Raw genomic sequence first — 142,705 nt, 5'->3', positions numbered from 1 at the left:
TGTGTGTGTGTGTGTGTGTGTGTGTGTGTGTGTGTGTGTGTGTGTGTTTAGGATATGAAAGTGAAGAAAGGAAATGATGTAGTTATATTTTAATTTTAAAAAGAAAATATGTTTAAAAAATAACCAAAGCAGGAAAGATACAGGAAGTGACTAATCCAGATGAAAAGTCGTGATGTTAATTAGATAAAGTTGATAAATATATTATCCAACCAAATACCACAAACTATCGTATCAGATGAGTAAAATGTTGAAGGAATAGTACATAAGGTTAGGAACACATGATAGCCTGTAACTGTATGCTATTAATCCTAGGTTTGCGAATTAATCCTAGAAACAGATTTCTCCAGATCTGGGTTGGCTCTTAAGACTTGTTTAACAGGCTGAGGCTCAGGATAATCTTTTAAGTTCTTTCTTCCTGAAACAAGAAGCTTTAATTGTTTTCTCTGATTCTTGATAAATGTCCTGATCAAAGTCATCATCTAGCTCACCATCTTATTCTGAAAAAAAGAAAAATGCCACAGTCCTTAAACAGCCCACTCTCAGTTCTAAATATTCTCTGTTCCACAGCCCCAAATCTCCTTCAAACAGCCTCCCCATCACCTTGGTTCACAGTCTGTCCCTAAAACACAATAAGCTTGCCGCTGTCTCAGACTCTCTGCAGTTATGAGCTCCTCTGCTTAGAATGCTCCTCTCCAGAATTCTGTGTGTTCACTCTCTTTTTCTTATGACTACATTTAAATATCCTAAAAAGCAGCTGACAAAGTTACAGTCTATGAGCAAATCTGGGTCCATTGCCTGGTTCTGCATAGCTCCCATGTAAAAGTCATGCTTATGATTTTAATTGAAAAAAAAGAAGAATTCAAGGGAGAATGCCATTCTGGGAAACATAAAACTCAAACTTCAGTATTTATAAATACAACTTTATTGGAACACAGCTGTATTTATTTGACTAAATTTTCTTAGCATAAAGATATACCTTAGATTGGATAATTTATAAGCAACAAAGGTTTATTTCTTATAGTTCTGGAGGCTGGGCAGATTCCATGCTTGAATATTTGTCACTCACAGATAGGGCCCTGTTACTGTAACCAAACCTGGGAGAAAAGGTGGATGGTTCAGGAGAGTTCTCTGATAAAGGCAAAGACATCAGTCATGAGGATGGAACCATTATGATCTGACCACTGCGTCAATGGCTCTACCTCTTAGTGCTATATCACTTTGATGTTTTCGGTAAACATCTGACTTTTGGCAAGGAGGATGCTTACGTCCCAACCATATCACCATCTATTAGAAGAAGAGAATCCTGGGGAAAAGCTAATATAAATAAACTCAGGAAGGATCAGACATGGCCATTTCGAGCAGCAGCAGCACAGTTACAATTAGAGAACTGGGAGAAAGAGGAGAAAGCTATGACATCATAGAACCATTCTAAAGTATGGGTTCAATTCTGTAGCTCCTTAGTGAAATAAAGTTCCAAATATTCCCATTTCAAATGTTAAAATTTTAACTAATGTTCACCAACATTTGCAGCCATTCAGTCTTTCTAATTATATAACTCATTCATTTATCCACTCAACAGATATTTATGATCAACTAAAAGAGTGAAACCCTCAAAAAATCTAGCCCTTGTAAACATGTGCTTTGTGGGGTCTAATGAAAGCAGGGAAAGATCATGTCTGTCTGAGAAAACACAAGGACATTCTGGGCCAAGGAGCTGAACTATACTACATGTGCATAAGATTTAAATACATACAGTGAAATGATATTGAGGGGGCTCAATAGACACTCCAAGCACCAGCATGAGTAAAGGATGGGGAGAAATCCTTCAGACTACAGTCTGCTAATTGGAATTCTCACCATTAAATTTAAGAGATCACCACCAAAGCTAAATTCCACTTTTTCATCATGTTTCTCATTCCCTTGCAAGAAATTATATTATAATCATACAAGATACATCATTGGCTTTGCACATGCACTGAGGGGAGGAGATGGTTTCTGTGAGCTTTTCCATGTACCTGTGAGTCTTCTGCAAGAGGTGTAGAACACAGTAGGGAAGAAATAACAGTCCTAAGATGGGAATTATCTCCAGAACTCCAAGGTTTCTAAGAGATGCCAGAGATACAAGCCATTCAGTGTCCTGGTATCTGAATAGACTTAGTAAAACAAGAAGTAATGCAAGAGAAATGGAAACAGGATGGTTTGTATTCCTTTGTTTAAACTGCTGTCAATGGGTAACATCATTGGCATATGATGGTCTACTTGTGACACACCGGGAATCAAAAATGAAGTCACTGAGTTATGAACTTCATATGTTTCCCTTTACATAATTGACTTTATTTACTGAATTTTATTAAAAATGATTGATACATATTTCTTTAATATTTTTTTGAGACAGTATCACTACATAGACCTAGCTTGCCTGAAGCTCACTATATAAGAGCTGCTTGTCTTTGCCTCAGGAGTGCTGGGATTAAAGGCCTAAATCACCACTTTTGGAGTGATCCATAACTCTTATCACTAGTCTCCATAAAGCCTTTTATGCAGAAGTACTTTCCAAAGTTAGATATGTACTTCTTCCGTAATATGACAGGTTTGTTTTAGAGTAATTGTACTATCTCAGGTCCTTCGTGTGTGCATGAAGCTGAGAAGTCTACCACTGAGTGCAAATACCAGCTGCATAAGGTCTCCTACTATCAATCGCCTTTCGAATCTGACTCAGTAGAAGAGATGCATGGGCTTACTGGCTTGTCGTAATTAACCAAACGATTAACATATACAGATTGAAATATGAATGCTTTTGGACAAGAAAGAGATTTCAAGGTTCTGGATCTATCTGTGGCAGCAGCATTCTTTTCTTTATTGGTCAGGGACTGTTTACGGAAGATCTGCTCTCTTCCATCAGCTGTGCTGGAAGTCAGGGAGCAAACTGAACAAAAGCAAAGTCCTTGCATCTCTGAGTTATAGCAAAGTAACTAAGAACTACAATGATAAGGAAATTACATGGAATTGAGAAATACCAACACCAGACTTTGGGTGTCAAACATTGCTTCCTAGAAGAAACTCTGCATACCCTGAGCTACAAATGTGGTAGTAGGGAGCTGATAGACAAAGATGAGATGTGTGGGCATAAAAACAGATCTTTTTAGGAAAGCCATACTCCAATAATAAGAGTAGAGTTCCTGACAATCATTCCAAATTATGTTCTTCTCTAATAATCTTTCAAAATGTCATCTTCCCTTCCTACATAACAGTTAAGATAACATGTGACTATGTATATGATTTTGTATGTGTTTTTTTTTTTAAGTGTTCCACCTTCCCAACTTCCTACTTTGTTCATATCCTTTGATACAAGGTAGGCATTCAATGTTTTTAGTAATAGCAGTAGAAATAGTAGTAAGGGAACAATGAATGGCCGGAAGGAGAGTAAGAAAGTATCAAACGGGATGGACATTGGAAGAAGGACAAAACAGGAAACAGGACAGGAGTCTACCACAGAGGGCCACTGAAAGACTCTACGCAGCAGTGTATCAGAGCAGATGCTGAAACTCATAACCAAACTTTAAGCAGAGTGCAGGGAATCATATGAAAGAAAGGGGAAATAGTAAGAACTGGAGGGAACAGGAGCTCCACAAGGAGAGCAACAGAACCAAAATATCTGGGCACAGGGGTCTTTTCTGAGACTGATACTCCAATGAAGGACCATTCATGGATGTAATCTAGAACCCCTGCTCAGATGTAGCCCATGGAAGCTCAGTGTCCAACTGGGTTCCCTAGTAAGGGGAACAGGGACTATGTCTGACATGAAATCAGTGGCTGGCTCTTTTAACACCTTCCCCTGAAGGGGGAGAAGCCCCAGGCCACAGAGGAAGACAATTCAGCCAGTCCTGATGAGATCTGATAGGCTAGGGTCAGATGGAAGTGAGGAGGACTTCCCCTATCAGTGGATTTGGAGAGGGGAATGGGAGGAGATGAGAGAGGAGCCTACAGCTAGGATAGAAAGTGAGTAACCTGTAATTAATATAAAAAATAAAACTTAAAAAAGAAAGTAGCAAACAAACAAAGAAAAGCAAACACAAACAAACAAAAACATTAGCCAGGAGACAACTTTGTTAAGTGTTCCTGGACATAAGAGGAGGTTCTAACTTCATCAGAAAAGCTTCAGGAGGCAGAACTCTTACAGTTTGCATGTATCTTGAAAAGAATATACAAGCCATATTGTGAAGAACAGGTTGGAAAAACCTGGAATCAAGCTCTAAGCTAAAGCAAAGGTGTAGAATGATACCACCAGGTGCATATTTGAGGGAGTTAGAAAAAGGAGATGGGTAAGAGCTAGCAATCAGTGCCATAGGGAGTCAGAGAAGTTGAAGCCCTGTAGGATGATCAGTAGGTCTATGCCCTTGGCAGCTAGATGAATCAGACAGAAAACTAAAGTCTTCTTAATGTTTTTGGCAAGAAAGGGCAAAATGACAGTTTTGATTTTGAGAATATTAAGTTTATAATGCCTACAGGCCAGGACTTGGATACATCTATGAGAAATTTCTCATTTGTTGATAGATTTCTGATCTATCAGAAGATACCTGCTGAAAGAACACTTAACAAAACTAGCTTACACTGAGTCTCAAAGGTCTTTCTTGTAAGCTGGTTCTAATCAATTCCTACACTCAGAAGTAAAGCACTAAAAGAATAATATATAGCCCTGAAAAACTACATTTTCCCCCCTTAGACATTGTGAAAGACAAAATGATGAGGAAAGTGCTTAAATGAAAAGAGAGTGCTATAGGTCTCTACATCTTGAGTTCATTTTCAGCTCATTGCTAGGAAAGACTTGTGATGTCTTTTAGAATAAGAGCCACATCTAGAAGACAATGTGACCTAAAAAGACTGAGCACATCATGCCATGTAGTTTTACATGGAGAATGCCCTTTGCTTCCAATTTAATTTGGTTTACTCTGGTGGACAAAGCTTAATAACTGACCTTTATTTCCTAGCAACTAATGTTTCAGAATAATCATCCTGTGATCTATAGAGAGAGCACCACATGTTCCCTGGATGTGTTTTGTTCTGCTGCTTTAATACTCCAACAGTGTTTAAAAAGAAGTTTCATTAACAGGGGTTTTCTTTTGGTTACAATGTAACCCTTGGCATGAATTGTCTTTTATTCTACCTATTTCTGGCATTTATGTTAAGGTACAGACCCTTTCTGCAAGTGTTTGGTAACTTGCTTTTACTCTCTAGTGCTAAGATTAACACCACTAGTTAGAGAAGTTGAAAAGTGGATTTTTAAACATTTTAAACATTAGAAAGCTGATATATTTTATCAATCTTTTGAAAAAGGAATTAGTAATATAAAATAATTTCCCTATTTTTCCAGGTGGCAGAGGAAACTACACAATCAAAGGGAAAAGATGAACAAATAAAACATTTTTAGGAATGTAAGGTACTATTGTAGTAACATGGTTTTCCAATAAGAGTGGAAATGCTCCACACGCTATGGCAAGAATGTTGACCTAACAGAGACAGGAGGGGCTCGAGGAAGTGATGCTGCAGAAAAAAATCTCAACGTTTGGGAAGAGTGTCTTGGTCGCAGTAACATCATACAGTTGAAGCGAGTTAGGTCAAAATCAAAAATTATGTAGTTTTGATGACATTAATATTTTGTCCCAATTCAGAACCTGCAATGCTCATGAAATCTCTATGCAATGCAGTTTTGAACAATGCTCTCTGGATTTTGTGAATCTCCTAGGAAGTACATCCTTCACTCTTTGTAGCAGCTCTCTCCCTCAGTCTTTCTTTGTCTAAAGTTATTCTTTCTCCTTAGATCCAAACAAGCAAAATAGTCAATGTAGATAAAAATACAGCCCATAATCTGATTGGCCTGCTCGTTGATCACCTCCCCCTGAGGGGAGAGCAGCCTTATCAGGCCACAGAAGAGGACAATGCAGTCACTTTTGATGAGAACTGATAGACTAAGATCAGAAAGGAGAGGAGAACCTCTCCTATCAGTGGACTTGGGGAGTGGCATGCATACAGAAAGGGGAGGGAGGGTGGGATCAGGAGGGAAGGAAGGAGGGGCTTATGGGGGGATACAAAATGAATAAAGTGTAATTAATAATAAAATAAAAAATACAGCCCAGTAAATGATATATTACCTGGTGTTTTTGACTTAGCTATCTTCCCTTTGTTCCTTACTGTATCTGCTACAAATCCTTCATTTCTCCTGAAGTGATGGGTACTGGCTCAGGACCCACAGGACCAAGTTTTTAGCACAAAAGCGATTTATAGGCCCCAGAAGGTCAGAGGGCAGAGAATAAGGGAAAAAGACAGGAGATAGGTGGTGAAGGAGAAGGGAAAGAGAGCAAGGGAGAGGGGGAAGGGGTATTTGTCCCAGGGGACTGCCTCTGGATAGAGAAGGGACAGACATAGTGGTTTATAAAGGTACAGGGGGAACCCCTGTGTTAGGATGAGGTTTAATTTTAATTGAGCATGTTAATTAGGTGAGCCAAAGGGGGCTTTTCATTGCTAGAATTTAATACTTTGATAGCTGGACCTTGGTAGTGAGCTTCAGTAGGAGGTAGTAGCCAAATAAGGGAGTAGACCTTGGGGGCTTGCTTTAGGAGTGCAATCTAATGGTTTGTAGAAAGGTGTGGGGAATGGGAAAATAGGGCATGGCCTGTCAGAGCCCTGTTTGCTATGTTCACGATGCTAGGGTCTCCTCAGCTCCAACATATTGCCTTATGTAACCTTTAATGGATGAAACACACCTGTGAACAAATGAGCACTGAAAGTGGGCAGCAGGATGGGGTAAAAGGTTGCCATTTAAATAATGCAGAACGGATAAAAATTAACTTTAACTCTTCACTATTTACTTTGGATAACAAAGGATACATATCATTTGGAAATTGGGTGGCTTGAATGGAAACACCCTCAGTATCATATACCATGTTTATGAGGTTTAAACATCACTAGGGCAAGACATTGAGTCAAATGAAAGGAAAATTTCTTTACAATTAGAATATAGCTCAAATATGAGCTCAAAAATAGCTCATATTTGAAAATGCATGTTGACTTTGTACTGGCTAGTTTTATGTCAATGTGACACAAACTAGAGTCATCAGAGAGGAGGGAGACTCAGTTGAGAAAATGCCTTATGGAGGCTTTTTTTTTTTTTTTTAATTAGTGATCACTGTGGGAAGGCTGGCCCATTTTGGATGGTACTATCTCTGGACTGGTGGTCCTGGGCTCTTTAAAGAAACAAGCTGAACAAGCCATGTGGAGCAAGCCAGTGAACAGAACCTCATCCATAGCTTCTTCATTACCTCCTGCCTACAGGTTCTTGCCCTGTTTGAGTTCCTACACTCACTGCTTTTGAGAATTAACTGATATATGGAACTGTGAGTGAAATAAATCCTTCTTCCCCAAGCTGTTTTGGTCATGGTGTTTCATCACAACAATAATAACCTCTAACACAGGTTTCAGTCTTACTCTCAGAGTCTGGACTGGTACATTTACCCTTTGTACAAACAACAAAAGGACATTCTCTAGATAGTATTTTATGTTGCTTTATACCCATCTCAGGACTCCTTTCCCCAAAGTCAATGAGGAAAGGAGTTCATTCCCTTCACACTAGTGAGTTCCCAGTTGTTTTTTCCTTCTTCATTGATTTATTTATTCAACCACTTTACAGCCTGATTGAAGACCCCTTACTTTTTTCCTCCCAGTTTCACTCACTTCTCCCTCCCTGCTTCCCCCTTCTCCTCAAAGAAGAGAGAGAACTAAGTGCTAGTTTTTTGTACAAACTGTAAAATTTCTAGCAAAAAAAAACTATCCTGAACTTTAATGACTTCTTTTTTTTTTCCTTAAGGAAACTATTTTTTTCATTTTTATTTTTTATTTTCATTAACTACAGTTTATTCACTTTGTATCCCACCTGTAGCTCCCTCCCTCCTCCTCTCCCAATCCCATCCTCCCTCCCTTATCTCCACCTATGCCCCACCCCCAGTCCACTAATAGGGGAGGTTTTCCTCCCCTTCCTTCTGATCCTAGTCTATCAGGTCTCCACAGGAGTGGTTGCATTGTCTTCCTCTGTGGCCTGGTAAAGCTGCACCCCACTGAGGGGGAGGTGATCAAAGAACAGGACAATCAGTTTCATGTCAGGGACTCTTAAGGATATCTATATACATACATCTCTCTCTTTTTAATTTTTTTATTTTTTAAAATATTAGTTACACTTTATTAACTTTGTACCACAGCTGTATCCCACTCCCTCATTCCCTTCCAACCCCACCCTCCCTCCCTCATCTCCTCCCTGCCCCTTTCCAAGTCCACTGATAGAGGAGTACCTCCTCCCCTTTCATCTGACCCTGGTTTATCAGGTATCTTCAAGACTGGCTGCAATGTCCTCCAACAAGAGGGTTGTCTTGCCCTGAGATAGCCAGGGGGAAATTTACCCTATCTTCAAGTTCCTGTAAGGGTGTCATTTGCTGGGGTCCAGTCCAGGTAAGGGAAGGGCTTGAAGGAGAGCAGATGCAAAAGCTAAGAGGGACAAGGGATGAAAGGATCAGACTCGGGACACCATTCAGTTTCATTTCATGAGAGACTGGACAGAGAGGAAGCACATGTCAGTATGACTTGACAGCTCTGACAGCTTGTGTCTCTGGCCTAGCAGGGCTGCTCCTCCCTCAGAGGGTGGGGCAAAGAGCCAGCTATTGAGTTCATGACAGAAATAGTCTCTGTTCCCCTTACTAGGTACCCACTTGAATACTGAGCTACCATGGGCTACATCTGAGCAGAGGTTCTAGGTAATATCCATACATGGTCCTTGGTTGAAGAAACAGTCTCATAAAAGATCCCTGTGCCCTAATAATTGGAGATCTGTCATCTCCAGGTCATATTAACTCCCCCTTCTTTCATATGATTCCCTGCACTCTGCCGAAGGTTTGGTTATGAGTCTCAGTACCTGCTTTGGTACACTGCTAGGTAGAGTCTTTCAGAGGCCCTCTGTGGTAGGCGCCTGTCCTGTTACTTGTTTTCTCCTATATCCAATGCACATACAATTTGTCTTTCTAAGTGAGGATTGATCATCTTACCCCTGGTCCTTTTTCTTGTTTATTTTCTGTAGGTGTATAGATTTCAGTATGTTTATCATATCTAATAGGTCTATATAAATGAGTATATACCATGTGTGTCTTTCTGCTTGTGGGATACCTCACTCAGAATGATCTTTTCTAGATCCCATCATTTGCCTGCAAATGTCATGATTTCCTTGTTTTTAATTGCTGAATAGTATTCCATTGTGTAAAATACCACAATTTCTGTATCCATTCGTCAACTGAGAGACATCTGGGTTGTTCCATGTTCTTTATTACAAATAAAGCTGCTACAAACAAGGTTGAGCAAATGTCCTTGTGTACTTGAGCATCTTTTGGATATATGCCTAGGAGTGGTATAGCTGGATCTTGAGGAAGTGCTATTCCTAATTGTTTGAGAAAGCACCAGATTGATTTCCAAAGTGGTTGTACAAGTTTACATTCCCACCAGCCATGGAGGAGGGTTTCCCTTTCTCCACATCCTCTCCAGCATGTGCTGTCACTTGAGTTTTTGATCTTAGCCATTCTGATGGGTGTAAGGTGAAATATCAGGATCATTTTGATTTGCATCTCTCTGATGGCTAAGGATGTTGAACATCTCTTTAAGTGTTTCTCTGCCATTCTATATTCCTCTACAGAGAATTCTCTGTTTAGCTCCGTACCCCAATTTTAATTGGATTGCTTGATTTATTGCTTTTTAATTTCTTAAGTTCTTTATATATTCTGGATATCAGCCCTCTGTCAGATATAGGGTTGGTAAAGATACTTTTCCAGTCTGTAGGCTGTCATTTTGTTATGATGACAGTGTCTTTTGCTTTACAGAGGCTTTTCAGTTTCATGAGGTCCCATTTATTGATTGTTGCTCTTAGAGCCTGTGCTGTTGGTGTTCTGTTCAGGAAGTTGTCTCCTGTGCCAACGAGTTCTAGGCTCTTCCCCACTTTTTCTTCTAACCGATTTAGAGTATCTGGCTTTATGTTGAGGTCATTGATCCACTTGGACTTTAGTTTTATGCAGAGTGATAAATATGGGTCTATTTTCATTTTTCTGCATGTAAACATCCAGTTGGACCAGCACAATTTGTTGAAGATGCTTCTTTTTGAATGGTTTTGGCTTCTTTGTCAACGAACACCATCAAGTATTCATAGGTGTGTCAGTTTATTTCTGGTTCTTCTATTTGGTTCCATTGATCCTCCTTTCTGTTTCTATGCCAATACCATGTGGTTTTTATTACTATTGCTCTGTAGTACAGCTTGAGGTCAGGGATAGAGATACCTCCAGATGATCTATTGTTGTACAGGATCATTTTGGAAATTCTGAGTTTCTTGTTTCTCCATATGAAGCTGAGATTTTTTCTTTCAATTTCTGTAAATAATTGTGTTGGTAGTTTGATGGGAACTGCATTGAATCTGTAGATTGCTTTTGGTAAGATGGCCATTTTTACTGTTAATCCTGCCAAGCCATGAGCACAAGAGATCTTTCCATCTTCTGATATCTTCTTCCATTTCTTTCTTCAGAGACTTGAAGTTTTTTTTCAAACAGGTCTTTTACTTCCTTGGTTATAGTCACAACAAGGTACCTTATGTTATTAGTGGCTATTGTGAAGGGTGTTGCTTCCCTGATTTCTTTCTCGGCCCTTTTGTCTTTGGTATACAGGAAAGCCTCTAATTTTTTTGAGTTGATTTTGTATCCAGCCACTTTGCTGAAGGTGTTTATCAGCTGGAGGAGTTCTCGGGTTGAATTTTGGGGTAGCTCATGTACATACATCTCTCAAAGGAATTATTCTGTCCCATTTTTTGCAGTTCTTTTCATTCTTACCTAGCCTCTTCTTATACCCGAGGGCCTACAGCACCCTAGAGAGGGTTGTTTTGCCCTGAGACAGCCATGGAGAAATTTACCCCATTTTCAAGTCCCTGTAAGGGTGCCATTTGCTGGGGTCCACCCCAGGGAAGGGAAGGGCTTGAAGAAGAGAAGATGCAAAAGCTAAGAGGGACAAGGGATGAAAGGATCAGACTTGGGACACCATTCAGTTTCATTTCATGAGAGACTGGACAGAGAGGAAGCACATCTCAGTATGGCTTGACCTGCTCTGACAACTTGTGTCCCCTTGCAAGCTTTATTTATACACAAAATCATTTCTTCAGAAACTGTAGTTATTGATTACATAGCTTTAAGTCTTCCTTGGTTACATAAGTATATAGGAACAAAAGAAATAAAGCGAGCAAACAGCAAATTTCATAAGAACTAAAAATTAACATTGTGATAAAATCAGTTTTCTTTTAACTCAAAGTTTCCTTTTTTATGATTAGTGTCATAAAGCCCTGCAGTTACAAAAATGCTAGACAAGTTGACTCTAGTTGAATTTAGTTCTGTTTTAAGTTGCCATAGAATTAATAGATTAAAATTATTTCCTTTCACCTGTTACATCAAGCCTATCTTCCTTCAAAAGTTCAATCTTACTGACATAAGTTGATCCTTCTTTCCCTTCCTGTATATTTCTTTTATATTTAAAATAAAACTATCATCCTTTTCTTGGATTTTTAAAAATATTGTGCAGCTTTTCTACTTAAAGGCAGTATGTCCTTTTGTTTTTCTGTAATATCAAAAAAGTCCTTCTCTGACAAGTTTGTTCAAAAGGCGGGCAGTTCACTGAGACAAAATGCTTGTCTCTGTGACTTTGTCATTAACCCTTGTTTCAATACAATTTCTATCTATTACAATCCTGTAAAGAATAGCATACGTGGGTTTCTAAACTTGCTTACTTTGTCTTCAGGAAGGTATCAAGGTCTGTCAAATCTCTTCTTGTCCATACTAGTTCCTTGTTTCTGAAGCTGAACACAAAAGCCTAGTGATTTAGTTACAGCTTCCAAAGTTTTTTCTTTTTTAACATTTTTTCTTAAATTCTATACATTATGCTTATTAATATTACTTATTAATAATCTGACACCAAATCTAAATAGATTCAATGGAAGACTCAATTTTCTGCATAGCTGTTTTCCCAGGCAACAGCCATTAGTGTTATTATTTTTATTAACAGCAGCTTTTGTTACATTATTCCAAATCTAGCTTTTGGAGAGAAGCCTTTAACAGTTGCAAATATCCACCAAGGGCAGTGATGGGTCAATCCAAGATGTACAGGCACTGGAACTTTGTCAAGTAAGTGTTGCCCCTAGGAAGTATGGCAAAGATGCTCGGCTCATCTGGGTACTAGAACTTTGTCAAGCAGTGCCCCCAGAATGCTTGGCCTCACCACTTATACTTAATTCCAAAATATCAGATTCTCTTTAACTATTTTATATTCACCTTTTAAATCATATGTTTAGTTAAGGACAAGAATAGCTTCACATCTAGGAGGCACAGTCTTAGATAGTATCATCCCTTTCTTTGTGAATGAATATCCTTTCTAACAAGTGTTACTACAATTTAACTGGAAAATATTCTTAGGTACAGTATATGTACTGTTCTCTGGTAAGTAAACATATTTGGTAAGACTTGCAAGTGGACACTTAAACTTTTAAGCAGCCCTGGCCTTCTAATCACTTACTTCATTAATTACAACATTCATAGTGCAGGGCAGTGAATGCACTTAAATCATTAGGGCTCTGTTGAGCAAGGCTGTGATTAAGTATTCTATGATCTCTTGTTTGTTACATTTTCTTGCATGCCAACTCCATTAACATAAATGTAATTCTGGATATCTGTGATCTACATTGCTTATAAAAATTAGTGAAGCTTCCCACAGAGAAGTGCATCTTTGAACATTACAGTAGCAGGCAGGATGAAACGCAGGTTTATTGTAAATAGGTAATATCTTCTTGGCTCAGCTTGCAAATAGTCTTGTGTTCTATTGCTTATTTGAGATCAATCACATTATGCAATTACCCAGCAGCATTAATCAACCACATTTTATGTCTCAAATATTTATAATAGGTGTATTTAATAATTGGATATCTTGCTTCAAGTCTATGTCTAAAAATACAAGTTTCCTATTTTGTAAAAAGCTTATATTCACAAAACTTAATCATGTATTTCATTCACATATTTTGCTTGTATACTGCCCGGAGGAAGCACAGATGGGTGAAACGTTAAAAAAAAAAAAAAAAAAGCTTATATTCAACAGTAAAAATGGGTTCAGTTTGAATATATATAATTATATATATATAATATTATATATATATAATTTGATAAATTTAAAGATTGACTTATTATTTTTACTTTTGTGTTTCTCTGTGTAATGTATGCTACATGTATAGGGGAGCCTATGGAAGAGAGGAGCAGGTGCTAGATCCCTCCCAACCCCAGGAGTTAAGGTTCCAGGTATTTGTGAGGCACCTGACAAGGCTTCTGGGAACAGAACTTGAGTCCTCTGAAGGAGGACAAAGTACTCTGAACTTCTGAACCAGCTCTGTTGCCCCAGTTTCATAAATACTTTCAAATGTAATTACCTAAAATAATGTTGCTATTCTACTAGTTTTAAAGGATATCAACTGTTTGATTGAAGCTTTAATCCATTTCTCAAAGAAAGCTTAAAAATTCCCATTTAGGACAACAAACTCATTGGGAGTCGGTCTAGTGCTATGTATTCTAATGCTAATTACTGGTTACTAAGATCTGGTTGCTACCTAGAGGAGTGCATTCTCACTCTTTGTTGTGTAAACCTTGCTCTACATAATTTAAAATTCATTGGTTAATAATGTTTCTAAAGCCTGTAACTTGGCAGAAGTAGGCAGAGCTTAGGTTCACAGTCCTGGGGTCTCAGAGGGACCACAAGGCTAGGAGGGGAGGAGAAAGAGAAGCAGAAGAAGAAGCAGGAGGATAGGAAGCCTGGAAATAAATCACTATGAAACAGTATGGACCATGAGCACGTGACGATGAGGGCTGTCCTGATAAAAGAGAAACATCCCAAGAACAATTTAGGCAAGTAAGATGGAGTGTGTAGCTGGGAAATAGCAAATAGCTTAGAGGGTTGATACCAGCCCAGTTTCTGTGCTTTAAAGGTGTTTTTTGTTTGTTTGTTTTCCCCAAGAGATCTCTGTATTGAGTATATGGGAACTAGCCCAGATGACAAAGACACACACAAGTCTAATATCTTCTCAACAACACATACTAGTGAACAAGACGTGCTAGATATATAAAATGTTTCTAGTAGTCATTATTCTTTGACCAAAATACAGCTTTATTCAACAACCCATTTTTTCAGTTGTTTTTTGTTTGTTCATTGAGTTATCTCAGAATGATATCAATTGCTGCAACCAAATTCATAGAGATAAAACAGACTTGTTAGAACAGAAAATTCTTCTAAGGATCATATCACAGGCTCTGTGATGGCCAAACTTCTACAAGATTAGATTTGGCTATTATTTAATATGAAATATTAAAGTAATTAAGCATTTTTGGGTACTTTTACCAATTAGTGAAATAAAATTCAACAAATATCTACTGTCTTTATTACAATTATTATAGACACCCTCTTTGTATTTTTTTACTGACTCCTTTGCAAGTTACTTATTTTCCAACATCGACAACAGAATTTTGGTTCTGTTTTCTGTGATATAGCAACTGTAGAGATGGATTTCAAGTGGTAAAAGCACACAATGACAATATTTTTCCTCTACTTCACTAACTGAGCTCATAACCTCATTTGGTCACTGAGAAATGAGAAGAAATCTATTGAGAAGCTTCTAATACAGGTCTTCTTTATACAACAAAATAGGTACCAAAGCATAAAGTATCCGTTTACATAGGCTTGTATTCTTGCTTATTACCATGTATACATCTAAGGAGCCATGGAAGCTGAAGATAGAAAAGGCATAAATCCAAATAGTTTCTGTGTGTCCCTGTAGAAGGCTACAAACCTCCAGCCTACTTCTTTCTTCTTCTTCTCCTTTCTTCTTCTTCTTCCTTTTCTTCCTCTTTTTCCTCCTCTCTTCTTCCTCCTCTTCTTCCTTGTCTTCCTATTCCTTCTCCTCCCCTTCCTCTTCCTCCTCCTTTTCTTCTATTTAAAGGAAGGTAGGGTTTTTTTTTTTGAAGATTTATTGATTATTTATACAGTATTCTGCTTGCACATGTACTTACATGCCAAAGAGGGCACTAGATCTCATCGTATATGGTTGTGAGCCACCATGTGGTTGCTGGGAATTGAATTCAGGACCTTTGGAAGAACAGTGTTCTTAACCTCTGACCTATCTCTCCAGCCCCCAGGCTTCTTCTTATATGAGATAAATATCCTACTGTTTATGTTATTATTTAATGGTAATACAATATCCATAGATAAAAGCATCCTTACTCTTATAAGAGACAGGTAGCATGCTGCATCTCTTAGGAGAGCATAAAAACATATTTTGATAATCTATTAAGACTCTGACTTCACAGCTGGCAAAAGCAGTAGCATAGTCTCTGCTAGAAACAGATCTTACATAGATTTACTACCTTTGACTAAAGACACATCTCCTGGCATGAGTGATATATTATGAGTTATAATATTTCATTATAAATGATCTAACACAATTTTAGTATTTTTGCATATTTTCTCTAGTTTGCTTTAAACATTTTAGATTGCTATAATAAGTCACATATTCATAATATTCTATGGATTCTTCACTATTTTGGAAAAATTAAAATCTGTTTTCTTCCAAGAGATTATACTTTTAATTCCATATCTCTTTATTAGATTCTTATGTCCATCTGTTTATGCGTAAAAGGAGCAGAGATGTTATTATTGGTGTCCACAAGGAATTCATGTTCAAATTACAGACTATTAAATTAGGAGAAATATCTTGCCAAAGAGTTATAAATACATGAAAGAGGGAAGGTGCTATGGGAAAACTATCAATATGTCAGATATTTCAAGGACAGCTAGGATGTTTTTAAAAAAATGGAAACAAAAGTACGTTTTACAGCTCTATTTTATTTCTATCACAGCATATGGCTATATCTTAGAAACTTGCTGGAGAGAACACTGAATAGTGGGTCCTAGTCAATTTAGGCCATATCTTGTGGAATATTAACCAAATGCTAATGTGCTTCTATTCGGCTCACTCTGTTTAACTGATGGAAATAATGATATTGTATGAATTTTATCCACACTGCAAGGCATGTGGAAATATATGTTTGGGGAGGGGTGCTTAGTGGACGAACTGGATCTACTTGCCTTTTTCTCAGTTCTTTTTATTGTTTTGTTTTTCCATTTATTCATTTTATCAATCTCTTTACAGCCTGATCTCAGTCCCCAATATCCTTTCCTCCCAGTCCCACCCTCATGCCCCTCTCCCTACTCCCATCTCTCCTTCTCAGAGAAGGGGAGCCTCCCCTATGGTTACCAACCCACCTTGGTACCTCAAGTCCAGCAGGACTAAATGCATCCTCTCCCACTGAAGCAAGACAAGAGGGTTAGAGTCCCTGACCATCATGGCTGGGAGCATGGCAGCAGATAGGCTGGCTTGGTCCTGGAGCAGCAGCTGAGAGCTTGCATCTGCTCCACAAGCACAAGACAGTGAGAAAGTGGTAGCTCAGAATGGCATGGGCTTTTGAAATTTCAGAGCCCACCCCCAGTGTCACCCCTCCCCTCTAAAGACCACACATCCCTAATATTTCCCAAACAGTTTCAGCAATTGGAGACCAAGCATTCAAATTTATGAGCCTGTGGGTGGAATTTTCATTCAAACTACAAAGCCCTTTAAGCTATTAGATTCTGTCTTCCCTTAAATTCCTGCCTTCCATGCATGCTTAATAAGTTTCTGAGCTCTGTGATCAGTCCAAGTGGACAACCATATCTAAAAAGTCAAAGCTTCATTCTATAAATAAGACATACATAATTTGTCTTTCTAAATCTGGATTACCTCACTAAGAATTACTTTTTACAGCTACTGCCATTTACACATGATTTTTCTAATTTCATTTTGTAATAGCTGAATAATTTTCCATTGTATAAATATATCATACCATATTTTCATTATCTCATCATCAGTTGATGAACATCTTAGGCTGTTCATATTTTCTAGGTCTTGTGAATAGAGCAATATAAACATAGATGATCAGGTATCTCTGGCAAGATAAGGAGTCCTTTGGGTATATACTCAAAAGTGATATAAGTTTATCCTGTGGTAGTTCTGTTTCAGGCTCAATGAGGAAGTTCCACACTGGTTTTCAGTGGCAATGTCAATTCACAATCTCACCAGCAGCGAATATGTGTTCCCTTTTCCCCACATTCATGCTAGCATTTGTCATCATTTGCATTTTTTTATTATACTTTGCTTTTTATCATAGCTGTTCTTGCTATATTTGAGTCATATGACATAAAGAAGTCACACTTGTACTCAGCTGGAACCCTCATCCCATCTGGCTAGATTTCATAGTACTTTAACTCTGGCAAAGAAAAGTAATCATCATTCTTATCCAGTTGTGAACCTTAAAAGCTACAATAACAACCATCCTAGCAAGACCTGTCACTGCTGCAATAGTGGGGAAAAAAATGCCATGGGAGTAACTTGCTACTTTCGTCTACAAAAGTTGAAACCCGTTCCTGGGACCATTATTGAGGCCAACAACATATATCTAGATAGGTCATAGACACAACAGAAGAACCTACTATTACTTAGCTAAATGAGTATAGTATTAAACCTGCTCTTGATGACTTATTATAATAATAGGTAATAGAAGATAGACCCAAGGTCATACCTTCATACCTTTAATACAGAGGAAGAGAAAAGTGTGTAATTCAACATGCAGGATGAATTAGCCAAAGCACAGGGGCCAGTGAGCCTGGAGTATACAGAATAGTAACAGAAGCAAGAGAGACCTACTTCAGCAAGGTAAAGGAAAGAACCAACTTCCAAAGATATTATCTGATCTCTCCTCTCTCTCTCTTTCTCCCTCTGTCTCTCTCTTCCTCTCTGTCTGTCTCTCTCACACACATGTACACACAAGAGCATTCCACAATTTCTCAGTATGTTTACCTTGACCAGTCATGGAACTCTGCGTTCATTGCCATCTGTTGCAAAAAGAAGCTTCTCTGATGATATCTGAAAGATGCACTGGTCTATAGGTATAATAATAAGTCAGTAAGAGTTGGTTTAATACTACAATCATTTAGGAATATATTCTCTAGTGTGCTGGCTATTTAAGAGATTTACCTATACTTGCATAACACACCATATTCATCAAGGAGGCCTGCAAACTCACATGATGTAGAAGAAAATGTCCACTCTTGGTTCCCAAGAACACTACATTATTTGATTGGTCTTGGTTGCATGCCATATTACCCCATCATAGGGAGCATGCACTCAATAAAGCACACCGTCCCATACCATATGAGAAAAGTAGCCTTATTAGGATTTGCCTCTGGGATGCTCCCCTTTCACACAGATCAGCTAAGTTGCATGTCTTATCACTTATCGCAGGGGGCATTCAAACCACACTTCAGTTCATCTTTGATTCTGTTGGTTCCTATTTGCATGCCAATTGTATTATGTTACCTTTTCTAGGGAGGAATGACTAAATATCTATTCACCCTAGATATGACATCAATGATAACCCGAAGAAACTATTTCACCAAAGTCAGTATAGATAACCAACAAACTTATCAGAGTTATTTATAGGAGCATTGGAAGCTAAAATATTCACACCTCCAAAACGTCCAACACAGAATGTATGACAACTCACAACATCTGCATCACTGGAGCTATTTGCTCTGTGTGTAGGCGGCCAGCCTCCAGCCTCTGTGGAAGCATTTTTTCTCCAACAATTGTCTGTGCTCTTATTAGCTGTGGGGAGGGACCATTAGGATACCTTATGTTTCAGAAAAACCCTGAATTTTTAAGTTTCATTTTCTTTTTTAGCATAACAGCCTTCCTCCTCTCTCCAGGAATTACATAACCATCTGGAAAACTCCTTTACATTTTCCCCCTGTGTGCAGTGATTAGAAAGTTGATCACAATTCTACCCTCATACAAAGAAGGATAATTGGAGTAAACAGGAATTCCAATGTTTGGGAATCATCATTAGACCCAAGACACATCTGCACCCAGTTCCAGATACTATAACCTTTCGTCTCATCTTTGTATCTTTCTACCAATTCTAGCTCATAAAAATGATTATCGGGCTTTAAATTGTTCATTGTATTATATCTCTTTTTATAGTTTACCCATTAATTTGGGTTCAGAACTATTTAACTTGACAGGGGGTAGGCACAAATTATGAATGCTTATGTATATTTCATGTTAGAAAAAAATTTTAACTAAATTGTAAAGGAAACGTGATCTGGTAGAGAGTATTATTTTGGTGTGTTAGAATAAGGAATTTGTAAACACAAGCAAGGAGCTCTTTCACTTACCATTGAGTTTCATTTTTTTTTTAAAGCAAACTGTATCTGGTTTATGTAAGAGCCTAGATGAATACTACTCAGCAATTAAAAACAAGGAAATCATGAAATTTGCAGGCAAATGGTGGAAGCTAGAAAAAGATCATCCTGATTGAGGTATCTCAGAAGCAGAAAGACACACATGGTATATAGTCACTTATAAGTGGATATTATACATATAATATAGGATAAACATACTAAAATCTGTATATCTAAAGAAGCTAAGCAAGAAAGAGGACCCTGGGTAAGATGATCAATCCTCACTCAAAAAGGCACACAGGACAAACATAGGAAGAGGGAGAGAACAGGGAACAGGACAGGAGCGTACCATAGAGGACCTTTGAAAGAATAGCCAACAAGGTATCAAAGCAGATATGGAAACACATAGCCAAACTTTGGACAGAGTGCAGGGAATCTTATGAAATAAGTGGGAGATAGAAAGACATGGCGGGAACAAGAACTACACAAGGAGAGCAACAGAACCAAGGAATCTGGGCCCAGGGGTCTTTTCTGAGATTTATACTCCAACCAAGGACCATTCATGGAGATAATCTAGAACCCCTGCACATACGTAGTCCATGGCAGCTCAGTGTCCAAGTGGGTTCCCTAGTAAGGGCAACTGGGACTGTCTCTGACATAAACTCAGTGGCTGGCTCTTTGATCAACTCCCCCTGAGTGGGGAGCAGCCTTATTAGGCCACAAAGGATGACAATACAACCAGTCCTGAGGAGACATGATAGGCTAGAGTCAGAGGGAAGGGGAGGAGGGCCTCCCCTATCAGTGGACTTAGAGAGGGGCATGGGAGGAAATGAGGGAGGAAGGGTGGGGTTGGGAGGGAATGAAGGCGGGGGGCTACAGCTGGGATACAAAGTGAATAAATTGCAATTAGCATAAAAATAAAAAATAAATAAAATAAAAAAGAGAAAATGCCCACATATTACTGGTGTCCTTATATTACAGAGATTACTGAGAGATTTGTTCTCTTGCCTGACATACCTTCCATTTTACACTGACTGTAGACAGTTTATTTGCTATGCTGTAGTTCTTTATGATACAAAATAAGGAAGGCAGTAGAGGAAGACAAGGCAACAGTGTTATTTATTACAAGGTTCCAATGATAGAGTAAAACTTGTTCTGGTAAAACAGTGATATTTGAGTATTAGGAAAAAGTCCTCAATTTTTATTGTTTTTTATATATATAGCAGTCTATTTTATTTCATTTTATATTTGTAGGCTTTGAAAGAGTCAAGACTGGAACTATTAAATAGCAATTCCAAGATTTACTTGGGAGAAAATGTCTAACCAGAGAAAGGGATAGCTAAGTAACAGGATTTTTAAAAAAGTAAGTAAAAGGGCGACAAATTATTGCTTATACCAATCTTCTAGAAAAATTCCTTACTAATTTTCTTTTACTTTTTTTGTTGGTTTGTTTGTTGAAGTATGGTCTCTCTACGTTGTTTTGGCTATTCTGGAAGTTGTTAAGTAGACCAGGCTAGTCTTCAACTCACAGAGATCCTCCTTCCTCTGCCTCCTGAGGGCTGGGATTAAGGACATGTGCCCCTATGCCCAGCTTCTTTATTATCTTCTTAAACGCAATAAAATGTTTTGATGTAAAAAAAAAAAAGTGAGATAAATATCTTGAAAAGAATCATGGATTCCGAAAGCTTCCTTAACTGTCTCAACATGAGTAAGTACATTAGCAAATAAAGTATTATTTAAGAAACAAGTTATTTACTAACACTTATCATTACAGGACAGCATGAAGAAAAGATCCGAAAGCTTTGACATTTTAGTATTAATTATACTTAGTGAATTTAAAAGCTGTTTTGGATGGATTTTGTAAGCATTCTCTAACGCAACTAATGGTATGATAATCATAAATTCTGCTTGTGATAATCTTGTCCAACATAAAGTAGAGAGGTTGAAGGATAAGACTTAACCAAGGTCATTAACAAAGTAGCAAAATGGCGAATTCAATTGAGATATGTTTGAGTCAATAACTATGCTCAGAACTATATTTATTATTAGGGAATATCATTAATAAAACTATGATTCTTAATCTAGTGCCCAGTTAGTTTAATCCTCTAAAAACCATTTCTACTTTTAGGAGTCATTTATATGGTAAACATGATGTGCCTGCTGATTGGATTTTGGAACTAGTTGATATTGCCTTGGGCTTACAATAAATTCAAGTTATTGTAATAAGCACTATTAAAATAATGTAATATATTATAAAACTCTTTATTGCCAGAATCCATCAAAGCTTAAGTATAACAAGTTGTGTAATAATAAGTAGCATCTAGAAAGCACGTAGGAATGGAGCCCAGGGAATTTGCTGAACTGAGACTTAGCTTTGATATCATGTGGCATGGCTCTACTCTCCTGTAAAATTGTGGAAATAACCACAGTCAGAGAGTTGATATAGGATAAACAGTAATCCAGTAGAGAGGACTCTCTAGGCCTTAAGTTCATTAATAATTATGGAAGTTGATGTTACCATGTATTTTCCATAACTGACTAAACCTGGTTCATCACAAACATTTAGAAGTCATTTTAAAGCATCCAACTAACTGGGCACGAGATTAAGAATCAGAGTTTTATTAATGATACTTCCCAATAATAAAAATAATTACAAGCATGGTTAGTGACTCAAACATCTCAATGGAATTCTCCATTTTGCTACTTTGTTAGTGACCTCTGTTAAGTCTTATCCCTTAGCCTTTCTACTTTATAGTGGACAGGGTTAATAATGGAATATTTATCCAGAATTTTCATGAGAAGTGAGTGAGGCATTTTTCCTGAAACACACTTGACCTAATTTAAAGTAGAAGCCACAATTTTAATAATATTACTAGAATTAAAAATTATTATTATTACAGTCAAATTAGACTTAATGAGTCTCTGTAAATATCCAGGCACTGCTACCCAACTCTTCAGACAAACACATCTGAAGGAATGAAGATCAGAGGTACTTTATAAAGTTAAGAAGGTATGTGAAGCTGTAGATGTCCTCATAAACAATAGGTTCAAATGTTTGAGATTATTAATACAGGGGTGTTGGAATGCACAGCCACCCATACTTCTTCCCACAACTGAACTTAAATGCAATGTGTATGCATTGCATAGTCAACATTTCAAGGTTGAACACAATAAAGATGTGCCATTTCATCTGCCTGTTTGTCTGTCTATCTGTCTATCTATCTATCATCTATCTATGTATCTATCTTCTATCTATGTATCTATGTATCTATGTATCTATGTATCTATCTATCTATCTATCTATCTATCTATCTATCTATCTATCTATCTACAATCTATATACCTATTATCTATTTACCTGGTTAATTTGGGCTTTTTAAAGAGTTTCTAATGTAGCCCAGACTTGTCTCAAAGTTACTACATAGACTATGATGGTCTTTTACTTCAGAATCTCCTGCCTCTACTTTCCAGTGCTATGATTACAAATGTACATCATTGTATGTGTCTGTTCTATGCCATTTTATACTTGGCTGTGGAAAAAACCATTTTAAAGACTTTAAGGATATATTTATAGAACATACTGGTTTTAAGGGATTATTAATGCACTTATGAACGCACACCCCTGCTAGTGTTTCAATGCCTCAATAAAACTTATTAGGTCACATGGCATTTGTTATGAAGTGCCTAAAATCCACATAGATTTTTGAGTGTAAGATTTTTTCTTTTCTACTAATTGTTTTCAAGAGAATTTAATATAAATTCTATTATACCTTCTTAAAATATTATCATATATGGCTATAGGCATCACCCTACCTACTTTTTCTTTCATGTATCTTGTAAGTGGGTTTGTCTGTGTTGTTTCTACTTGAAAAAAGAAAAAAAATAGTGATTTTTATCAGGGAACATAACTGAATCAATGGCAGAGTATGGGTAATAATGGCTGAGCTTAAAAAATGAGAAAAACAGGAACTCGATCATTCCTTTTATTCAAAAGTATCTTCTATTGTTGACCTAAATGTCTCAGCAGTTTAAGGATACTTGACTGATTTTCTAGCAAATCTAGTTTCAATTCCCTTTGCCCACATGGCAGCTCATAACTCCCTATAGTTTCAATTTCAGGGGTCTGGCAGTTTTACAGACATGCATGCAAACAAATCACAAATGCACATTATAAAAATAAATATATCTTTAAAAAAAGAAGAGTGAGTTTTGAGGACAGCCAGGAGCTACACAAAGAAACCCGGTCTTAAAGCCTCCTCCAAACATTTGTTTTTGGGGAAAAAAAAAGCTGAAGAGTTGGCTCATCAATTAGGAGCCTTTATTCATCATTCACAACATTTTCACTGTTAGATGTCTGTGAAGCCTTCCTGGATATTCTCACTGGGTTCTAGCCTGTACCACGTCCAGCTTTTGTCACACTTACAGGATGAATCTGTGATTTGATCTTTCAGTCCTGAGTTCCTCTTGGGCAGAGAATTGGGCTTCGTTCATATTTGAAACAGGACTGTAGGTTCTGCATCTATGGACAGTCAGTTGTTCATTAGGAGCAAAACGGTGAAAAGTACAATAGAAACAAATGCAATAGGTTTCAATTTTGAGATATAAAAGTTAACTTTTTTATTTTTTAGTACTAAGTAATTTAAGGTAGTAGGCTAGCATGTTTGTCAAAGAAAAATTAATAATAAGCTATTTATCCTTATACAAAGTTCTTCAGTTCTTGACAAGCTTTCTCTGTTTTTCTTGTCTTGAAACAAATAGAATCTATTCTAAGATCCCCTATAACAAGCCTATATCAGGTTAATCTGTTTCCTCTTCCTTTCTCCTTATGAAGTACCTCATATTTAATGACACATAAACTATATATACATTGTCATGTATTTTCTTAAATGTTTGCAAGATACTTCTCTCTCCAAGTAAGAGAGAAAGTAAAATACTGTGACAAATTTTAAGGAGACAAATTGTGTGTAGTTCTTACCAAACTTTTTATAAATTGGTCTATTTCTAAATACTAGATGAATAAAACAAATCTAAAGATTGGCTTTAAGAAGTACATGGATATAGGATATAGGAAAAGACAACACAAGAAGAGCTCAGAGTTATTAAAAAAGCTAAAAGAATATGTTCTGCTCTCGCATGCTGCCTCCAATAATCAAAAAAAAAAAATCATCGTTAAATTTGATATACAGGCTGGGGTTGTAGTTCAATGGTAGACCACTTACTCAGCATGTACAATTCAATCCCCCATACTACTGAGATTAAAAAAAAAGTCCTATAAAGCTGATTAATGTTCCCACCGTTGGAATTAGAAAGAGATTGCACCAAGTTAATGTTTATTAAATGCCAAGGGCTAGGAGCTCTGTCCTCTCTCATCCATGTTTTATATTTGGCAAATTTCACTATAACTTTATGAAATAGATATTGTTACATTCATTTTTTAAGATTTACTTTTACTATTTTAATTATGTTTATTTTTCAGGGGTGGGGCACGTTCACAGGGCGCTCAGAGACGTCAGATCTCCCCCTCGAGCTGGACTTGCAGATGGTCATGAGCCAACCAATACAGTTGCTAGGAATCAAACTTAGATCCTCTTCAAGAGCAGGACACATTCTTAACCTCTGAGCCCTCTCCCCAACCCCACATCATATCCATTTTATGGGTAAAGAGATCAAGGCATACAGAAGTTGGCAACACAGCTAACAAATAGTGAAACTCAATTCAGTTCAGCTAAGTTATTATTTCTCACAAGCATTGATATTTTCCACTGAATTCACTTGTGTCCCAGAGTTTCTAGACACCTTGGGCAAAGGTGCTTCTTGCCCTGGACGCCAGCCTGGCAGATGTCGCTGCCAGCACGCACTTTCCGTGGGCATTTGAAATTAACAGTGAATGAGCTGTAGAATGAATGTAGTAGGCAGCAACAACAAGGCTATTTTGTTCTACCTTGGCTGAAACTTCCTTCACAGATATGTTATCCAATGGAACAATTCTGTAACCTGACCTGTATGAACACTTCCTGTTAATTTGAATGGGAACTTGAAGGATGGATTAAATATGAAAACTATGCTCTCTTCTTTGAAAAGCAGTAGCAAATGTTGTTCATTTTATTTAACCATCCTGTCAATAATACTAAGTGCCAGTTGATTTGCCAGTTGATTTAAAACAAAGAGAGTGAGTTTTTTATAAAAGAGCTAACCTTTATAGTTTCTTTTGTTGTTTCAAAGTCCAAAACCTAATTCAATTCTAATTTATGCAAGGGCATAGTACGCTTACATTGTGACTTGCCCTTTCAGTGTTTGGCTGTGATAAATACAAAAATCATGGCCATAGCTACACATAATAACCTGGAATGCATTTTTCACTATCTGTAAGTTTGACAAAAATTTACAGTATGATCAGTTAATATGATTTTATTAAGCACACGGATGTGACACAAACTATAGAAAAAAATCCAAATTATTTATTAAATTTCTCATCTCAATTTTTGTCAAGAATACATGTGCACTTTATTAGGATAATTACAACCAACCTACATGATTTTTGAGAAAATAAAGTTTTAAAAAATATTTACATTCTCTATTGTCATGTTTGATACGTTTCCAATTTTTTTCTAGCGCAATTTAAACAAATAAATACATGTAAGCCCCATTAATCTCCTTAGATCAAGTACAATGATTGCTAACTTACAAAGAAGAAAAATGTGTCATCTCCTTTTTAAATAGGTATGATCTTTGGGCACTACAGTTGCTAAATAGACTTATTAAGAACGATACTGAATAGACTTTTTAAAGCACCATTATACAAATTTCCTTTTTTTTTTTTGAGCACGAAGTCCCAAACCTGAATCTCCATTTGGAGCAAACAAAACAAAACAACAAAAACCCGAAAAACAAAACACGAATGACATTCTGAACACTGAAACATAAAATTTGCACGACAGCACTTGAGGTTCTGACCTGGTTTGTGCTTATTCAGAAAGTTGGATCGTATTCAGCTGAGTTCACATACGTCTATGTGTACCTGTCCATGCGTGTACGGCGTGCGTGTGTGTTGAAAAGACTGTCTAGCAGGCTCCACGTGAAAACAGACGACCCTCTCCTAGATTTCCTGACACTTAAAGGGCTTGGCCTGTGGGGTCTGGGACACCTCGGGCAAAGGTGGCAAAGGTGCTTCCTGCCCTGGACGCCAGCCTGGTAGATGTCGCTGCCAGCACGCACTTTCCGTCGGACCCGGGGAGCCTGACCCAACTAGACCAAACTTCCCGCAGAAGCTGCAGTCGGCTCTTTCCGGGCGCCGCGGCCCGCGTCCGCAGCGCTCTCCACGTGTGCGCAGGCGTGCGCGGGGGTCCCGCCACTCTCCTCACGGAGCGACTCCGCGTCTCTCAGGCCGGCGGACAGGAAGTGCAGGGGGCTGGAGCCGGCGGCGCCCCGCGGGCAGCTGAGGGCGGGAAGGAAAAAACCCAAAACGCGAGGAACCGGGGCGGCAGGTGCAGCGGCGGCGGCGAGGCCTCCCCGGGCCGCCCGTCGAGGCGCGTGCGCGCCGCGGCGTCCCGGCCGAGGAGGCGAGGAGGTCGGAGCGGCGGCCCGGGGACGCGCGCGGGGGAGGGGGTGCTGGGCGCGCTCCCGAGCGCCGGGGGCGGGGGCGGCGGGGAGCGAGGGGGGCGGGGCGCGCGGGGCTCGGCGGAGGAGCAGGCGCGCTGCGGCCCCGAGGGAGGGCACCGGGGAGCATCGCCGGCCCTAGAGGGAGAGAGGGAGAGAGAGAGAGGAGACAGAGGAGACAGAGAGCCCGTCTCGAGCCCGCGGGCGCGCTGCAGCCTCCCGAAGGCGACGACCGCGCGCCCCACGGACCCCGTCCCGCGCCTGAGGCGCTCTCCGACTCCCGCGCAGAGGCAGCGGCGGCGGCGGCGGCGGCGGCGGCGGCGGCGGCAGCCGGAGGACGCGGTAAGCGGCGGGCACCCTCAGGGCGCGGGGCACGGAGGGCTCGGGGACGCGGGGTCGGGTCGCCGCCCGAGGTGAGCGGGCGCCCGCGCAAGCTGAGCTGGCCGACCCCGGCGGGGGGGGTGCGTGCGTATGGAGAGTTCAGTCTTGTCACCCTGCGGGGGTCCCCGGCGGCGGGAGCGGGTGCCTGCAGACGCTCCTGCTCGCTCGGTTGGGGCTGGAGGTGTTTGAGGGGTGCACCGGGGAAGGAGCGGCCCCCGGCTGCGCGCGCACGCGGGACCTTTCGGGGACCGCAGTGGGAGACAGGGGCAGCGGGGTGGCGCGGACGGCGGTGCGGGGACGGGTCGGAAGGTGAGAGCTCTGCGGGCGGGCTGAGGAGCGCTGAGGCCCCCGGGATCGGTGCTGCGGGCTTGCGGGAGGGGAGCGCATCTCTGGGCGCTCGAGGATGCAGTGCGTCCGGGCAAAAGGACGCTCAGAGGTGTCTCCCCTCTGCACCTGATCTGTGCGCTCCAGGGCACCGGGTTGTGAGGGCTTATAAAGTTGGGTGCTAGTCGCTCTGCGGCACCCAGGGACCGGGTCGCTGCTGTATCTGTGTGGATACCAAGGTGCTCAGCACCTTTTAAGATTCTGAAGGGCATGGAGTCTCAGAAACTTAAAAGGTGGAACTCTTCTTTGGAGGAAGTCTTATCACAAGGAAGGAAAAGAGTGACATTCTCAATCCTGGCCTTATCTGGAAAGGCACAACTGTTGTGACAGTGTCAGGAGTGTCACAGGCTTCTGTTTCACCTAGATGCCCTCTGAAAAGATTCAAAGAAAAGCACTAAGTTTTTGTTGATTTGGGGGCTGGCAAGTTGTACAACTTTCTCTCTCTCTCTCTCTCTTTCTCTCTCTCTCTCTCTTTCTCTTTCTTTCAAATCAATGACAGAAATATGTGGCAGTTTGGCTACATGCCAAAATGCCATTGTTTCTATCTATAACTCCACATTTCCCCGAACAAACAAATAATACCCTCTTGAATATAGCTTTCCTTAACCCATGTGCCCAGACAAAAAGGACAGCTGTTAGCAAAAGGCTAGAGAAAGTCTTCATTAATCAGCATTCTAATAGCATTAACAGTCACAGACTGTCCCTAGGCCTTTTTTTTTTTAATTATTTGAAAAAAAAATCTCACATTTAAGTATGTGGTAAGGAAGAACAGAACTTGTGTTAATCGAATTAACTGTGAGTTTGCAGTTTAACTTCTCTTGAAGAAACAATTTCTTGTCAGCTTGAGGCCTTGCTCTGACCCGTCTGCTCAGTAACTCTTACCTGTTCTAGATGGAATTAGAAAGAGGCAGCATTTTTTTATTCACCTGCCACCAGCCAGCCCGGTTAAGTGCACATCTAGTTTTGTCTGATATAGTACAAGAGGAAGATTTTTAAACTATGGGGAGGTAGTGTCTTTGACATTTAGAACAACAGCTCAGCTTTGTTTGGCACATTTGAACAACAGCACATAGCATTAGTCTTTTTCTTTTGTGGAGATTTGAACTCTTTGAGTCTAAACTTTACATTTTTGTTTATACTGGTACTTAGAACACTTGTTATCATAAATTCAGTAAATAGATTTTATGTCCAGATTTTGTGAGATTATTTTTGATAAGAGTTGTTGATAGTTAATATTTCTAGTTATTTAAATTGGGGCATTTCAAGGTATCCACTAGCAGTCCTGAGTTTAGTTATCATTTAAATATTGTTATAAAACATATCATCCATCCTCAGACTTCTTTTCAAAGTAATCTATGTATCTGAATATCAAACAGTACAAATTTATTGATTAATTAATTCTCAATTTCCAGAGTACATCTGGAAATTTTCCAAGGCACATAAGCAGTGGGTATGTTTGTCTGCTTATGCAATATATATTATAATGAAAATATTTGAGTTGGTGCTTATTTTCATACAGATATTTTTCGGGGCAGGTCACACCACAGTATTAATAACCAGAACTTCAAAAAAGCTAGCCATTAAAATTAGCAGTTCCTAAAGCTTAGTCTGCCTTCAGAAGTGATTGGATATGCTATTTCTCTTGTAAGTGGCTGGCTATCTTTATTAGTATGAATGTGTACAGGAGCTGACAGTGCCATTTGTTGGGGTATACAGCACTATTTTTGCTTACAGTTCCTGCTCTGCCTGCTGGGTTGAAGTACTAGAATGGAGACAGAGGTACCATTCTTCTTTGTGTGTTTTGTCTGGGTCCCCTTTCTGTTATCAGCTATCACTTTCTGCTGCTTCAGGCTGGGAGAGGGTCCTAATGCTAGATTTTTTTTTCTTTTTTTGTCCTTGTGAAAAGGTGTTTCCATTGCCAAGTAAAAAGCCTGCAGATTCTGTGATAGATAATTTTTGTTCATGTGCTCTTTGCTGTACTATGTTCTGAATGATTGATATTCTCAGAAGAGTGACGTGTACATGCAAGGCTTTATTGTGTTTATATACAGAAAATTTTGTAGAAAGATCTTTCAAAGAGTATCTTCACTTTAGACAATTTGGCCTTTCAAAGAGTATCTTCACTTTAGACAATTTGGCCTTTTTAAAACATTGAATCAGCACTTTTAAAAATTATACTTTTCTTAGGTAAGCTTGGGTTATTTTTTCTAGGACTATGTTCTATGTCCTGTCCTTCTTTCTGGCATTGAAACTCATTAACCTGGTGTAGTGTTAAAAGTCCCCTATCCTGGATGCTAAGTAAAAGTGTAATTTGATAATGCTGCTAACCATACTGAGTGCTTGTTAAATTATTTAAATCTTACTTTGCATACCTGCCTAAGGAGGAGCTACATAATCAAATCAATTTGAAAACAGTCGATTAGTCTTGAAAACAATGCTAGTCATATGTTCTTAATCTGAAGTATTTTGTGAATATATATTCCCCTATTAAGTATTAATTAACAGCATAACAATTACCAGTCTCTACACTGAGTTTATGCAGACAAATCAAACTGAGATGGTTTCTGGGTCTAACAGGGAAATCTAGTGTTATGTGATAAAGGGCTACAGGAACATTTTTGTTGTTGTTGTTGTTATTCAGAAGTACAGTGTCTTGACGTTTGAACAACAGCTTAGTACACTATATCATGTTTTGCGCATCGGAGACAAAGTAGTAAACTAATTAGTAGTAAACTAATACTAATAAATGGAAGAGCACTGTCATTTAAGTTCTGTGGTGGGAGTGTGATCAGAGTGCCTGAGGAATGGCTTAGGAATAGCTAGTTATCAAGTCAAGAAGACTTGAAACGATTTATGGAAGGTGACATAAAACAAGGTTAGCAGAAATAAGATCCTGGATGTTTGTTTGCCACCCTGAGGATTATGGGACTCTCTCTCTATGCAGAGTTGCTTTTAAAAGAGGTGTGATGTAGTAGGAGGTCGGCTTTCACAGCAGTCTACAATGATGGATCTCAGACATCTGAGACAGGAAACAGCTTTTACGTATTGGGATGACCTTCATAAGAGGACCTAGTATGTAAGTGTTACTTGAGTGAAGAAGAGAGAGTACCAAGGTATTTACTTGGTAGAGTCGAGAAGAGCAGGTGATGGATGTGATGGCAGAATACTGAACTTTGGGATAAGAAATTGAGATTTGAGAAGTAAAGGTGTCAGGTTCAGCTTAGGGCATAGATAATCTGAAGTGATATAGAAAGTTTACTAGAGATGTGCCGTCAGTGAATCACTTAACGAAGTTTTGAGGAGAGAGGTCCTAGGTTAGATAGTAAGTAGGTAGATTAATGCATGGATACATGGATGACAGATGTAGCATGTGGCTTAACCCTGAACATTGAAAGTTGATGGGCTTACCAGGAAAGATGGAGGAAAATAGACAGCTAGGGAGAGCCTAAACTTTGACAGCTAGTTTGCAAAACAGAGAGCAACAAAACTGAGAAAGTGGAAAGCAAGAGGGTAGGCAGAATGAGAGCACAGGAGATAGCTCCAAGAAGTGATCCTTCAGAAGATAAAAGGAATATTAGACAATCCTGCTCTGCCTTCAGTCTGGTATTTCCGTGTTCTGGGGCTTGCAGTTTAGTTCCTATTCTTATCCTGCAAAATGGGGATCAAAGCACTTGCTTTATAAGGCTTATGTGAGGATCAAAGATCATCTGCCTACACACAATGCCTAGAAGGTCCCCAATTTGTTGCCAACAAGTAGGAGCTGTTTTAGTGAAAATGAACCTTGGATTTTTTTTTTTTTTTTTTTTTTTTTTTAGGAAACTCATAGTGGCAGGGGTTATTTCGAAAACATTTATAAAGTGATCCATTTTGTAGCCTTTTGCTTGAGAAGCCAATGGCTTAGCAGACATTGTAAAATGAGTAGCCAGCTAATTCATGTCCTAGAAGAGGGAGTAGGAGTTGCTTTTAGAGTTAAGAGGGGGGATGCTGAGTTTCCAGAACAGCCTCTGTTCCAGCTGAACTGTGTTTAAATACCAACTGTTCCTCAAACGGAGGTCCTCAGCATTCTGAGTATGTCTTGGATTATCTCACAAGGTATTGATTATTCATTTTAATAGAACCAGGAAACAAAAACAAAACTGAAGATAGATATCAAAACTTAACGTATCAAATTATGTAAAAGACATTTTATAGTTATCAAAGGCTTTAAACTCAACATTGTGAGCAAGTAATAATTAACCTGTAAGGCAATGGTAGGATGATCATGTAGTTTCTTTCCCTCCTCCCTGCAAGTTTATTATACTAATGTATAAATATCCTTGCTTTCTATCTTAGTCTTTTTCTCTATTTGAATGAAGTAATGATGTTTTATATCCACGATAAACACTTGAAATTAAATTTTCATTAATTTAATTATTAAATATCTTGCTTTGTAACTAGTGAATATTTTCAGAGTAAAATGTTTACATATATGTATTGGTTTGGCAACCAGCCAATAACTAAACACAGTACACAGGTTGTTACATATTAATTGGAGGACATAATAGTGATTACTTTGTTATATGTAATTACACTTAGCTCAAATTAGTAAATCTATTAGTCAATTCTATCTATGGTTGTTTCACGCTTTTTTTTAAATAGCACTCTTAGTGCATAGTTTCAGGACACAGGAATTTATTGAAAAAATGAAACTTAATGTTTAACATTGTAAAGGTGAAATGCAATTTGTTCTGTTAATGGGTCAGCTGTTTCTCTTTGAGAGTCTCTAGCCACACTTTCTGCTATCAGTATTTCTCTTTGGCAGAGTTGACTTCTCAGGATATTTTTTCCCCACTCTGTTTACTGAATAGTACATGGTCCTTTTACTTGAAAATCATAGAGAACAGTGGGATTTCAGTTTAAGATTTTTTTTCTATGTCCTATTTGTATACAAACCCAATTTTTCTCACTGGATATTTACTGTCTTTCTCAGTGCTCTATTAGAGAGACAGCAAAGACAAGTTGAAATTTGATTAGAGGAGAGTGTTACGTGTAGATAAGCATTAAGCATTGTATAGTAGCCAGAACAAAAATGCTTCTTTTGAATTGATGAGCTGTATGGTAGCTCTGCTAGCTGAGGTAGGTCAGTCGCTGGGAAGTAGTGCACAGCCCCAGGATGTATAAGAATTTACTGAAAAAAATTCAGTAAATCTCAGGTTGGGTAGTTGCCTAAGTTTTAAAATATTTTAGTGGATGGGAAGACTGCATAGTAGGGACATTTTTGGAGATCTTCATTATGGCCTTAAAATATTTATGTGAATTTTTAATGCTTAACATCTTTTCAAGATTCTAAATCATGTGTTAATTATTACATTAAGTATACTGTTTTAATTAGAGTCAACTATGGGACAGATATTTCTCCAAGTGAGAAGAATTCAAGTGTATGCCCAAGTATTGAAATTGAAAAAGTAAAATTATGTGTACAAATTTGCTATATTATCTGTAAGATTCTCTTTGTGTTGCATAAACTGAATTATATGGATTTTAAAACTTCAAAGGACCAGAAAGAAATAGGACAGACATTTGACATTTGTAAAAATACGTCTGATGGCTAGGATGGTAGTTCAGTAGGGTAACCATTTCTTCCACAAGCCTCAGCATGTGAGTTTGGGTCTTTAAAACATACCAATAGCCAGACATGGGAGTGTATCTGCCATCCCAGTATTCCTATGGTGAGATGGGAAGTAGAGACAAGAAAATTCCAGGACACTCACAGGCTATCAACCCAGCTGTACACAGTTACAAGCAAAACAAAACAAAATAGACAAACAAACAAAAGAACAAGCAACCTTGTCTCAAACAAGGTGAAAAGTGAGCATTGAAATCCAAGGTGTTCTCTGACTTCCACACGTGTGCCTCAACTATCAGGAATACAGGTACACATTCACTACACTACATATATGCATAACACAGATTTAAAAAATAGTATAGTTGGTATTTTGCTATACTAATTACACAACTGTTGTATCACATAAATACTTTTTGCAGGAAAAGAAAAATGTAGCCAATGGTTTAAAACAACTCATATTTTAAATAATTTAAAGTAAAAGACTTTGCTATTCAAAGCAACATCAAAGAGCATCCATGGGAAGAATCTTCTTTTGAGTAACCTATTCTGCAAATTCAAAGCTTTTTATTTTGCTTAAGTACACACACACAACAACAAAAATGCTTGGACACATCTCTAAAATTGAATGAAATTCAACCATCTGATTTACTTTTTTAGTCTTTTTGGTAGCACAACTAACTGTTCTCAGATTTGTAGTCCTCTAGCCTCAGCTTCCAGAATACTGTGTCCCCACACATAGCTCTATTATAAATTTTAAACACCATTTCAAACAGTCTTACTATTATTCTACACCATTGCCATTGCAGTGTTGATAATGTAGAAGAATAGCAAGAGGAATTTATTTTTAATTTCTGGCAATAACATAAGTGAGTATTGCTGAGGTCTCAGTATTCTGAAAGATCTGCTCTATACTGCAAGTACTGTGCAACCTTCGCTAAGAAAAATGGCCTGTGTGTTTTCCATAGATTTATCCATTGTCAGGTTGGTCTTTCTTCAGAGTTGGGCAAACTAGTCAAACAGGTTTGCCTGTTTATTTGACAAGGCTGGGGGAAGCAGGGAAAGGGTACATTTTTATGGATAAAGGCAAGAAAGCTGTTTTAAGGAAATTAATGCTAATCACTAAGTCTTTTTTCTCCTGACTTTGAAAATTTGTTGCAGATATAAGAACATGTTTTAATAAAGATATGATTGGGGTAAGGAAATCTAGAAGGGAAAATAAGAAGTGAATGAATAAGAATGAAGTGAGGATGACAGAGAATGAGAAACCTTATTGGAACAAGAAAACACTCAAAGCAAAGCAGATGTGCTTCAGTGTTAGAATCTGTGTTATGTTTTCCGTGAGCTGGCTGTGTGACACTAGGAAACCAGAATATTGATCTGGGGATAAATGTGATTAAAGCAAAGGCTTGCCTGTGGTATTGGCATTGTATGTGGAACCTCTCATCCCAGGTCTGAGGTACACTATGGGTAGGATGGAGTTACTTTCCGAGTCTTATGTTAGAAATGGTAATTATCTTCTAGAAAATAGGAAAATAGATCCACCCAGACTTAGACTTTGCTTTTGAAACAAGGTTTCCTGTAGCTGAGGCTGGCTGAAAGTCACTGTGTAGTAGACAATGACCTTAAACTGGTCATGGTCCTCCAGTCTCCACTTCTCAGAGAGCTAGGATTAAAAAAATGTGTATAACCATGCCAAACTAGCTTTTTGTGTTGTTGTTGTTGTATATTCTAACATTGTATTCTTGACTTGCATCAGGCACCTGGCTAAGAGGGAGTAGAATTTTGCTACAGGAATGATGTGAGGGCTCAGAGTTTTTAAATTGCATCTTGAGGTGACCAGTACAATAAATGGGATTTCAAGGTTAGGACCTCAGTTCCTTGCTGAGAGCTATGTGCTGGAACTATAACAAACACCTCATTTTCTGAAATCCTTTCATAGTCCTGTGGAAATTACATGACAAAGTTTATTTTAGGCCCTACCATAGTGCCCATTCCTTTCTCTCTTGCTGAAGACTCCCATCCCTACTCTGTAACAGTGTTCTTCATCTACTTTTCTGGTTCTTCCTCTTTGTATTTTCTGAGCATTTTTCACTGTGGATAAATAGTTCTTACCAAAGATACAGTATTCAAACATCATGGAATGTTATTTTTTGCTACTTACTAGTGAAGGTAGAGAATTTTTCTAGTTTTTCTGTACATGTGTTGATACTTTTGCTGTTTTCTCCCAAACTAGATCATTCAGATTTGAAATGCTTCTTTTTTTGTGGGGGAGGGGTATTCTGTGTCGAAATTGTAAGTATTTCAAAGACCCCTGTTCCATGTAGTCAGTCACAGTGGAAAGGTCTGATCCATAGAAAAGTCATGTCATAGAAGTCTTTATAAAGATCATATTCATATAGCAAAATTTTCTTTTGAATTTACATGGTGCTTCTAGTAGATAAAAATGCATTTTCAAGTAATTCTAAGTGAAGGTAATAATAAGCAATAACCATAACAGTAATTAAATATACTTAGCTTTCGTTTATGTCTGAGTGTCATGAAATAGTAGTTGGGGTGGGCTACATATACCAGAAAGAAGACTTGGAAGCCTTCTAATTTCCTCACCTTGATTTTTAGAATAGCTGCAGATAATGAAAATGCTACCCAAGTTGTTTTGTTTTGTTTGTTTGTTTGTTTGTTTTTGTTTTAATTCTCTTTCTTTGTTCTATGTTTCTCCCTTGGTAATTACCAAAATTCTTGTTCAAAATGGCTCCCCTTCCATTCCTTTCTGGGCAGAGCAGTAGGAGAAGGGATGGGATTAAGGATATATTTTAAAATTAAGACAAACTTTTAATATATTTAAGCCCAGGATAAAAATGAATAAAAGGAGAGAAAGAAAAACAGGAACTATAAAGACTCTTAAAGCCTGTACACAACTTATCTGACTATGACTCAGGCAACTACCATAAGAACTCAAACAATCTAGGTTATTGCCATTGTTCTTAGTTGCCTGCTATAGATAAATGTCAGGACAATGTTGCTAAAGACACCACATAGTTTGATTATAAGACAGAGAATCCAAGCTCGAAATAAGTAGGAAACACTCTCCCTCCAGACTAGCCTCCATAGTTCTACAAGATGCCATATAGGCTATTAGAAGAAAAGATATCAGTGGTCCATACTGGACCCTGCAGCAACATGAATACAGTAGTGAGAAGATATAATTGGGTTAACCAAGAGCTCTCTTGATTGAGTTTTAGGTTTATTCCACAGCAAGGAATTCATGCTTGCTAGTGTAAACATACTCATGGCCTATGGTTAGGGAGGTTATAGCCTCCAGCAGGAACCTACTATTATTGTTTGGATAAATGGACATTTTTTCATACTGCTTTCTAAATACTTTATGTCCATAATTTTGTGCTATAAATTTGTGCTATTCTCAACCTTGGTTATAGAAGCTTTTTATTGCAATGGGTAGTGGTTAATGCAGAGATTGATAGCTGCTCAAAGTGCTGAGAATAATAACTGCAAGTCTTATTCTCAGTTGACGCATCTATATCAACTTCTTACCTATAGGGCTCATAAAATGGGGTGAAAAAAAGTAAGCAGAGGTAGAGAATTGGAAAGAATGCTGTGAAATGTCCTTTGATCATGATATGGCTGTAAATACATAATGAACCTAGAGCAGCTGTCTTTACCTGTATGAGACCTGCTCAAGATAAATCCAGAAAAAATTCTAGAATGTATGGTGGAGGGGCAACCAAGCCCCCAACTGCAGCTGAGGAGCTCTTGGAAGTCTGATGGCTCTTGGGTGAAGAATACTTTTTCTTTGGGGAAAGGGAGTGAACACTGGTAGGTTGCTCCTGCTCACAAGAAGAGCCACACACCTGAGCACATATAGGCAATACTAATTGGACAACAACATAAAGTGTTATGTGCCAGTTTGATCATTCTTAAAGACCTTGAGGGATATGTATTATTTAGAATGGTTATCCTTTAAATAAGTCCATTTTGCAATGTCGTGCCAATAATGTAAACTGTGCAAAGTACATAGACATATCTCTTCTGGACATCTTTGCTTTGTTCCTTTTTCCTTACTCTTCATTATCATTTTGGAGATAAAGTTCTTCTCTTTCTTAGAGAATCCTTCTGCCGGATCCTACTGATGAGCTTACAACCTGAAACTTAGCTGGGCCTGGATGCCCATGACTTTAATCCCAGCACTTGGGAGGTAGAGGCAGGCAGATCTCTGTGAGTTCAAAGCTAGGCTGGTTTACAAAGCAAGTTCCAGGACAGCCATGTATCCCTGTCTCAGAAAATCAAAACCAAACACAACAACAACAAAAACATGGATCTGGTCTCCAGAAATTGTGTGAACTTGATTGTGGCAACAACCAACAATTTAGGCATTGTTAGCTTTTAAAGGCAGCTCAGTATCCAGCTAGAGTTGAACTGTAGCCATGTGCTTAAAAAATGTCCATTTATCAAGCCAATTAAAACGTTACATATAAAGTTAGTTAGGTACTTATATTATTTTAAGCATATTGTCCTTTGTGCATTCATGATTTAAAAATAATCTGCTTCCTTGTAGGTTTGCATTTTTGACTGCTTAATGATGAGCTTGTCTTGACTACTTTAGGACTGTTATAGTGTTGGCTAGATTCTGGCCTATAATGAGAGTGTATTTACTTTATCTGAGTATCAGCAGCCTGATGTTCCTAAGGAGCTTGTTTCAGAAATACATAAATTGGGCCTCCCACTCCTGATCTGTCAAAGTGTAATTTGTATTTTAACACATCTTATGAAGTGTGTGTGTTGAAGAGTCTCTGCAACCTAAATTTGGAAATCAACTTGAATTCTTTCCTCATCTGTAAATTTAGTATTCCATTGATTTGATCTTAACTGTTTTATGAACCAGACAAACCACATCAGTCTCATTAAACCTATTTTTTCCTCCCATTCCTTCTTTTTTCCCCATCCCCACATATAAGTTGTTTTCTTAGCTTTTTCTAAGTTTGTTCATAAATCCAGATTTGAGGAAGTTTTATAATAATAAAGCATGTTCAAGACCTTCCAATTTGATAGTCTCACTGTTAGGTTGGATAATTGGGTTCAAAGAAATACAATAGTTGGCTAAATTCACAAAAATTACTAGTGACAGAATTTATGGATGCATGCTATTTTATTTTTTCTTTCATAATAAGTCATTTAATACCCTGCTGGATAGATATTATTATCAAAGCAGATGCTGAGACTCATAGCCAAACCTTGGGCAGAGTGCAGGGAATCTTATGAAAGAAGGGGGAGATAGAAAGACCTGGAGGAGACAGGAGCTCCACAAAGAGAGCAACAAAACCAAGAAATCTGAGCCCAGTGGTCTTTTCTGGGACTGATATTCCAACCAAGGACCATGCATGGAGGTAACCTGGAACCCCTGAACAGATACAGCCCATGGCAGCTCAGTGTCCAAGAGGGTTCCCTAGTAATGGGAACAGGGACTGTCTCTGACATAAGCTCAGAGGGTGGCTCTTTGATCACCTCCCCCTTCAGGCCACAGAAGAAGACAGTGCAGCCAATCCTGATGAGACCTGATAGTCTAGGGTCAGATAGAAGAGGAGGAGGACCTCCCCTATCATTGGACTCGGGGAGGGGCATAGGAGAAGAAGAGAAAGGGAGAGTGGGATTGGGAGGGGAAAAGGGAGAGGGCTACAACTAGAATACAAAGTGAATAAACTTTAATAAATAAATTAATTAATTAAAAATAAGTCATTTAAATACTATTTCCATATTTCAGATATGAGCTAAGCAATCATAGGTTCTCAAATATACTTCCAAGTCAAAATCTTAAAAACTCATTTACAACTATTTTAATTTTATTCCTAAATGAATCTTGATGTATTTTACTAAGAAATTTCATTTTAGTAATGCACTAACAACGTAAATTAATGTAGAGTTTCTGAAATGAATTAGATGAGCGAAGGAAAGCCCATTCCTAAAAGGAATGACCATGAACGAGATGGCTGAGTTTTCACTGCTGGAGTACTACTAAGAGCCTTATTCATGTGCTCTTTGAGTCTGTAGGTCATCTTAGCAGGGAGAAGCTTATAAAGATTTTGAGGTTGTTCAGCTGTTTATTCTGTGTTCCGTAGGATCCAGGCTATTACTATTACTCACCATCATTATTATTTTTAGGCAGGGTCTAATTCTGTACCTAGGCTAGGTTGGAACTCATGGCGAGCCTCCTATCTGAGCCTCCTGAATGCTAGGGCTACAAAGTATCAAATGCAACTTTGATGTTTTAGATAGCTAAATGGATCGTGATCAGGCTTAAGTGGATATGAGGTTTCAAGCGCAGTGTTTGTTGATATTCCTATCTCTCTGTCCTCTCCATAGCCTTTGCTTTTAGTTTTCTTTCCACTTGACGGTTGAGGAGAAACTCTCCATATGGACAGGAGCCAGCTATTACTGATAAAGGAAAAGGGTTGAGTTTCTCATTACAGCTTTGCCACCTGTACTGTAGATGTTAGGAAAGAGATAAGTGTGGGTAGTTATAGTAAGGAGTGCTGAGTGTGCCTAGCTTTGGTTGTTACAAAAGCAACAGTAATACTGCATTTCTTACCACCTTTTTAGAAGGTATTGCTGATGATTGTTTTGTTTTGTTCTTTGTATTTCATTTATATAAATCAAGATATGCCTGTTTGTACTACTCCCAAACACTGTATCAGTCTGACTTTCTATAATGGAATATGTTAGTATACGGTACAATACAATATGAATATAATATTTTCATCATGATCTTCCAAATTTTTATTAGTCATGGGTAATTTATTTTTCTTTTAAAAGGGATTGTGTTAGAAATTTTGACCGAAAACTTATGACAGGGAGACTCAAATTAATTTATTTTTTAAATCTGTGAAATAGACCTCATTTTATTCAGAATTTTTTTCTTATGTATATATAGGTAAACTGTGCATACCTGCTGATTACACTCAAACAAGCATAGTAATGCTTTTTGTTGTTGTTTTGTTTTCTGAGTAAATTAAAACCAAAAACTTAGAAAAGTTGTACATTTTGAAAATCTAGTTATCTATTCATTAACTGCTGACATTCATTCTGAGTTTTGTCAGCCTATGACTTTCACTTTCATCCAGATTTCAGTTCAGTGAGCTCAGAGTATCAAGCATCTATCTTTCTTTCTTTCTTTCTTTCTTTCTTTCTTTCTTTCTTTCTTTCTTTCTTTCTTTCTTCTTTTTTTTGTTGTGTCTGTGTATTTTATTTTTTATGTCCGCGGGTGTTTGGCCTCCATGTTTGTCTATATACCACATACATGCACGATGCCCTAGAAAGGTAGAAGGTGGCAGATCCTCTGGAACTGGAGTTACAGATGGTTGTGAGCTGCCATGTGGGAGGTAGGAATCAAACCTGGGTCTTTTGGAAGTTCAGGCATTGCTGTTAACCACAGAGCTATCTTTCCAGACCTCCCTCCCCCATTGCCATCTCCTTTTCTTTAAGGTGCTAGCTAACTGATAGCAGAGGGTGGAGGGATGGGGGTGGAGGGATGGGGTGGAGGGGTGGGGACATACTTTTCTAAATGGTGTGTTCTTTTTCCACCCCAAGCTGAGAAGCTCCTATTTTATGAAAGGGATTTTACTTTCTGTGGCTCATTTGCAAACAGCTAGTCATAATTTACTCTAGAACACCAGATATTCCTTTCATGTGAAAGTAGTAACCATAGAAGTACAGCTGGGTTTTACCCAGTGTGTGTATGAATTGGAGACATAAGTGCATATGTGTGAGCTTTTTTCCTCTAGTGGGGTAAAGTGGATTAATTTACTAGGTATTAGCTTTTGTCAAGTTCTTACCATTTTAGGCTCATTTCATAAAATGAGGGCACCTGTCTTACTGTAAGTGAAGTAATACTTTCAAGTCTCAAGAACAACAACAACAAAATACTACAAGGCCAGAGCTATGAGGTGAGCCCTTTGCTTTAGTTGCTCAGGGATTACTTAGTTTTAGTACTGAAATGTCCATCCCTTTGGAACTCTCTTAGTTCTGAGAAGACTATGATGATTTATCGCCCTGGTGTTATTGACAGAGATAGTGCAGTGGCTGAGCAGGCAGGTTAGCTCCTCATAAACACTAATCTGGCATAAGCAGGGAGGAATAGCATTTCTGGCTCCAAGCATCTTTGTGGTTACACCTTTCTGGGTTTACTCTTTGGAGTACATGGTCTATATTGTTAATAATTACCACAGTCTCATTCCACCTAGAAGGCATGCAAGACTGCAAGACCAATAACTATTATGGCAAAAATTAGAAAATGCACACAACATTTCTCCTCCTGTAAGAGTTTTTAGGACATAAGTCTGGCACTGAAAGCCCCAGCATTCTGGGTTTGGCCACCAGCCCCCATACACTGTTTATAGAGAGAAATTAAAAGCAGACATATGTTCATTGTGGACATGCTGTGAAGAGAAACTAGAAAAGGGGTACAGTGACCCTAAGTCCTTCTTGAGGAAACTCACAGGAGCTTTAGATTTAGAAGACATCGTTTCTACCTGACATTGTTTTTATCAGGTCCTGGAAGGTGATCTCAGAAAGAAGTCCTTATTGCCAGAGGGGCTGAGGTCATTCAGGTAATGGTTACTTCCATTCCAGAGCTGAGGTTGTCAATGCTAGACCCTCACTTTATTTGGGAAGGATCCATATAAATGTGTAGGATCATATATATAAAGTGACCCAAGGATAGCACTTTAAGCCAAAATAAAGGAGACATCAATGGCAAGAATATTAGCTTTTCATCATGTTTCAGCACCCGTGGGCCCCAGTGAGGAGTCATTGCTTTTGGGCAAACGAGGTTTCTAGGCCCCTGCTTTACTCCATCTCCTGTAGGAAAACTTAGTTATATGACTGAAACCACATGCTGAAAAATGCTGTCTTTTATAATTTTGGCCATGAACCAAGTTGAAGTAGAGGACGCTATTCCTTGAAAAGAGAACAGAAACCACAGTCATCGTCTTTTGCCTCAGTATGCCAGCTAGCATGTTCCAGAATCCTGTTAGTGTATTTACTACAGTTTTGGTTGAGTATAATGGTGATTCTCTTAGCTGTTTGTAGCAGTGCTATGATTATTGGGGTTATCCAAGGAAGAAAAATAGAACCTCCAAAATCAAAGAAAAGCTCTCAATTGTCAACAGCAGTGTGGCTATTGGCTGAAGACTCAGCTCTACACTGCGTCACTGGAGCAGCCTTCGGGCTTCTCTTCAGAAATATTTAGTCGGGTGAAGCTGGGGTTTTTGACTGTGCCTCAGAAAATAATTTAGGACAAGTCAGAATGAAACAGTTGGAATTTATTATAAAGAGATTTTAACATGACTTAAGCACAAGGTTTAATAGAATGAGATAAACCCAGGTGTGGGTGGCTTCTGGAGAAGTGCCTTTATGTTTAAGTATTCTCAGGTTTAAGTGCCTTTGCCTTTACAGTAACCATATATATGATTTGAGTGGCTTCTGAAGTTACTGATACTTCTTTATAGCCCCATTCAAACCTGCTTTGGTATAATTGCTTATTGTTTTACCTAACGTAAAACAAATAAATATTCTTTGAAATATACAATGCCAAGTGTTGTCTTGTGTCACAGATTGGAATTGGTGGGTCATAGTTAATCTATGTTTAATGTAAAATCCTCACACAGTGGTATAGAAACATCAATTCTAATTTATAAATCAACCAATACTTAGTCAAAGTGTTTTGATGAATAGGAAATTTGTAAATGCTTATAGATAAGGGATTTAGTGCCACATCATGTTTTGTAAATTAAACTTTTACCTATAAAGGTTTTTAAATTAATCTTAAATTATTATTTCTTCCTGTCTTACACCTGAGGTGAGGGAGGGTAGATGAAGGGAATAGGAAAATGGAAAAGCTTTCCCCCATGAAAGCACTGAGTGGGAAAGCCATAAGTAGAGAGACCGGTGGCCACATTGTCCCCATTCTCCTAAATTAGGCCTCAGGTCTCTCCAGCCCTGAGTACCACCGCTATCACCTGAAATCTTAAGATGAGGCCCAGGTCACCTGACCTTCCTCTTAATATATTACATCATCACTTTTAAAATAGATACAGGGTCAGGTCTGTCACCCCTCCCTGAGTGACCCCTCCCCACTGTTGGGGGACCTGAGCAGCTATGCAAATGGACATAGAGGTACCTAGTACAAGAAGACCACTGGGCCCCTGAACCTGCTCCTTTTAAGGACCTACCCAGGCAAAGAGGGTAAATAGTGCAAAGCAGATCCCAGGCTTCAATAGGAGTCCAGGACCTAGCGAGGAAAGGGTAGGGGTAAAGATACTTCCCACCCCACGAGAATTGGCAGTTAAAAATACGAAATTCGATTTCAACAAGACCATCAGAAGAGGCTATATATAGAATGGGGGTGGACTCAGTCTTAAGAGTGACAGGCAAGGTCCAAGGAAAGTATCCCTGTCCCCTAGGTCTGCTTAGCATCTCACTTTTCAGAGGGGTTGCCTAGCCACTTAACAAGAGGGCACCTGCTCACAGGCCAGGATGGTAGGATCTGAGTCTAGGTCACAAAAGTGGTCACTGGGGGCGCTCGCCCATACAAGGCATGGCCACCAGAGGGCGTTGCCTCACTGAGCCCACCCTATTCCTATCTCCATCCCACCCCCCAAAAAGGGCTAACTTAACCTCTCACCCCTCCTTCACCCTGCACCCTCCAGCCAGGGAAGGCTTGAGTCAGGGGCAGCAAGCAGCAGAGATGGCTCCTGCTTTTAGCTGGACAGGGAGTTAGGGAGAAGAGGGTAAGAAGCCCAGCCCTCTGGGACCAGGGAGGGAGCATCAAGAACAAACATTCTCTGCCCTGAGAAGAGATGGATCTCTTCTGCTACCTCCAGGGTCAGGGAAAACAATTAGGCAACCCTGCCTCTTTCTTATCCAAGTCCCCGTGATTCAGTGTTGGTACTGGGTAGATAGGGACAGGGATGGCTCCATCCTTACAGGCCCAGTCCTGCCACCCCAGGCTTTCAACCTTCACCCTGTTTCTCCTATCTACCCATCCTTTGCCACCCCTCTCTGAAGAATTTAATACCAGGAAAAAGAGAACAGGAATCAGAAAGGAATCTCTAAAGGGAGGGGCAGTCCACTCCCTCTCACACAGCCAAAACTCAGGAGGCAAGGGAGTAGGGCAAGGTTTTCCTCTTGAGCCCTATCCTGTTACAAACTCACATAGTGAAAGTGGGACCCCACAAATCAGAGATACATATGGCTTCAATTCCCCAGTAGCTGCTGGAGATAGGGACTTCTCCCTCTCCGTGTGTGTGTGTGTGTGTGTTTGTGTATTTGTGTGTATGCACTGTGTTTCATGTAATACTCCTTGGGTGATCACTCCAATTTAGAGAGTTTGTGCCCGGAAACCTCAGCTTGGAATTAGAATGAAGGCTCCTGGGAAAGGGGTTTATTCTGACGCCAACAAGGCTCAGTATCCCTGACCCAAACTCCACTTGTCTTATTGTGCTCCCTGTTGATGGCATGGCGTCCCAGGGCTTGTGCTGTTCCAGCCTGGCCATTCACCCCTCTTTTAAGAGAATTCCATGGCAGCTTCAGCCTATGGTGTGGTAGATGTTCCCTCTTCCTCCTTAGAGGGTCCTTGTGTAGTGACTAGGGGTCCTGTACGGGCCGATTACTCCAAGAATCGAACCAGAGAGAGGCAGAAAGTGTCCAGCTGGCCATTGGAGAGGTCAAGGTAAGGGATGGTAGGTGAGGGTGGTGGGTTGTGCTGCTGTGTAGCATTCTTGCAGAGCCTTAGGGTGTGCACCTCCAGGCGGTTCTGGCCCTTAAAATGGCGCTGCAGGTGTTCCTTGTTGCTACAGGTGTTCCTTCCTTAGTGGAAAGCCTTGTGACACAGGTGGCACTCATGGGCCTACCCATGGATTATCTTGTAATAGACTGGGCACTCAGGGCATCTGTGAATGGCATTTACTTGCCAGCTTTTCTTGGCCATCCAGGCCTGGTGCTAGGGCATCCTGGTGCAGGGAACTTAGGTAGTTTATCAGATCAATGGTATCTTCATCTGAGCCCAGCTCCTCTGGTGATAGTGGGGCTCATTGCTCTGTGCTCCAGCTCATCCTCTTCTTCCTAACCCTCAAAGCTTTCATAGGGCAGGGCCCCTCAGGAGGTAAGGCAGCACTTGAGGGAGTACTGTAGCTGTCCCCAAGCCCACTGCCCCCAATGTTGCCTACTCTACCAGCCACCTCTTCTTCGAAGGTCAAGGGATTGGTGAGTACTGTGGGTGCCTCAGGGACCCCTTGGTTTGAAAAAAGCTTTTTGGGGCTTGTGGCTATGGCAACAGTAAGTCAAGGCAGTGGTGGTGGTAGTGGTAGGAGAGGGACCTGTGGAGAGCTGTCTTCACCATTGGGGGTTCCTGAGGTTGCAGCTCTGCTGGTGGCAGTGGTAGAAGCCTCCAGGTACTTCATACTTGTTCAGTCATCTTCATCTGTTCTGGGGGCTTTTAGCCTGTTGTCTTGTAGAATATTCGTGTAGGCAGCAGTGGGGCCACAGAAAGCCACTGGCTCACTCTTCAGGACCCTGTCCTGCTGTGTCACCTGACCTCTTGTTTTCCTTCCATCCCTTCCCTCCTTCTCCCCACCCCTGTGATTCCCAAACTACTCCCAACCCTTGTCACTTCCTGGTTTTTCATTGCACCCCCTCCCCTGCACCTCCTACTTCCACCCAATAAGGACATAAACTTCAGTCTCTTCCAAAAGCTAGTTTACAGCAGGGAGCTTCTGGGTTCCTCCCTCCTGTTTGTCCCTCCATCTGAGCTACAAGGCTTTCTGAACTTCTCCTGCACTTTTCCTTAGCCTTTCTATCTCCCTTCACCTGCCCTGATCTCTCTCCCTCTCTGCTTTCTATCACTACATCCCCCACTCCACCTTCACCTATAGAGTTTTTAATAAACAGTCTTCCTAAAACACAAAGGAGTATAAGGATAAGATATTGTCTAAAACACCAGAAGATCATTGTCCAGTGGATGAGCTCAGATGATTCTGGACTAGGAGAACTTCAGCATTTGTTTCTAGCTGTGCTCCATCGTTTCTTATTCACACAGTGATACTTACCGCGCTGGTTTCTGTGCTTTGGTACTGCCGTAATCTTTCATAATTGATCTTGTGTTTAAGAAGTAGAACACAGTGACCTAATTGATGTTGCTTTCTTATAGTCACTGGTTTGTAATGAAGGCATGGTAGACATTACTTTAGGAGGTATTTTACCTCGAGAATGTTGATATTTAGAATCAGTGTATGGAATTGTAGTTTTAAAATCTTATTTTCAAGGACACTACTCATTAGGTACATGTAGCTGAACTATTAATGCAATTTAGATCTCAGCTCTCACTCTTACAAGCCTCAGAAAACTGCTCATTAGTTACTGATGAATACAAGATGGCCAATAGAAAAAAATGGGATCCACATTTTTCATCTCACAGAATATTCTCCTGCACAGAGCTATTCTAGAACATAAGTTCATTAAAGCAAAACATCTTATGTTAATTCTTATTAATTTTTAATAAAGACTGAAATAAAATACTAAGATAAGGAAGAGTAAGAAATACAGAGGAAAGGTTTGTTTCTATGATGGTAGTGTTAATGTTATTATTTATTCAGTTATTTATGATCAGTTCATGGCTTTGAGGGTGACTGAAGTACATGCTAATCGTCAGAGCAGCAGAATAGAAGAGTAGCTGTCTGTCACGGATCCATCCTTAAGTAGATACTGGGTATGCATATGGTGACAGTAGACAACTGTATTTATGGCTTACCTGCTTTTCCATAAGTTTCATCCATAGAATTTATAGTATGTGTATGTAAAATGTCTTTTTTTTTCTTTAAAATTTGAAGAAAATCACATCAAAGAGACACATCAATATGAGGCAAAATCGTAGTACATTAAAAACCCAGGAAGCTTTTTTAAAATTTATTAATTACAATTTATTCACTTTGTATCCCCCCTGTAGCTCCCTCCCTCCTCCCCTCCCATTCCTACCCTCCTTCCCCCTTCTCCACACATGCCCCTCCCCCAGTCCACTGATAGCAGAGGTTCTCCTCCCCTTCCTTCTGATACTAGTTTATCAGGTCTCATCAGGAGTGGCTGCATTGTCTTCCTCTGTGACCTGGCAAGGCTGCTCCCCCATGAGAGGGAGGTGATCAAAGAGCTGGTCAATCAGTTCATGTCAGAGACAGTCTCTGTTCCCATTACTATGGAATCCACTTGGACACTGAACTGTCATGGGCTACATCTGTGCACGGGTTCTAGGTTATCTCCATGAATGGTCCTTGGTTAGTGTATCAGTCTCAGAAAAAACTCCTGTGCCCAGATTTTTTTTTTTTTTTTTTTTTTTTTGGTTTTGTTGTTCTCCTTGTGGAGCTCCTGTCCTCTCCAGGTCTTACTATTTCGCACTTCTTTCATAAGATTCCCTGCACTCTGCCCAAAGCTTTTTTCCCCTCCAAATTTGACTACTTATTTCATCCTACATAGACATTGTAATTAGAAAAAGCATTTGCTATGGAAACAATTCACTGTTTTTTATAGATTTGTTTACAAATCTAAGAGGTAATTCAAGCAAGATTTAATATTTATAATATTTATAGAATGCATTGCTTTTATTTCACCTGGACATGAGAAGGTAGAAAACAGCTGAAAATAGAGTGTATTTATTATTGGAAGAACACAGCTTATTTTGTGTGTCATTATTTTAGATTGCTTGCAGAGTTTAAGTATTGAGAAAGCGTATTTGTTTCAATTGTGTTTAGATGGTGGGGATTTGCCTGAAGAGTATGGGTAACATACAATCATGAGCAAAGTTACACAAATGAACCATCATTTGTTATATATGTCTAAACATATTTGTTGATCCTTGAGATCAAAGTGTCCAGTTTCCTGTGTAACTCTTGAGACTGGCTCTCTGTTTGGGAGTCTAACCTAGATCCTATGTTGATTATATTGAGTAGGTTTTATTTACAGTTATTAGCTCTCCTGCATATAATGTGTTTCTTTCTTACAAATATCAGAGTAAGACTTTGTACATAAGCCATTAACCTGAAAGGCTAGGAGAAATATCTGACTTGAGGAGTACATCCATCTGATTTGAGGTTGGCACTCTAGGTGAAGGTGGAACATAGACAGTATGGTCTGGGACATATTCATTCATCAAATACTTCAGTACTTGGTTAGTTACTCTTTGGAATTTTCTTTTGAAAGTCAATCATTTGCCCCTGAATTAATACATATAATGTTACATAAATACACTGTCAGAATATTTAGTGTACTTAATGATTAAGAAAAACACACTAAAGGTCATTTTATCTGTGAGAGGGAATGCATTTTCTACAGAATTATTGAACTACTACTTAATTGTTAACCTTTTTTTTTTTTTAGTATGACTTCTCTTGGCAACCTTTAGTCACAATTGAAAATGTTATCACTAAATTAGAATGATTTAAGTGATGATTATATACTGATACATCTGAAAATTAAAAATTGCCACTCTTCTTGGAATTAACATTGACATTTTTTAAGAATAAGAATTTCTTAATAAGGTTTCATAGATAATGTTCAAAGAAATGCTGTCACTTGGTTCTAGACCTTTCTGAAGATTTTATCTAGGTTAAAATGTTCCCTTTACTGAGGAAATAACATTTCAGATTAGTCTTAATATATATTGTATGCTAATTTTTCTCATTCTGTACTTAAAGAATATTGCTGTTTTTGTTTCTTTTTTTTCCTTTGGAACATATATTAGGCTTATTTTTTTAAAAATAATTAAGTCATTATATATTTTGGAAAATAAAAATCTTTGTGATTGTGTTGAATGGCCAGACTCTATATAACTTTTTTAAGTCATTTTCTGGTTGTCTTTGCAGCTATGAAGTCTTACACTCCATATTTCATGCTCCTATGGAGTGCTGTTGGAATAGCAAGGGCTGCCAAAATCATCATCGTGCCGCCAATTATGTTTGAAAGCCATTTGTACATTTTCAAGACACTAGCATCAGCCTTGCACGAGAGAGGCCACCACACTGTGTTCCTCCTCTCAGAAGGCAGAGACATTGCCCCATCTAATCATTACAGCCTCCAGCGATACCCAGGGATCTTCAACAGTACCACCTCAGATGCTTTCCTGCAGTCTAAAATGCGGAATATTTTCTCCGGGAGATTGACAGCAGTTGAACTGGTTGACATACTGGATCACTATACAAAGAATTGTGATATGATGGTTGGCAACCAAGCCCTAATCCGGGGTTTGAAAAAGGAAAAATTTGACCTGCTCCTTGTGGACCCCAATGATATGTGTGGATTTGTGATTGCTCATCTTTTAGGAGTTAAATATGCTGTGTTTTCTACTGGCCTTTGGTATCCTGCTGAAGTAGGAGCACCTGCTCCTTTAGCTTATGTCCCAGAGTTTAACTCACTCCTCACAGACCGCATGAACTTCCTGGAAAGAATGAAAAATACTGGCGTTTACCTCATATCCAGAATAGGGGTTAGCTTTCTGGTTCTTCCCAAATATGAAAGGATAATGCAGAAGTACAACCTGATGCCCGCGAAGTCCATGTATGATCTGGTTCATGGGTCCAGCCTATGGATGTTGTGTACTGACGTAGCACTGGAGTTTCCAAGACCCACCCTGCCTAATGTTGTGTACGTTGGAGGAATCCTAACAAAGCCGGCCAGCCCACTGCCAGAAGTAAGGTTTGCTGAACTCCTTGGTAATTTTTCCTAATTATAAGGGTCAATTTTTATTCTGCAAGAAAAAGTATTGGTTAAACAATTATTAGTATTGGTTAAAAATGTATTAGTATCACATTACGATCCCATAGCTGATCAGCCCTCTTTGTGGATCTTTCACGTCTCTGAAATTCATCAGCTTTGGGTGAGTGTACCTGAAGTATCAAGAAACTCTCTGTTCTGTGTAGTGAACACATCAAATGGGAACTAGATTTTTAAGTGATAAGTATAGTCTGTTTGTTGAGAATACTTAGCTGTTTAGTTTTACCAAACATAACTTATTTTGCTTTTAGTTAAACATCCTGTTTTCGACAATAGTATGCAGAACTCGCTGTTTATTAAACTCAGTAAAGACTGAAAACATAAAGGTACTTCTTTGGAAATTTACAATGACTAGAACATTTCCTTTCTATAAAGTAGGAAAACAACTAATTTAAATCAATAAAAAATGTAACATTTTAAGAAAAGGATGCCCTATTGCAGGTAAATTTCAAAGACAGAATCAATGGTACTTTAGAAACATCTGTCTGCTCAAGCCTGCATACATTTTGCTAGTTGAACCATCAGCAAATCCGTTGTTCTTCAGAAATTGTTTTTCCATCCTATTTTGTTTTAATTAGCTATCTAAACTAGCATGAGTCAATTATATGTGTATTACAAAAGCTTTTCTAACTTCAGGATGGCTCAGTACTTGATACCACTTACAACAGCATTAGTGCTTATATAACTTTACCTGCTCTTATGTCTGAAAATAGACACCTCCACAAATGGTTCATTTCCACTGTGGACACTAAATACAAAAGTCTGTAGGCCCCCAATGAAGAGAAAACCCAGATTATCTCCTGTAGGAATTACATAAAAAAGATCACTGGATAGTACTTTCTTACAGTGTAATCAGGCGGCTGCAATGCAGATGTGAGGCTTTTCTGGTAGAACCATTTGCGTGGTACTTAAGAAATACCTTGATATAGTCTGTGTGACATGGAAGCACAGAAATAGCTGGCTTCATGTCCAGGGCGGTGTCAGCAGCTTGAACTGATGAAGCCGCTGGAGTGTCAAGGGCACTGCTGCACTCTCAAGTGTAGAGGATGACAATTAGCCTTAGCTTATCTCAGCCTTTCATGACTTTGTCTCCGATTTCAGTCCTTAAATGTTCCCCACGCAAGCCACCTTGTAATATATCACGCTCCTACCTAAAGATAGGTAAAGTCGGATTGTAAAGGCAGATTCTCAAGGATTTAGTAAGCAGATCTGTCTTTACTCTAAGGGGGTCATTTATAAGGTCACAGACATAGCTTTGTTCTTTCCACAGCTTCATCATTTCCCACTGAGAACAGTGCTCTCTGCCAGCTTCATCAGTTTTAGCCTGAGTACATTCTCTCTGTCTCTCCACTCTCTTGATTAGAGAAAGATCTTCTGATTGTTTTTTACTCTTTCAGTTTCTATGTGTATTTCTTGAGTTGCATCAACTTTAACAACCAACTATAGGTATACAAGACTATTTTATGCTGGCTTTTTTATGTGCTTTCTGTCTTAAATATGATACTACATGCACATTTTTTTTCCTATAGTTTGAGCTTATGGATACTGCCTTTGTTCCCTCTGTTCATCCATATCTTAACTAGCTCAATTATTGTGTTTCTTTTTTTTTTTTTTGCATGTGTTTTTCTTTTTTTTTTAACTTTTATTAGTTACACTTTATTCACGTTGTATCCCCCCATAAACCCCACTTTCCTCCCTTCCTAATCCCTTCTTCACACATGCCCCTCCCCAAGTCCACTGATAGGGAAGGCCCCCCCTCCTTCCTTCTGATCTTAGTCTATCAGATCTCATCAGGAGTGGCTGCATTGTCATCTTCTGTGGCCTGGTAAGGCTGCTCCCCCCTCAGGGGGAGGTTATCAAAGAGCAGGCCAATCAGTTCATGTCAGAGGCAGTCCCTCTTCCCATTACTATGGAACCCACTTGGATACTGAGCTGCCATGGGCTACATGTGTGCAAGGCTTCTAGGTTATCTCCATGCATGGTACTTGGTTGGAGTATGAGTCTCTGGAAAGACCCTTGTGTTCATATTTTCTGGTTCTGTTGCTCTTCTTGTGGAGTTACTGTCCTCTCCAGATCTTTCTCGCTTCTTTCATAAGATTCCATGCACTCTGCCCAACAGTTGGCCATTAAGTTTCAGCATCTGCTTTGATAGTCTGCAGGGCAGAGCCTTTCAGAGGCCCTCTGTGGCAGGTTCCTAACTTGTTTCCTGTTTTCTTCTTCTGATGTCCATCCTCTTTGCCCTTCGGGATGGGAATTGTGTTTCTTTTTAAATTTAAAATAAAATTATTTATTTTATGTGTCTGGGTGTTTTGACTGTGCACCACATGCAGTAATTAGAGATGATTGTGGTGCTGGCAATCAAACTTGGATCCTCTGGAAGAGTAGTCATTGCTCTTAACCAGTAGGCTGTCTTATTGTTTGTTTTGTTTGTTTGAAAACAATTTTAGTGGATATGTTTTCACATCACTTAATGTACTAATCAAAATGTTTTAGACTCACCTTAACTTGGTTAACACTGGCTTGACCTACTTTTTGAGCTCTCACTTCCCTTTCCCTAATTGGGTTCTCTGTAATGATTCCTAATGAATGTGTGCTTCTGATTAGCAGCAGTTGCTGTATGTCTATTGTATGTAGCCCTTTCCCTCAACCCCTCCCAGTCTCACTTTTCTTCCCTTTTTCTCCTACTTCCTCCATCCCCTTCTTATAGTCAATTGAAAGGGGGAGTTCTCCTCCCTTGCCATCTACCCCTAGCTTATCAAGTCTCATCAGGATTGCCTAGATCCTCTTTTTCTGTGGCCTTCAGACACCAGAAGCGGTGGAAGTGGAAGAGAGGGAACTGGAAGGTTTGGATTCTAAATACTGAATTAGTCTTTGAGTGTACAATCTATAGTATGGATGTTTTGACAAATATTTATCTTACTCTTTTTTGTTTTCCTTACTGTGTTGAAATTGTACATGCTCAGAGAATGTCTTCCTACTGAGGTTTTTCTGTTATCTGAGATAAACTGTACAATAGTAGTATAAAAGTTAATGACTTTCTCAAGTGTTCACGTAGTTACAGGGCATGTGTATGACACTAAAATAGGAGGATCCAGCAAGCAGCTGGTGAGAAATGTCATTTAATAACAACTATCCAACAGTTAATTGCCTTGGCATTTCATACTGGGAACATAGTTCTTTTTCTAGATGTCTGGAAATGACTTTACAGTGGATTTGCATTGTACAGCATGGGATGAAGAGATAGAAAAAAATTCTCAAAGATGTTTTTAGAAGATTTTATGATGTTTGAGTATGCAGAAATTATTGTATCTATACCAGATCCATGCAGTAAATTTTTCTGCCTTCAAAATATAGAGAATAGACAGTGTAGCCTATTTACTTGTCAAATAGACTTAAAGAGTATGAATGGCTTATCCAAGGCCAGAGTCTGGGAAGCCACTTGTAGCATGGTTTGCTCTGCTATTGATTAGTTTTTCAAAATGAGTATTCCCTTTGTAACTCATGCTATTTATTTGCACATGTAATTGTGTACATGACTATACAGAGATAGCTGTTTCTTCAGTCTTATTTGATAACAGTCGTTGTGAGTGCTTAGTATGAGAATCAGTTGAAACTCTTTGGACTCTTATGTTTTAAATATTCTATGTTGATCATAGGTATAAATATAAACATGATTTTATTAATAAAGTGCTGTATTGATATAGTATGAAGCAATTGTTTAACCTGGATAATTAAAGAAGTAAGTTAGAAATGTGGCCAGAGAAACCACTCCTGTCATGCCATGAATGCCTGACTGTCCAGAGTAGGGTCCTAAAAACTTCTACAGGGAAGACATCTGTGTTAGGCCACATTCTCTCCCAGGGTTACCTACTATTATTACAAGTCAGTAGAAAATGCCAATTTTCTAAAAGATAGTTTGCCTTAGCCTAGAAAGAGGTCTTTTAATTAAACTGTGTTTAAATGGGCCCTTTAATGTTAAATATAAATGAAATAATGACATATGGAGTGAGTACAGCTTGAAGTAGTTTTATTGGACACTATATACATATTATTTAGTGAGTCTATCCATTATTAAATTGAAATGTTTCCTATGACAACTTTTGATATTTCCATAGTGGCTGTAGTTCTCTAGCTCTGACGGGCTGCTAGTGTCTGTCAGTTTTCAGCTTCTACAATATTGAACTCTAATAGCACCTAACTACTGGACCTTCACTGTTAGTTTGACAGATTTTGTTTCCTTAACATGAGTGTGGATACCTCAAAGGGTGTCATAATTTTTGTACCCTGAGTGTCTGATCAATTTCAGGCACGCAGTAGATGTTTTGTATTGAGTGAAACCAGTATAAGTAGCTGCCAAAAGATAAGATAATTCAGCTGGTAGCACATTGTTGTTAAAGATTAAAACCACGATCTCTTCCAAATTTATGTCTACCTGTTATTCTCCAAAGCAACTAAGACTTCCAGACCAATTATTTTAGTGAACAAAAATAGGTATACTAATGGTTTTGGTTGATAAAACCTAACTGGTGAACTAAAATGTCACTTTGATTTTTCTGAATATGCACATAAGGAGTGTTGGTAGTGAAAGAGAACATTTGTTGCTATCTAGAAAGATAGCTTTAGCTGGTATGCTTCTCCAGGTGAAGAATACTACTGCCATCTGCATTTTACCAGATCTGTAGGTTTTTCTTTCTTTTTTTTAAGTTACAGAAATAAAGTCATGGAGAGCGCTACAGGAACTAGATAAGAAAAAGATGAAAAGAAACAGGATCAAGGACAGGGTTATGACACACTCCTCATTTTTTGTCATTTGGTCATTTCCCAGAACTGCCTCATAGAGAGAAAGAGACTTGCGTAACAGATTTAATAGATTAACCTCCCAAATGGTTTGAAAGGCTAAAGTTATAAGCACAATGAAAGAAAGCAGTGGCTTTCCATATGCAGTATTCAGTTTCCTTTGACTCACTTGATAAGTGATGGACCTATGCTATGATATGCTACCAGTGTCCTTGAGACTAAAAGGCTTAGTCAAGCTGCAGCAGGTAGCTGCTAAAACTGAGGCTATTTTTTTTATAAATCTTTTATTTTTTTTTATTAATTACACTTTATTCATTTTGTATCCCCCCATGAGCCCCTCTCTCCTCCCCTGCCGATCCCACCCTCCCTCCCCTTTCTGCATGCATGCCACTCCCCAAGTCCACTGATAGGGGAGGTCCTCCTCTCCTTCTTTCTGATCTTAGTCTATCAGTTCTCATCAAAAGTGGCTGCATTGTCCTCTACTGTGGCCTGGTAAGGCTGCTCCCCCCTCAGGGGGAAGTGATCAACGAGCAGGCCAATCAGATTATGTCAGAGGCAGTCCCTCTTCCCATTACTATGGAACCCACTTGGACACTGAACTGCCATGGGCTACACCTGTGCAGGGGTTCCAGGTCATCTCCACAAATAGTCCTTGGTTGGAGTATGAGTCTCTGGGAAGTTCCCTGTGTTCAAATTATCTTGTTCTGTTGCTCTGCTTGTGGAGTTCCCGTTCCCTCCAGCTCATACTATTTCCCACTTCTTACATAAAATTCCATTCACTCTGCCCATCAGTTGGCCATCAGGCTCAGCATCTGCTTTGACAGTCTATACTGCAGAAGCTTTCAGAGGCCCTCTGTGGCAGGTTTCAAGGTTGTTTCCTGTTTTCTTCTGGCTTTCAGAGGCCCTCTGTAGCGGGTTCCGAGGTTGTTTCCTATTTTCGTTTTCTTCTGATGTACATCCTCTTTGCCTTTCAGGATGGGGATTGAACATTTTAGTTAGGGTCCTCTCCTTTGCTTAGTTTGTTTAGATGTACAGCTTTTAGTGGGTTTATTCTATATTGTATGTTTATATGAGTGAGTATATACCGTGAGTGTCTTTTTGCTTCTGGGTCAACTCACTCAGGATGATCCTTTCCAGGTCCCACCATTTACCTGCAAATTTCATGATTTCCTTATTTTTCATTGCTGAGTAATACTCCATTGTATAGATGTACCACAGTTACTGCATCCATTCTTCAGTTGAGGGGCATCTGGGTTGTTTCCAGCTTCTGGCTATTACAAATAAAGCTGCTACAAACATGGTTGAACAAATGTCCTTGTTGTGTACTTGCGCCTCTTTTGGGTATATGCCTAGGAGTGGTATGGCTGGATCTTGAGGAAGCGCTATTCCTAGTTGTCTGAGAAAGCGCCAGATTGATTTCCAGAGTGGTTGTACCAGTTTACATTCCCACCAGCAGTGGAGAAGGGTTCCCCTTTCTCCACAACCTCTCCAGCATGTGTTGTCCCTTGAGATTTTCATCTTGGCCATTCTGATGGGTGTAAGGTGAAATCTCAGGGTTGTTTTGATTTGCATTTCCCTAATGGCTAATGAGGTTGAGCATTTCTTTAAGTGCTTCTCTGCCATTCGATATTCCTCTGCAGAGAATTCTCTCTTTAGCTCTGTTCCCCATTTTTTAAGTGGATTACTTGGTTTGTTGCTTTTCAGCTTGTTTAGTTCTTTATATATATTGGATATGAGTCCTCTGTCAGATAGAGGGTTGGTGATGATTCTTTCCCAATCTGTAGGCAGTCGCTTTGTTTTGATGACGGTGTCCTTTGCTTTACAGAAGCTTTTCAATTTCATGAGGTCCCATTTATTGATTGTTGCTCTTAGAGCCTGTGCTGTTGGTGTTCTGTTCAGGAAGTTTTCTCCTGTACCAATGAGTTCTAGGGTATTCCCCACTTTTTTTTCTAGCCGATTTAATGTGTCTGGTTTTATGTTGAGGTCTTTGATCCACTTGGACTTCAGTTTTGTGCAGGGTGATAAGTATGGATCTATTTGCATTTTTCTACATGTAGACATCCAGTTGGACCAGCACCATTTGTTAAAGATGCTATCTTTTTTCCATTGTATGGTTTTGGCATCTTTGTCAAAAATCAGGTGTCTGTAAGTGTGTGGGTTTATTTCTGGGTCTTCTGTTCGATTCCATTGATCCACCATTCTGTTTCTATGCCAGTACCATGCAGTTTTTATAACTGTTGCTCTATAGTACAGCTTGAGATCAGGGATGGAGATACCTCCAGAAGATCTTTTATTGTAGAGGATTGTTTTAGCAATTCTTGGTTTCTTGTTATTCCATACGAAGTTGAGAATTTTTCTTTCCAGGTCTGTAAAGAATTGTGTTGGCAATTTGATGGGAATTGCATTAAATCTGTAGATTGCTTTTGGTAAGATGGCCATTTTTACTATGTTAATCCTGCCAAGCCATGAGCATGGGAGATCTTTCCATCTTCTCATATCTTCCTCTAATTCTTTCTTCAGAGACTTGAAATTTTTTTCATACAAGTCTTTGACTTGCTTGGTTAGGGTTACGCCAAGGTACTTTATGTCATTTGTGGCTATTGTGAATGGTGTTGTTTCTCTAATTTCTTTCTCAGCCCTTTTGTCTTTTGTATACAGGAGTGCTACTGATTTTTTTGAGTTAATTTTATATCCGGCCACTTTGCTGAAGGTGTTTATCAGCTGTAGGAGTTCCCTGGTAGAGTTTTTGGGGTCACTCATATATACTATCATATCATCTGCAAATAGTGATAATTTGACTTCTTCTTTTCCCATCTGTATCCCCTTGATCTCCTTCGACTGTCTTATTGCTCTAGCAAGGACTTCCAGCACTATGTTGAAGAGATATGGAGACAGTGGGCAGCCTTGTCTTGTCCCTGATTTCAGAGCGATTGCTTTAAGTTTCTCTCCGTTCAGTTTGATGTTGGCTATAGGCTTGCTGTATATCGCCTTTACTATGTTTAGATATGTGCCTGGTATCCCTGATCTCTCCAGTACTTTAAACATGAATGGATGTTGGATTTTGTCAAATGCTTTTTCAGCATCTAGGGAGATTATCATGTGGTTTTTTTCTTTCAGTTTGTTAATATGGTGGATCACATTGATGGATTTCCGTATATTGAACCACCCCTGCATACTTGGGATGAAGCCTACTTGGTCATAGTGGATAATATCTTTGATGTGTTCTTGGATCCGGTTTGCAAGTATTTTGTTAAGTATTTTTGCATCAATGTTCATAAGGGAGATTGGCCTGAAATTCTCTTTCTTTGTTGAGTCTTTGTGAGGTTTAGGTACCAAGGTGATTGTGGCTTCATAGAATGAATTTGGTAATGTTCCTTCTGTTTCTATTTTGTGGAATAGTTTGAAGAGAATTGGAGTTAGCTCTTCTTTGAAGGTCTGGTAGAATTCTGCGCTGAAGCCATCTGGTCCTGGGCTTTTTTTGGATGGGAGACTTTTGATGACTGCTTCTATTTCTTTGGGGGATATAGGACTATTTAGTTGATTTACCTGGTCCTGATTCAGCTTTGGTGAGTCAAATCGATCAAGAAAATTGTCCATTTCATTTAGATTTTCAAATTTTGTGGCATATAGACTTTTGAAGTAAGTCCTAATGATTTTTTGGATTTCCTCAGTGTCTGTAGTTATGTCCCCCCTTTCATTTCTGATTTTGTTGATTTGGGTGGTGTCTCTCTGCCTTTTAGTTAGCTTGGCTAAGGGTTTGTCTATCTTGTTGATTTTCTCAAAGAACCAGCTCTTGGTTTCATTGATTCTTTGAATTGTTTTATTTGTTTCTAATTGATTGATTTCAGCCCTGAGTTTGATTATTTCCAGCCGTCTACTCCTTTTTGGTGTGTCTGCTTCTTCTTTTTCTAGGGTTTTTAAGTGGGCCATTAAGTTGCTTGAATGAGCTGTCTCGAATTTCTTCTTGAAGGCACTTAGTGCTATGAACTTTCCTCTTAGCACTGCTTTCATTGTGTCCCACAAGTTAGGGTATGTTGTGTCTTCATTTTCATTGAGTTCTAAAAAGGCTTTAATTTCTTTCTTTATTTCTTCCCTGACCCAGCTGTCATTTAGTAACAAGTTGTTCAGTTTCCATGAGTGTGTAGGCTTTTTGCTATTTCTGTTGTTGTTGAAGTCCAGCTTTATTCCATGGTGATCAGACAGGATACAAGGGATTATTTCAGTCTTCTTGTATCTGTTGAGGCTTGCTTTGTGACCAACTATATGGTCTATTTTGGAGAAGGTTCCATGAGGTGCTGAGAAGAAGGTAAATTCTTTTGTGTTTGGGTGTAAAGTTCTGTAGATGTCTGTGAGGTCCATTTGATTCATGACCTCTGTCAGAGATATTGTTTCTTTGTTTAATTTCTGTTTTGTTGACCTGTCCTTTGTTGAGAGTGGGGTGTTGAAGTCTCCCACTATTAATGTGTGGGGATCTATATGTGGTTTAAATTTTATCAATGTTTCTTTTACAAATGTGGGTGCTCTTGTATTTGGGGCATAGATGTTCAGGATTGTGATGTCTTCCTGGTGGAATTTTCCCTTGATGAGTATGAAGTGTCCTTCCTCATCTATTTTTATTAATTTTGGTTGAAAGTCTATTTTATCAGATATTAGAATGGCTACTCCTGCTTGTTTCTTGGGTCCATTTGCTTGGAAAGTCATCTTCCAACCTTTTACCCTCAGGTAATGTCTATCTTTGTGTCTTAGGTGTGTTTCTTGTATGCAACAGATTGCTGGGTTTTGTTTACATATCCATTCTGTTAATCTGTGTCTTTTTACTGGAGAGTTGAGTCCATTGATGTTGAGAGAGATTAATGACCAGTGGCTGTTAGATCCTTTGATTTTGATGTTGGCTGTGTTCATAAGTTTGTGTGCTTGGTTGCTTTTTGTTTTGCTGTAGTAAGGTTAATTATTTCCTGTGTTTTCTTGACAGAAGCTAATTTTCTTGGGTTGTATTTTCCCTTCCAGTGTCTTCTGTAATGCTGGATTTGTGTGTAGGTATTGTTGAAATTTGTTTTTGTCATTGAATATCTTGTTTTCTCCGTCTATGAGGACTGAGAGTTTTGCAGGGTATAGTAGCCTGGGTTGACATCTGTGTTCTCTTAGGGTCTGCATGATATCTGTCCAGGCCCTTCTGGCTTTCATAGTTTCTGTTGAAAAGTCAGGTGTGATTCTAATGGGTTTGCCATTATATGTTACTTGGCCTTTTTCCCTTGCAGCTTTTAGTATTTTTTCTTTGTTCTGTATACTTACTGTTTTGATTATTTTGTTGTGGGAGGATTTTCTTTTCTGGTCAAATTTGTTGGGTGTTCTGTAGGCCTCATGTATCCTTATTGGCTTCTCCTTTAACTTGGGGAAATTTTCTTCAATGATTTTGTTGAAAATATTTTCTGGGCCTTGGAGAAGGGAGTCTTCTTTTTCCTCTATTCCTATTATTCTTAGGTTTTGTCTTTTCATATTGTCTTGGATTTCTTGGATGGTCTGAGTCAGGAATTGTTTGGATTTAACATTTTCTTTGACAGATACATCGATTTCTTCCATTGTATCTTCTACACCTGAGATTCTTTCTTCCATTTCTTGTATTCTGTTGGTTATGCTTACCTCTGTAGTTCCTGTTTTCTTCCCTAAATTCTTCCTCTCCAATATTTCCTCCATTTGTGTTTTCTTTAATTTTTCTAGTTCTATCTTCAGGTCTTGAGTTGTTTTGTTTACTTCCTTCACTTGTCTGCTTGTATTTTCCTCTTTTTCTTTTAGTTCCTTCAACTCTGTCTCTTTGATTTCTTTCAGTGATTTAATTATTTCTTCTCTGAAGGCCACAAGCTGTTTGGCTGCATCTTCCCGTATTTCTTCACGGATGGCCCTAATTTGCTTGTCTTTATCTTCCTCCATTTCTTTACGGATAGCCATGATCTGTTTGGTTTTATCTTCCTCTAATTCTTTACGTATTTTATCTGTTTCCTCTATTATTCTCTTCATCAACATAGATGTAAGGTCATCTTCTTGGTTTTCTATTATGCTGCATTGTTCAGGGCTGTTCGCCCCTGGATGGCTGGGTTCTGGAGATGCCATATTGCTCTGTCTTTTGTTGGTTGAGCCTTTACGCTGACCTCTACCCATTGGGCTGATTTAGGTTTTGGCTGTTTGTTTCTGTGCTTCCTGGAGTCCTGAGGTAGGGAGTATCCCCTTGGCCGGAAGATGATTTTTCCTGAAGGAGTCCTTCTCTGCTTTTTGGTTATGGTCACTGTATGGCCAGTGTTTCTCCGGAGATGCCACTGCTCACCTCAGGTTTATAGCCCTGAGTAGTAGCTGTGGTCTATGTTAGGCAGGGGGGGATCTCCTCTTACCCATAAAATTTCTCAAGACAGCTGCCCCACTGCTGGGTTTCTTGTTATAAATTTAGTGTGCTGCTGCTCACTAAATTTCCATGTACAGTCCTCTTGAAGAAACTGCTGATTCCCTAGCTATGGGGTTTTCTCCCAACAGGGAAACTCAGTCTGTTCTCCTGGGGCGCACAGTTCTGTCTGAGAAAGTGGGAGGTGCACTCAGCAAGTCTCTGGGCCAAAGGCTGATTGCTCTGCTCTGGACCTGGAGAATGTGCACCTAGGTTGAGTTGGCGCCTGGGGGCACTGTTCTGGTCTGGAGGCTGGGTGCCTCACTCTGGACCAGAAGCTGTGTGTCTCTGTCTGGGATGGCGGCTGTAGGGACCACTCTGGTCCAGACGCTGTGGGTGCAGCCCCCCTGAAGGATCAGGGATTCCTACAGTTTTGGCAGTCCAGCCAGGGACAACTGGCCGATCCCTGGCACAGTATCTGAGGGCTGCTGTAATGGCTCTTCGGCTCCTGCAGGTCCGAGGATGTAGCTGTGTGTCCCAGTGCCTCAGGGGAACGCAACAATGGCGGCAGAGCACAGCGCTTCTGCCTGCACTAGAGTCTGCGTGAGTCCAGGAAGTGTTTTGGTGCTGGGTGTCCTAAGTGTTAGAGCTGCTGACCCCCTCCGCTGGGGGTTTCCTCCTGCCAGAGACACGCAGTCTGGTGCCGTTGCCCTGGTGCCCACAGTTCTATCTGAGGCGGCGAATCACGCGCGCAGGCAGGGCTCTGTGCAGGCAGGCGCCTTTGTCCCTCCCGGCTCTGGGTCTGGGCTGGCTCCTGAGGCACCCGCGGAACCCGAGTCTTTTCCTTGGGATGTCTGGGTAACCTGGGGTCGGTCCCAATTGTTTCCTGCTCCGTGGGGTTATCTCTCGACTGGGAAATCCAGTCTATGGTGTTGTGGGCCCACAGTTCAGTCTGGGACCGTGACCAGATCGCGCTGGCGGGTAGCTCTGGGCTGGCGACCAAGCGCCTGGCGGAACGGGGATCTCTTCTGCGGTTTTGCAGGGTGAGTTAAAGCTGATTGAATCCCCCACCGTGGGGTATCCTCTCACCTGAGAAACACAACCACTTGTGTTTTATGGCCGTGAGTTCTGATTGCTGGTCACTGTGCCAATCCTGCTGTGCTGCTCCTCAGAATGAGAGTCCTCCCGGCGCTGCCATCTTGCCCTGCCCCCTAGGCTATTTTAATAATATGTTTTATCAATATCTGATGTTAAGTTAATTGGTTTAAGGATGGAGATTAGATTATAGCCATTATATACCATATTGATTGATATGCTAAGTTTTAAAAGTGTCACTTATAAGGATGTATAATCCCTATCACTAGGTTCCTAGTATGGATTCCATCGGTTTTATAAGATGTCTTCATACTGTTATGTTGGTATTTAGAAAACAGAAAGTTGAGGACCATAATGTTTGAAGAGTCTGCAACTTAATTCCATTTGTGCTCAGATGTTCACCACAAAATGGGAGTTGGGGAGGAAATGGCAGATTCAAGTTTTTACAGTTTTGTGAATTTATCATAACATTTTGACATTTATTTTGCAGTAAAAAGCCAGAAGTTTTTATAATGCAAAGTTATTGAGAAAGTAGTTTAGAAGCTGTGGGAGCCATCAGTAACTTACTATTCAGTTCACTGATACAGACATTTTCTAAGAAACATTGTAACAACAAATAACCTATCTGCTGCTCCTGTAAGCATTATGAACTAAAGGGATTTATTGACATAATGTGAGATTCAATTACATGACCAGATTCTGTTGTCTGCAGTTGATATCAAAGGGTTTAGCATAATTTTAAGTTCTCTGCCTCAGTGTCAATCCTTAAACTGTTATTATACACTTGTTAATTTATCAATTTGATATTGATCAAAAATTGGCAATGTTAAAAGAAAATATTTTAATTGAGATTTCTACCAGTGAAAGTTATAATAATAATGATGTTGGCACCATATACTTGCTCTATTTCCCATATATTTTTATTCCAAGACAAATATTTTTAGTTAATTAAACTTGCTACTGTCAAAGAGTTTGGCACATTTATTTCTTAGTGTATATTTTTAAATAAAATATTTTCACTTTACATATTAACAATAGAATATTGTAATACAGTTTGAAACAGAAGAAAAAAAATTCAGGTAACAAAACCACAAAACAAAATTTCCTGAATTACATTTCCTAAATGGGTCAGTGTGACAAATGTATTCAGTTACCAGTCATGTCTAATTTCTGCTGCACTAAAGTCAGTGCAATTTAAAGAAAGCCCAAATTTACCATCACTCCCTCAAAATTAATACATATTTGGTTCTTTTGGTATGCAAAATGTTTCTTGCTACTTCAATACCCAGAAAGTTGAATTCACATATCCATCAAAGGAATGAAGGAAGAGGTAAAGGAAGGAAGGAAGGAGGGAGGGAGGGAGAAGGGAGGGAGAAAGGGAGGGAAAGAAAGTGGTATGTGTGAATCTTGTGGTTGATTGATTTTCAGCTTTTTGAAGACTCTCCACATTAATTTCCAAGGTAGCTGTACCAGTTTTAGCCCCATAAGCATTGATTAGGTTCAGCATATGTTATAAATTTGTTTTATTGCCCTTGACCACAGGTTAGTTTTTATTTTATTTCCTTGGTGACTAAGGATGTTAAACAGTTTTTTAAGTGCTTCTCAGCCATTTGCATTTCATCTTTTGAGAGGTCTCTCTCAGTTTAGTTCAGTGTACCATTTTTAAATTGGATTGTTTTTGCTTGGAGTTCAGGGTTTTTTAGTTCTTTGTTTATTTTATATACTAACCCTCTGTCCGATGTAAATTATAAAGATCCCTCATTCTCCAGGCTGCTTTTCTGTGGTGCTAACTTTTTGCTGTGCGAAAGCTTTTGAGCTTATTGGGATCCAGTTTATTAATTGTTGATCTTAATGCCTGTACTACTGGGGTCCTGTTCAGAAAGTCCTTTTCTGTGCCGATGAAATTTTCTTCTGTCAAATTCAAGGTGAACTCACGTGGCGACACAAGATCTGCACAGGTTCAAGCCAGACAAAGTCCAAGCACTGAGAAGGAGTGAACACCAACTCCCACTCATAACCAAGAACTTGACATTGACACCTGCTTGGAAAGGGAAAATCAGTTTTCTCCAATGGGCATAACTAAATCACATTCCAGGGCAGGCCCCATTCCCAGGAATAGTTAACTAGTTTAAAACAGTCTCCGTGGTTTTTATATGTTTTTGGTTTGTTTTGGTATTTTTTGTCTTTTTGTTTGTTTTAGTTTGTGTTTTTATATTTTTTTTTTTGAGAAAAAAGAATATAAACTTGGGTGGATAGGGAGGTTGGAGATGTTGGAGGGGAAAATATAAATTGTATACAATTATATTCAAAATAAATTGTATTAAATTCAAAATAAATTGTATACAATTTTTTAATTAAAAAAAAGCAATTTTAAACTGTCCAATTATAAAGCCACGAAGGTAACCAAGAAAAAATTACATTTAGGAAAGCATATGTGCACCAAACTCTAATACAACCAATTTCATAAAAAATATCTTACTAGACCTCAAGACAAAGGTTAATTCCAAATCAGCAGGTGATTTCAATACCCTGCTTTCTCCGATAAACAAATGGTATGAACAGAAATAAGCAGAGAAACAGAATTAAAGGGCACAATACATTAGATGGACCTAACAGATACCTACTGAATATTAAACCTCTAGCTAAAGAATATGCATTCTACTAGCAGCCCGAGAAGTTCATGTAAAACAGACCCTATATTATAACATAGAAAAGCTCAACAAATATAGAGAAATTGAAATAACTCAGTGTATATTCTCTGACCACAATGCAATAAAAACCAAAACCAACAGCAAAGGAATCTCTAGTACAATGGTTCTTAACCTGAGGTTTTTGACTCCTTTGGGTTTGCATATCAGATATCAGATTAGGATGCCTAGAGGTGGCAAAGTTATAAAGTAGCAACAAAATAAGTTGATGGTTGGGGGTCATCACAATAAGAGGAATTGTATTAAAGCACCACAGAACTAGGAGGTTGAGAACCACTGCCCCAGTAATTGCACAAACTCATAGATAAAAAAAAAAAAAGCACAGTACAGAATGATGGATGGACAAATATATAATCAAGAAAGAAAGAACTTTATTTTTCACAACACAAAATAATGTTTACAAATTTTTCTAAAAATGTAATTGTATTAGAGGATCTGGAGCTATAGCTTAGTGGTTGAGAGAGTGCCACTCTCAGAGAAAACCCAAATGATTCTCAGCACCCAAGTAGTAAAACAGCCTGTAGCTTCAGCTTCAGTGGGTCCAGTGTCCTTTTTTGGCTTCAAAGGTACCTGTATACACACTCTGTATTTTCATGCAGACTCATGGATTTACAAAATAAATAAAATAAAAATAAAGATCAATCTTCTAAAAAGAGAATTCTATTTTTTAATTTGATTTTATTTATGTATTTATTTATCACAATTTATTCACTTTGTATCCCCACTGCAGACCCCTCCATTGTCTCCTCACAGTTCCACCCACCCTCATTCTTCTCCCTCTATGCCCTTTCCCTAGTCCTTTCCATATATGCAATTTAGTTTCTCCTCTTAAGAAATTGTATGTCCCATCTTTGTATAATGGAGGCTTTTAGGAATAAAATTTTGTAAAATATTCACATTTTTACTTTTTTAAGCAAAATTTCAGAATATAGAGAAATACTTCAAGCTTTTAAAAACTTAATTTTATTTTGGTAAATTTCAGATGCATACGTTATTTTTCTTACAGTTATTTAAGCTAAGTTTTAAGTAGAGAAGGTTTGTCTATCATATTTCTTTGTACTTTTAAAAATAGTAATTGATGTAATATAAAACTTGGATCGAGTTTCTGTTATAAAGATGCTATTTTTAATAGATTAGGTGTGAAAGTCGTTACAAAGAAGAAAGGTAAAGGTAAAAGAATTTACTTCTCTACTAAAGTGTGTGTGTGTGTGTTTGTGTGTGTGTGTTTGTGTGTGTGTGTATGTCTTTTTTTCTCTTGTGGTTAAATGCCCCAAACCCCTATTTTTATTTTTCAAAGTAATAATAATGTTTTAATATAAATGGTATAGTTCATCACAGTAGATTTGCTTAGTAATAAAATTAAACACTTTTCAAATTATCATCTAATAGAAGTCATATTTAGCCTAATGTGATATTAACACAATAAGTTCTTTAACCGGAGTTATATTCTATTTATCCCATGTAAGTTTTCAACAGAGCTGAAAAGTACATTAGCTGTATTCACATATTGTATACATAATCTGTACTTACATTGATAACCCCACTTCTTTCAACTGAATGGAGCCTCAAAGTTTGTACATCCAGGATTTGAGTAATGTGTTATTCCTTTAAGAAGGCAGTATTAGGCACTACTGGTTACTACCAGTTGAGGCTTTACACAGCTGTGTACTTAGCATTTAATCATGCAAAGAATTGCTAATGAGAAGATCACGCTGGACAAAGCACACCCAGTGAATCTGATACAATACCATTTTTGTTTGAGAAACATAAATAAATAATCTTCACACATTAGTAGTTTCATTAATAAGTATTTGTGCCGGTATGTAGAGCAGTCAGGCATTAAGAAACTATCTTAAGCTGCTACTAATAATTTATTCCTCTCATAAAAATTCATATTCTCTTTAAAATAAAACTCTTAGTCGTATTTCTGTCTGTATTTGACTTTTACCTTCAGTATTTTAATTTTCCTTTCAACAGTTTCTTCCTTACATGCTTATAAAGTGTCTACTGATCTCCTCTCCCACTTCTGTCACTCATAGAGAGAGCCACGTAGCCAATAATCCCAAGTAGAAAAGTCACTCCAGTAACTTTACAGTGTCTCAGGCTGCCAACTGTCCCTGTTCTTTCATCAAAAGCACCATATCTCTACCACTTGAATGCAGTAAGTTGTAGCAAAAGGAATGGCAACTAAATTCATTTGTTGCAATATGTTAAGTGCTGAGAACAACCTGATGTATTACCTTTCTAGAAGTAGTAAATATTTTATGCTGAAATTTGAGTTAGAATGACAGTGAGGTGTTGAGTCAGAATAATCAATACCAGCCATGTAATTAGGCTGGAAGGCAAATGGTAGATGATGTTATTTCAGGACAATTGTATGGAGTACTCAAGGTGTCCCCAATGCCAGTATTTCTAGCTGATTACAGGTGGGATTATCCCTGAAATAATTGGTATTTCCTGGAGGGAGTAAATTCTGAGCTTATGCAGTTCATATTTGAGTCACAAATGTTTTTTATACAGCACATTTGACCAATTGATCTGACTTTCACTTTAAGGCTTCGGAAGAAAATAGACCAAACACATGCTGTATTGAGAAGCTAATGTGTGCAGCAAAAAGCTGTTGTTAGCCCTGCCCTCAACACACACACCTGGAACTTGGCCTTTGTAGAATAGCAGTGCTTCATTAATTGATACCCCTTGACTTGGGTTCTATAAACAACCATGGGTGCCTGAGTTCAGGATCCAGGAGTTTGAGCTGCAGGCCTGCTCCCAAGAACTACTTTCATTTTCATGAGGCTAAAACATTCAAAGAAAAACAATGATTTAGTCAATATTAAAACCATTAGTTGTAGATCTTTTGAAATATTTGTACTTACAAATTTTGGAACGTTATAAGAATGAAAGATTTCCATAGGATTCAATGGCAATTAACTTTATTTAAATAAATATATATTATATCCTCATATCCTCAATGTCTTATTTGTATTGCTCCTAAAAACTAGAAAGTAAGTCTGTACAATATTTGAAAGGCTGGAATAAATGTTATAGTATCCAGGTCAATACCCTGCTGGGTAGAGTCTTTCAGAGGCCCTCTGTGGTAGGCTGCTGTTTTATTCCCTGTCTTCTCCTGCTTCTGATGACTATCCTGAATGAGGATTGAGCATCTTCCCTATGGTCCTGTTTGTTGATTTGCTTTGATGCAGATGCTGATATTTATATCACCAAACTTTGGACAGAGTGCAGGGAATCTTGTGGAAGAAGGGGGAGATAGAAAGACCAGGAGGGATAGGAGCTCCACAAGTTGATTAACAGAGCCAAAAAAATCTGGGCCCAGGGGATCCTGCAAAGACTGATGAATCAACCAAGGACCATGCTTAGAGAGGACCTAGACCCCTGCTCACATGTAGCCCATGGGCAGCTTCGTCTCCATAGGGGTTACCTAGTAAGGGGAGCAGGGACAGTCTCTGTCATGTACTTTGTTGCCTGCTCTTTGATCACCTCCTCCAGGCAGGGTGACCTTACTAGGTTACAGAGAAAGAGAATCTAGACAGTCCTGATAAGACCTGATAGGCTAGGGCCAGATAGTAGGGGAGGAGGACCTCCCCTATCAGTGGACTTACGGAGGTGCATGGAAGGGGCAAGAGGGAGGGATAGTGGGACAGACCAGGAAGATATGAGGGAGGGGGCTACAGCTGGGATACAAAGTGAGAAAATTGTAATTAATAATAATAACCATAATAATAAATTTAAAATGTTATATCTAGGAACTAAAACTGATATCCTTGACTCACAATAGCCACTTTAAAGTCCATTTCACATAGTTAACTTGCTTTAATTTTATATCTTCTAAGGATCTCAGCTATTTTATTTCTAAAACCATAAAAGAGTCAAACAACATCTATAAAAGTAAAAGGAGACACGCTGAAGGTGGTTAAACGAGACAACATCTATTCAATTTCACTGTCAGAGAAGAAGAAAAGCTCCTCTAGAAAAAACAAACAATGTACGTGATTCAAAAAGGACAAAGGCCCTTGGGCCATTTAGTATCATAGACCCAGAGGAAAACATTAACCACCACATCACATCTCATAATTACATTCTTAACCTTGGAACTGGGCAATCAAGGAAGGGAGGACAACACACCTTCTCCAGGGGCTCCTTCAGTAATAGGTTGTGGTAGTTACTTTTCTTGTCAGTGTGGCAAAATATCTGACAAAAACAACTTTTAGAAGGAACTATTTTTTTTTTTTAACTCATAGTTTGGATATAGAAACTTGTGGTGGGAATGGCTTGGTGAAAGCAGTTTGAGACAGCTTACAATATTGATTCTACTGTAAGGAAGTAAAGGGGTGAATGCTGGTGGATCTCAGATGAATTTCTTCATTTTTATACAGTCTGACACCTCAATCCGTGCAATGGTGCCATACCCATTTAGAGTGAATATTTCTAGCCTGGAATACAAAATATAGATAGCCCAACACAGACCTTGTTTTCTTTTTATGATTCTAAAACTCATCAGGTTGACAATCAATATTACTTATCACATAAGCTTCATGAAAACTGAAAGGTTCCAGACGGTGGCAATCCACACAGGCTTTGTACTTAGTTAAGGAAATCCAGATTTATTCATCAACATAGGTCCAGATTATTTTTGTGCAACCTGAAACTGGCCTTTAGAATGTTTTGAACATTTTTATGTATATGGCATTTTACCTACATGTATTTCTGTGCACCACTTTATGAAATGCTGGCGGCCAGATGAGGGCAAGAGATCCCTGGGACTAGAATTACAGATGTTTGTGAGCTGCCAAACAAAACTTGGGTCCTTAGCTGTAGTGAGCCATCTCTAGTTCCCACAACAAATTATTTCAATAACAACTTTATTCAACAAAGTTTTCTAATACCTATGGAAGTAATAAACATTTTATGAACTTTGCAAATATCGCCCATTCAGAAGGTAAGTGTAGAAGCAGAGCAAATGGTAAAAATTACAACTATTTATTGAATTGTTTATTGGAAAAAATACTATTTTAAAAATAGAAAAATTAATCTCTAACACCTTCACATCTCCCTGGATGTCAGATACAAGTTTATTCTTACAACATTGTGACTGACTTGTGTTGCAGTAGTGGTAAGACCTGCTTTAAGGGTCTGGTGAAGTTACCCAGGAGGTCAGGCACTGGTCTGAAAGCATTACATCTGAGTTCCATTCCTGGAACCAACATCAGAGTAAACTGACTCTTAAAAGTTGTCAGCTGTTACTACTCAGCAATTAAAAACAAGGAAATCATGAAATTTGCAGGCAAATGGTGGGAACTAGAAAAGATCATCTTGAGTGAGGTAACCCAGAAACAGAAAGACACAGATGGTATATACTCACTTATAAGTGGATATTAGCCACATAATATAGGATAAACATACCAAAATCTATACTCCTAAAGAAGCTAAATGACAAGGAAGACCCTAGGGAAGATAGTCAATCCTCATTCAGAAGGACAAGTGTGATAGACATCAGAAGCAGGAAAAGAGAACAGGACAGGAGCCTACTACAGACGGCCTCTGAAAGACTCTACTGATTGCGGTATCAAACCAGAGGCTGATCTCATGGCCAAACTTTGGGCAGAGTGCAGGGAGTCTTAGGAAAGAAGGGAAGACAGAAAGACTGGGAGGGGACAGGAGCTCCACAGTGAGACCAACAGAGCCATAAAAAATGAGCCCTGGGGTCCCTGAAGAGAATGATATCCTGACAAAGGACAGTGCACAGAAAGGACCTAAAACCCCACCTCAGATGTAGCCCATAGACTCAGTCTCCACTGGGGTCCCTAATAAGGGGAACAGGGACATTCTCTGGCATGAACTCAGTTGCAGGTTCTCTGATCACCTCCCCCTGAGGGGGTGCAGCCTTGCCAGTCCACAGAGGAAGACAGTGCAACCAGTTCTGATGAGAGATGATAGGCTAGGGTCAAATAGAAGGGGAGGAGGACCTCCCCTATCAGTGGACTAGGGGAGGGGCATAGGGGGAGAAGAGGAAGGAAGGGTGGGTTTGGGAGGAGATAAGGGAGGGGCCCACAGCAGGGATACAAATTGAATAAATCATAATAAATGATAATAATAACAAAAAAAATGTTTCACACTGACTTCTGCCTGAGCACACAGCATGCCCATGCCCAAACATGCACATAAGTAAATAAAGTGTAGTGATTTTTTTTTTTAAGTCTGAGCGTTGCTTTGATGTTTGTTGACATGAGAAGAACTACTAGGGTAGACTAGAAACTAATGTATTAAGGTATTGGAGTGAAACTCTCTGAGAAGAATGGTGGAAAATACTTCATTTTTAGAACCAGAGACACACAAAGTTAAAATTTGATGCAATTATTAGATTAAATTTGTTCATTGCCTAAACTAGTCGTCTTTCATATATTGACCTAAAGATTTGTGTTATAATTTCCTGTCTGCCTGTGCAACAAATATTACACCAATCAGATGTATAACCTTAAAATAAAATTTAAAGGTTGTAAGATGAATTTTAGTAGTTTTAAAATACATGTGAATTAATACTAAATGGAAAGAAATAAATATTAGTGGAAGGAGGCAGTGGGGTTCTTTATTCTTGTCACACAGCAGAAGTGGGGAGGTGTCTCAGTCTGCAACAGTATTTGCTGCACAAGCCCGAGGATCTAAATGTGGATCCTTCCAAATTAAAAATCTGCACACTGCAGTATGAATGTCCAATTGCAGTGATGGGAGGCAGACACAGGAGAAACCTGTGTGGGCAACCAGTGACCCTCATTTTCAGTGAGTTATTCTGTTGAAAAGGAAAAGGAAAACTGAGAAAGACAACAGACGTTGACTCCTATCCTCCGTGTATCACATATTCACATAGGATTACAGAAACACACAAGCATTTCTCTGAATACAAGAACAAAACAAATGAAGCAATTAATTGCACTCTATTATGGCTTATTTATCCCCTTAAGAACCTTAAAAACAATAAATGCTTTTTGAAATAAAGAATTTTCTTTATCATACACTAACAGAAACTTAAGCAGTACCTTTAATCCAATGCTTACAAACCAAATAGTGACAGCATGGTTAAGTAAATTGAAGTTCTACTCATTGAAATAATCAGTGCTGAGTTTACTCAGCTGTCGATGCCAGGTCGGTGATTCAACATCATACAACTGCTCAGTCAAGTGAAAATAAAGGAAGCAAAATATCTACAGTTCAAGACATTGATTTTAAAATAGAATTAGTAGAAAAGCGTATAGTGAAAAGAAAGCATCAGTAAAATTCTACACTCTAAATTATAATCATATATACATCTTGCTATAAGGTAGATAATAGCTACTGATTTAAGTACTAATATATGTTGGCCATGACATTATGTAAAGTGGTTATAAGTTACTCAGTTTTGTTATGACAACTACAAAACATCACCATATGGTAGACTGTCTCTTTAAAGGAGGGAATAGAGCACCTTTTCGTGCTTGTTATTTCAATGCTATTTTTTCTCATATGTTTGGTCAAATCTGTGGTTAGAAAATATGAAGGTGGTACTGTGTTCATAAGTCATACTTTTCCTGACTTGTTTATATTTAATAATGAAAATATTTTACACAAAATGATGGAAATGGCTTTGTCTACAATTGCACTTTCATATTCAAAAAGGACAGAAATCGATGATTAAAATTTAATTTGGAATCTAATAGTTATTCAGGAGTAGACAGTTATAAACCCATGAATCACTTGAGTTGTATTTGGAGTAGACAGCAGGATCTTTGAAGAACAGCACTAAACCCTACAATGGCAAGAAGCTTTTCTATGAGTTCTCTGCCTTTTATTTGATGCTAATAAAGGAGCTTATGAGGCTTAGAAGAAAATGTTATACCACATGTGAAGCTAATAATATTGAGGGGATTTTAGGTGACATTATTTTAGAGTAAGGTTCTGTTTCATAAACACCAGTATTTCCTTATGTATTGCTGATCTCTGTTCATGTGCATAGCATGTTCTCAGTAAAACCTATTAGGTGAATGAATGCATTTATAATTTTTGTCAGTTTCTCAGAGAAGCACTGCAAGAGTTTATTATTTTCTTTCTGTGAGCTAGATCTTTGCCAGGTTTGAGGGACGGAACAGAGAATAATACATTTCCTCTAAAGAATTCTTGAAAGGAGAATGTATGAATGCATGAATGCAGAGATAATGTTTTTGTCATATCTAATATGAATAATAATCAATATTTCAGGAGAGTCACAATGGACCTCTAAAAGAAAATTAGCTCAGAGAAGCCTCTGTCAGCGGCACTTAGATTTTACTGTTTTGCAGAATTTATAGGAAAGCTCCTATATTATTATTCACATGTCCATTGCTCTCTTGCAGTGTATACTGATAATTTCTGTTGCTATGCTTTAAAGCACCTTTGCTGCTTTTAAAAACCCAAACAATCTTGTAATATGATCCTTAAAGAGAGCTTTCTACTACCCATACTCGGTGGCATGTACCTATAATCCTGGCACTCAGGAGGCTGGGTCAAGAAGGCTGGAATCTAAGGCTAGTATGGGCAGCAAGGTAAGTGTTAAGACATTGGCTAAAAAAAGTAAAAGTGGAAGAAAATAAAGAATTCCATGAAGCTTAATAGTGGCATAGAACAAAAGTGCATTAGGGAGAAAAAGGCCATTTATATATTTTTTTTCTGGTAATAAATAGTATAGTTGAAAAGAGATAACATTAAGTATGTGAAATTTTCTAGGAAAGGGTTAGCTCCTCATTTAATTGCATTAAATGAATGCATACATTATTTGTGCTATACAAAACAAAACACTTCAGCTCCACTTGGTTGTGAGATTTAAAAAAAAATGCAGAGCACAACAGAACTGTTGTCCTCCACAGCAACAGCACCTGGAACATGGTTGCTGCTTTAATGAACAGAGTAGTTTCACAGTGGTAGTATTATTATTCAGGGTTCTGTGGAAGAGTTACATTACAGAAAATAAGAAGTGGTTCTTTGTGGTTTTGGCTCTAAAGGTAGTAGTCAGCTAGAACCATCCCAGATGTAACCAAGGAAAGCTATTTCATTAAACTGGTTATTCTAGATAGGCTTTAGCCTTCATTCTCCCACAAAACACTGGGGTGCGGAAGTACCTACATCAGGATTCCTACTGAGACTTGCCTTCCATCATGACATGGCATGGGTAATGCCTAGAAAGCATCTTTTGTTTCAAGTACATTTAAGCAAGCTTGCGGTTTAGACAGCTTCCTGCTCTTCAGTTGTTTGGGAAGTTTATGGGCCAGCTTCTTGTCACAGCTATAACCCATAAGTGGAGTGCTGCCAACACTGTGCAGCCTTTGCACACCGCTCGGAGTTTGAGATTGCAGTTTAGGAACTCAACTCTTAATTTAAGGAAAATAAACATCTTCTTTCATGGGATTTATTCTGATCTCTCAATCCTAAGAATACACAGATAGACACAGGTAGATAATATCAGTGGTCATCCTTTTTATAGTCATGTTGGCACCTGTAGAGATTTCATAAAATATGTTTTAATAGATGAACGTCTTCCGGGGAGAGTCATCTGAGTTATAAATTATGTGTCAATTGTTCCTTCCTAAATAAATAAATAAACCTTTAGTAATAGCTTCTGAATTTATTTCTTTTTTTTAATGCTTGGGTGTATGTGTGTGTGACCCTTAGTGACAGCTAAGGAATAATAGCTACTATCCACTGAGCATTTTTATATACCTGTTTCAAGCAGTTACTATAGATTGCCTTGTTGAAGCCTCATAGCTTCTCTATGAGGCAATAACTGCCATGGCTCTTCATTTGTAAAATGAAGAATTTTAGGCCCAAGGAGGCCAAGTAACTTTTCCAAAGTGATGGTAGAAGACTGCACTTAAAATTCACACACCTTGGAGTATCAGTCTCAGAAAACGCCCCTGTGCCCAGATTTTTTGGTTCTCTTGCTCACCTTGTGGAGCTCCTGTTCCTTTCAGGTCTTACTATCTCTCCCGTATTTCCTAGGATTCCCTGCACAATGCAAAAAGTTTGGATATGAAGAACCATACACATGCATGGAGATAACTTAGAACCCCTGCACAGAAGAAGCCCATGGCAGCTCAGTGTCCAAGAGGGTTTCCCAATAATAGGAACAGGGACCGTTTCTGACATGAACTCAGTGGCTGGCTCTTTGATCACCTCCACCTGAGGGGGGGGGGGCAGCCTTACCAGTCCATAGAGGAACACATAGAAGCCACTGCTGTTGAGATCTGATAGACTAGGGTCATATGGAAGGGGAGGAGGACCTCCCCTATCATTGGACTGGGGGAGGGGCATAGGAGAAGAAGAGAGAGGGAGGGTGGGGTTGGGAGGGGATGTAGGAGGGGCTACAGCTGAGATACAAAGTGAAAAAAACTAATTAAGAAAAAGAAAAGAAAAAAGAAAGAAAAAAACTCACACTGCTAAATCACAGATACTACTTTCCTCTCCCTTCACTCTTTTACTCTCTAGCACTACACACACACACACACACACACACACACACACAAATACACAAATGACTTTTCCACTTCCCATTTCTCCTTTTCTTCCTCCAACCCTGTGTGTATTTATGTACACCAAATTATGTCTGGTGTCCTTTGACATCAGTAGATATACTGGAACAGGAGACAGGAGACAGCAAGTTTGTTGGGAAACAAACTGGGCACCGTGCAAGAGCAACAAGTGATCTTAACTGCTGTATCATCTTATAAGACTTCATTAATAGAATGGTTAGTACGTATCAGTTAGTCTTGTTTGCCACTATGGTGGTTTTCTCACACCCAGAAGGGTCTGTAGCATCAGCTTAATGGTGCCTTTCTTTGAGGCACTTTGCTGACTATTTTTCTTCTTTTTTTTTTTGTTGTATATTTATTTATTTATTACAATTTATTCATCATATATCCCAATTGAAATCCCCTCCCTCAACTCTTCCCAGTCCCATCCGCTTGCCCTCTTCCCCACTATATCCTCTTCCCCCATGTTCTCTTCCTCCCTATGCCCTTTCCCTAGTCCATTGAAAGGAGGAGTTCTCCTCTTCTGCCTCTGCCCTTAGCTTATCAAGTCTCATCAGGACTGCCTAGATCCTCTTCCTCACCAGGGGGAAGTGATCAAACAGCAGGCAATCAAATTCAAGGCAGAGGCAGCCCCTGCTGTCCTTACTCAGGAACCCATATGAAGACTTGGCTGAAAATCAGCTACATCTGAGCAGGGGGTCTGGGTCCTCTCCATGCATAGTCATTGGTTGGTTCATCAGTCTCTGCAGGACCCTCGAGGCTCAGGATTTTTAGTTTTGTTTGTCTCTTTGTGGGGCTTTTGTCCCCTCAGTATCCTTCTATCTTCTCCCTTTCCACAAGTCTCCCTGCACAGCCCAGAGTTTGGCTATGAGTCATCAACTGCCTCTTTTGCCTGTTAGATGAAGCCTTTCAGAGGACCCTCTATAGTAGGCTCCCATCCTGTTCCCTCTCTTCCACCACTTTTGTTGTCTGTCCTGTTTGCTATTCTGAGTGAGATTTAAGCATCCTTTCTAGGGTCCTCCTTATTGCTTAGCTTCTTCAGGCCTGTAGCTTTTAGTGTAGGCTATCCTACATTATAAGGGTAATATCTGCTTGTAAGTGAGTGTATACCATGTGTGTCTTCTGCTTCTGGGATACCTCATTTAGGCTTAACTTTTCTAGTTCCCACCATTTGCCTGAAATTTTCATGATTTCCTTGTTTTTAATTGCTGAGTAGTATTCCATTGTGTAGATGTACCACAATTTCTGTGTCCATTCCTCAACTGAGGGACTTCTGGGTTGTTTCCAGCTTCTGAATACAACTGGGTCTCTTTTTCTTGTCTTCTCATGGGCTGTTTTTCTTCTGTTTGTTTTGTCCTATTCTGATGTGATAAGCTTTTTTAATCTTACTATATTTTATTTTGTTATATTTTATTATTATTTTTCAGAAGCCTGTTTGTTTTCCAGTGAGAGACAGAAAGTCTGTGAATCTGGATGGAAGGGGAGGTGGGAAGGAAGTGGAAGGACTAGAAAAAGGGGAACCTGGAACCACATTATATTATGTAAGAAAAAAAGTTATTTTCAATAAAAGAAAAAAGCTGCTATGAACATAATTAAACAAGTGTCCTTTTTGAATGGTGGGGCATCTTCTTGGTATATGCCAAGAAGTGGTATAGCTGGATCTCGAGGAAGCACTATCGCTAATTGTCTGAGAAAGGGCCAGATTGATTTCCAAAGTGGTTGTACAAGTTTACATTCCCACCAGGAATGGAGGAGGGTTCCCCTTTCAATACATCATCTCCAGCATGTGTCATCCCTTGAGTTTTTGTTTGTTTGTTTGTTTTTTATCTTAGCCATTCTGATCTAAGATGAAATCTCAGGGTCGTTTTGATTTGCATTTCCCTAATGACTAAGGGTGTTGAGAATTTGTTTGAGTCCCTTTATTCTTCATTACGTAGGATGGAATGTCATTGCTACATATTTGAAGCCACTTTTAGCAGATCAAAGTGATACATTTATGTTCAAGGAAGATTATATATGTCTTGCCTGTAATAAGGAAGCAGTGTTTAAACGGTTTATACACATTTTTATGTGGCAGCAGTCTATATAAAATAGTCTGTTCTTCCTCCTCCTCCTCCTCCTCATTTTACTCCTTCTTAGTTAAGTCATATCCAGAATAAATAATGATTGGTATTCCGACTTCCTGTAGACATTAGCTTATAAGTATTGCCATTATGGCACAAAAGTGAGGTTTACATGTATATGATGTAGTTCAATATTTCATTATTATGTTTTTAAATAAAGACCTAGATGGGGCAGGAGTTCCACAAGGAAAGCAAAAGAACAAAAAACAAAACAAAAAAACAACAACAACAACAAAAAACCAACTGGGCACAGGGGTCTTTTCTGAGACTTCTACTGCAACCAAGGACCATGCATGGAGATAACCTAGAACCCCTGCACAGATATAGCCCATGGCAGCTCAGTATCCAAGTGGGTCCCCTAGTAAGGGGAACAGGAGCTGTCTCTGACATAAACACAGTGGCTGGCTCTTTGATCACTTCTCTCTGATTGAGGCAAGAGGGGAAGCCTTACCAGGCCACAGAGGAAGACAATGCCGCCAGTCCTGATGAAACTGATAGACTAGGATCAGATGGAAGAGTAGGAGGACCTCCCCTATCAGTGGACTTAGGGAAGAGTCATGGGAGGAGAAGAGGTAGGGAGGGCAAGATTGGGAGGGGAAAAGGGAGGGGGCTACAGCTGGGATACAAAGTGAATAAATTGCAATAAATAAAATAAATAAATGTAAAAAATGAAATACTTAGAAGAAACAAATTTTAAAACTACAGTAGCAGTGTAGAAAGTAAAATAACATCTGGATTGAAGGGGGAAGAAAACAAAACAACAAGCAGCCAAATACCACCAACAACAATTAAAAAATACAACAACAACCAGTAAGTACACAAAGAATATAATTGCATCAGGAGAAAATAGTGCCAACTCACTGTAGCACTGGCTGACAGTTCCTCCTGTACAGAATTGTTTTCTCTTTAACCTTGCCAATAGGTTGGGAACATTATCCTCTGAGGAATATCCATGCATTGAGTGAATTTCAAAGCCTATGAATTAGTTCAATTTTTGTATCTTTATTCTGATGAGGAACTCTAAACAGTCTTTGTCCTGTCTCATAGAGTATATGGCCATACCAGCATTTTAGAACAAAGGCCATTGGTCAGGAAGTTAAGCATAGTACATCTTCTCATGGCCTCCTCTCAGTTACTGTCTTACTTTGATTTCTTTAGTACTAACTTGAATAATTGTTTTTCTTTTCAATTAATGATGTTATGGATGGTGCTAGATTATCATTTACAACTTCTGGTTCATTTGTTATTGCAAGTTACCAAATATTATATAAAGGTATTCTGATTTTAAAGCAAATCGAATGATCCGGAAATTAATATTAATAATTTGCACTCAGTACATACCAAAGAGGAATGAATTTGCCCAGCTGGGCAGGCATAAGAAAGCCATACAGTGTTAACCATTTTTTATGATTGTGTCATATGCATACACATTACTGAAAATAAATAGTTATATACAAACAAATATATTTATGTCAAATCAAGGACTTTTTGAGTTATAGCATGGTGTGGCAGTGCAAACAAGTAAGTTGGGGAGCCAGGTACAACATCTTTGTTTTCCACAGGGTGCTCCTTTCATCTGGAGGATCTTAATAGCTGCTATTATCCCTCTCACTGGGATGAATGTTTACTAGCCATGTTAATGTTAATTAACTTAGCTTCAGGTTTCTGAAAAACATGTTTTTGTTGTTGTTGTTGTTGTTGTTTTTGTTTTTCCTGGGCTGCAGTGTTTGTAGCTAAACATTGAATAGCTAAAGAAGTAGGAGAAATGAATATTGCTGGGCAGTTAGCTTTCTTTTTCCCACAGTGATACACACTTCTATATTTTCCGTAAAATAAAAGTTATTTTGCTGCAACTGTATTTATGATTATAATGATTATTCCCAGATAATACATTTATCTGTGGCCTTATAATAAATAATATGTGCCTTTGGTGCTCTGTCAGAGGCCAGCCCCAGAAGTCAAATAGGTTCCAGCAGAGGAGATAAGGATCAGGCAGAGGGGAGTAATGAGTCAGAGATCATGGCTGGAAGACACTTGCATTTCTGTCTGACTAGCAACCAGGATGTTTCTTTATTTACACAGATTCCACAAAAGGGGCAAACTTACGATTTCAAAAGAGATACAGATCATATAATTTTGTCCTTGGACAAGTGTTACAAGAACAGAGAGAATGGGTGTCATCAATATCAAATAATTTTAGACTATGTGAGCATTTATGACATATGACATTTTATTCTTCAGAAAAATGAAACATTAAATAGATAAAAAAAAAAAAATTGAGTCAGTCCAATTGAGTTACCAACCCTTGAACAGTGCATAGTGGTTGAAGTACAACTTGTGAGTTAGCCTTGCTTAAACATTTGAAAGCTCTCCCAGGCTATAGGCTGCCTTGTTCTATTTATTTGTTTTCTCTTTGATTTTTTAGTTTAAAGACTTCACTGTAACAGTGTAAGCCAGTTTTCTTATGATTGGCAAATTCTTATATTTCTTTTATATTAATTGTATATTATTTATATATTATCAAAGCTTGTTTTAGGCAAACAAACTTTATCAAATTTTTATTGGGCAATGTCCTGTAGACTACCTATAGGAGGAATCCTGTAATCTAATCGATTGTCAAATCTATTGTTTCTGAGTTTGCTTAGAGGCAGGTGTGCCAAGAGAGCTTTGGTGCTTTCTCTGCTTTTCACAATCTCCAAGGTAAGGAAGACTCCCAAGTAGAGCCAAATAAAGTTACTTTTTTGAGAGCAGAAAATATTTAGCAGCAGGGGCAGGGGAGGCATAAATGAATCATAATGTAAAAACCAAAGTGAAAAACAGCAGAATGGCAAAAACAGCATTGGCCTCAGCTTTACTGGACTCTGTCAAACAGCTGTGCTGGTTTCATGGCTCCCGTTGTTTTCACTAGTCATGGCTGTGACAGTACACATTGTTTCTCATCTCTGAGAACTGATTCATATACAGTTACTTTAATTCAGTGAACAGTGATTATTCCATGAGTAATGGCTTAAATTTGTGAACTATTCATTTAAAGCAGTGGTGTTTTGGACCAGTGGGTTTTAAAGCCACACTTGATTGGTATGCAGAGATTTTCCCAAAGGAGTTCACAGCAGAGATTCTGCCTCCAGGACCTCAGGTGTTAGGATCATTGATTTTCTCTGCCAGGGCGGCAAAGGATTTCCAGTGACTGACTGTGTGGTTACACTTATTGCCCTTGGAACTGTGTTATGCCAAAGTGGGCTATGATCTCACCTGCCTGGTGTACTCTGGAACCATTGCAGTTTACATGGGAATTCTTCAGCTTTAAAATTCTGCTTTTGTATGAGATGCATTTTTTAAATATATTCCATGAAACATTCACATTGTCACTACCTCTTACAAATATATGAAATCATTTTTTTTACATTAAAATATAATACTTTTAATGAAAAGCTTATCTAATATCATGATTGCATTTTCTAGTTCTGTTACAGTTGCTGTCCTAATGGTACTTTTTACGTCTGCTGGTAGATTTTTAAATCTATATTGAGGATTTCTAATTTTTCAGAAATTATTTGCCAGATACCTGGGTCCAGAATGAACTCATGACAAATTCAGGAATTTTTATTAATATTAAATTATTTGTAAACTGCTTTTTAACCAATCAAGCTCATTTCTTTCTTTGGTGTAGCAAAGCATTTCTCACAGATATGTGCATTTTCTTTCTGTTCTAAAACTCTTCCTACAATTGTCCATTGCACATACTTATTTTTCTTTACTAAATAGTCCTTTTTAAAAATCTTCTACCATCTCTTCTATTTTAGTAGCATAAATTTCCCTGCTTAAAACTGTCCTCTCTAGAAAACTCCTAATTTTGTTTGTCCTGGGGAAGGCTCATCCTTGTTTATTTTTTTCTTTGTGGACTATGACTATGACAAAACTTGATGAGACATTGAGATCCTTACAAATATACCTTTTTATCGTAGATATTAATTTAGAGGTGCAAAATTTTTATTCTTTTTCTTTTACTTTTTCATTCTAGTGGATAGTTTCCCAAGAGATATATCATGAAAATTTGTAAACATTTAGACCTAAAGAGATATTCAAGTTTTGATGGACCTAACTTGTCTTAATTGAGAATATTTAAAATGTTCTTCTAGAAATGTTGCTGAAACTGTTTTCTTTCTAGTCATGATTCTCTGTTACCAATGTGAAAGTCTCATGATGCCATTTCATTTCTTGGAAAATTTGACACAATTTCAAGACAGAAACAATGAGAGATAAATACATAGGTATATAGATACACACATAGATATAAAATATCTGTCCCCACCCCCTATTGAAATGCTCCAAGTGGGAGTCTTTTCTGAGTTTGCTGCTAGCATGCCTTAGCCCAACAGTTTACCTCATGCTCCCTGGTAAGGAAGACATTGTCCAGTGATGCAGAGAATGCACTGCACAGTGGTGCTGTGGCGAGGTAGGAGAAAGCATGAGTTGATGTCTAAATATTCATCTCTCAGGTGTCTTTTCAGTAATAGGTAAAGTTCTAGAATATACCTTAAATCATCTTAAATTTCCAGATATAGCAACACTAGGTGGAGAAAATGCACATTGAAAACTTCATATAAATATTTAGAATATTTTTAATAAGTTGGTAATGTTGTACATATATCTACAAAGATAATAAAGTTATCTAAATGAGTAGAGAACACATAAGACGTAGGACACTAGGCAGAGTGGCACATGTCTGTAATCCCAGCACTTGGGGAGGTAGAGGCAGGCAGACCTCTGTGAGTTTGAGGCTAGCCTGGTCAAAGCAAGCCCAGAACAGCCAAGGGCTATAAAGAGAAACCCTGTCTTGAAAAAAGGAAACAAAAACCAAAACCAAAAAACAACAACAACAAAACAAAAACAAAAAAGAAAAAACTAAGACATTTTGGATGAAATTTATTATTCTTGATGCCTTGATTTCAAGAAAAATGTGATCTACTAAGGGATATGATTATGTAAATAATGTATAAGCAGTTCATGTATGAATCATGCCATAGATATATGTAGTAAAAAGGAAAAATAAAGAATACATGATTAATCTTGGCAAGATGAGATAAGAACTGATGCAGTAAAGTAGTATGTGAGCTGACCTTAAATGACTTTTTGAATTAGGATAGATGAAAATACTATCATGTGTAGAAAAGCTGTGTGTAAAACCTCCAGAACAAGAACAGAATAAGCTAAGAGAGGAGACTGCAGTTAGTATAAGTTGTACATAATATGTAAACCTTGGATGAACCATCAAAATTTTAAGTGTTCTTATGAAGTTAAAAAGAAGGAACTAGTATTAAGAACTTGAGCATTGGGCATGGATTAAACTTTGAGTGAAACTTTTGAGTATACTGTTTCAGACAGGTAAGTGTGCTTTCATGAGAAGGGCCAGGAAATAAGTAAAGGGAATAGGTGTGAAAGCACATCAGTATTCTGCTAAAGATCATTTCTCACATAGCCTTCTCTGCATCCCCAGAGTGTTAACAGAATGATTTAGTCTTGGGATATAATAAGAGCAGATTAATTCATGTTTTAGTGCTATAGAATTGGCTGTGCAGTACATATTATGACTGGATGTTCTTGCCAGCCATTTGTCCAGGGTATCCAGCATTTCCAATTGGGGTTTCAGTGATGTTGGATAACTGAAGTTCATTCTTCATTTGTATAGTCATTACTGGATTCAGATAAAATTATTTTATTAGCCTGATGAAACTATCATTTTCTCAACAGAGTAAGATTTACTATTTTCTTCATAAGGTTATACATGGACAAACAGAGAGTCTACCAAACAGAGAGTACAGGTTGTTACTGTGGTTCTGCCCAAGGCAAACATGCTTTCTCTGAGATAACCAGCTACTCGTCCTGAGATCAATGTACATTATCCCTATCCTTCTGGATCATTAACGTTATTGTATAATAGTAGTTTACTTCCTGCATAATTGGAGAAAGATATTATCCGAGTGATGAATAAAAGGAAGAAGGGTATATATTACATAATCACTTCTGCCAAAACAAGTAGACCACAGACTTTTCCAGCCTTCTTCAGTTTATATACTGTTCAGCTGATCAAACACAAACACTGAGCTAATGGAAATATCCATGAAGTCGTGGATATTTGGCCTTTGTCTAACAGCAGATGCACTATTTCATAAAGCATTTGAGAGCAACTGACTTAAGTGTCATCATCAACCTGGAAAGATCGGTTTGAATGATTTACCTTAGTAATTATGTTAAACTAGTTATAAACTAGCTCTCCTTTTTCCTGTTTTGCTCTATACTGGCTTGTAATTTAGAAACACCAAATACCAATGTCATAATATTAGAAAAAGAATTTCTAATATTTATAATTTAGTTATTATGCTTCCAGTGTCTCTTTACTACTTTATTTAACTTAATCAACTCTAAATGTGAGTCTAATACACTCTGGAAATATTCCTACACCTGGAATTGATTGTCATCAAATTATTTCTGTGACACTGCAACTCTGAAATTAGGAGAAAAGTAAGATGTAATCCCCGGATATTTAATATAAATGAACTTTCTAACATTTAAAATTTAATACTTGCAGGGAATTCACTTGGTCAGCATGGGGAATGATACAGCAAAGACAGTGTTAATTTATTGTTAGTGAAGGCCAAGAGTCTGAGCTGGACTTTGAACTCCCAGGCAGGAAACTCTGTCTTGCTCTTTTATATACCTGGCATGTAATCCCTTGCACATAAAATGTGGCCAATACAAATTTAACAGTGATTGCATCATTGATGAAATGAATAAGCCTACAGATGAAATAAAGGCACTGTATCCTTTCCCTTTAGACTATAAGGAATACACATGCCCATTTTTTATAGCATAATTTTGCTGTTTACCCTGACAGGAGATTAAGGAATGTGTGCGTCAGGCTGCAGAGCTGTACTCTGCACTCTTTCTGAAAGAAAGGTACCTCAGATGCATCTTGGTCTCTTCCCTCTTGTGCACATGCTCATTTCAAATTAGTTTCCAGATCTCTTGTTTTCTTATATCTCTGGATACTTAGTTTACTTATGTAACATAAGATTTACATATCATTTTGAGTGGCTTTTTTCTTTTCTGTTCTGTTTCCTCTGTTTGTATTGTATCTGCTCTTTTATTTACCCCGTGCCTACTTTCCACAGAACCTCAACACCTTGCTCAACATCCTTGGGATGTTTGAAATGCTTGTCTGCAGTTTGCTGAAGGTCTGAAGAACCTTGAAAATGTAACTTCCTCAAAGGGTTTCAAATTTTGCTTACTTCTAATTGTAAAAATTAAAGGCCTACTGGAAAGGAAAAGAGACACTTCAGTGTCTGGGTGGGAACTAATGTGCCTTTCAGGGTTTTTTCATTCTCTTGAATGTTCAGTGTTGCTAAGATTTAGCCATCAATCACCTTGATATTGATTTCTCTATTGCCTCTTTATATTGGTTGTGGCTTAGCTTCCTGGAAGCTTGGAAAACTTGGAAAGCACTGGAATTTTTTCTTTTAAGGAAACTTGACAACTTAATACTGCATGAAAAACATTGTACTATTTTTCCTTTATATATTGCAACTAGCTTTATTCTAAGAAATATAAAATACTATAATAAAATGCAAAGAAAATACCTTGTTTAGGAGAACTGTCTTTTCTTATCTTTTCTTTTCTTTTCTTTTCTTTTCTTAGGATGAGTATCTTTTAATGCCATAATTTGTGTTCCTTATTAGATGTCTTAGCTAGGAAAAAGAACAGGTTTGTTTTTAGCTGACAAAGTATTTTTTTTTAATCTTTGATCCCATTTAATCTCAAAGCTCTGTGAATGTATTACCTGCCCTTATGGAAGTGAGCAAGCCAGGCTTTTAGTGACTTAATATCACACAGCAAGTGGTAGAATTGGTCTTTGTGGAAATTCTTTTGTCAACATGAAAATAGTGGCTGGTATACGTTCATTTTGAGGAGTAACATTTAAATATTCTTTTTTTTCTCCTTTCATGTGTTCGTGTATGTGTGTGTGTGTGTGTGTGCGTATGTGTGTATGTGTGTTTGATATATACTTTACCTGTGCTGGTGTGTGAAGGCCAGAGATTGACATGCAGTGCCTTTTATTTTTTGAGACAGGGTCTTTTACTGAGCTTAGAGCTCACCATCTTGGCAAGACTGACTGTTAGGATTTGCCTGCCTACATCCCCTGGCTCTGGGGTCACAGCTGGGTCCTGGTACAGCTGACTTTTGCGTGGGTGCTGAGAATCTGAACTCAGTTCCTCATGCTTACACAGCAATCACTTTACCCCATGCTACCTACCTAGCTCTGCTTTTATATTTCTTTCTTTTTTTTTTCTTTCTTTCTTTTTTTTTTTTAAGTAGGTCTTGTTTAACTATTTTGGCACTACTCAAAGATCATGTGATACCTAGTTATTTTTAAAATATTTTGCATCAAAATATTTGCTATTATTCTAGTTGCTGAGTTTTGCAAAGTAAATATTTCAATTATTTACAGCCCACCTGACCTAAGCAGAACATTCTTTATATCCAACATGGTAAAACAGAGAAAAAAGCCCTATTGATGCTGGTGTTGGGAACAACAAAAGTGGCCTCTGCACCCTCCCCCTTGTCTTCCATCACCATCTTTGTGTAGGACTCACTCACAGTCCAGGCATTCTTTCTCTCAGAATGCATGGGGCTAACAAAGGGTGCAGTGTTTTACAGCTTTCTTGACTATTCTGGCCCTCTCTCAGGGCTCCCAGTTTTGGGTGAAAAGGGGATATAGGTTTGAATCACTGGGTGCCAGCAGGATATACCTAAAGCTACCTACTGCTATTCAGTTTATTATCAAGCACCAGACATGAATATCTTTCCTATGTCTGGAAGATTCTAATATCCTCAGAATGAAGCCTCAATGAGGATGGAGATGGAATTGCACCATCCAATCTTTCTTTAGTCTTTTTTGGTTTGGGAGCAATTATCTGAGGAATTAAATGATCTAAAATTAATAGGAGACTGCTATTTGTTATTGGATAGAGAGATGAATATTAATTATTCAGTATGGTCTCTGAAAAGCAGGCTAGACTTTTATGCTGTCATTGATTTCTTAACATGTACCATATAGAAGTATTACCTAAGAATACTGAAATTGTTATACTTTTGGATCATTATTCTTTAATCCATGTGTGCCCAGTTTCCTGTTAAAGAGCACAGGTACTATATTCCATGCTGTGCAGCTCTCAAAAGAGTGGGTGAACCAGTAAGAAGATAGCCCACACACCTGTTTTCTGCTGCATATGGCTAAGTCAAATCATTTGGTATATACTTGATTCAGAGGAAGGAACCTGGCAGCTAGAAAACAAAACGCTGACTAGTCATGTTGTGGCTGTAAAGAAGGCAAATATTTTAATGTACAGCATATGATTATGATAAATGTCAAACATAAACATTTTCCATATATTTTCTTTACCGCAAAAGGAGCAGTCCTGATAGGTCACAGAGGAGGACTTTGCAGCCAGTCCTGAAGATGCCTGATAAAACAGGGCCAGAGGAAAGGGGAGGAGGTCCTCCCCAATCCATGGACTTGGAAAGGGGCAGGGAGAAGCTGAGGGAGGGAGAGTGGGATTGGGAGGGAATAAGGGAGTGGGATACAGCTGGGATACAGTTAATAAAATGTAACTAATAATAATAAACAATAATAAGATTTAAGCAAACTTACTTAACACTGCAAGAAGATAATATGATTACTTTTATTTTAAAGTTATCTTTTCAAAATGTTCACACAATAAACACACATATAAACATACAGAGAGAGAGAGGAAGAGAAAGAAAGTGGAGAGAGAGAGAGAACTGGCAATTAAACTATATAGAAATGAAATTATCCACATGTAGTGGAATAGAATCTAACATCTTTGTTACTATGATTATGTATAATATTTTATTCATTGTTTTGATCATTGGCATTCATTTGCATTTAGAGGATAGGAGAGTTATTCCTCTAGGGTTTTGATTTTCTTGAATTCTTAGGATTGAATATCGACCTTAGACATAATTATGTCTCTGGACATAATTGTTTGAAGACATAATTATGTCTGTGTCTGCCATGCCACCTGGTGGTGTAAAGTACAGTGCTGTGCTGACACCTTAATATAAAGGAATGGGTGTGATTTCTGAATTTACATTTTGGATGAAATGAAATGAGTATTCTGAGTATATGTGTATAAATATCCACAGTGCATATAAGAAGTAACATTGTTAGTGGAAGTTTTGAATTTAAAAGGTAATTAAAATGTACAAATGTAAAGATAACCTAATTAAAAAATAAAATGTAATGAAAGAAATTGAACCCTGCAAACATTAAAGTATATTATAAAGTAACAGTACATAAATTTTAGAATTAGAAGGGATGACAGATAAGTGGAACAAAGCAGTATTTAGAAAGCGACTATGATGGTGAGAGTTTGAATTATTGAGATAAAATATTCAATGAATATTATTGAGGAATCTGACTAATGGGATGATTAAAATAATGAGGGAGACAGGCATTATGGTGCACTTGGGAGATTAAGGCATGGAGATTGCTGTGGAGTTGAGGGTATTCAGAGCTACATGGCTAGTTTCAAAATAAAAGGAACGAATGTTGAAAGAAAATTGTAAAACTGTAATACATATTAAATAAACATTAAAATTATTTCTTTAAATGTTTCAAGTTAAATGGATTAAATTGTGGTACATTAGCATTTAATAGAGTGCTTGTAGATGTTAGAAAAACATTTTGAGTTTCTGTTCCTCTGAAGTAAGGTGAGGCATTTTTCTGGAACGTTTATTCAATTTGGCATTCTGTTGGAGAAGTTTACCCAAGTCATTTACATATATTTCTGTCTATTTGGTTTTCATAATAATCCTTTATTTTATGTTCTGAATTCCTTCTTGTTTATTTATGGTTTTGTTGCTCCCATTCTCTAGTCTGCTTTATCTCTAGTGAGATCTGCCTTTTTCTTTTGTGGCTTCTGGTGTCTCTGACTCAAGAAGACCCTTCTGGACCATAACAAAAGCATTCTTTTATGTCTATAGGTAAATCATCTATTTCATTCAGTTTAACATTTTTTACTCTGCTGTGATTTGTGATCTGTGGAAATGTAGAACCTTGTCATCATATTTCCCCTAGACCTATACTTTTATATAATCCTTTACTCTCAGTGAAGATCCCCAGCTCACATCTGACAGCAGCTTGTCTCCATCAGCTCTGTCCCATTTGCTAACATAATTGCTCTAGACTCTAGGCCATGTTAGTGCCTAGGAAGTAAACTGTCTTTCCTCTTCTGAAACTCCTTAGTCTTTTTGGTGTATTTTCATTTTTAAATGAGTATTTGTTTGTTGTGATCATGTGTTTATGTGGCCATGCATGCGTATGTACATGTGCAGGCACACATGCATTTATATGCATGCATGTGGAGACCAGTTGCAGACGAATCATGCCTCAACTTATTTTTTGAGACAAGATCTCTTGTTGACATGGCTAGAGAAGCAGCCAGCACATCCCGGGGTCCTTCTATATATATTTCCGAACGGTGGGATTATAGACTTGCACCACTATGCCCAGCTGTGGATCTCAACTTACGTCTTTGTGTTTGCACAGCAAGGAGTTTACCAATTGGCATCTCCCTGGGATTCCAATTTGTTTTCTGAAGTTTTAACTCTCTTTTATTAGTTTATAAATTCTCTTGGAAAATGCACTGATAACATACTAAGTTTAATTTTTCTAAAAATTGACACCATTCTAACATTAATATTTACTACTCAGATTTTTTTCCTTTCTTTTCTAATTTTCATGTTTTCTTCAAGTGTGTTTTATACATTTCAGCTTAGTGTCTCCTTATGTATTTATTAGTTTGCTACAAATGAATGAACTTTTAGCCATTTTTTAAAATTTGGTATTTTATTAGGGGGAGGAAGGAAGTTTCTAAGTACTTTTATATTTTATATTATTAAATTTTGGCAATCAGGTTTTTTGGCAAATTTTTATTCTGAAGTTAATTTTCTTAAAGAATCTTTACAGAATCATTGAACCATATCATTGGTGAGTCTTTAAATTCTGGAAGATATTTTATGTATGTATGTGTATATATATATATATGTGTGTGTGTGTGTGTGTGTGTGTGTGTGTATGCATATATAGTAACAGCTAGAGCTTCCCAACCCATTGGCGCTTAGACATATTTTTCATGAAATCCCAGTTTAAGTCTGCTGTAGGCTTATCAGCCATAACATTCCTGTAACCTCTAACTCAAATGTGTTTTCTGCGTGTCATTCTAGCCAAATCCAAAACTGTCAGTTTCTTCAGTGTCCCCATTGTGCATCTGTCAATTCAATATTCTGTGCACTTGTAAAGATTAGAAACCATGGGGAAAGGAGGATTTCATCAAGTAGAAGCCAGGTGCCCACTCATTTCCCATCTGTACTCTGGTCATTCTCCTCATCTCTTTTACCTTCAACCCAGTATGAATATCACCTTGAAGCCACATTGCCTTTCTAAGCCAAGAAAAGTATTATATTACCTACTGAAAATACTGAACACTTTTCCTGTAGGTAACTATGATGAGGACAACTTTTTCTAGTTCTTTGCCAGTGAGTAAAGTCTAAACAAATATATTCTTACTATGGTTAATAGTTGTGGTAGGAAAAAGAGGGAAAACTAGGTGTGTGGATTTTATTTTACATCATTCAGAATAAAAACTGGAGTAGTGTTTATTACAAGGAGTTCATTAAAACTTTAGGATGTTTACAGTCTTTGTAAAAGAAATGGCATTATTATTTTGCATATGAGTAAACTTTTTGCACATAATATCGATCCGAAAATTGAGTGGTAGGTGGTGAAGACAGGAGATAGGGAAAAGGTGCCATGTTTCATGCACTCTCTGTGTAGCATTTGTACTCATGTTATATATGTCTGCGTTAGAGCTGTGCATATAATTTAAATTGTGAATAGATTTGCTTCTGTTTCTTACTTAGAATCTAGAGGTGTACTTAAATTTCATATGTGAAATAAGACCTGGTAAATGTAGCAAAGTATAAATTAATAGTTTGTAATCTAAAATGAGATAGACTGTGGTTTTTTTATACAATTATAAATTAAGTTTTCTAGAAAATGCTTAATAAAGGTGTAAACCAAATAATCAAAGTGTGTTTTCTTCCCTGACTACACTCTCCTTCTTACAATGTTTTTACTCTAAATTTCATTTGAGATATAAACAGAAGTCCCCCCTTCTCTAGGAATGAAATATCACAAGACCCCTTTATATAATTATCATTAAATTTTTTAAAATGTAGATCAGATGTTCTCTTTATATATGCAAGCTGAGCTGTAGTATCAGTGTGGCATGACTCCTACCATGAGTACTCCTTGGCTATGAGTCAGTGTGTTCTATAAAGTGGTATGAAACTGTAAAACCACAGTGACATGGGTCAGCACTGATGCTGAGCAGAAAGGCAGGGTCTGCATACTTGCCTTGACAGCAGGTTCTTCTCTGCAAACACTACTACAAAACTGAGTCACACCCTTGTTTTGATGACCGCTAGTGCAGTAGACAGCAGGGTTGTCCTTAAGGGAGTTTTTGTGTCCTCAAATGCTGCTGGACCTGTTAGGTTCACACTGTAAAGAGCCTCCACATCTTTTAGAAGGATTCATTTACCTGGATGACCCATCATTAACCTAGAACTTGTGCTTACAGAGCACAACTAACAAGAGTGGTACCCATTTAAGGACTGCTTTCATTTTTGTACAAATTATCATTCCCATCAAAGGTTTGAACGGATTCACCAAGGAGTTTAGCTGTAGGGTTCAGCACATGGTCAGTCTGACTCTTCGCTCATATTCTCACATTTTTCTTTAACCACAGGGAGATCAACTATTAGAATATTCTGATCTTTGAGGTCTGACACTATCAACTATTGTTTTTTAGGTTGTTACTCAGTAATGAGAGAGAGAAGAGGAGAGAATTAAAAACATATGCCATCCTAGTTCAGTGAGCATTGTCAGAAGAAATTTCTTTCATCTCCTTTATGCCTATGAGTTTTTCATATACATATATATGTATATGTATATATGTATGTGTATATATACATATATATATGTATATGTATATATATACATATATATATATATATATATATATATATATATATATATATATATATATATATATATACACATATACATATATGTAGTCTGTACATACCTGTTTGGGGCATAGATCAGAAGGGAGTGCTATATCCCCAGAAACTATACTTATGGACAGTAGGTGTGCATTGGGAAATGAATCCAAGTCCTCTGCAAGAGTGGTGAGTGTCCTTAATGGGTGAAAAAAAAATATCTCTGGCCCCTGTAATAAACCTTTTAAAGCAGTTTGTAGTTTTTAGAGAAAAAGGCTATATAGTGTTTTGTTTGTTTGTTTTTGAGTTTTTTTGGTGTTTTTTTTTTTTCAGTTTAAGGAAGTTATCTGAAGACTTTAAAGAACATTTTTATGTCCCTGACTGAACTGTGTCAGTCTTCATAAACTCACCTTCCATGTTTCTATTACAGGATCTGCAGAGGTGGGTAAATGGTGCTCAGGAACACGGCTTTGTCCTGGTGTCTTTTGGAGCTGGTGTCAAGTATCTGTCAGAAGACATTGCTTACAAACTGGCAGGAGCCTTGGGGAGATTGCCACAAAAGGTGATATGGAGGTAAGGTTATAATATTTCAGGTTCGTTTTTGCTTTTAAATCTCAATATTTAATTTTCAAGCCCTTGTAGACAATGGCACATTGATTCATTGGCTAGAGTAGACAGTCTTGGGGTTTCATTTTGTTTCTAATGCATTGAAATCCACAATTCATAAAGGTCTCTGATTGATAAAGATAACTTTATAGAATATATGCAGAATATATGATGTGGAATGAGATAGACTGTTGGACACAGTTTTATGTTTCTTTTAGATTAAACTCCCATTTTTTCTTATTTTTAAACTTTAGTTGTAATTTCATGACTTTCTTTATATTTTTTCAAATAAGTTTGGAATAAGGTAGATAATGATGAATGAGTAAATAATTTAAATATATTAATTCAGGTACTTTGCACTGTTCCTGTACTATCTCACCTATATTAATATTTCCAGATTCTTAGTCTGAGAGACTGAGCTTCTGAAACTCAGGACCTTACCAGCTAATTAATATTGATTAAGACAAACTCTGAGGTATATTCCAGTGCCTACCGAAGGTACTGCAACAGGGAGTCAAACCTACATATTTCATATATTTGCATGTGCCACTATTTTGGAATTCTGGGACTATATTAGTGAACACAACTCCACAAAAAGGAAAAAGTGTCTATCAAGCTATTATATATACTCTTAATTGTCTAGGTTTTTAGTTTTATAATGTTGTGTAAGGCTGGGCTAGAAAATGGGTACTGACTTTATTCTGAGCAGGACTTTTCCCTTCTGACTCAGGTTCCATTGAGATCTTTCTATTGGGCTTAACTCAGAGCATACCTGTGCTTTATTAAGGACAGTTCTGTCTGTTTTACTGTGGTTGAGAGGATGAAGGCAGTGACAGCCCGGCAATGTTTGCTTTTCTTCTCTTTGGGTAGTTGTGTAGAGTTAAATTTAACAAATATTCATTTGGGTCCCCAAATGTCTTATTGTATATCTTAGAAGAATAAATGGAAAATTAAAAAAAAGAAAGAAAAGGAAACTTTGAGAAAAATTGTATCTTATCTATCTGTGGAATATGATATTATAAAAGACATTTTTACTGATACTAAATGAAATTTCACTCATAAGAATATCAGTAATTTATCATGTAGCATAACACTTGTAAGTTTATAAAATTAACCCTGTTACAAGGCATCATTTCTGAAAGACCCATTGTCTGGCGTCCATTGTAGGTTTTCTGGAACCAAACCCAAGAACCTAGGAAACAACACTAAGCTCATAGAATGGTTGCCACAGAATGACCTGCTTGGTAAGTCAGTAGCAGCACTTCCTTGACTGATAGGTCAACATGGTGTGAGTACCTGAGTGGTTTGGTGTGTCGGTGGGTTATGTTGGACTCATTCTCATCTAATACGTCAATTCTTAAAATAAGACCACTAACCCAGATTTTTTTTTGATGTAAAGTCATTTGTAAAATTCAGCCTATAGAATCTATAATTTAAACAATCATCCATTTTTAATTCTCCATAAAACACATATTAAATTGTATAGTGACAATAACTTAAGGCTATATCTGTTTAGGGTAATTGGTAAAAGCAATAAAAAAATTAAAAAAAAAAACCTGATGTTATATTTATTTATAGATGTATCTAAATCCTAGATAATTTGGGAGTTATTCACTTATCTGAAATGAAAGGAAAACTGAAAATAGGAGGAATAGTTAATTAATGTTTAATTTGATTATTTACTTTAAGTCTAAATCACAAGGTAGTTTTAATAAAGAGATATTTCTTTTAAAATTTTATTTGTTGTGATTTTTGTCTTCAACACAAAATTAAAATAATATTGATTACATTCTTATCCTTTAAGTATGCCTTAATATAAATTATTTTACCTTGTTTAATTAGTACAAACAGTAAAAATGAAAATTTTTGTTCATTAAATTTATTATTCAATCCCATGTCATCCCTTATAATGTGTATTAAAGAAATTATAACTAAGGTGTCAGTCTGAGCAGTATTGGCCACCACGTATGCATAAATAACAGCAACTATCAAATACGATGACTTACTTTAAAATCACTGGTGTTAAAATACTAGTAACAATCTTAAAATACTTTAAAATTGTTATTTAAAATTACACTTTTTAAAAAATATACTTTCTTGATGCTACAATTGTCTTCAAAGCCATATATTTATATTAGTATTACCATTATTACTTTTTAATGACAGCCTCTCATGCAACCCAAGTTGTCCTTACACTCAACCATATAGCTTTGAAGTCTTGCCTCTACATCCCAAGTGTTGGAATTATAGTTGTGTACCACCAGATAGTTAAATGAGTGTGGGCAGGTGTTCAACCACTGAGGATTGAATCCAGGACCTCACATAATTGGCAAGTAGTCTACCATTAGACGGTACCTTTAGAACAAATCTAGCAATTTCAATTTTTAGCTGTAAAATAGTGAATGACTTTAATATATAATTCCCTTTCTATGTAGCTTCTTCCACATGTAATAAATGAAACTATACAAAAATAAACACAATTCCCCAATTCTTTTATTTTTTCCTCCTCTTATCTATGTCATTGTTATTGCTACTTTAAAATCTATGTAAGGTAGGAAAAAGCAGAAAAAAATTCATAGAAGAGTTGACCATATGCTAGCTCAGTGCAACAGTGTAATGTTTTTATCTAGAAACACCTGACCTTTACATGTGGTACCAACAGCAAAGGGCAGCTGCTTAGTGGTCTGTGAGGAAGACCTCCTCAAATATATGACTTCTCCAGGTTCTTCTTGTGTCGCTGTTCTGACACAAGTTCCAAGATTAGTGCTTTCATATTACTCTGAGCATCACCTCTACAGGTACTGTGATGACTTCTGTAATCAAAGTTTATCCAGGTCAAGGAGGCACCAAACCACTGTCTTCACTCTGTAGTCCCCTCTTTTCTTCATATGCCAGCTCTAGTTGATTTTTCAATGCTGGACTTGGTAGTATAGGTTTTGTTCAAATGGGGGTTCTACTTGCTGAAAACTTTTACATCTAATCCATTAGTTAGCCTGAGATAAGGGATAGGCACTGTCTGTGCAACTCTGCAATAAACAAGTGCCCTGACAGCTCATTGCTAGAGCAGTTTGTACAGTTTCATACCTGGTGAGTAGATTTAGTAGATTTGTATTTCTGCATCCTATAATTATTTACTACCCAACAACACACACTACCTGCCTTTATTTTTCATCTCTCTAATGGAATATAAACCATTTACAAGAAGGGATACCTCATTAAAATTTTGACAAGGTAACCTTTCTACATGATACTACATTTCTTTTTTTATAATTATTTTTATTTTTATTAATAACAGTTTATTCACATTGTATCCCCCTGTACCTCCCTCTCTCCTCCCCTCCCAATCTCATCCTCCCTCACCACCCTTATCCCTCTCCCAGTCCACTGAAAAAGGAGGGCCTTCTCCCCTTCCCTCTGATCCTAGTCTGTCAGGTCTCATCAGGAGTGGCTGCATTGTCTTCTTCTGTGGCCTGGTAAGGCTGCTCCCCCCTCAGGGGGGGGGAGGTAATCAAAGAGCAGGCCAATCGGTTTCTGTCAGAGACAGAACCTGTCCCCATTAGTATGGAGGCCACTTAGACACTGAACTGCCGTAGGCTACCTCTGTACAGGGGTTCCAGGCCATCTCTATGAGTGGTTTTTGGCTGGAGTATCAGTTTCAGAAAAGACCCTTGTGTCCAGAATTTTAGAATCTGTCCCTGTCCTTGTGGAGCTCCTGTCTTCTCCAGGTCTTACTATCTCCCACTTCTTTCATATGATTCCCTGCACTCTGCTTAAAGGTTGGCCATAAGTCTCAGCATCTGCCTCGATACCCTGCAGGGTAGAGTCTTTCAGAGGCCCTCTGTGGTAGGCTCCTATCCTGTTCCCTGTTTTCTCCCTCCTCTGATGTACATCCTCTTTGCCTCTCTGAATGGGGATTGAACATCTTCGCCATAGTACTCCTTCATGATTAGCTTCCTTAGGTGTACAGATTTTAGTATGTTTATCCTATATTATATGTCTAGTATCCACTTATGAATGAGTATATACCCTGTGTGTCTTTCTGCTTCTGGGATACCTCACTCAGGATAATCTTTTCCAGATCCCACCATTTACCTGCAAATTTCATGATTTCCTTGTTTTTTATCACTGAGTAATATTCTATTGTGTAGATATACCACAATTTTTATATCCATTCCTCAACTGAGAGGCATCTGGGCTGTTTCCAGCTTCTGGCTATTACAAATAAAGCTGCTACAAACATAGTTGAACAGATGTCCTTGTTGTATAATGGAGCGTCTTTTGGATATATGCCTAGGAGTGGTAGAGGTGGATCTTGAGGAAGCGCTATTCCTAATTGTCTAAGAAAGCACCAGATTGATTTCCAAAGTGGTTGTACATTTCTTATAGTTGACACTCTCATGACTTTTTATTTACTTTTATCAATTAAAATATATGTTGCTAGTCATGTGACATTTGTACTTGAGAGAATGTTGTCGTCTATTTCATGATTAATGTTATATGTTTAAATTACCTAAAAACAGCTTTTAGTTTACACACACACACACACACACACATACATATAACATTTTAATTGGTACAAAGGATGGATTTACAACTTTAAAACTTCACTTTCTAAAATATATGCTTACTATTGTGTTGGTCTTCTAAGAAGCATCTGGATAAATCTGGAGTAACAATATATATATTTTTTTCTTTTTTATCCTTTAGGTCATTCAAACATAAGAGCCTTCTTAAGCCATGGTGGTTTGAATAGTATCTTTGAAACTATGTATCATGGTGTCCCGGTAGTGGGAATCCCACTTTTTGGAGACCATTATGACACTATGACTCGAGTACAGGCAAAAGGCATGGGCATCTTGTTAGAATGGAAAACAGTTACTGAAGGAGAGCTGTATGATGCATTGGTAAAAGTTATCAATAATCCCAGGTAAGGTTTCAACTCACATAAGCAGATAATTGTATGTGCTCACTTACCCACATTTATCTATGGACATATACTTACTTGCATATATTTATTTTCACAGTGTGTTGGCAGTTTTAGTCTTCTGTAAGTTCATCATGGAGAAATGTTACTGTTAGACCTTATGTGTGTTTTCTAAAAGTTTGAAGTTAGGTGTATCAGTCATCTAGCCATCTAGCCAAAAACCTTGAGGTTTTTGTTTGTTTGTTTTTTCTATGTTAACATTTTATTTTTTATATTAATTACAGTTTATTCACTTTGTATCCCAGCTGTAGCCCCCTCCTTCATTCCCTCCCAATCCCACCCTCCCTCATCTCCTCCCTGCCCCTCTCTAAGTCTACTGATAGGGGAGGTCCTCCTCCCCTTCCATCTGACCCTAGTTTATAAGGTCTCATCCGGACTGGCTGGATTGTCTTTCTCTGTGGCCTAGCAAGGCTGTTCCTCCCTCTGGGGCAGGAGGAAAGGTCAAAGAGCCAGCCACTGAGTTCATGGCAGAGAAAGTCCCTGTTCCCCTTACTAGGAAAACCCACTTGGATACTGAGCTGCCATGGGCTACCTCTGAGCAGGGGTTCTAGGTTGTATCCATGCACGGTCCTTGGTTGGAGAATCAGTCTCAGGAAACAATCCAGATGTTCCTCAATGGAGGAATGGATACAGAAACTGGTACATTTACACAATAGACTACTACTCAGCAATTAAAAACAAGGAAATCATGAAATTTGCAGGCAAATGATGGGATCTAGAAAAGATCATCCTGAGTGAGGTATCCCAGAAGCAGAAAGACACACATGCTGTCATTCTTACTTAAAAGTGGATATTATACATATAATTTGGGATAAACATACTAAAATCTGTACAATCCTCATTCATAAAGACAAATAGGATGGACATTGGAAGTAGGAGAAAATGGGAAACAGGACAGGAGTCTACCATAGAGGGCCTCTAAAAGATTCTACCTAGCAGTATATTGAAGCAGATGCTGAGACTCATAACCAAACCTTGGGCAGAATGCAGAAAATCATATGAAAGAAGGAATTTATTAAGACCTGGAGAGGACAGGAGCTCCACAAGGAGCCTGAGGTTTTTGCCACCAGGATTTGTCACACAGAAAAAGTAAGGTGGGAAGTCTCTCTAGTGTGTCAGATTTTGTATTTGCTATTTACCTTTGAGACTCATTTAGTCATAGTTGTCATAGCTCTGACCAAGTACTTGACCAGATGTGACATGGAGGAAAAAAAGGATTTATTTTGGCACAAGTGCTTCACAGTGTGGTTTAGGGAGCTTTCTCACATCTTGATAGGAAAGCAAAGAGTAGATTATAGTGCTGCTTTTCTGGCTTTCTTCTTTTTCCTCAACCTGAGTTTCCAGCCATAGGACAATTCTATCATATTCATATTTCCCCTCCTCAGTTCCCTTCTGGAACTGTTCTCATACATATATGCAGAAGCATGTTTCTGGGGAATTCTAAATTCACTCAAGTTGACATTGCTGATCAGCCATCATGCTTGTCGCTGCCTTGTATCAAAGTTGCTTGTCTCACTGTAGAAATGAGGCATCCGAACTTCAGAGAGCATCAGTAATTTGTCTACAGTCATATAGCTAATCAAAGAACTGAAGACAGAGCTATCTGATTCCTAAACAGAGCTCTTCATCCTGCCTGACTTCCCCAGCACTAGCTGTTGCCGAGATATATTTGCTCATGATGAATTAGAATCTTTATTTTGCCTTTTAAATTCTTGATGTGTCCTGAGTTAACCCACTTCACAAATGAGTCTCAGTGGACAGCTGGCCTGGGTGGTTTTAAACAAAGCAGTGGTTTTCATCATGTAAAGACATGGTGTATTGTTTATTGTGTGCTTCAGATAACATTAAATAGCTGAAGATAGTAGCCTAAGTTTTGTTTATACCCAGGTGATTTGGCTGGTTTGAGAGTCGTTGCTATACGAAATTCAACATGAAAAAAAAATGTTTTTCTTAAACAGCTGCCAAGCTTCCATATGGAATTTTGAAACCAATGAAGGTTGCTTATGCTACCTTTTTTAGGCTCCGAGGTGGCCCTGATCTGTGGCCCTTAAAACAGTCAATGTCTTGGTCGCAAATGTGACACTTGGAGCAGTACTCTGTGCCTCAGGCCCCACCATACTACCCCTTCTTTAATGTATGGTTTCCCTTGTTAGATCTTATGCAGTCTGAAGCATGTTCTTAGGAAAATATTTTCACATAAGCCTGCAAAACTAAAGGAAGGATTTGGAGAGTTGTAGAGCTACTAACATTTGTTCATTATATAAGAACATTTACAGAAAGTAGTTCAACAAGGTGGTTTGTGTGTTTGTTTTGATTGTGGAACTGGAGATTGAACCCAGGGGCCCGCACATGCCAGGCAAGCACTCTTCCATGAGCTGTGTTCCCCGTTCAGATTAACAGTGTTCTCTGAGGTGTGAGCCAGCATGAATTAGGGAAAGATGAGGTTATACTCATTACATTGCAATGAAATCCTAACCGCAGAGTCTTGAAGTATACATAGGTACATTTATTGTGCCATTCCCTAAAATTCATTATATAAACTGAAGTAATTTACCTGAAATGTATGACAAATGTTCCATTTCTTATGTAAAATCATTATTTAAAAGGCTAAATTTACCTCATTAACATTATATTCAAAATGCTTTATTTTATGCCAAGTAAAGAATCTTGCTAAAGAAAGTTTTTTGTTGGTTGGTTGGTTTGTTTTGGCTTTTTTTTAATGCTAATTTCTAAGCTTTTATTTCATTTTGTCTTATTTTATTTTTTTTAAATTTTTTTATTTAACTTTTATTAATTACACTTTATTCATTTTGTATCCCCCCATAAGCCCCACCCTCCTCCCCTGCCGGTCCCACCCTCCTCTCCTTTCTGCATGCATGCCCCTCCCCAAGTCCACTGATAGGGGTGGTCCTCTTCTTCTTCTTCTTTCTGATCTTAGTCTATCAGTTCTCATCAGAAGTGGCTGCACAGTTTTGAAGAGAACTGATAGACTAAGATCAGAAAGGAGAGGAGAACCTCCCCTATCAGTGGACTTGGGGAGGGGCATACATGCAGAAACGGGAGGGAGGGTGGAATCGGGAGGGGAGGAGGGAGGGGCTTATGGGGGGGTTACAAAATGAATAAAGTGTAATTAATAAAAAAGTTAAAAAAAAAAGAAGTGGCTGCATTGTCAGGGTTCTAGGTTATCTCTACGGATAGTCCTTGGTTGGAGTATGAGTCTCTGGGAAGACCCCTGTGTTCAAATTTTCTGGTTCTGTTGCTCTCCTTGTGGAGTTCCTGTCCGCTCCAGCTTTTACTATTTCCCACTTCTTACATAAAATTCCATTCACTCTGCCCTACAGTTGGCCATCAGGCTCAGCATCTGCTTTGACAGTCTGCACGGCAGAGGCTTTCAGAGGCCCTCTGTGGCAGGTTCCAAGGTTGTTTCCTGTTTTGATTTTCTTCTGATGTCCATCCTCTTTGCCTTTCAGGATGGGGATTGAACATTTTAGTTAGGGTCTTCTCTTTTGTTTAGTTTGTTTTTGTTTTGGCTTTTGAATCCTAGAACCTACATGCTATTGTTACAGTCCTACTTCCTTTGCTAGTGTTTGCTTTTTTTCTTAATGAAAACCAGCTACCTTCTAAAGAAAGCAATAAACAAAGGTGAACTGATTCTTATGATGCCACTTAACTAACTCATGGTCAACTTTTACAATGAGAGACTTTTTTTTTATATAAATTCGTTGAATAGATTGTGATTTAATTAGAAAAATTTATTACAATTTATTCACTGTGTATCCCGGCTGTAGTTCCCTCCTTTTCCCCCTCCCCATCCTGCCCTCCCTCCCTTTTCTCATCTCCCCTTCCCCCAGTCCACTGATATGAGAGGTCCTCCTTCACTTCCATCTGACCCTAGCCTATCAGCTCTCATCAGGACTGGCTACATTGTATTCCTCTGTGGTCTGGTTAAGCTGTCCCCAACTCAGGGGGAGGTGATCAAAGAGCTGGCCACTGAGTTCATGTCAGAGACCTTTTCCCATTACTAGGGAACCCACTTGGATACTGAGCTGCAGTGGGCTACATCTGAGTAGGGATTCCACATCATCTCCATGCATGGTCCTTGGTTGGAGTATCAATCTCAGAAAAGACCCCTATACCCAGATTTTTTTTTTGGTTCCTTTGTTCTCCTTGTGGAGCTCCTGTCTCCTCCAGGTTTTTCTATCTCCCCCTTCTTTCATAAGATTCCCTGAACTTTGCCCAAAGTTTAGGTATGAGTCTCAGTATCTGCTTCGATACCTTGCTGGGTAGAGTCTTTCAGAGGCCCTCTGTGGTAGGCTCCTGTCCTGTTCCCTGTTTGCCCCTCAGAATGAGGATTGAGCATCTTACCCAGGGTAAGATTTAATTACTTTTAATAAGAAATAATGTCTAAGATAATCTGCTTCATTTTTCTATTTAAATAAAAATCTTTTATCTATGTACATATTTTTTATAAAATAGAATAAGAAGAAATCTTTTATTTTTCCATCAGTTAGAAAGAATGATGCCGTGTAAATCAAGATGTAGGTGGGTTCACAATATTTGGGTGACAATTTTAAGTCATTTTTCAACTGGACTTATTGTAGAGGAAATAGTTATAGCAGGGTAAATGTGCCCGTAAAAACTATATCCTTTCATAGCATAGATATAGAAAAAGTTTATATTTGATTTTCTTGGCTTGCTACTCACCCCAGTCCTAATCCCTTTCCATTCATTTTCCTGATTTGTTGCCATGAACATTATAGATTAAATATTTAGGTCCATAGCTATGTCATAAAAGGAACATCATGTCAGTTAATACAGCACTGCAGACTTCTTTGAGGTGCCATCATCATATAACTCCTTTCATCACATCCCGTGCTGTCCCCACTATGGCTAGTAGTCTGCACCTTGGGTACTAACTGTTCACCAGATCTGCGGTAGTCTGCAGGTTGCAAGAATTGCAATTGCTTCTGACTTCTCTTTTACTTATTCTACTTTACTTACTCTCACATTGAATCCAGGATCTTACCAAGTCCTACCAACTCTTTCACTCTACCATTCTTTCCTATCTAGTTGAACCTTTTTTCTCACTTTTTTCTTTACATGTGGTCGTTTTCATGAGCATTTTAGCATGAATATCTTCCTCTCTCATATACTATCCATTTCTATGATCTAATGGCTATTTAGTTCTATGATTTAAGCTCTATAATTTGTTGTTCAGTAAAGCCTTGAGGACCTTGACTGGACACTCCTTGTGTTGCACACTGCTTGTAAATGAATTTACACTTGGAATGCACTTGTGCTCCCAGCTTTCTGATTCTTCACACACTTCCTTTAGCATGCCAGGTCTTCACATTTGCCTAAGTCTTTCTTCTTTGGTAAGGCACCACTTCAGAATCATATCTTCCGTGATATTTTAATTTTTTTGAAGTAGAACTTAATCCTTTTATCTAAGCAGTAAGAACTTTTATCTGGGCCATATACTTTAGGAGAACATAATCATCTGTCAGATTGTCCCACAAATGTATAGTTACGCATTTTCAAAAATTTCCTCATAATATTTTTATTATTTGGGAATTCCATGCATCGTTAAATCAAAACAAAATGTTTACATTACATATGTCACTTTACTTGTTTTTAAACTAGCCTCCTAAGGAAGGGTTTATAGCCATGTACATGCATGCCTGCATTCATATCTGTAGTGCATCATATTATTGTGTACCCCAATCTTTTATTTTTCTGTTTAAAATTACATTGTTGCACCATCATTTGTTATGGCTTTAAGTTAAGTAACTGAATGACACTACTTTTTAAAGAGCTGGTAGGAAAATGTCCATGCTTTTCTTTTTTTGTGTAGAATTTGAAAATGTCCTTTTTTTTTGAATTTTACTTTTTTCTTATCAGTTACATTTTATTAACTCTGTATCCCAGCCGTGTCCCGATCCCTCATTCCCTCCCAGTCCCTCCCTCCCTCATCTCCACTGTGCCCCTTTCCAAGTCCACTGATAGGGGGGACCTCCTCCCCATTCATCTGATCCTGTTTTATCAGGTATCTTCAGGACTGGCTGCAAAGCTCTCCTCTGTGGCCTAACAGGACTGCTCCTTTTTTTGATGAGACACTTTGGTTAACAGCATTTGGAAGCATCTGATGGGTAGGCTATATGATGTATAGGAAGGGCCGAGGTCAGAGAATATAAACCTGCCTCTCATCTCGAATCATTTCATGTTTTCCTCACCAGCTTGAAATATATGGACATACTGTAAGTATTCAAAACATTTAACCCGGTGCCTGGAGTACACTTAGGTGCTTAAAAATGAATGTCAGTCATTTTTCACATTTCTAGGTTGAGATACCCATCAGTACCAAACCTGTGTATACGTGACCATATCATCTTCGTCCCCTTTGCAGCTATCGGCAGAGGGCTCAGAAGTTATCGGAAATTCATAAGGATCAACCAGGCCATCCTGTCAATCGGACTACCTACTGGATAGACTACATTCTCCGCCATGACGGAGCCCATCACCTCCGTTCAGCTGTCCATCAGATCTCTTTCTGTCAATATTTTCTACTGGATATTGCCTTTGTGCTTTTGCTTGGTGCTGTCTTGCTCTACTTAATTTTGTCCTATGTGACAAAATTTATTTATAGAAAAATCAAAGGTCTGTGGTCTAGAAATAAGCCTAGCACAGTTAATGGACATTACCAAAATGGAATCCTCAATGGCAAATACAAAGAAAATGGTCATATTAAACATGAAAAGAAGGTAAAATGAGCCAACAGCCCAGGTGATAGGAACAAATCTGTTCGGTCATTGAATTTGTATTGCTATACTTTAGTCTAACAGCTACTAAAACTAAATGTCAGCAAACAATTCTAATACTTCCTCATCAGACCTTACTAATGAAATGCCATGGATAAAATGTCTGTAAAGAGCACAACCGTAAATGCAAAAATGTATTTTATTCAACTACTGATGCAGAAAGTCGGCACCGAACCATTTAGAAGCCTTAATTATTTAAATCAATTAAGTAATTGGTCAGACCTTAGTTTTAAATGTTATGTATGCATTACAGGTGAGGAATGGGTATCTTTTCTCTTAATAAGATGCGTGTATGTTTCCTGTATCATTGAGTTTTAGCTTGTTGAAAGTACATGTTCAGGAAGGGAGTAGAAAGATAGGACCCCAATGTTTATCTGCCAGTGTTTAACATATGCAAATTTAGAATCCTACCTTCAAAGACTGCTTCCTTCAAAACTCAATGCAAAGAAGCAAGTGAAATGAAGGGTGGCAGAATTTTTGTATTTTTGTTTATTATAGGTTTTTTATTTGCCTCTTTTGTATATGCCCCTTTCTTACCAACTTTGGATGATTGTGAAGGAAAACGTATTGAAGTAAATGAGTGAATTGGTTTTCACATTTTGCTTATGTTTTTCTACCAGTAATTTTTCTCTGGAAGAATTTTCTAATCTTTTCTGTCTTCTTTTAGTAAGTAATATGCTAAATGCATAATTAAGGCAAAGCAACAAAGCTCTTACTTTTGTTCAAAGTGCTGAAGATTATTACTCACATGACACTTGGAAGCAAAGCCATGGTGTAAATGTTTCTGTGACTATTGGATATTCCTTAATTTGAGTTTTGAATATTCAGCTGTCACCCATTCTAAAATTTTAACTTTAAAATACCAATACCACCTTTCCTTTCTTTTATTATCTGGGTCACACAATATAGTCCATAGGTGCCAACATATAATTATTTTGGGCAGAACATTTGCAGTTATCCTGCGTTGTCTACAGGGGTTTGAAGTTTGTCAGCAAATAAGATTTTACATGCTACACAAAAGTGACAGAAATTGTACCACCCATTTGTGCAACTGAGTTCTCATCCCCTCCTCACTCCATAAGCTCAACTCAGCACCTATTTTACGTCATTGTGTCTGACATGGGACAGTGACAGTATTCATTTTTGGGACAGGGAGGCAAGTTATAGCCTTCACAAAATCAGGACCTCCCTGCTGAACTACTTACTGGACGGCAACTGTAAGCTTATTCCATGTCACTGTTTACTGAGCATTTGCACTACACATGCTGAGTGTGTGCTTTATTTATTTGTGGTTGGAAATCCCACATTTGACACTTGAGAGTAGAGAAATGAAATATTTACTTCATGTCACTCACTAACATGGGAGAGTTGTAAAAATCTAGAATGCTGTAAGTCCTTGTCATACACTATGACATACAATTTTGTGACACTCCCACCAGGAGCCATTCTCATAGACTTAGAGGTAATATCAATAGTTTTTTAATGCACAATGCATACAATGTACTGCTTTCTGAATACTTGAAGAAATGGTATATATACAAACCTGTTGGTTACACCTTTTCACAATCTTATCACAATATTGCCGTTAAAAGAGGAAAAAAAAAAGATGCAGGCAATGAATGGTGGGATGGTAACAGAACATAGAGTGTATGAATGAGTTGATTTTATTTTTGGCATTTGATGAAGTTGACAGTAGGCACTAACTGGATGATTAAGCATACATTAATTTCCACTGTGATTTAAACAAAAACCTTAAAACAATAAACAAAATTGAAAATATAGAAATGTTGTTGGAATAAGATTTTTATTCATATTTTATTTCACAGTATTATATATAAGTATATTTACATTATAAACATGTTTCTAAGGCCTCCCAACTTTTGTATGTATATATGAATGTGAAAACAATGTATTAAATGTAAGAACGTATTTAATAAAAATTAAATGCAGGGATTTATCCTTTTAAGTACATCAGCATGGGTCTTTAAATTCTATCCCAGAATTAAGAATGTTAAGCACAACTCTTATGATGGTTTCTTTGTTTAATTTGTTTTGTTAATTTTTTGATATTCTCCTCTCCGTGCTCTGGACTGCCAGGAAGCCTATTAGCCAGTTTTAGCAAATAGGGTGATTTAAAATTTCCTATACTTAGGCTAAATTCTCTAATGAAGTAAAGTTTTCAAGAAGGCATTTATTTCTTTACTTCTCAGAAAGAGTCTCTGCAGCAGTAGGTGCTTCCATAAGCTGGTTTTAGCAAATGAAAATTGGGATTTTTTTTTTCTTCTAAATTGGCAACTTGTAATATCTCACTAATAGCACAAGGCAAGAATTTTGATAACACAGATGGGGAAGAACTTGTGTTTAGTTGGAAGTGATACTGTAATACTGAACTTGAAGGAAACTAAACATTTTCCTCACTAAATCCTAAATTTACTACTAAAACTGAATGACTCGACTTTAAAAGGCTTAAGAATGGAAGAACCATGAGGCTGGCATATTGCTTATAATGAGGCCGTGGGTTAATCCCCAGAACTTTTCATCCTACCATGTCTTCCCAAAGAACCATAGTTAGTTGCAAAACAACCTCAAGTAATAATTTAGCGATTTATTATATTGAAAGTGTTAAGTAATTCTCTTCTCATTCTTTCTGCTATAAGTCAACAGGTTTGTAGATGTCACATTTGAGAGTGTCCATCATTATCAATAATGAGATGAAGGAGAGAACGTTTTTTTAAAAATACACTTAATCACTTTACTTATCCCAGCCTCCTCCCTCCTCTCCTCCCCAATACCAAGCCAGCCTGACACTACAAGTAGCAGCAGGACTAAGAGCACCCTCTTCCACTGAGGCCTGACAAGGCATCCTGGCTAGGGGAAGAGAATCCAAAGGCAGGCAAAAGAGTCAGACACAGCCCCTGCTACCATTGTTAGGGGACTCACATGATAACCATACTGCACATCTGCTACATAAGTGCAGGTCTAGGTCCAGCCCATGCATGCTCTTTGGTTGATGGTTCAGTCTCCCTGTTCCCTCGGGGCTTTACTCTGTAGGTCCTATGGTATCCTTTACCCCTGCAGCCCCCTCAGTCCTTCCTCCCACTATTCTACAGAACTCACCAAGCTTGGCCTGTTGTTTGGCTGTGGGTCTTTACATCTGTTTCTATTAGCTGATTGATGGAACCTCTCAGGTTCCTGTCTGCAAGCATAGCAGAGTATCATTAACAGTGACAGGGGCTGACTGTCTCCCATGGGAATGTCTCAAGTTGGGCCAGTCATTGATTTGCCATTTCCTCAATCTCTGCTATACCTTAATCCCTACACTTCTTACAAGCAAGACAAATTTTGAATCAAAGATATAATGGGTGAGTTGCTGTTCCCCCTCCACTTGAAGTACCACCTGGCTACAGGTGTTAGCTACTTCAGGCTCCTTACTCCCCACCCCAATGCTAGGAGTCCCAGCTAGGGTAATTCCCATGACTCCCAGGAGCATCCCATGTCCAAAGGATGCCCCCTACCTATTTCCATTCTCTTTCAGGGTCCTTTCTATTCTCTTTTGAGGGAGATTTTTCCCTTAGGCCCTCCTTGGCTTTTTTGGATCTATGGATTGTAGAGTAATTATCCTGCACTTTATGGCTAATATCCACTTGTAAGTGAATACATACCATGGGTGTCTTTATGGGTCTGGCTTAACCCACACAGTATGATCTTTTTTAGTTCCATCCATTTGCCTGCAAATTGCATGATGTTTTTGTTTTTAAAAGCTGAGTAGTAGTCCATTGTGTAAATGTACCACATTTTCTTTATCTGTTCTTCAGGTGAGGGACATATAGGTTGTTTAGAGTTTCTAGCTATTGGGAATAAAGGTGCTATGAACATATTTGAGCAAGTGTCCTTATGGTATGGTGGAGCAGCTTTTGGGTGTATTCCCAGGAGTGGTATAGCTGAGTCTTGAGGTAGAACTACTCCCAGTTTTCTGAGAAGATGCCGTATTGATTTCCAAAGTGGTTGTACAAGTTTGCACTCCCACCAGCAATGGAAGAGTGTATCCCTTGCTCTAGATCCTCGCCAGCTGTGCGAGGATTTTTTTTTATCTTATTCTGATGAGTGTAAGATGGAATATCAAATCATTCTGATCTGCATTTCCTGATGAATGTTGAACATTTAACGATAAACATTTCCTTAAGTGCTTCTTGGCCATTAGAGATTCCTCTGTTGAGAATTCTCTGTTTAGCTCTGTATCCCATTTTAAAAGTTTATTTGGTTATTTATTTTAATTTTTTTTATTTATTACAATTTATTCACTTTGTATCCCAGCTGTAGCCCCCTCCCTCAACCCCTTCCAGTCCTGCCCTCCCTCCCTCTTCTCCTCCCTTGCCCCTTCCCCAGTCCACTGATAGGGGAGGTCCTCCTCCCCTTTCATCTGACCTTAGCCTATCAGCTCTAATCAGGACTGTCTGCATTGTCTTCCTCTGTGGCCTGGTAAGGTTACCCCACCCCCCAGGGTCAGGTGATCAAAGAACCAGCCACTGAGTTCATGTCAGAGACAGCCTCTGTTCCTCTTACTCGGGAACCCCTTGGAGACTGAGCTTCCATGGGCTACATCTGTGCTAAAATCTGAACACCTAAAGAAGCTAAGCAAGAAGGAGGACCCTGGGTAAAATTCTAAATCCTCATTCAGAAAGGCAAACGGGACAGACGTCAGAAGAGGGAGAATGCAGGGAACAGGACAGGAGCCTACCACAGAGGGCCTCTGACTCTACCCAGCAGGGAAACAAAGTAGATGCAGAGACTCCTAGGCAAACTGGGCAGAGTTCAGGGAATATTATGAAAGAAGGGAGAGATGGAAAGATCTGGAGGGGACTGGAGCTCCACAAGAAGAACAGAAAACATCTGGGAACAGGGGTCTCTTCTGAGACTGATACTCCAACCAAGGACCATTCATAGAGATAACCTAAAGCCTCTGTACCTCATTTTCAATAGGGTTATTTGGTTTGTTGGTATTAATTTCTTGAGTTCTTTATATATTTTGTATATTATCCCTCCGTGGGATATAGGGTTGGCAAAGATCTTTTTTCATTCTGGAGGCTGCTGTTTTGTGTTATTGACAGTGTCCTTTTTCTTGCAGAAGCTTTTCAATTTCATGAAGACCCATTTATTGATTGTTGATATTAGTGGCTGAGCTGCTGGAGTAGTGTTCAGAAAGTTGTGTCCTGTACCAATGAGTTCAAGGCTGATCCCCGCTTTCTCTTCTGTTAGATATAATGTGTCCGGTTTTACATGGAGGTTATTGATTTACTTGGCCTTGAGTTTTTTCCAGATTGATAAATATGGATCTGTTTGCATTCTACATGCAAACCTACAGGTAGACCAGCACTGTTCATGAAGATACTTTATTTTTCCATTGCATGGTTTTAGCTTCTTTGTTAAAATTCAGGTGTCTATAAGTGTGTGGGTTTGTTTCTGAATTTTCGGTTCAAACCTATTGATCAAGCTGTTTTAATGTCAATATCATGTGGTATTGCTCTGTAGTACAGCTTGAAATCAGCAATGGTGATACCTTTAGAAGTTATTCTATTGTACAGAATTGCTTTAGCTATCCTGGGTTTTTTATTTACAAACAAAAATTGCTCTTTCAAGGTCTATAAAGAATTGTGTTAGAATTTTGTTGGTATTTGCATTGAATCTGTAGACTGCTTTTGGTAAGGTGGCCATTTTTAACTATATTAACCCTGCCATTCATGAGCATGGGAGATCTTTCAGTCTTCTGATATCTTCTTCAAAGACTTGAACTTCTCGTCGTACAGGTCTTTCACTGGCTTGATTAGAGTTACACCAAGATATTTTGTATTATTTGTGGTTATTGTGAATTGTATTGTTTCCTTTTCTTTCTTAGCCCATTTATCTCTTCTATAAAGGAAGCCTAGTGTTTTAGTTTATTTTTGTTGTTGTTGTTGAGTTAATTTTGTATACAGCCACTTTGCTGAAGATGTTTATTAGCTATAAGAGTTCCCTAGCAGAAAACTGGGTCACTTATGTATACTATCATAATCATTTGTGAATAGCAATACTTTGGATTCCTTCTTTCTAATTTGTGTCCCCTTGATCTCCTTCAGTTGTCTTATTAGTCTAGACATAAATTAAAATACTATATTGAATATACAGAGAGAGTTGGGCACCCTTTTATTGTCCTTTGTTTTTAGTGGAATTGCGTTAAGTTTCTCTTAACTTAATGTTGGCTATTGGCTTGCTGTATATAGTCTTTATTGTGTCTAGCTGTGTGACTTGCATACCTGATCTTTTCAGTACTTTTAATATAAAGGGGTGCTGTATTTTGTCTTAGGCTTTCTCAGCATCTAATGAGATGATCATGTGTTTTTTTTTTCTTTCATTTTGTTTATATGGTAGATTACATTGATGGATTTTTGCATGCAGAACCATCCCTGCATCCCTGGGATGAAGCCTGCTTGATCTTGGTGGATGATACTTTTAATGTGTTCTTGGATCTGGTTTGCAAGTGTTTTATTGAGTATTTTTGCATCAATGTTGATAAGGGGGATTGGTTGGAAATTGTCTTTCCTTGTTGAGTCTTTATGTGGTTTGGGTATCAGGGTGATTGTGGCTTCATGTGGTGAGTTTGACAGTAATTCTTCTATTTTGATAATGTGGAATAGTTTGAGGAGTATTGGCATTAGCTCTTCTTTGAAAGTCTGGTAGAATTCTGTGTGAAAATCATCTGACCCAGAATGTTGTTGTTGTTGGGAGAATTTTAATAACTGCTTTTGTTTCTTTAGGGGTTATAGGTCTATTCATAGTTTACCTGATCTTTATTTAATGTTGATAAGTGCTATCTATCAAGGAAATTGTCCATTTTGCATAGATTTTCCATTTTGGTAGAGTACAGGTGTTTGAAATGAGACCTAATGATTTTTTTTTAATTTCTTTGGTGTCTGTTGTTATGCCCCTTTTTTCATTTCTGATTTTGTTAACTTGGGTACTATTTCTCTCCCTTTTAGTTACTTTGGCTAAAGGTATGTCTATCTTGTTGATTTTCTCAAAGAACCAGCTCTTCGTTTTGTTGATATTTTATATTATTCTCTTTGTTTCTAAGTTATTGATTTCAGCCCTGTGTTTGATTATTTTTTGACATCTACTCTGCTTGGGTGTGTTTGCTTCTTTTTGTTCTAGAGCTTTTAGAATTGTAAGTATGAGATCTCTCCAATTTCTTTATGAAGGTGCTTAGTGCTATGAACTTCTTAGCACTGCTTTCATTTTGTCCCATAAGTTTGGGTATGTTATGCCTCCATTTTTTTTTTTGAATTTTTGAAAGTTTTTATTTCTCTATTTTCTCTCTGACCCAGTGAACGTCAAGTAGAGAGTTGTTTAGCTTTCATGAGTTTGCTGACTTTCTGGTGTCTTCTGTTGTAGTTGAAGTCCACCTTTAATTCATGGTGGTCTGAGAAAATACAAGGCATTATTTCAATTTTCTTATATTTGTTGAGGCTATCTTTGTGTCTCAGTATTTGGTCAGTTTTGGAGAAGGTTCCATGAGGTGCTGTATTTGTATTTGGATGGAATATCTGTATATATTGTTAGATCTATTTTATTTATAATGTAGGTTAGCTTTGCTTTTGGGGCTTATATGTTCAGAATTGAGACATCATCTTGGTATTTTTTCTTTGAGTATGAAGTGTCCTTTCATAAAAGGAACTTTTATTCTCCTGTTTCAATTGTTGTCTCAGAGGCTTAGTGCCTCCTTCTGTGATCCTAGATCTAGTCCTGGAAGCTTCTAGCCTCCATACTAGGCCTAGAATATTTTCAGCCTGAGACTTACTGCTTAATAACCTCACCCTTTCTTGCTCTCTCTGAGCTCTGAGCAGCCATGCACAGCTCAGCTTTTCTTGCTCAAACTCCTCTCCCAGCTAATTTATTCAATCTGGCTTCTCTCTTGGTCCAGATTTGCTCTGCTTGGCCTCAAACTAACTCAAGCAATCTGCTCTAACCTCCTGGCTCCTTTTCATTCTCTGGTTCATTCAGTCTTCACCTGAGCCTAGCTTGTTCTCTCATTCAACTTCTCTCTGTAAGAGACTCCAGGTAAAAATGCCTCCTCTCTCTCTCTGTATTGCCCCTTAAGTAGCTTCCCTTTCCTCTCTCTTAAGAGAGTTGGACCTATCCTATTCTGTCAAGTCTCACTGTTTCTGCCACTCAATTGGAGATCACTTTCAAACTTGGGTGCTTCTTTCTACAAACTAACTTTACCTTCATTGTTTGGAATTAAAGGCATATACCACCATACCTAACCTAAGCGTTTTTTTTTGTTTGTTTGTTTTGTTTTGTTTTGTTTTGAGGAATCAAGTCCACTGATGTTGAGAGCTATTCATGACCAGTGATTGTTAATCCCTGTTATTTTGATGAGGTGGTGTTAGTATGGGTGTGTTTGTATGTGTTTCCCTTCCTTTGGTTTTTCTGTTGTGTAATTGCTTATTTCCTGTGTTTTCTTGGATGTTGTTAACATCCTTTGGGTTTGAGTTTTCCTCCTAGTATTTTCTTTAGGAATATCTTGTTTTCTCCGTCTATGGTGATCAAAAGTAAATTTTAAAAGTTCCTGAAACCATGAATAGTTTTGTTACGGACATCTTCTATTCAAATAGGAACTTTTCAGTTATGTAACATAGAATGTAGAGTATGTGCAATTTAGTGTCCAACCTATTAGAAACATGCATTCTGTATTTATGTAAAAATTCTGCTTTACTTTTTCTCAGATTTTTGTCTAAAAGTACATATAGTTTCTTGCTTTTACAGAAAATGGAAACATTTGAACTTAAAGACATTGCTAATTTGCAAGCACTATACAAATCAACAACGGTTTGTGCTGAGGTACATATGAGTGGCAACTCCCAAGTATGGCATGTTAGAAACATTCAGTTCTGCTTCGAATCTTGATTCTGTCTTCTAATCATATCAAAAGTCTGAACTTACAAATTGCAAGACAGTGAGAACCGTTTTACAGTTAAAGAACGGCTTCTGAGACAGGATTAAGCAAAACACGCAAGGGTCATAAAGCTCATAAAAACTACAAAGTTCAAAGCTCCTCAAGGTATGCAAGCAACAACAATTGCTGAGAACAAGAGACCAATCCACCAAGCTGTCTGCAGCTGTTGAGGGAATGTATATTTGTGGACCATATTAGGAGGATGCCTGTGGGTCTCCATGCTGTTGTTAGTAACCCCAGAAAACTCACTGATTGACTCAGTTTACAGCAGTGCCCTAACTGGGGTGAATGGACATTTGTTTACATCTCCCCAAGAAAAGTTACAAAATATGTATCCACAGAAGTAAAATACTTATATAGCTTTATTATTGGCTGGTACCGGTGTCAAAGCCCAAAGGGAGATGTTTGGAACTTGTGAAAGAAGTTTGGACCAAGAAGTACAGTTCATACATTCTGACATTGAGACAACTCAAGCCACCTTTATTTACACATCTATTTTTCACAGCTGAAAATATTTTATATTTGTTTTCTCATGTACATAGACATACAATATAGGATAATCATACTAAAAGCTGTATACCTGGGGAAGCTAATCAAGGAGGAGGACCCTGGGTAAGTAGATCACTCCTCACTCAGAACGGCAAACCGGACAGACACTGGAAGAGGGAGCAAACAGGTAACAAGACAGGAGCCTACCACAGAGGGCCTCTGAAAGACTCTACCCAGCAGGGTATCAAAACATATGCTGAGATTCATAGCCCAACTTTGGGCAGAGTGCAGGGAATCTTACGAAAGAAGGGGGAGATAGAAAGACCTGGAGGGAACAGGAGCTCTACAAGGAGAGCAACAGAACCAAAAAATCTGGGCACAGGGGTCTTTTCTGAGACTGATACTCCAAACAAAGGCCATTCATGGAGATAACTTAGAACCCCTGCACAGAAGTAGCCCATGGCAGCTCCGTGTCCAAGAGGTTTCCCCAATAATAGAAACAGGGACTGTCTCTGACATGAACTCATGGGCTGGCTCTTTAATCACCTCCACTTGAGGGGGAGCAGCCTTATCAGTCCACAGAGGAAGACAAAGAAGCCAGTCTGAGGAGACCTAATAGACTAGGGTCATATGAAAGGGGAGGAGGACCTCCCCTATCACTGAACTGGGGGAGGGGCAAAGGAGAAGAACAGGGAGGGTGGAATTGGGAGAGGATGGCGGAGGGCGCTACATCTGGGATATAAAGTAAATAAACTAATCAATAAAAATAAAATTTAAAAAGAAGTTCCTATTTTTAACAATAATATGCACATTGAACTTTTCCCCTTCCCTCTCCTCCTCAATCTCCACAGTAGCCCATGCACTATATCAAGAAAGAGTTAAAAGGTTCAGCAAGCAGTTAATATCTAACCCAGACCATTGTTACATAACCAAGTGACCAGGCTTGGCAGTAATTGTGGATGCAGTACAGAGAGATGATAGACCATATACCTGGAAACTCTGATTTAATTATTTCACCTAGAGTCTCTCCACATCCTACTCAGGAGACCTAATTCCTCTAATGCCCAGGGCTCTGAGCAAATTAGTAACCTTAGTCAGTTTCCCATCCTTGCTCACCTCTGAATGTTCCTATTAAGTCTTGGACCCAACAGTCCAGCAAGGCCTTCCTAACCCTTTTATAATCATTTAGCTGTTCTTTGGAACAGGTCAGTGGGCAAATTGTAGAACCAAATTCCCATTGGGAGAGAACATGGAACTTTAGCTGATGTACCCAGAACAGGCCCTCCTGTTGACTCAATTGTATCATCATATTAACAAGCTGAGAAGAGGTGATTTGTTCTTCTCAAAAGATCCTCAGACACAAGAGTGAACAAAGCCTGAGCTTTTTTTGATTCTGGTGAGAACCTCTGTCACAGACAACATGAAGGTAAAAACTACTAGATTCTGGCTATTACAAATAGAGCTGCTATAAACATGGTTGAATAAATGTCCTTGTATAGTTGAGCATATTTCAGATATATGCCTAGGAGTGGTATAGCTGAATCTTGAGATAGCACTATTCCTAATTTTCTGAGAAAGCACCAGCTTGATTTCCAAAGTGGTTGTACAAGTTTACATTCCTACCAGCAATGGAGGAGAACTGATACCCTAACCAAAGACCGTGCATGGAGAGGACCTAAAACCCCTGCTCACATGAAGCCCAGAGGCTGCTCAGTTTCCAAGTGGGTTCCCTAGTTACGGAAGCAGGGGCTGTCTCTGATATGAATTCAATAGCAGGCTCTTTGATTACCTCCCCTGAGGGCTGCATCCTTGCCAGGCTACAGAGGGAGACAATGCAGACAGTTCTGATGAGACCTGATAGGCTAAGGTCAGATAGAAGGGGAGGAAGACCTCACCTATCAGTGGATTATGGAAGGGGTGAAGGGGAAGAAGAGGAAGGGAGGGTAGGACTGGGAGAAGACAAAGCAGGGGGCAATGGCTGGGATACAAAGTGAATAAATTGTAATAAATAATAACTAAATAAATTTGCTACCTTTAGCAAAGCCAATATGCAAACACAAGGCAGTAACTAGCAAGGCTTTTCCCCAGGGAAAGCCAGCAGTTTCAGGAGTAATATCCCCACAGATCCTTGCCATGTGGGGATCCAACTCCTCCATCCTTGCCATAAGGAGAACTGTCTGCATTACATTTATATCCTGTTCCTGGAAGAGGCTTGGCCACTGGCATGTTGACATTTGATTCTTTGTGAGTTACATTTTCTGAAATCCAACTAATAAATGGTTTGCTTTTCCTTGAGTGACAAATCTGTCTCAGCACTTTCTTTTAAATTAAGAAAGGCTGAGAAGAGCTAGCAAATTTTGGAAACTTTAGAAATTCATCCTATAATACTTTTTTAAACCAAAATATTAAAGAAATAGAATTAAAGAGTTAACAAAACCAATCCACTGTCTTACTTATATTATTTCATGTCATTCCATCTTTCTGGGTTATTCTAAAATAAAAACATTTTAAACATTAGAGTGTAAACTATGTGTAGATTATAGATATAGGTAATATTTACTGTAATTTTGAATTTAAATGATGAGGCCTACTTTCCTGCTGTTTTACAGAAAATTAAGAGAAAGGAGTCATTTATTTGGATGCCTTAGCAAATTTCATGAATCTAAGGGAATGGAAATGGCAGTGTGTGCTGCTTTAGAAAGCAGTTCTGAGGTTATTCAGGGACAGGGACTATTTAGCTCAGATCTTATACTATTAATTGACAGAGCCCAATCTTCCCGTTCTGTTTGCTTCCGTTTTCCTTCTTCCAGACTTTCTGTTTTCCTCCTTAGCTCTTTACTAGTTAAACATTTCACACTCACTGGCATTCCCAAGTGTAGGGTGCACAGATTGTCTGTGTGCATCTAAAACTGATGCTTTTAAGAGAATGTGGTAAGGTAACTAAAAGATATACTGCATTGAGCAAATGCCCACCATTAAAAAAAAAAAAGTCCATTCTCCTGTCCAAACATAGTGCTCCTCTGGACACTGGGAGGAGGGTAACCAGTGTGTGAACACTTCTTCCCTCAGGGTTTCATGGGACCCTCCGAAAGTCGAAAGTGGCACTGTGCCAATTCTGTGGGGCATAGCTCTGTGATCTTTAAACAAGCAAGCAACACCACCCACAGCCTTTTCTGCCTTCCACTTGATCAGTTAAGATTCTGATAACAATAGCTTGTATTACTAAAGACTTTTCTCCAATGAGGACATCATGACATGTTAATTTTTTTTTGTACTTTTGTAAAGAATCCTGTACTACAAAATGTGTTCTATTCTGAGTACATAACTCTCACCTAGCTTCACTCATATCTCCAGCATTAGCAGAAGGTCCTGGAAGTACAGCCAGCTATTTTGAGAGCCCCAGGAAATCCTAGATAAGAGGCCGAATTCAAAACTTATGCAATCTCTATATTTCACAAGGATTAACTTGTGTGTAAAGATAAATAGAAAGATGTATGTAGGAAAGCCACGAAGAGACTGGGAAGGAAGCAGTGTTAAAGAGATTTCAGATCAAATGTCTCTCAGCACACCTAATATTTCTTTGTATTAGAGTGAAGATGGGAAATTGGGCAAATCAAGTAGACCTTTAAAGGTGAATATGGGATCCAGAGAGACTAAAGGGATTCAGCAAATGAAGGGAACAATATGAGCCCTGTTACATAGAGGGAACTTGGAGATGGTGTTCCCAACATTAGGTAATGTGATCCCTGAGAAATGCATTAACATATTCTAAGAGGGGCATGTACAGGCAGCTCATCTGCCTGTGAATGCCATAATGGACTAAAGACTGTACTTTGGCTGTCAGTGACTTCAAATTGAGAAAAACATCAATTTAATAAATTTAAAGTTTAATTTTAAAATAAATTAAGAATTTGGCTGTATGGAAGTTTCTTTATGCCAAGTATATTCTATCACTTTGCCAGCATTCAGATTCAAACTCAATTTGTCTACTATTCTTCATGTCACTGACTATAAAAGATGTGAAGAAAGAACAGGTAAGGAAAAAAATTTCAATTACAAACAGCATTTTAAACACACTGTAAAAGTCCATCTAGCTTATATTGCTTTATTTCTACAGAATGAATATTCAATTTTCCTCTTACACCATCTTTCTATATCTTACACTTTAAAGTTTCACTTGGCTTAGTCATCCCCAAGTCCTGTAAGTACAAAGGGAGACTATATAGTATTAAAACAGTTAAAAACTAGGTAGCTGGTTCTTGACTGTAAGATTGATACTTGTTCTATGCTGCCTATGAGATCTGAACATCATTTAAAAATTAATTCATGTCTCTGTTCATGTGCATGCACTTACACACACGAGTATTCCATGATGTGCATATAAGAGTCAGAGGACAAGCTGCTGATGTGGTCTCAGGGATTGAACTCAGGTTGTCAGGCTTGATAGCAGGCATGCTTAGCCAGTGAGACAGCTTGTTAGTACCCTCATTTGCATATCTCTTGAATAACTATAATAACACTTCACCATCCTCTATACCTTTCATGTACTTTCCTCTTATTTCACTAATTGTTACTGCGTGCATATACAGGGGTGTTCAGTCTGTATAATGACACATGTATGGATGTTTCCAGGAATGGCCACTTAACACTGGACAGCCAATTGGTATGCTATTTCCTGTGCAAGACCACCTCTCCTGCTTGCAGTTGTCCTCAGTTATCTACAGTTCACATTGTATTGTTGATGGCTCCTAGGCTTTTCCCCATCCACTTTTACATGTCCATTGGTGTAATCTTTGTTTGGATCATGTACAGGCACTCTGGTGTGATTTTATGGCTGCAGCTTCTCATATTATAAGGAGACACTATCTCATAAAGAATTCCTTGATCCTCTGGGTCTTACAATCTTTCTGCCCCCTCTTCTGCAACACTCCCTGAGCCTTAGGTGCAGATGTGTTCTCTAGGTGTTTCCATTGGAACTGGCCTCTACAACTCTGAATTTTATTGGTTATGATTTCCTAAAGTGGTCTCCATCTGTTGCAAAGGAGAGAGGCAACCAACAGTCCTACCAAGCAATAATGTCTATGAACCACATTAGCGACCAACATGGCACAGAAACCTGCAGGGTGCTATAGCGGCATTCATATCTTATCAGTAACCAAAAGCTCTCTCATTAGACTGAAGACCTGTTCAAAAAGAGGGAAAACATGCTTGGTACTGAACACCTAGAGAACTACTAAATACCAGTGAAGGCATGGCTATTGGAAGAGAATCTGCAACCACTAATTTACTAAGCCAGCATAATTCCCTAACAACAATTAAGCATTTCTCCTTAAACCCAGAGACAAGTGAACTCTTCACCATGACTCTCACTTTTGTTCCTGCTCTAGAGTCCCTATACCAGCCACTCTAATATAAATACTTCTGGGTGTGATCAGTATGGAATACCTCTTGTTGCTCTCATTTGGTGTCTTCTAGAAAAAAAAAAATCTTAGATTTTATTGTGTGTTAACTATCCATTGGCATTGGTTTAAGCTCCACAGAAAAACATTTGAAGATCTATGGCAATGAAAACATTTGTATATTTCCACTGATGTTTGAACATCAACCTGAATATTGCTACCCTTTGGGATAGCATTTTGCCCTCATTAAGTGGACCTTTCTACATCTCAGACATGCCAAAGTCACCTTCCATGCTGGCTTTTGCTATGCATTTCTCTTAATGGCAGTTTAAGTTGTCTTTTCATCGTAGTCTGCCTGCTCCTTTACCTCAGTAGCTACCTTTAAGATTGTGTTCTTATGCTGTTTTAGTATCAAGTCCCAGTATTTTATTGTTTTCCAGTTTCTTTATTAATACATACATTTGAATGAAATATTCTCCATTTACATTGCAATTTTCTTTTTTTTCTAAAAGAGAAAAGTTTCTACTAGCTAGTTTTTAATGTCCTTTTGACCCAAGCCTTTGACCTTCCATTCATTCTCTACCATCCATTTTTTTAATATATTTTTTTAAATTTTACCTAACAAGGGCTGTTTAAGAAGAAGGGAGTTTACAGATGCCAAAGGAAAAATGAGAGAAAGTAATTGAAAGGAGGAAATAATGTTGCATAATATTGAATGCAAGTACAACACTCAAAAAATACCACAATAATTCCTACTCATTTTGTTATCAATTTTAATCATAATTAACATGGCTTATGCTCTTAAGTTGGATGCTTTCTGTAACGTTTATTTTAAATTGTATTTCTTAACTTATAACACCACCAAATAATATTCCCTTGTTAGTATTGTTATCCATTTGGTCTCACTGCTGTAAGTACAGCCTTTATTAAAACACAAACAAACATTGTTTTCTGTGCTTCTAAAGTGCCAGGCACTGTATGTGATCTAGGGATGTGAGGATGAGGAAGCCATAGTCTTTGCCTTCACAAGAACAATTCTAGCAAATAGGCAGTTTCAATAAGCAATGGAATATTTGTTGTAGTGTGGGTATAGACAGTGAGCTATTGAAACAGAAAGAAAGTGAAGGGAGTTTCCACATGGGGATTGTTTCAGGTGAATCATGGAGAAATAATGGAATTTCACAAAGCTGAAAATGGGTGGAAGTGATCTTAGAATAGCATGCCCTACAGTCAAAGGCACTGAGTTACAGAAGAGTGTTAGACATTTGAACCTGCAGGCTGTTTGGTCTGACCAGAGAGTGTGTGATGATGCGGAAGTGACCATTCTACTAAGACAAATGCCAGTTTTCTCACGGACCTCAACATGCCTTTAGGCTTTGGTTTTTCACCATTCAGTCTTGCAATAGCTATTCAGTAACTTTCCCCAGGAGGCCCAATTTGGCGCCTATGTCCTATGCCTGAACATATGTCATACAATGTTTAAGGACTATTGGTACCAAGTTTCTTGAGTTACAGGCTAAGATTATATAAATGCCTTTTATTCAGTCTACACTGGATCAACAAAAGGATAATACTCACATTTACTTATTCTTCGTCTAGAAAAACTGAAAAATAGTATTATGTACAGCTTCTTAGCTAGAGTGATAGAAGATAAGACTTTTTTTATTTGAAAAATTGAATGAGTAAGTTTTGGTAATGTAAGGATTCAGCAAAGCAATTTGTTTAAGGTCTCAGGTAGCCTTGGCTGGCCTCAAACTGGTTAGGTAACTGAAAAGGATCTTGAACCCTCATCTCCCTACCTCTACCTCCTGAGTCCTGGGATTACAGGTGTGTGTTAAGGGACTTTTATTTACCTGCTTCAATTGTTGTTTCAGAAGCTTACTACCTTCATTTACTAGCCTAGTCCTAATCCTGGAAGCTTCTAGCCTTCATCCAATCTAAACTAGGCCTAGAATGTTTTCGACCTCTGAGACTTACTGCTTAATATGCCCACCCTTTCTTGTTCTTACTGAGCGATGGGCTGGCTGGTACAACTCAGCTGTTCTGTCTTAAACTACTCTTCCATTTGACTCACTCAATGCGGCTTCTCTCTTGGCCCCTGAATTGCTCTGCTTGGCCTCAAACTAACTCCAGCAGTCTGCTCTAATCTCCTGGCTGCTTCTCATTCTCTGGCTCATTTTGATCTTCACCTGAGTTTTCTCTCTGCAACCTCTCTCTCTATACTGTCCCAGTATACTGCCTCTGTCTCCTGGAATGCTGAGATTGAAAGCATGTGCTACCACATCTGGGTAGTTTTTTCTTTTTTTGAAGTATTTATTTATTTTATGTATATGCACACCAGAAGATGGTTGTGAGCCAACAAGTGGTTGCTGGAAATTGAACTCAGGACCTCCAGAAGAGCTGCCAATTCTCTTAACCACGGAGCTGTCTCTCCAGTGTCCCTGGAAGACTGAATTTCTCCCTTTTGTCTAAATAAAAGACTTTCCCTCAATAAACTATATATACTGATAAAAAAATAAATTCATAAAATCTAGTCCATCAGTATTTGGCAAACTTGGAGAAAGTATTCTACTATCTGTCCTGTCTTGGTGAATCCAAAGTACTGTTCCCAAATCACTTTGTATCATAACTTGCATTGCCTATCAAAAAATATTTTTTTTAGACCTAAAACATCTTCTTAAATCCTAAACAACTTCAGCTTAATTTTAAGATTATAACTGTTCAGCTTTCAACCCCATCAGAGACCTGAGAAGGATAAATACTATCTGAATAAACAGGAATTACATGGCAAGCAACTTCCAAAACTGTAGAGAAGACAGAGACTGCTGGCAACCTGGACAGTCATCCAAGATTCTGCTATAAGGTTGGAACATTATCTTCCCCCTCTGGCTCAGAATATCTGACAGACTTTTCTGTGAAGGAGGTATTATGAAGGAATTGCCTAGCTTGTCCTTGCAAAGCTCTGTAGTCAACTTTCCTGCCTCCAGTTTGTCCCATATTCTGTTTGTAGTAGAAGCAAGAGTATTTTCCTGACCAGTGGCTAGATTGCCACATATGAAGCCATCTATTAAAAGAGAATTTTTTTAATGCTCATCAACCTCTTTAATATCAAAAGGGGCTGCTGCCAGGAGCTGACATGGGTTGATGTAAAAAAATATTTTTCTCAAATAAATAAAACATCTTTAAGTACCAGTTTCTGTAGATCTGTGAGGTTTTTGAAGACCACCTATGTATCTCTCAAATATCTGAATTGCTTCTTTCTGACTATGTACTAACTTATTAAGTTAGAAAATACCTGTGATTGATTAAAATAGTACATAACAAAACCACAAGTTTGAATGACAATTAGTTGCATTTCATTTATTATTATTTTTATTTATTATTATGTATTCACTTTGTATCCCAGCTGTGGCCACCTCCCTCATTCCCTTCCAATCCACCCTCCCTCCCTCTTCTCCTCCCATTCCACTTACTCAGTCCACTTATAGGGGAGGTCCTCCTTCCCTTCCATTTGACCCTAGCCTATCAGCTCTAATCAGGACTGGGTGCATTGACCTCCTCTGTGGCCTGGTAAGTCTTACCCCCATTGCTCAGAGGGAGGTGATCAAAGAGCCAGCCACTGAGTTCATGTCAGAGACAGACCCTGTTCCCCTTACTAGGAATCCCATTTGGAAACTGAGCTGCCATGGGCTACATCTATACAGGAGCTCCACATTATCTCCATAAATGGTCCTTGATTGGAATATCAGTCTCAAAAAAGACCCCTGTGCCAAGATTTTCTGGCTCTGTTGCTCTCCTTGTGGAGCTCCTGTCCTCTCCTGGTCTTTCTATCTCCCCCTTCTTTCATATGATTTCTTCCACTGTGTAGTTTGCATTTCTTAATTATTCTAAATTATCTGTGATAGTTGCTTTCAAAAGGACTAGAATTTCATACTACATTTTAAGAATTACTTAGAGACAATAACATTTTTTTGGGAGGGGCCTGGCTCACAATACATTTTTTTTTTAATTTTTACAATTTATTCACTTTGTATCACAGCTGTAGCCCCCTCCCTCGGCTCCTCCCAATCATGCCCTCCTTCCCTCTTCTTCTCCAATGTCCCTCCCAAAGTCCACTGATAGGGGAGGTCCTCCTCCCCTTCCATCTGACCCTAGCCTATCAGGTCTCATCAGTACTAGCTGCATTGTCTTCCTCTGTGGCCTCTTAAGGCTGCTCCCCTTTCAGGGGGAGGTGATCAAAAAGCCAGTCACTGAGTTTATGCAGAGACAGCACCTGTTCCCTTTACTAGGGAACCCACTTGGAGACTGAGCTGCCATGGGTTACATCAGGGCAGGGGTTCTAGGTTATCTCTATGAATGGTCTTGGTTGGAATAACAGTCTCAGAAAAGATCCCTGGGCCCAGATATTTTGGTTCTGTTGCTCTCCTTATGGAGCTCCTGTGCGCTCCAGATCTTTCTATCTCCCCCTTCTTTTATAATATTCCCTGCAATCTGCCCAAAGTTTGACTATAAGTCTCAGCATCTGCTGTAATACTCTGCTAGAGGTAGCGTCTTTCAGAGGCCCTCTGTGGTAGGCTCCAGTACTGTTACCTGTGTGGAGAAAGGGGAACCCTCCTTCATTTCTGCTGGGAATGTACACTTGTATATCCACTATGGAAATCAACCTGGTGCTTTCTCAGATAATTAGGAATAGTGCTACCTCAAGATCCTAGGCATATATCTAAAATATGCTGAACTATAAAACAAGGACATTTTTTCAGCCATGTTTGTAGCAGCTTTATCTGTAATAGCCAGAATCTGGAAACAACCCTGATGTTCCTCAATGGAGGAATGGATGCAGAAATTGTGGTACATTTACACAATGGAATACTACTCAGCAATTAAAAACAAGGAAATCATGAAATTTGCAGGCAAAGTGGTGAGAAATAGAAAAAATCATTCTGAGTGAGTCATCCCAGAAGCAGGAAGACACACATGATATATACTCTTAAGTGTATATTAAGCATATAACATAGGATGGTCATACTAAAATCTGTACACCTAAGGAAGCTAATCAAGAAGGAAAGTGGGTATGATGCTCAATCATCATTCAGAAAGGCAAATGAGATAGACAGGGGAAGAGGTAGATACAATAGCTTAAAAAGAGTTGATACATAGTATGTAGTAACCAAAATTTATATCAATACCAAAATTTGTATCAATAAACAAAAGATCTACATTAATGTAATTAATTGTAACCTTATGTTTGTAGCAATATAAACATATAAATATAAATCATTGAATAATCTTACCCTTTTTTCTTATTGTTTCTATATCATTCTATATGTCTCTTTTGTCTAAATAAAAAGATTTTTAACTCTAATGCAGTAAAACTATTTGCAAAAACGAAGCAATTTTTGCTAAGATTTCCACAATGCCCAGCTTGTTTATATTTGGTGGTCTTAGGATTAAGTATTTTTTAGTTCCAAGTTCAATAAAATGTTCATGTTAGTCTCATATGAACTCAGCAATTTGAATGTCCTAAGCAGTTTGTAGTCCGAAGCTGATCCTTGGATGGTATTTGTTAGTTTAGTGGCCATCCTGACTAGGTAGAACATAACAGTCAACTCAAAGATGTCCACTCTTTGTTCAGAACCAGGCAGCAGAAGCAGCATAGAGCATTTTCCTGGTGGTTGGTGTTACAATCCAGGTGGATCTGTCATTGGGGACTCTCTCATCTTCTTGGAAACCTTTTTGGTTTCTGTGAGGAGTCATAGAAAACCTAAACATTTTCAATGCCATATTCCACAGATCTCAGAAAGGTTTGAGGATAATAATCTATTCAGTACATTTGAGCTACACAAACTTTGTTCTTAGTAACTTCCTTCAGACTTAAACCTGGAAAACACATATAGGAAGCTAGATGATGCTTATGTCTAGACTTAGCTAATATTCTGTATGACTGCTCCTATCACAACAGAAAGTCTGTGGTGTTCTGTTCCACAATGGACACCAAAAGGTTGTTATAAAAAAAAATTGCATACATTCAATTTTACCAGTGAAGACTCAAGAGCCAGATGCTGGGGTGAAAACCTGTGAACTCAGAGAGGCAGAGAAAACTCCCAGCTCTTGTCCCAAAGGAAAAAGCACAAAACCAAAAGCCCAAAGCTAAAAGCTTGCTGACAGCTCAGCTGACAGCCCAGAAAGAAAAGGCCTGCTAGTTCACCTGATAGCCCAGCAGGAAAAGCCAAAAGCTAACAGAAGAGTTAAAGAGCCAAAGAACTAAAGAGCGTAAAAAGCTAAAGAGCTAAAGAGCTCCTTCTTCTTCATGCTATCTTAAATACCATTCAACTCAATACCCCTCCTTTCTACTCAATACCTGTGAGTTGGTTTCTTGTTCCACCTCTTGACCTACGGCTAATTTTATTAAATCCTGCATACAAAAAGTTATTGGATTAAAGGTGTATGCTAGGGCTGAGCCAAACCATAATGCCACATTTGCAATAAACAGAAAGTTCTTGGATTAAAGGCATGTGTTAGGAGTGAACAATACCAAAGTTTTTAAAGTTTACAATCTCAGGGTTCACAATGGGATCAAATATCCTGCAAAAGCTGTGTGCCAATAATACAATTTTATATGGTGCTGGGAACCAAAAGGGGTCTTCTACATGCCAAGAAAATTCTTTACCAACTGAATTATATGCCCAAACTAAAAACTCAATTTATTAAACATTTTTCTCCACTTAACATGTTCATAATAAAACACCTTATAATACTGACTGCAACCAGGTTCAAGACAAACAGTGATATAAGGAAGGTATGATGGCTCATACCTGCAATCTCTGCACTTGGAAAACTGATGCAGGAAGATCAAGCCAAAGGCAACCTGGGCTGAAGAGAGAGACCCTGCCTCAAAACACAAAACAAAAGGCCACCAAGATGGTTTACTTGGTAAAGGCACATGCGCAAGCCTCTTTACAACTTGGCTTTAATATCTGGAACCCACATACAGGCAAAAATAAAGAACTGATTCCAGTGTGGTCCTTTAACTTCCATACACATGCCTATGGCATATGTACCTCCACACGCACGTTCACAAACACTTGTGTGTGTGTGTGTGTGTGTGTGTGTGTGTGTGTGTGTGTGTGTCCTGGAACTCTTACTCTAGACTGGCTTCAAACTCACAGATATCCACCTGCCTCCATCTCCTGAGTTCTCGGATTAAAGGTATGCACCACAATTACACACACACACATACTCTCTCTCTCTCTCTCTCCACAAAACAAAATAAAACAAACAAACAAACAAAAAACAAAAAGCAATAGTCTCCCCCTATACCCCTCCCCTAGTCCATTGATAGGGGAGGTCCTCCTCCCCTTCCCTCTGACCCTAGCCTATCAGGTCTCATGAGGACTGGCTGTATCATCTTCCTCTGTGGCCTGGCAAGGCTGCTCCCCGCAGAGGGAGGTGATCAGAAAGTCTGACACTGAGTTTAGGCCAGAGACAGCTCCTGCTCCCCTTACTAGGGAACCCACATGGAGACTGAGTCTGTGTGCTACATCTGAGCAGGGATTTTAGGTCCTCTCCAAGCATGGTATCTGTCTCTGCAGGGCCTTTTTTTTTTTTTTGTTCTGTTGGTCTCCTTTGGGAGCTCCTGTCCCCTCCAGATCTTCCTATCCCCCCTTCTTGCATAAAAATCGGTGCATTCTGCCCAAAGTTTGGCTTTGAGTCTCAGCCTCTGGTTTGACGCCTCGATGAGTAGAATATTTCAGAGGCCCTCTGTGGTGGGTTCCTGTCCTGTTCCCTGTCTTCTCTTGCTTCCGATGTCTATCACATTTGCTCTTCCGAATGAAGATTGAACATCTTCTCTAGGGTCTTCCTTGTTCTTTAGGAGTACAGATTTTAGTGTGTTTATCCTATATTATATGTCTAATAACCACTTATGAGTGCGTACATATCATATAGGGTGGGATTGGGAGGAGACAAGGGAGAGTGCCACAGACAGGACACAAAGTGAATAATTTGTAATAAATAATAAAAAAAGAAAAGAGAAATTTGATAACTACATAGACTTGACACAAACCAATTTTCGTTTTACCCTTGTTTGAAATGGTTTGAAATTCATGGCTCTCAATATGCAATGACGATAATGTTCAACGGAAATAAAAAGTAAAATGATGACAATCAACACTGTAGATAAAAGCAAAAGACAAAATAAAAGATTATAGCTTCTTGGAAGTAAATGTCAATGCTTACAGTGCTACATAATATCTTTGGGGGGAAAGATAAACTACCATAAGTAATGACTTCCTATAGGATTGGGCATATAACAGTACTTAACTATTTCAAAAACATAATTCCATACATTACCCAATCTGCATTTGTCTCTTCCTACAATTTCTGGGTTGGTTTTCACAGTCATTGCTCTATTTTTGTTAATCTCTTTCAGCAAAGCACATATCCAATCACCGAACTCATGTCCTAAGTCACAGGTGCCTTCTGAGGCTTCCCAAAAGAGTGGAGAAGATAGGACAAACAAACCCCAGCATTGCCGGGGAAGCCAAGTGCACTGGTGAAAGGTCAATGAGGCAAGCCTGGTCTGTGGTTGCTCAAGAAGGAGACCTCAGTAGTCTCTCAGTGAATGGAGAATACAGGCTGGGGTATAAAGCTAAGAAAATTTTAGGTTCAGGTGCCATCTAAGTAGCCCCCTTTCCATGGGTTATATTCTGTTTTCTGTAACTCATTGAGCCTGTGACATCCTTAGAGCCAACCATAACACTTTCCCCTTGGGGATGAAAGCATGCTTTTCTTTTTTCTCTCTCTCTCTTTTTTTTTTTTTCTTGATTGTGACACATTTGGGGGAGGAAATGAAAGAGGCTTTTTATACCAGAAGCTGATGATAGGATAACAGACAGAGCAGCAATGTAAACCCCCAAGTATAGATCTGATATTTATAAATTATGTTTGCTCCCATAATAAACCCCAAACTGCGTTGGCATAAGGTGATAGCAGGTTTTAGGTGTCAGATAGGCTTCAAGGCCTAGGAAGGTATGGAGCAATTCGAGGTCAAACAACTCCAGGTGAGAGAACACTTGTTTTATGCCTATGCAATGAAAAGTGGCTTAAAGGGTTGCTGTGAAGACAATGTTCATTAAAACCTTTACCTGTCCTCCAAGTGTTTCGATCACCTGTGTTTATCTAAGAGAAAAATGAAGTTTTCCTCTCCTTGCCAATTCTTTTTTCATCATCTGGGATAAAATTAAAAAAAAAAATACAAGGGGAGCCAAGATGGCGGCACCAGGAGAACACCCTGTCTGAGAAGCAGGACAACACACTCCGAGCAGCGACCAGGAGACTGAACTCTGGGCCCTAAAACAACAACGATCAATCGTGTTTCCCAGGTGAGGGGAGGCTCCCACGGCATGGGAATCGGTCGGGTCCACTCTCGGCTGCCCAGCCAGAACCCGGAAGAGAACCCAGCTAAAGCGGGCTTTGGGTCTCCAGGCTGGTGCCTCAAGCCTGCGTGTCCCGATCAGTTTCCCAGGCTGATTGGTGGGCACATGGGTGCCTGAGGCTGGGAGTCCCAGTCGCAAAAAAAAAAACCCCATGGGGAAGGAAAGTTGCCAGACTGGTCACAGATCACCCAGTCTTTCCCTGGAAGGCATCTCCGACCTCGGCAGGTACCTGCCACCATCACAATTGAGCTCCTGCCGCGCATGGATCTTGAAAGATCCCCGGAGGGTATCTTCCGTCTGAGAGAGACCCCCTCCCAAGGAACAACGAGGCCATTCGGATGCAAACAGCAAGAGGCTTTTATTTTGATACACGGGTACCCGGGGCGAAAAGTCATTCGGGAGACTTCCGCGCCCCCCAGGTAGGAAGCTGGGGTTTTTATAGGGTTTTAGAGCAGAAGCACTGGTACAGAAGCGAGAAGCATGGTTACAGGGGGCTGATTGGTACGTTTACATGAGACCACGATTTGCGTCAAAGTTTGGCAGGGGCACCAAGATTCCAGGAATTGGGTGGTCAAGGGGGTTATGATGACCCCTTGATGTGGCCCACCACCTGTTATTTTGTTTTTCTCTATCTTAACTGAAACAGTCTCACAGATATCTATGAGGGTGATTAACACAAACTGTTTTTAGTATGACTGGGGCAGCCTGACCACAGATATCCCAAGTGGGTGACACAGCTAGGATTTCTTAGTAATTTTTCAGTTTCTCATCTGGCCTTCAGAGTTTTATAAAACAGTGGTGTCTCACAAAATGGCGTTAGCTATGTTTAACTTAGGGTGAGGCTGGGGTCTTTCAATCTCAGCTGCGCACCTAGCTCAAAATCCCTACTCCCTCTTCGGAGGAGGCAGGAGGCATCCAGCAGAATCTGCCACAGACCACATTGTCTGTACCCCAACCCGAGATCGGGGCTGAGAAAACCCAATCCTTTCGGGCACTCCCCCAAACGCTGCCATAACCCTGCCGCAGAGGAGTGGAAGGATAAAGAGGCACACAGCGGCTTCACAGTGCCGGAACTCCAGTGCTGCCTGCCGCTCCTAGCAAACAAACTACAGCTCAGGATCTGGGACTGTGGTCATTCTACACATCCTGAGATTATCCTGGGTCCAGTGCAATAAGGTCTAGCAGCAAGTTCTATCACCGGCGCCCCCCCACCCGGCAGAGAAACGCCGCCAGCTCAGGGCTCAGGATCCCACTGAGAAGCCCCAACCCCTGCTGGCACTCCCCTGAGAGCACCTCCATAAGCTTGACCTAGCAGAGGAGAAGGTCAGAGGGGAAGGACAGAGAGGCAGCCTGCCAAGGACACAGCACCCTCTCTCCAGAGGCCCCTAGCAGAGAAACCCAAGCTCTGGATCTGAAGACACTCAACCCTACCTGGTACTCTCTTGGGATCAGCAAACATAGATTCTACTGCTAGGCTGCTTCTGGCAGAGAGATCTGGGCCCGGGATCTGGGATTGAGTACACTCACCCTAACTCTTTCCCGCGCCACCCAGGGACCAGTCAACATAACCCCTCATGGCAGAGGGAAAGGACAAAGAGGCAGCACACAGGAAAGGTGGACACCGAGTTCTGCAGCCACAGTGTCACAGAGCTGACTGATAGCCTACCCATGCACTTCCGCAGCAGGACCAAAACAGAGAGTAGTGAGCAAGGGGAACCTCTGTGCATTCCAACTGGTCCTGCAAGAGAGTGAGTGAGCCTTCTAGGGAGAGATTGCCCCAGACCCAGGGCCTCTCCACAGAAGCAACCAGACGAGATCCCTGGCACCCACACTCCTAGTGTGGGCATCAGAGGGATTCTTGGGATAGCGACCCCAACAGTGAAGCCTCTGCCTTGTGGGTCCACCAGGGTAATCCAGGCAGACAATCCCTGGATCTCAGTCAGAACTGCGTAATAGTGGCTTGCAGCCCACTGCAATAATCAGAGAATCCGCGCATGCACACTGCGCCCCCTAAAAGCACACGCGAATAGCGCCAGTGTCACATTCTTTACTTAGGCAAAACTGAAAACAAAGTGCACACTCCCAAAGCAGTGAACCTCTCTCATCTTCCTGAAAAAACAGTCCAGAAAACAGAAAGAGAGGATCATAGCCCAAACTACAATCTCGAGGAACAACCAGTGAGGATTATAAATAACCAGATGGCTAGAGGCAGACGTAAGAATACTCCCAACAAAAATCAGGACACAATGACCTCACCAGCAACTCCACAAAACAATGGACACTTCAATTCACTAGATATACAAGAAAACGACCTCAAAACTATGTTTCTCCAGCTACTAGAGGCCCATAGAGATGAAATGAACAAAGCCCTCAGAGAAATAACCAAAGAACTCGAGACTAACCAAGAGGAAACAAATCGTGCTCTCAGAGAAATGACCACGAAAATTGAGGCAAACAGAGAAGAAATGCACAAAGCTCTCAAAGAAATGTCCACACAAATGAAGGCAAATAAAGAAGAAATAAACAAAGCTCTCATAGAAATACAGGCAATTATACCCAAAGAAGTAGAGGCACAATTAGTGATACATAGAGAGGAAACGGACAAAAAAATAGAAGCTATCATTGAAAAGCAGGAGTCCACATTCAAACAGATGAAGGAAATGGTGCAAGACATGAAAACAGAATTAGAATCAATAAAGAAAACACAAATAGAGAAAAACCAGGAGCTGGAGAACATAGAGAAAAGATCAGGCACTACAAAGGTAAGCATCACCAACAGAATACAAGAGATGGAAGAAAGAATCTCAGGAGCCGAAGATACACTTGCGGAAATTGACACGTCTCTCAAAGAAAAAATAAAATCAGAAAAGTTCCAAACACAAAACATCCAAGAAATCAAGGACACCATGAAAAGACAAAACCTAAGAATAATAGGAGTAGAAGAAAAAGAAGACATCAGGCTCAAAGGTCCGGAAAATATTTTCAAGAAAATTATAGAAGAAAACTTTCCCAACTTAAAGAAGGAGATGGCCATAAACATACAAGAGGCCTACAGAACACCAAGTAGACTAGACCAGAAAAGAAATTCTTCACGTCACATCATAGTCAAAACACTGAACCTACAAAACAAAGAAAAAATTCTAAAAGCAGCAAGGGAAAACAGCCAAGTGACATATGAAGGTAGACCTATCAGAATCACACCAGATTTCTCAACAGAAACTATGAAAGCCAGAAGGGCCTGGACAGAAATCATAGAGTCCTTAAGGGACCACAGATTCCAACCGAGACTACTATACCCAGCAAAACTTTCAATCAACATAGACGGAGAATTCAAGATATTCCAAGACAAAACCAAATTTAAACAATATCTACATACTAACCCAGCTATACAGAAGTTACTAGAAGGGAAACTCCAAACCAAAGAAAACAACTACATCGAAGGAAACAGAGGAAATAGATAACTACACAACAACAAAAAAAAAAAAAAAAACAAAAGAAGACAAGCAATGAAACTCAGTGACACCACCAACACCACATCTAAAGTAAGTAACAATTGTTGGTCACTAGTTTCTATCAACATCAACGGACTCAACTCCCCAATTAAAAGACACAGACTAACAGAATGGTTGAGGAAACAGGATCCATCATTCTGTTGCATCCAAGAAACACACCTATGCAACAAAGATAAACACTACCTCAGAGTAAAGGGCTGGAAAACTGTCTTTCAAGCAAATGGTTCCAGAAAACAAGCGGGAGTAGCCATCCTAATATCTAATAAAATAGACTTTCAACCCAAGTTAATCAAAAAAGATAAGGAGGGCCACTATATTCTCATCAAAGGAAAAATCCACCAAGAGGACATCACAATTTTGAATATCTATGCCCCAAATACAAGAGCACCTACATTCGTAAATGAAACAATATTAAAGCTTAAATCACACATTGATCCTAAAACCCTAATAGTGGGAGACTTCAACACTCCACTCTCACCAAGGGACAGATCAACTAGACAGAAAACAAATAGGGAAATGAAAACACTTACAGAGACCCTAAATCAAATGGACCTAATAGACGTCTACCGATCTTTTCATCCAAACTCAAAAGAGTATACTTTCTTTTCAGCACCACATGGAACGTTCTCCAAAATAGACCATATAGTTGCTCATAAAGAAAGCCTCAACAGATACAAAAAGATTGAAATAATCCCTTGTATTCTATCTGACCACCATGGACTTAAGCTGGACCTCAACAACAACAGAAATAACAAACTGCCTACACGTACATGGAAACTGAACAACCTGTTACTCAACGACAGCTGGGTTAAGGAAGAAATAAAGAAAGAAATTAAAGACTTCCTAGAATTCAATGAAAATGAAGTCACAACATACCCAAATTTATGGGACACACTGAAAGCAGTGCTCAGGGGAAAATTTATAGCACTAAGTGCCTGCAAGAAGAAATTCGTAACAGCACATACAAACAACTTAATGGCCCAACTGAAAACCCTAGAAAAAAAAGAAGCAGATACACCCAAGATGAGCAGAAGGCTGGAAATAATCAAACTCAGGGCTGAAATCAATCAATTAGAAACAAATAAAACTATTCAAAGAATCAATGAAACAAAAAGCTGGTTCTTTGAGAAAATCAACAAGATAGACAAACCCTTAGCCAAACTAACTAAAAAGCAGAGAGAATCTATCCAAATCAACAAAATCAGAGATGAAAAGGGTGACATAACTACAGACACAGAGGAAATTCAAACAATCATTAGGTCATACTACAAAAGCCTATATGCTACAAAATTTGAAAATCTAAATGAAATGGACAATTTTCTTGATAGATTCCATCTTCCAACATTAAGTCAAGATCAGGTAGAAAGACTGAACAGCCCTATATCCCCCAAGGAAATTGAAGCAGTCATTCACAGTCTCCCCTCCAAAAAAAGCCCTGGGCCAGATGGTTTCAGCGCGGAATTCTACAAGACCTTCAAAGAAGTGCTCACACCAATTCTCCTCAAACTATTCCACAAAATAGAAACAGAAGGTACATTACCAAACTCATTCTATGAAGCAATAGTCACCCTGATACCTAAACCACACAAAGACCCAACAAAAAAAGAGAACTTCAAACCTATCTCTCTTATAAACATTGACGCAAAAATACTCAATAAAATACTTGCAAACCGAATTCAAGAACACATCAAAGATATCATCCACCATGACCAAGTAGGCTTCATCCCAGGCATGCAAGGGTGGTTCAACATACGGAAATCCATCAATGTAATCCACCACATAAACAAACTGAAGGAGAAAAACCACATGATCATCTCCTTAGATGCTGAAAAAGCATTTGACAAAGTCCAACACCCATTCATGTTTAAAGTCTTGGAGAGATCAGGAATACAAGGCACATATCTAAACATAGTAAAGGCAATATACAGCAAGCCTATAGCCAACATCAAACTCAATGGAGAGAAACTTAAATCAATCCCACTGAAATCAGGGACAAGACAAGGCTGCCCACTCTCTCCCTACCTCTTCAACATAGTACTTGAAGTCTAGCCAGAGCAATAAGACAACTAAAGGAGATCAAGGGGATACAAATCAGAAAGGAAGAGGTCAAAGTGTCACTATTCACAGATGATATGATAGTATATATGAGCGACCCCAAAAATTTAACCAGAGAACTCCTCCAGTTGATAAACACCTTCAGCAAAGTGGCAGGATACAAAATCAACTCAAAAAAATCAGAAGCCCTCCTGTATACCAAAGACAAAAGGGCCGAGAAAGAAATTAGGGAAACAACACCCTTCACAATAGCCACTAACCACATAAAGTACCTTGGGGTGACACTAACCAAGCAAGTGAAAGACCTGTTTGAGAAAAACTTCAAGTCTCTGAAGAAAGAAATCGAAGAAGATCTCAGAAGATGGAAAGATCTCCCATGCTCATGGATTGGTAGGATTAACATTGTGAAAATGGCCGTTCTGCCAAGAGCAATCTACAGATTCAATGCAATTCCCATCAAAATACCAACTCAATTCTTTACAGACCTTGAAAAAAAGATTCTCAGCTTTTTCTTTAACGTTTCCATATTTGAAGGCTTATTATTTTTTATGGGTTAATACTGACATGATGCAAATGAGTTTATAAATAGTGCAGGATTCACCAGGAAGTTATAAGTAGCCAATTTTTCCTCTAACCCTTAATGGACTCTGATTTTTACGTTTCTACAACTTGAACACGAAATACTTTAATTAATGTTCTTGTTGCTTTCACTTTATAGGATAAACTGTAAAAAAGCTAGGAGAACTGCAGAATTTCTTTCACAAGTGCTCCCCCTATTTCTGGATTATAGTTCATTCCAGATATAGTCAAGTTGACAACCAAGAATAGCCATCACACTAATTACTGCACAGCACCCAGTATTACTAGAGAACCCACCATGCTGACCAGCCTTTCATCACACTTAAGAGCTTCTAGGTACCTTTCTGCTTCCTGGTATCACATTCAGGATGATCTTTTCTAGTTCCATCCACTTGGTCGCAAATTTCATGATTTCCTTGTTTTGAATTGCTGAATAGTATTCCATTGTGTAAATGCACCACCATTTCTGTATCCATTCCTCAGTTGAAGGACATCTAGGTTGTTTCCAGATTCTGGCTGTTATGAATAAAGCTTCTATGAATATAGTTGAGCAATTGTCCTTGTTTTATGGTTGAGCATCTCTTAGATATTGCATGGTATAACTCACTTTTAAGTGGCTATTTGCCATATAATATAGGATAAACATACTAAAATCTACAGTCCTAAAGAAGCTAAACAAGGGGAAGATGCTTAATCCTCATTCAGAAGGGCAAACAGGACAGACATCAGAAGTAGGAGAAGGCAGGGAACAGGGAAAGAGCCTTCCACAGAGAGCTTCTGAAAGACTCTACCAAGCAGGGGCTCAAAGCAGATGCTGAGACTCAAAGCCAAACTTTGGGCAATATGCAGTGAATCTTATAGAAGGGAGAGATAGAAAGACCTGGAAGGGACAGGAGCTCCACAAGAAGAGCAACAGAGCCAAAAATATCTGGGCATAGGGTGGCCTGCAGAGGCTGATGAATCAACAAAGGACTGTACATGACAAGGACCTAGACCCCCTCTCATATATAGCCCATGGGCAACTCAGTTGCTGTCGGGGTTCCCTAGTATGGGGAATAGGGACAGTCACTGGCATAAACTTGGTTGCCTGCTCTTTGATCATGTCCCCATGGCGAGGTGGCCTTAAAAGGCCACAGAGGAAGAAGATGCAGACAGTCCTAATGAGACCAGATAGGCTAGCATCAGGTCAGGTAGTAGGGAAGGAGGGCTTCCCCAAATACTGGACTACGGGAAGGATATATAGGGGGGGAAGAGGGAGGGAGGATGAGACTGAGAGATGAGGGAGAGGGCTACAGCTTGGATACAAAGTGAATAAGTTGTAATTAATAATAATAATGATAATAACAATATTAATAATAGAGGAAAAAGAACTTCTACCTTGAATGGGCTCTCAATGCAACTTACCCCTTCAGCCTTCTTCGTAGGGTTGCTATTTCTCCATTCTTTTCATTAGTTTTCCTACAATTGCTCCTTTACTTTGAATTCAGGTGATGGCTATAACTTTCTTTTTTTTTTTTTTTTTTTTCTTTTTAAGAAGACAGAATCTAGGGGACTGGGATGGGATGATGGCTCACCTGGCAGTGTCCTTTGTATGCTTTTGGGGGCAAGCATCAGTGCATATCTGTAACCAAATCAGTGCTGAGGCAGGGTCAGGGACTAGCAATTCCCAGGGCTCACTAACCAGCCAGTCTACATGAATTGGGGAGCTCCACTTCAATGAGAGACAATGGCTCAAAAAATTAAGGAGGAGAAGAACTGAAGAGGATAGTAGACACTGATTTCTGGTCTCCATCTACATAAACATAGCATAACCACCTGTCCCCACATGTACAGGTATGCCTGTGAGGAGACAGACCGACAGACACACACACACGAATGAAATGATCTCGAAATTCCTTAGATTCTCACTATTGAATCTGCACATCTTTTCAGGCTTAACTGGCTACCTTCCATGCGTGTGGTGTCTCCACACTCTACCAAGTCCGTTTTTCTACTTCCTGACCTACATACACTGCTGTGCTCTAGGACTCAGTCTTCAGTCCTTTTATTCCATCTTTTCCCTCTTTGTTCCCACAGTTTGCTGTTTGTTTCATTCATTTTTTTTTACATTGACCTCCCAAATTTATACCGCCTTTTCTGTCCTTTGATGCTCACCTTAGCTTACTATTTGGCACCTCTGCATGGATCTTGTATGTAGGGCTCTAGTGTTAATTGTCCCTGGAGCTTCATGCTCTCCTGCTGCATCTTCTTCACTTCAGATGCAAATACAGCTCCCGCTGAGGCCGTGGAGTCAATGCAGTTGGCCTTAACGGAAATCACGAAGTGTCCTCCATTCCATAGGAAGGTGTAGGCAGTCAAGGCCCCAATCCGGGTTTGGTCTGGCTGGGCTGCATCAGCGAAGATCACATCCACCATCGCGATAAGCGTGCGGTACTTGTGTGGGTGCCAAGCATCGTCAATTACAGGGATGGTGTTCCTCTTCTTGACCAAGCTGATGAGGTCACGGCCAGAGCGGTGGGAGAACTCAACTGCACAGAACGGACCCTTCCGGCCGACAACATCAGACAAGTGGGAGACTGTGGTGCCCGAGGCTGCACCAAGGTAGAGCACCTTGGCGCCCCGCCTTGATGTGGATCTGGTCTATGCTGCCTAGGATTGCTGCTGCCAGCTTGGAGCGGAAGGGTTTCCAGGCTCGGAACTCAATCTTGACATCTCTCTCTGAAATAGACTTTCTTCTCTCCATACACGGGTCCTCCAGGGACCAGATTCTTAGTGAGAAGAGCATCCTCCTTTCTGCGATAGATAAAGACGCCTTCATGCCAGTGTGGTTCCACCATCACATTCTTCCCTGACTGGTTTCCTCGTTTGCCTCCCAGGCCAGCACCTTGACCCCCGTTGTCCCCAGACTGGAAGCCTCCAACTTGGCCTCAGCCTCCTCCTCTGCCTCCTCCGCCTAGGCCTCCTTCTCTACTGCCTCTGTCACCAAAGCCTCCTCTGCCACCAAAGCCGCCACACGGGTGCTGAAGCCTGGTTTCATTACTGTGTTCTAGTCGCGTGGCTCCAGCAATCTGAGGCGTCCCCCAACTCCACAAGTAGAAAGGAACACATCTAATTATTTTCTTCATCATATACATTTCAATGCTATTAATTTTCAGCATAGCTTCTAGGCTTCAAAGCAGACAGACAATACCATAAGAAATAATAATAACACAATATAGAAAGATAATACAATTTTCCCTCTCCCTCAGTGATGATGAAATGACATAATGGTTTTTCCCATATTATAATTTCTTAAATTTATTTTTATTTTTTACAATTTATTCACTATGTATCCCAGCTGTAGCCCTCTCCTTCATTCCCTCCCAATCCTGCCTTCCCTCCCTCTTCTCCTAACATACCCCTTCCCTAGTCCACTGATAGGGAGGTCTTCTTCCTCTTCCCTCTGATCCTAGCCTATCAGGTCTGATCAGGATTGGCTGCATTGTCTTTCTCTGTGGCCTGATAAGGCTGCTCTCCACTCAGGGGAAGGTGATCAAAGAGCCAGCCACTGAGTTCATGTCAGAGACAGTCCCTGTTCCCCTTACTAGGGAACCCATTTTGTGACTGAGCTTAAGCTTAGTCAACCTTTTAAGTTTAAAATCAACAAAGAGAATTTGTAAGTTACCCAACAGCTTTTATATGTTGTAAATGGTACTGTCACACACCCAGTTAGTTAAACACTTTGCCTGATATATTTTTCTTGCTCTTCCCATCCAATCAGCCGATTATTGTTGACTCTACCAACTGGACATTTTCCTAAACTTCTTTACCTCTCTCTGGTCTCCATCATGATGAGCTCTTTCCTGGTCCAGTTTACAAAGTTTCTAAAGACATTCCACCTTCAGTACATGGCTTTCTAATATTGAGACTGTACTTGTCAACAGAGAGATCTTCCTAGATCATGTAACTTATGGCCCTGTTTCCTGCCAATACCGTCTGACTTTCCATACAGCTGTCTCTTGCTGCCTATTAACTTGCTTGACTTGATATACAACCATTTTTTTTTTTGGTTCAGTAATTTTCAGCCCCAGTATACACACACACACACACACACACACACACACACACACACACACACACATACATATTATAAGTTTGTTCTTTGGCAATCTCACACATATAAAGACTGTGTCTGTTTTTATTTTTTTTCCTATCCCCATTCTCCTTTTGCTCTCTTCCACCTTATTAACTCCTCTCCTTCCTGCCTTTCCTTTGCCCAGATTCATGACTTTTAGTTTAATTTAGTGACCTTTGTAGTTTACCTAGGGCCAACTGTGTGGCCATTGGGTTGGGGATTATCCACTGGAGTCTGCTGGAGTCATCAGTGGGTCCAAGATTGAAAGCAATGTCTCAGTCCTTTCCCTGAACCTATCAGTAATGAATAGTTCATCAGTAATGGGCAGGGCCTTAGTATCTCCCCAACCTATGTCTAGCTAGCTGGTCATGGGTTAAACCTAGTGCCGTTCTTAGCTTTGGCCAGAAAATCCTCTCTGGTGAACTGCAGTGGCTATACAAGTTTCTGAGATGATTAAATACTCATCTTCAAACAAAACTCTTACACTTTCCTTTGCAAATGTGACTTGTAGAAAGAAAATATTGTGTGCTGGGCAGCCTTTTCTGACTGTGATAAGCTGGAGTCATCTGGGAAGAGGAAATTTCAATAGAGAAAATGCCTCCAACAAATTTCCCTGTAGGTAGCTTGTGAGACTCTGAGTAATAATTGACACGAAAGGGCTCTCCTTATTGTCAGTGGTGTCGCCTTTGGGCAGATATCCCTGGGTTGTACACAAAAGCAAACTGAGCAAGCCATAGGGTATATGCCAGTAAACAGCATACTTTCATGAACTCTGCTTCAGTTCCTGCCTCTAGGTCTCTGCCTTGAGTTGCTGCCCCAAATTCCCTTCATGATGGTTTCTAATCTGCAAGACAAAATGACCCTTTTCCTTCCCAAGTTGTTTTTGGTTATTGTCTTTTTCACAGAAAAGTAGGTACACTGCCAATGTAATACAGACATTAATATTATATGTGGCTTCTGATTTTACCAGACTGAGGGTTAGCTTAGTCGTGCACCATTTATACATTTATTAACATCTTCCACAAACACGTACAAAGCATACTATGTGTCACTGACTGCATCCGAAAATGCATAATGGGTTAAAAATGCCGTGATATTTCTCTTTGATTAATGGCACTAAAGAAAATATAAGTATAGCCAAGATCATCATACCAGAAACATCATAATTTCAAGTAAACATTATATATGGCAATCCAGAAGCATACCACTTCTTTTTTAAATTCTACTTGGAAGGGTTGAGTTGGTGATTGACTATATGATTTTGGGTTTTCTACCCACCTATTCAGTCACAGAAAATATACCATCCAAAAGCAAAACATTACCGGTAAGTTGGGAAATCTATATAAAACATAATTCTGGTCCTAGAGATTAAAGTATAATCAGTGACTGTTTAAAGAAGACCAAACATTCCCAGAGAAGAGAAAACACCTTGAAGACAGATGCATAGCACACTACAGAAAAATATTTAATAACCGAACTATGAGACAGTACATTATGAAGATTAGTATCTACACTGAAGAGAACATATTCATTATTTTAATTTTATCCTTAGCTTCCCTTCTTTGATCTTCTTCAGTTGAAAGTCTGTCAGTTCAGGTGAACTTCCTTTAACCATACTAATCCAAGAGAGAGACTCCTGGCATTTTTTCAAATTATTCATGCATGCTGCCTGGAATTTCCTCTTAAAAGGAATTCTCCCATACAACAGTATGCTGCAAATTGTTCTGCTATTACTTTTTGTGGAAATAAATATAATTAAACTTTATGACTTAATAATTTAGATCAGTTAAATATAAAGTTAAGCTTCTGCTTCTTGCAACTCTTAGTGGTGCTCATTATGGTGTGAGCAGGACCAACTGTAGTGTTCTAATTATCTACATCAGTGAAGTGCTTTAGGGTGAAAGACAGATGTGTGTGTGTGTGTGTGTGTGTGTGTGCTATAGGAATATATTCAGTATGAAATAACTCTGAAGATTGTACCATTTGTTAGCTGTGTCTCAAGAATTCCAAAGTGAAAATGACTTCTCTCTAGTGTGCATTTGAGGTATTTTGTATTTAAAGACCGGTACCCATAAAAACATACTAGTGAGACACTGGAGAGTCAGTCATCATTAAGAATATTTTACTAAGGTTGCCGCTCATTAATTAACTTATTTACTTTACATCCTGATCAGAGCTTGCTCTCCCTCATCTCTTCCCAGCCCTCCCTCTGACCTCCCCTCTACCTATGCCCCCCATCCTTTCTCCTCAGAAAAGGGGACACCTACCATGGATATCAGCCCTTGACATAACAAGTTGTAGTAGGCCTGGGTCTGTCTTCTCTTGAGGCTTGACAAGGCCATCCAGCTAGGGGAAAGGGATGTAAAGGCCAGGCAACAGAGTCAGAGACAGCCCCTGCTCCTGCTGTTAGGGGGCCCACATGAGGACCAAGCCGCACACCTGTTACATATATGTAGGGAGCCTAGGTCCATCCCATGCATGCTCTCTGGTTGATGGTTCAGTCTCTGAGACCCTATGAGCCCGGGTTAGTTGATTCTGTAGGTATTTTGTGGTGTCCTTGACCTCTATGGCTCCTTCAATCCTTCCTCCCTCTCTTTGACAAGATACTGTGAGGTCTGCCTAATGTTTTGCTATGGGTCTCTATATCTGTTTTCATCAGCTGCTGGATGAAAGCCACTCAGATGACAGTTATGCCCTCCTGTCTGCAAGTACAGCAGGATATTATTTATAGTGTCAGGAATGGATTCTCTCTCTTTCTCTCTTTCTCTCTCTCGACATGGGACTTAAGTTGGGCCAATCATTGGCTGGACATTTCCTCACTTCATGCTCCTTCTTTATCCCTGTACCCCTTACAGGCAGGAAAACTTTTGGGTTGAAGGTTTTTTTGTCTGTTTGTTTTGTTTTATTTTTTGGCCTTGGTTAGTATCCCCATTCCTTCTTCATTTGAAATCTTGTCTGGTTACAAGAGGTGACTTTTTCATGTTCCATATCCCCTATTGCTAGGAGTCTTGGGAGTTTCCATTGTTCTAGATTTCTAGTTTGTCCCAGAGATACACGAGATATGCGCCCCCCCCCCAAATGATTGCAGTTCTTTCTCCCAGATTGTTGCTTCTTGATCATAGCAGTTTTATTTGTAATAGCCAGAAACTAGAAACTACCCAGATGTCTCTCAACCCAAGAATGAGTATATACTCAATGGAATACTACTCAGCTATTAGAAACATGGAAATCATGCAATTTGCAGGCAAAAAGATGGAACTAGAAAAGATCATCCTTAGTGTGGTAAGTCAGACCTAGAAAGACACACATGGATGTGCAGGAATAAAGAAGGAGAAAAGAAAGAGGGAATTGCCAACCAATCACTGCCCCAACCTGTGACCAACCCCATAGGAGAAAGCCAACACCAACACCTGACATCAATGAAGACCAACGGTATCAACTAACTTAGGTCCATAGGGGCTTAAAGAAACTGAAGCACCTACCAAAGCACATGTAGAGAATGGACCTAAGTTCATGACACATATGTAACTGATGTGCAGCTTAGTCTTCATGTAGGTCCCCTAGCAACAAGGGGATTGTGGGACATATCTGACAAGGACTCAGTTGTCTGATTTCAGATCACTTTCTCTTAGCTGGGCTGCCTTGCCTGGCCTCAATAGAATATATATATATATATATATATATATATATATATATATATATATATATATATATATATATATATATAATAGTCAT

At 38.9% G+C, this 142,705-nt stretch overlaps 1 protein-coding gene and 2 pseudogenes across 1 annotated transcript; 1 reads left to right on the top strand and 2 right to left on the bottom strand.

The window, feature by feature from the left end:
• The first annotated feature begins 27,091 nt into the window (after positions 1-27,091).
• Positions 27,092-106,352, top strand: Ugt8 (UDP glycosyltransferase 8). The gene is made up of 6 exons (XM_055628271.1): positions 27,092-27,357; positions 49,300-50,123; positions 92,422-92,564; positions 93,765-93,841; positions 97,305-97,524; positions 103,988-106,352. Exons 2-6 carry the CDS (start codon positions 49,302-49,304, stop codon positions 104,349-104,351), a joined length of 1,626 nt encoding a protein of 541 aa, XP_055484246.1. The 5' UTR covers positions 27,092-27,357; positions 49,300-49,301; the 3' UTR covers positions 104,352-106,352.
• Positions 45,300-45,852, bottom strand: LOC129691884 (zinc finger and BTB domain-containing protein 7B-like; annotated as a pseudogene).
• A 30,667-nt stretch (positions 106,353-137,019) lies between the features above and the next one.
• LOC129691883 (rRNA 2'-O-methyltransferase fibrillarin-like) lies at positions 137,020-137,893 on the bottom strand (annotated as a pseudogene).
• Between the last annotated feature and the right edge of the window lie 4,812 nt (positions 137,894-142,705).

This window comes from Psammomys obesus, unplaced genomic scaffold (genome assembly GCF_907164565.1).
Source record: "Psammomys obesus unplaced genomic scaffold, mPsaObe1.curated_primary_1811, whole genome shotgun sequence".
Lineage (NCBI taxonomy): Eukaryota > Metazoa > Chordata > Mammalia > Rodentia > Muridae > Psammomys > Psammomys obesus.
The sequence above is the reverse complement of the archived record's forward strand: the minus strand, read 5'-3'. Positions and strand labels throughout refer to the sequence as shown.

Coding starts and splice junctions, on each gene's coding strand:
- Ugt8 (XM_055628271.1), top strand. CDS start 49,302: ATGAAGTCTTACACTCCATATTTCATGCTCCTATGGAGTGCTGTTGGA. Junction 93,842..97,304: donor GCCACAGAATGACCTGCTTG/GTAAGTCAGTAG, acceptor TTTATCCTTTAG/GTCATTCAAACATAAGAGCC. Junction 97,525..103,987: donor AAAGTTATCAATAATCCCAG/GTAAGGTTTCAA, acceptor TCCCCTTTGCAG/CTATCGGCAGAGGGCTCAGA.